The following is a 143812-nucleotide window of genomic DNA, read 5'->3' on the forward strand; positions in this document are numbered from 1 at the left end:
GGTGACTGGGAATGAAGGTAGCGGAAGGGTCTCCAGCACAATCAAGGGTCTTGCTACCAGGCAATGGTATAAATAATTTTCCAGCCCTCCAACTTCTATCTCAAGAACAGTTTTTCCTCCATTACCCTCACAGGAAGGTTACTTCAAATTCTCACATTTCTGACAGTTTCAGCCAAGGTACAAACACCTATTCCTCCTCTATTAGTGAAAACACCTCTTTTCCTCCCCACTGCCTGCTACTCCTCCACCTCCAGACAGATAAATGCTCCCAACTTTGTGCCAGAAGCAAATTCCCCTAATGCACTCTTAATTCTTCTGCCTACACCGCTAAATAAAAATGTTTGCAAAACCAACAAATGAAAGTCCAGCTAACATGTTTGCTTTCAAAAAGCCTTCTTACCTCCTCACTCCTGTTCCCTCCAGGGTAACACCACAGGAGCACACCCTGAGCACCTTCCCACTTGCACCTGGCCCTAATTTAAGGCCCCTTTGCATCCTGGGGGTTCCCCCCCAGCAGCGAAGTCACAGGACTTTGCTCAGTGTTATACAAGAATTTTTTGAGCAACCACTGCCTCCATGGCAAAGTTTTGCTGACAAACTGTAATGGCTTTGGGAAGGAATGTACATCTTTTCTCAAGTCCAAGCCATTCCTTAGAGATAAATAGCTTTGTGTGCCTGCATATGTTCCTTCTACAGAGCAACAAATCAGCCCCTCCCGGGTGTCACTGGTTACCTCCATCAGTGTCTGGATTAACCCCAGCTGGAAATTAAGTACCAGTGGAGCAACTCCCTCCCTGCCCACACTGGGGAGGAAAATCAGAATAAAAAAAAGGAAATTTTGTGGGTTGAGATAAGAACAGTTTAATTGAAACAAAATTAACATAATAATACCAACAACGACAATAATAATAATAATTGTAATGAAAAGGAGAAGGAAAGAGAGACAGAGAAAGCGGAAAGTCTTTGGCTTAGAGTAAGCATTATTCAGTGTCAGCAAAGACATTAGTGTGTAATCAATGTTATTCTTGTCCTAAATCCAAACCACAGCACTGTACCAGCTCCTAGGAAGAAAATTATCCAAGCAAAACCAGAGCACTCAGTCACAGATTTATCCTGTTACACCTTTAGTTTCAGGGTTACCAACTAGCTACCATGAAAATCACAGGTTCAGGTAATTTGTGCTCATCAGACACACCAAGAGTTGATTAGCTCCAATTAATCTGAGGGTTGATTTCTTAATTTTTCAGCCACCTGTTCTCAGGGAGATTTCAACACTTCTCGTGTTCTTCAAAAGAAATAGCTCAGCAAATATCACTGTGTTTTGTATAAGTATCTTCCTTTCAGGAATTGAGATCTGCACTGCTTGTTGTAGGTACAGGAGGAAGATGAAAATGAGAAAATCCATGTGCAAGAGTCCTTGGACACAGAGACCCTCTTGGAGGAACTGCAATACAGCGAGTGCTGCAGCAGCACAGGATGCTGCTGTGCACACTGAGCAGAAAGTACTCAACAATATATCTTTTTAATCAGTCATTTTTCATCCCCTGCACTTGACCAATTAGAAAAAGCAAAGCACTGCATTCATGAATTTGCCCAAATGCTTTTTTTTGCCATGCTTTGTGTTCAGAAACAAGAGCTGGTTTAGTTTTCCTTGGACTTTTCCTTATCATTGCCTGTCTTTCCAGTGCAAACAATACCTGATTTCTGCAGGCAAAGTTTCAGAGCTACAGCAGAGAAGTAAAAACCTGCAAAGGCAGAGAAGCAGCAGGAGGTTGGGTTGACATTCTTTGTCCTCTTCTTCAAACACATGAAAATAAGTGTCATTAGTTCATACTCTTCACTTTGCCCCCCAATATGGCTGTATTGGACCCTTCAACTTATCACTTGCTTCCAGGGAAGTCAAAAGGTGGCTTGAAGACCCTACAGAAGGAAACACAAAAAGAAGAGTGGGGGAAAAAATAGACATACTGCTGTCACCATTACCCCTGTCCTAAAAGGAGAGAGCACTCAAAGCTCCAACAAAAAATAGGGGGTTTTTTTAAAGTTGTATGGGGAAATGGATGGCCACTTGGTCCACTCTCAGTGGCAGGAGAGGGGGTACAGATGCTGTGAAAGAGGCAGCCTAAAGGCATGAAGAGCATACTCACAAAGAAGATAAATGTTTAGGTACTTCTATAGAAATCATTCATTTCTATGATTTTGCTTCAGGTCTTGGTAAATTCAGAGCTTGGCAGAGGCTGGGATCTGGATGCCACCATCTCTCAGAGGTGTGAGATGACACCAGTTTCCTGCCTGGATGCACTTTCCTTCACCTCTCTCACCACCTTCCCCCAAAACAGCCCTCAGTCCATTTCTTTTTTACCTGGAACAATTAGGAGTGTTCTGATGCTCACAGCATTCCTCCATGGAGCATCCTATTTCCAGCTGCACATACGTACAGAGAAGGATAAAAATAAGTCAGGAGGGCAGAGTGATGAAGTGGTTCCTTAAAGAGATTCCAATAACTTTATTTTTTTTAATTAAAATTACCCCATGTACAAGTTACCACGCAGCATACGCACCTTAAATCTATACATACACCAAAAAAACACCTACACATGAAGGCAACCTAATTCATGCATAAACCCTGTAATCATTTTAAATATTATAATGTGTTCATCCATTATTCAAAATACATTATCTCCAAGCACTGACTTCTGCTCCCAATAAATAATGAATACACTCAGAAAAAGCCACATTTATGACACCTCCAGCACTCTGTGATATTTGCCCTGAAAAGAAACAAAAGTGTGTATGGTTTTAAAAGGGTTTGATCCAGAAGGAAATTAGAGACCCTCTTTGGACCCCCCTTTATCTTCAGCTCCCCAAATCCTGGAGCAAAGTCTTGGAAGAAGCAGAAATTCCTGAGGATACAGCAGCATCAAACTAAATATTCCTGTTCGTGGAGTGCTTTGAGGTGCCTGAGGGATGGAGGTACCACCACCAACCCACACAACCTCCTGCCCACTGGCCCTTCCCCTGTGAGGGAAGTTAGGAAAGGGATGTAAAAGCACAAATATTTTCTGACTTCCTGCCAGTTAAATGCACGAGGGTGTTTGAAATGGAGGTTTGGAAAAGGTTCCCAGAAATACTGTGGGAGGGTTTGAAGGGAGATGACTGCTACCCTTGGTTTCACGGCAGGAAAAACCGTATGCTAAAATGGGGGAATTAATTTTCCTAGCTAATATTTTGACATTTCTACAATATGGTCAAATTAAAATGATAATAACTGTGTTTGGCTTGTTTATCCTGCCTGATGTTTCAATGTATACTGGCTGGGGGAGTGTGTGTTAATTAGTGTTAATTTGCATGAGATTAAAGCACGGGTTGTATAGAAGCTATGAAATAGAGCTTAGAATCTTCTTACTGGCCTGATTTTTATTTCATTTGGGTCAACTAATTTCTGTTTGTGTCACTCTGCTCCAAACCTGTGGCCGTTTCACCCATTTGTGCAGAACACCCACATCATTTCACCAAGGGAAGTGTATTTTCTTCCCATTTCTAGACCTGCATGTACAGATGTGGGAATAAAAATCAAACCATACACCTTCCTTAGGGCAAAATAGAGGCTTTTCTTTTTGTGTGTGTGCACAGACACCAGTCTAACTCTGCAGCTCTGACCCAGGCAGGATGGTGCAATGGCTCCTGGGTTCAGGCTGGTGCTTACACTGCTCTTTCACACAGGATGATTTCAAATTGTTGCTCTGTTTTTCCCTCTTTGATATATTGATTCAGCTCTGCTAAGAGTACACTCTGTCACCCTCATTCATACAAGCAACATGGGATTCCAGTGGTTTAATTAAAAATAAAACCACGGATTAGAAGTGAAAAACTGTAACAAAGCAACTGTAAAAAATCCTTCAATATATTCAAAGTTAATTCAAACGCTGCAGAAAAACAGTATCTCAGTCATGTACCCTAATTTGAGAGAAGCTGCTTGGCTTCTCTAGAGGGCTGAAGTGACATGCTTTGGACTTTACATCCCACAAACCTGGCTGCCACCTATTGTCTCCCACTCAGAAATCTGTAGAACATATTGAAGAGATTATCACTTTTTTCTTAGGCAGCCCAGGTTCACCCTGGATTTTTCTTTATTGGACTTCTTTTAAAAGTTATTTTATAAAATAAAAGGCATGGGACCCGAGCCCATCCCAACATCTTCCAAATTAGCAGCCCTGCCCCTGACCACCACAGTCTGGTTTCTCTCCAGTCTTCCCAATAGCCAAGGTTTTTTTGCATCAGCATTGCTGGATAAAGGTTGTGATCTGATGCCCACTTTCAAAGGATGGACTACTTATAAAACTAACTCTACCCTTTACCCACTCATAATTAGGTTGCAACTAAAACTCACAGGTGTATCATGTAACTCACTTTCTTCAATTGATTTTTCTCCCACAGGGCCTAAGGAGACAAGCAGCAGTAACAAAAACGAGTTTCCATCACTGACACTGGAAGACACAACTCTGACAACGTGACATCCAGTGGTGAAGGGACTGTCCTGTTTTACCAGGCAGCCCGTAGACCTTTGAAATGCTGCACAAATGCCAGATTAAACTGAAAGAAGCAGCAGAAATTAAATCCTGCAAGTGTTGAATTGTGTCTCCTGCCTGCCAGCTGCTTAATTATTCAGATTAATAGGCAGTGTGGCAATGCTCAGGTGAAAACCTAAGGAAACAAAGTTTGTGCCGCAGGTGACTGAAGGAAATGTGCATGTTGGGAGTTTTACCTGAAAGATATTATATTCCTTGCTCTTCAGTTCAGAAATTGTCCACATTTTCAGCCATCACCCCACACCCTTTCCTACCTTTTCTACAAACAAACCCCTTTTTAAGTAAAACATGCACTAAGAAACACAGGATAGTTCAGATCATCACAGCACATTGTAAATGAGATTCTGAACTGGCAACTGGCAATTAACAACTCATACAATACATTTTAATACAATCTTCTTGTCCAAAATGGTCTGTTCAACCATGAGTTCTAATTGCAATGTTTTTTCACATGATTTTAAATATACCCTTTTTTTTTTCTTTCTAATTTAGGCCCAAATCCTTTTAAAAAATAACTAAACTACCCCATGAGAAAAAAAATAAATGGATGCACATTTCCAAAACTTCTACCAACAAGATATCTTATAAATGGAAAATATTTCCTTATTTAGCAACAAACATTAAGTTCACTATTCAGTGTTTCAGGTAGATTCTCCTGGACTGTTCACAGCCTAAATTGATTTTCATTAAAAAATTGCCTTAAATACTTTCCATACTTCACTTTCCTACCTTAATGATAATCTTATGTCTAGTGCATAAAAGAAATATCAGGACATATGCTCCTTCTCCTTCGTTGTCCCTACAAGTGTGACTTTTAAGTAACTCCAGGCTATTTTAAAAGCTGCACTACCCTCAGACAGATTGGTGAAAGAGGCCTTTAGACTTTGTCACAGCCTTTTAAAACCTCAAATCACTGAAGACCTGGCAGAGGCACGTTTTAGGTCATCATCTTCATGCTTTGAGTCCTGACAGTACTCATTAAAAGAAAAAAAAATGGTTTAACAGTGAGATTAATGAGAAAATGGGTTTGTTTGCCACAGACAACATAATCAGAGAGGGAAGGAAGCAACCCTGACACTTCTGAGCTGCATTACAAGGTAAAAAATGCCTGGCAGCAGAATACTGCATTGTGACAGACAAAGCAGTAATTCCCTATAACAATCCCCCAGGAAAAAATCCATTTGCCCTAAGGAATGCAGCAAACAGAAAATGATGATGTGATAATGATATGGTGAGAATTACCAGCAAGGCAGACCAACCTGCAGACAGAGTTAATACTTTGTCTCTAAAGGAAAAGCTAAAGAATACCAGGTAGTCACAAAGCCCTGCCATTTAAAGCAAGCTGCACAGTTGTGAATGTTTCCTGATGGCAGTTGTTGACAAAGGGGCAGCAGAGGTTCACAGAAGCACAAAGTTCCTCCGTTTTCAATGCATTTCAGCACAGAAAATTAGATGAGTCAATATATAATTTGGTATTTAATCCACCATTTGAACATGGTAAATGGGAGCGGATGTTGGCATTTGGGGATGATAGTGGCGAGTGAAAGCAAAAATTACTCGGAGCAGAATGCTGCTAATTTGCACATCATTAATCTTCCTGCCCCATAATTCAAATGCATAATAACAGGAGTCTCTCCCCATGTCTCAGCAACAGCTGAATAATGGTGCTGTACTGTAATCTCACATTATGCATTCAATTCTCTTGGAGGCAGGGCTGATAATACCGACTATTATTGAAATGGCTCAGTGTTGCCTGCACAGAGCCACACTTGTGGTTGCTTTCAGAGCCATGCCTCACTCAGCCCTCTAGATGGATTCTGGATGTCTTCCTCAAAGGAGATTATTTTTTTTCAGATTAAAAGCTTCAGACAAGACAATTTACTTCCCTCAAAAAAAAAAAAGTGGGCTTGCGAATGGGAAATGTGTTTTTCTCTGCTGATCTTTTGGAAAAACTGCTACTTTTCCGTGTGCGAGGGTGGCAGCGTGAACAGGGCAGTAGGTGCTTCTTCATGATCCCATATTGTTCTTGCCATCAGTAGAACAGCTCCCATGTGAGATCTCAGGAATCGCCCAAGTCTCCACCTCATCACGTCTCACGGAGCTCCCAGGGCTGCACAGCCCACAAAGGCACCGTCTGCTCGGTGCCACCAAGTGTGTTCCCACCTCGGGGAGGCTTCACGCCTGCTGCAGGAGGACAGCCAGGCTCTGTACATCCCAGATTTGAAGTTTGGGATCCGGAGACTGGGGTGGGCTGGGTAGGAATGAGGAAGTCAGTGGGAAGGGGATTGTCCCGCTCTGCTCTGCACTGGGGCAGCCTCACCTGCAACATCGGGGCAGTTTTGGGCACCACGATATAAAAAAGACATTAAGCCATTAAAGAGTGGCAATTAAGCCATTAAAGGAGGGCAACGAAGGTGGGGAAGGGCCTTGATTTGAAGGCCTGTGAGGACACTGAGGGCACTTGGTGTGTTCAGCTGGAGCAGAGCAGACTGAGGGGAGACCTCAGTGCAGTTCCAGCTGCCTGGGCAGGGGCAGAGGAGGGGCAGAGACTGAGCTCTGCTCTGGGGGGACCAGGGACAGCACCCAGGGAATGGCTGGAGCTGTGTCAGGGCAGGCTCAGGTTGGATCTCAGGGAAAGGTTCTTCCCCCAGAGGGTGGTTGGACACTGCCCAGGCTCCCCAGGGCAGTGGGCACAGCCCCAAGGCTGCCAGAGCTCCAGGAGGGTTTGGATGATCCTCTGGGGCACAGGGGGTGATCCTTGGGGATGGGCCTGTGCAGGGACTCGATGATCTTTGTGGGTTCCTTCCAACTCAGGATATTCCATGATCCTATTCTCTGCCTTGAAGGTAGAGATGGACCAAAGCAGGAACAAGTGTGAGGCACCAGCAGAGAGGAGTCAAACAGCCGGGGAGGATGGAAGCACACCATGATCCCCTCCAGCACAAGGGGTGGAAGGTGTTTTCCAGCAGATAGACCTCACCCCTCACTGGTTTTGCCTCGCAGAGGGCACGGCCACCCTTTGTCACCGCTGTGTCCCCAGCCCCAGGGCTCCCTGTGCCTCAGCGCCGCTCTGAGGGAACAGCTTCATTTCCCCTTCCCCAGCCTCGGCTGAGCCACACAAACACACCGCAAGGAACATCACAAAAGTCAAAGCAGCAGGCAGCCAGCAGCTGGGAGGTGTAATAGTGAAGGCACAGAAGGGGATCTGAACTCATATGCACGAAGACAGATTTTAAATATCTGCTCACACGCAGGTTTCCCACAGGGAGCCTCTGAAGGCCTCTGTGCACAGATACCCCTCATGCTCCAACCCTATTTACTGCCCACTGCTCACATTTCTTCTGAAACCAGGGCAATTAGCTTTCATATAGGGCCTCCATGGCATTATTGCCAATGGTACTTGTCTCTGTTTTTAAATAAATGGCTTCAACCCAGTGAACAAATTCAAAAATTGATATAGGCACAGAGCAGCTTGACTCCAGCTGTGCTCAGTGTATCTGCAAATCCAGATATTCATGTCTCAGATGAGGACATAATTAGTGATCCCCACTGAAAAGCTGGTTTTACATGAGCAAGGATCTGATAGGAACAGACCTGGAAAAGGAAAGCTGTTTGTGAATTATTATTATTATTATTATTATTATTATTATTATTATTATTACTGTTATTACTATCACCACTGCTGCTATTATTACACCTCAGTGGCCAAACCTAGGTTTTCTATACATAGGTTGATATCATTTGGGTTATCCAAAAAAAGCTATACAGAATTTTTCAACAAAAACAAGCGAATTTTCAGTCAACCTGCACTATTTCTTTCAAATAGAAACAAGTTGTTTTCTAACACGATAATTATTTCATAGGCCTTTTAAATTTGGACTATGTAGATTTTTAAATGAGAATATAATTTAGTAATAAGAAGTCAGTAAGTTTAATTTCAAAAATCACGAAAACCAAGTTCTTACAGGGTTTTGCCAAGGAAAAGGGCAGGATCCACACATCCAGGGCAGGAAAACACTGTCCTGATTAGGGAACCATCTGTTCGGTCACTACCCAACAAATGCACCAGGGACATGTGCACAGGAACCTCTTTTGCTGAAGTTCTACAGAAGGTGGGAAAATCCTTATGTGATGGTGACAGCCTTTCTGCAGTTTTTATGCAAAAGCCAGTATTAATTGATTAAGCTTTCTAAAGCTTGGCACTCCCTGACTTTGAAGCTTTAAGAGGTTTTGGTTTTAAATCCGGTTTGGTGCATACATTGTTCTCTCCAATACCTCTTATCTGCAATAACCTGCAGATTTCTGATGAACTCTGCTATTTCTAATAAAGGGTCTTGATTAGTTTGATTCTGAAGCAATTGTTGAATTTCATGGGGAAAATTTAAACGAGAAACTCTCCGGATGTAAGAAATAAATAAATTATCAGTTTTCAAAAAAACTACAAAATAAGAAGACAGCACATCTTGATGTCTCCATCAAAGGATACTCCTCATCCCACAGCACAGGTTTCTGATACTCAGGCTTTCTTCTGAGCCTCAGGCAACCACAGATTTGGTGTGAAGGCAGCCAGGGAAAACAACAGCCTGATACAACTGTGAAAACTGAAGTTAAAAGACTCTTACTTTCCTACTGAGTTGAATATCATTGCTTCTTTATGAGCCTCTGTAACTTAAGACACCCCACCTGTTCCAAAATTTCACTATTTTCCCAATTATTTTTCAGAAAAAAAAAATCGAACCAAACCCTTGATTTTAGATATAAAATATAATTTTTTTGTATTTATTTTTTTATTTATACATGTCTATATTAGGGAACTGTAAAATGCAAGCCCGCATAAATAAATAAATAAATAAATAAATAAATAAATAAATAAATAAATAAATAAATAAATAAATAAATGTCTATGTTTGGTCACACACAGATTGTGCCAAGGGCATGCCATGGATTCAGTGCCATGTTCCATCTCCAAAAAGACTCCCTTTTGAGCAGGAACACATGTTAAATCCCAATTTCTGCATGAGGAATGTCATCTGAATGACTGTTGGGATTTATGGAACAATTAATGGAGTAACTCAAGCTGACCATGAGTGCCAATCACTGTAGTGATGAGATCCTGAGAATTTAGGGGGAGAAAAGACCCCAGAGCCATCATTTTTTGCTGCCTGGGGCTCCCAGTTAGAGCTTCTGAGACTGTAATGACGTTTGCCAGCCTGCAAAAATTTCATTCCTCCTTCCAGGCCATTTCTACCCAGAACTGAGTCAGAAAAGAGAGCCAAACCAAGAATGTTATTTCTGCAGCACGTTTCGAAGTCCTAAATTCCATCAGACAGCAGATTCAGAGAGCACTCCAAAGGATTGTCCTCGTTAAGACATAAGACATCATCGTGGAAATATGCCTTTGGCTGGCGAAGTGATTTCCCTGGATTACAACTGAGTGCACGCCAACGAGCTGGAAGGCTTCCCACAGCATGGGAGTGAAGTGTTTCAGGCATGAAAAGCTGTGCTTTAGCACATGTTCCTGCTTAAATACACTCCAAAAAGTCCTTTTGGAGATGGAGAGAGGGTGGTGCTGGTAGTCCTGCGGTGGAAGGAAGCAGTCATTTGTTGCGTGCCAGCAATGCCCCCAACTCTTATTCAAGTTATATGGAAATCAGAAGCCTCCAAACCAGCAAAAAAAAGCGAATTGAATGTAAAGAGTTTCTGGTGTTACCTGGAAAATATAAAAAAAAATTCAGAAGTAGCAACTCCAACTCCTAAGAACTTTCTGAAGGCCTGTCATGCATCAGTTTTACAAGATAAGGAAACTGAGGTACTCGGGGTTTTTTCACTATTTTACTGAAAATTAGGAAAGGAACTGGACAGAACTCAGCGCCTGAGCTCTTGAGAGTGACCAGGCTTTGAGAAAAGCCTTTTATTATAGCTTTTTTTCTTTGCAGAGGCTGAGCACCAGAGAAAACAAGATCAGACAGGACAAACCAGCTTCGGATCCTTTTTTACTTTTGCCTCTGCTAACGCTGTAGTCAATAGGCACAGAAGTCTGTTTTAAACAGATACTGAAGAAAATATCTATTTGCATGAGAAATCTGATCAGGTACCATGATTAGCTCAGCTATAATAAGGGATTGTGATTCCAGGCACATTGCAGCCTCACTGCCAGGGTGATTTCTCTCTAATAGAAGAGGTTTATTTTTCTTTTACACTAACAACAACAACAAAAAAAAAAACCAAACAACCCACACCATAATAAAAACCCCAAAACAAAAATCGGAAACAAACAAAAAAACCCCAAGCAAAAGCAACCCCCCAAATCAAACCCACAAAGCAACCCCCCAAATCAAAACAAACAAAACCCAAAGAACCCTCACAAAACAAAACAATAACAAAAAACCAAAGCTAGCAATAAAAAACCCGAAACAAACCCCAAAACAAATCCAAAAAATGACAAACACACACACACAAAGTAGAATAGAAATGAGTAGAGGATTAAGCTACTGTAAAGCTTAATCTTACAGCAGCTCACTTCAAATTCACTTACAGCAGTTCCCTTCAAAATCCCATTTCCAACTAAATTAGCTGTAATTTCTTAGCTAAATAGTCAATCACAGAAATTTCATTAAAAAGAAACGTGTCCCTAAAATATTTTTTTCCCTTTCTTTATGAGACTCGCAGTCATTCCTTCTCCACTGGTTGGCAGGAGACAGTAACACATTGAGGATCTGGACTTCTTTACTGCCTTTAGTAGCAAATCTGTGTCTCCTGTGAAGTACCAGTGAAATCAGAAATAAAGGTTCGGAGAAAGGGGCAGGTTTATTGAGAAAAATTAGGCTGGCTAAACGTGTTGAGCTCAAGGAAAACCAGAAATCCTGTCAAGTATTAAAGATAAACACTGGAAGACTGCAAAATGGGAATACCGCTGGAGGAGGTGGAATGGAATCAAGCAAGAGAAAATTTTGATAAAATATAAAATTAAACCAGTGCAATGGTGCAATTTGTCCCATGGAATGGCTGTGTCAGGGAACAATTCTCTCATAGTAGGGTATTTTATATATGTGTATATATATATATATATATATAAAATATATATATGTATATGCATGTACATGTGTACACAGATATATATTATAACTGTGTGGTGAAATCCAGGCCATAATCAGAGGGGAAAAGCCCTGGAATGAGATCAGTGAGTAGAAAGTAGGGGATATCATTTGGGTAGAGTACAAATTCAGTGTAACTTGAATAAAAGGTAGAGGGAGAAAGAGGTACAATAACCCTCTGTCTTCATAAAGGTTGCTAATAAATAACATGGACATCACATTTACAACCTGCTGTGAAGAAAACTAAATCTACCTCAGCCCCAAGCAAGAAAATCTGTGCAGATTGGCCAACTGGCATTTCTGAAGCACTTTGGCAGCCTCGGGAAAGGAAAAAAAAAAAGGGATTTGTTATGTAAAGTGCTTGTGTTTGGGAGCTTGGCAGGGGTTAACCACTCCACATCCTTGCCATTTGGATACTGAGTGGGAGCAAATTAACACACTTGTAAGAGAAGAGGAAAAAGCCCAGGGTAAGGAGCCAGGGAAGCCTCAGGAAAGCCAAGGGGAGCAGTGATGTGAGGCTTGGTCACTGCCACAGCACGGCTGGAAAATCAGCCTCGTACCATGCCAGGAGGAACCACCTCTCCAGAGCTGCTGCGCCCTAGAAAAAGGAGAATATTACTGAGTAATGACTAGAGGATTCCACACGCAGGATTTGGGCTGGGAGGGGGGAAGCTCCTTGAAATCCAGCAGTCCTCTGACAGCAAAGTGTCCCAAAAGACCCCTGGTGGAGGTAACTGTTCTCTGGGATTTCCCCCTCTGTCCAGCAAGGTGGTGAGTCCAGAATTTTGCCTGTGTTTCCCCTCCATGGGACACAGGTAAATCAGCTGAAGGTCTGTCCATGGTCCTGGAGAGTGGCACTGGTGCAGCTGAGGGGGCCCTGCTTTGCTGTGCCCTGCAATCAGCCCTCATGCCTCAGTCCTGGGTTATAAGGAAATTAAGAGGAACACTAATATAGTCTCTTGCCCACACTAGAGCCTTTTGGGAGTATTAATCCATTCAGAAAGCAGCTCACCTTCCAGGCTGGGAGGGGAGGCTCAGGACAAGTGGTGCCCCAGCACTGCCTGGGCTTTAACACCAAACAGTCACTCTGGGGACTGTGGGGACAGACAAGGATAAAACAGGACTGGGAGTATGACCTGGCCCTTTGCACTCCCTGTGTTACCACAGGGCCTGCCCTACACACATGGGAAGTGTGAAGGAAGGTGGCATCTCCACCACACAGCTGCTTCTCCCCAGGAGCTTTCAGGGTTTTTCAATGAGGAACAGTCACAACCAAGGCACATTCTGCCAGCTTATCCCTCTCCTAACACCCCTCCCTTCTGGAGTACCAGATTTTTATACTGCCAAGTTGCAAAAGCCTGAAAGTCCAGTAGAAACAACAAGAATCACCCACAGTAAGCCTCTGCCTCCTTTCCCTGTGTGAAGCCTCATTTTCCAGTGCCAGGCTCCACCAGACTGGGCCACTCAGGTGGTCCTTTCATGCCTTCTCATCACGTTCCAGCACCTGCCTCAGTTTCCAATACTGAAGCATTTGTATCATCACACTGAGGCTAAACCTGGCACCCAGAGCTGTCAGAGCATCAAGCTGGGCTGGTGCCCTGCAAAAAACTATCTAAGGCCTCACTGTGCTCTTCTTGATTCAGGGAATATTCCTCTGTTACTTCACTCCCAGGTTGAATGCTAAAACACAGTGTTTTGTTTCAGTCTTTCAACCCTCAGCTGCCATTGTCATCCTTAACCATTCCCTTGCATGATTTTTTGATTACCATCAGATTATTTATGAAGCTGTTTCATTTACCAAGCCCACTTTCCCCAAGCAAAGGAATGTTAAGAGAGAGACAGGATGAAAGCAGAGGAACAGAAATCCTTGTTCTAGTGGCACCTGGGGCTGAAACACCCCTGAAGGAGGGATGATTCTCCCTCTAAAATACTGACAGAATCTCTTCAGCACCACAAAAGCTCTGGGAAAAGTTCACAACAGCAGCAGCAATGTCAGAGATCCCACTTTTCACATCCCCACTTCACTTTTCTTCCCCCTATCCCAGTCTCCCCACGGCACCAGAGAGGGAAGGACAAGGCAAAGCCAGGGAAAATTTAAAGATCTGTAGCCAGATTCTGCATCTTAGGGTATTTATTGACATGGTGTAGGATTAGATTCAAAGCTTAAAGGGGGGGGGGAAAAAAACAAAGTCCAGGAGAAAGAGGAAAAATTGAACACAAATAACTTGATAATGGCATTAGAGTCTGAGTGGGAAGGAAAGGTTGGCAGCTTTTGTCCTCTGTGTTTTCTTTTTTCTTTTTAAAAAACCAGCAAGGCAGTGGAATATCCTTTGAAAGCAGATGAGCCTGGATATTTCTATTAGGAATTATTGAGAGCACACCCTTAATGCTATTATTTTCTAGACTCATTATCTGAGATTTTCTCTCACCTACTTGAGGCAATCGTTGAAGAATTAAAAAAAATACAATTCAGTCACCACTTCAAAGGCTTCCCCCCTTCTACTCCCCAAGGGAATACAAAGGTACCATCATCACTATGGCTCTTCCCAAGGAAATCTCTTCCAAGTGTCTAACACAGTCACTGCAGAGCAACTCTGTCAGAGCTACTGTTTTACATTAGTGCTTTTTTTTCTTCCTTTGCTGATAAAAAAGGTGTCCCTGCCTTGACTTGTAATCATAGAGAAACGTGGATTTGCAACTATGATCTTTATGGTAAACTTGGTATCTCTCCCTCACCCTTCATGAAAAGTTCTTTAATTTAGCATGTTTGTTCCCATTCTCACTTCTCATACCAGAAACCAATTTCTGAAATGTCTCATTTACTGGATCGTTCACGATTTAGTCATTATGTTCATTTAGGCACTTTAAAAAGGAATTCTATATAGAATTTAGCCTGCAGAAAGGTGAGAGCACAGGCACACCCTTGGCCATACCTGCTTGCAGCACATGGCACCACTCCCCTTCAGGGCATGAGGAACACCTCCCCCAGAAACACTGGCTTTCCTTGCTGCGAAATCATTCTTTCATTTTTTTATTTTTTTTAATAAAAATCTTCATTAGAAGGCAGCGAGCCAAAGCAAGCATTAAAACACATCCTCACAGAAATACAAATAGGAAATTAAACTCGCAGCAATTGGATTACCAGAGCTGTCAAATCACAGAAAGAATAATTTCAGGGGGGAGCACACCTCCAGCTATTAGTTAATTTTCCAGTACACTAATTCAGGCTACTTGCTGATGGATTTTGCCATGTTTGATTAGCAATCAGTTTAAAAACCAAACCCCTTGCTTGGGTCGTCCACAGCCATTTCTCCAAAGATAATGTGAGCAGGATTTCCATAAACCACTTGCTTGAGCTCCCTGATAGGCAATTAATTCTTAAACCACTAATGCTGGATTTGCTTCCGTGCTTGGACGAGAGGAAATCTGAGATATCAGAATGTAATAAGGAAATATCCCCGTCCATGCTCCAAGAGTCTTTGCTACATGGAAATATGGTTAAATATGAGAGGAGGCTGGTGCTGAACAGTCACCGCAATTGTCTGCAGCTCATCAGAAATAGCTTATGAGCAAAATTGAAATGAACATTTCATGCTGCTACTGGGATTGCAAAGGAGTGTTTCTTGATTGGACTGGCTCCAAGCCAGCAAAAAAAAAAAAAGATTTTCTGGAGCCACCAAGTTTGTAATTTTATTCCAGAGAAAGGTTGTGAGGAGGAGGTGGGATCACCCCCAACACACCCCGTAGCAGGTCAGCACCCAGTGCCCACACCCATCCCACCCTTCCTTCCATTTGTGTCCCACGGGTGGAGTCTGTCGCTCTCCCAAGCACTGAGCAACCATCCTGCTTGGTCTGGAGCTGCTCTGGAAGGTGTCCATGAGCATCCCCACGGATGGCAGACTACATATTTTGAAAAGGATTTTCCGAAATGCTCTAATTTGGTTTGACTCCCACTGAATTCACAGTTAAGTCAGTGGTGGGTGTCTGGGGAAAAAAAAAAAAAGAAACACCCACAGGACACAGAAAGCACCAGTTCTGGACAGTGCTAATGCCTCCTCGGGGTAGAGGAGGCAGGAGGGAGGGCACACACTCCACCTCTCCTCACACACCGTCACCTCTGAGAGACCTCCTCCTCTGCCCTCAGTACTGTGTGGTCACTTACTCCTGTGACTAAAGCTGCCTGTGCATCACCACCGTGACGTGCTGGCAGCATTTCATTCCCATTTTCTGTAGGAATAACCTCAGGAGGAGCAAGGCAGTGAGGAGTCAGAGAACAGAGAATTTTCCAGCACGCTCAGTGAGATTGTTTGCTGATGGATTTTGATATGCTCGATTAACCAAGCCACTAAAATTGCCCTTGGAAGTATAGTCTGCCTACCAGCATTGCCCCAAGTGATACTGTCCTGAACATATAAGGTGACAGCTTATACACAGTCAGGCCCCGGAAAAGACTCAGCTCTGAGGCCACCTGTCTCAGGCAGCAGCAGAAGTGCAAGCTGGGATCTTAGAGGTGGCAGCAGCTGATATTAAAGCAGATCATGCTCAGCCCGCTGGTCACTGAGCTCTTTGCACTGAGGGACACAAACTTGAAGGTTCACAACCACCCAGCGTCAGGTTTTGGGCAGGTTTATTGCCTGTATTACTGTGTCCTCCTGCCCTCATCATCCTCTTCAAAGGAGAGAAGATCTGTGAGGCTGCTGAGAAAATACAAATGTTCCCTCTGCACCTTCCAGCTCCCCCCTGCAGTACCGGCCAAGTTTCTTCCTCCTCCAGGCTCCCTGTGTCCTCTTTCTTTCCTCCTCCAGGTAAAATATTCCCCTTGCAGCTCTCAAATCCATCCCCTCCTTGCCCTGCCACGACTCCCAGCTGCCAGGGGGGTCTTTGCTGCTCCTCACAGGTGGATTCCTCACAAAGGTCACACCACCTCCCCTCGCCCACAGAGCTGTAGAGTCCGGGCAGGTTTCGCTCTCCCCAAGAAATGGCAAAAGAGGCAGAGAAAATGCCAGTCCCCTCACCCCACCCGGGGCACTGGCAGCTCCACTGGTGAGAACAGGGAACGGCAGACAGGCTGAGCAAGAGAGGACTGACAAATCCTGATTAATAATAAAGTCATAATCAAAGCATGCCAGCTGGCAACAGCACGGTCTGTCAGCGGGCTGGCTTTGTGGGGAGGGAGCCTGCTGGCGTCTGGGCCTGGGAAACTTGGGCCTGGAGGAATTGTGAGGACTCCAGGATGAGGACTGGAGTCCAGGACTCCAGGACTCCAGGACTCCAGGACTCCAGGACTCCAATGATGAGGACTCCACCTCCTCCACTCAACCCTTGTCCTTGTCAACAAAAGCCTCACCTTGCACCTCCAGTGTCCTAGTTAGAACAGCTGGGACCAGCTCATCACTGTATGGGTGTAACCCAGAACTGTGTATTTTAGAGCCTTCCATGCCATTGCCCAGAAATGGTTATCAACAGACCATTTACACCCTCTGCCCAGAGCAGCCCTGACCCCTCAGGCTATAAACTGGGTGTTAAGAGGCCTGTGAGACAGGAGGGTGCTCCTGTCCTCATACCCATTGTGGAACTGTGAGATAGGAGGGTGCTCCTGTCCTCACACCCATTGTGGAACTGTGAGATAGGAGGGTGCTCCTGTCCTCACACCCATTGTGGAACTGTGAGATAGGAGGGTGCTCCTGTCCTCATACCCACTGTGGAACTGTGAGATAGGAGGGTGCTCCTGTCCTCACACCCCCTGTGGAACTCCCTGCCCTGAGGGAGGGACTGGGCATTCCTGCCTGAACCTGAGGATATATAATCTTGGAGTCCTGGGACTTTTTTAACCATTCATGGGATCCAGAGAAGGACTGCAGACCACCACTCCCAACCAGACTGCAACCACCACTCTCGACTGGACTGCAATCACCACTCTTGACCAGACTGCACCAGCACTCTCACCAACAGGTTTTTTTCCCTCTCCTTTTCCTTTGGACTCAGGGGGCCCAAAGAACACCACTCTGTTCATGCCCCAGGGCGCTGGGTTATACATTTGGGTTTTGTGGGTTAAACCCAACTGTTTGTCTGTATAATCGTATTTATCGTATTATTTTATTAAATTGTTATTCTGACTTATAATCTCTCCTTTGAGTTGGGTTTATTTCCCCTGCAGGTTTACCTTTAAACCAGCACATCCAGACAAGTCCCAGCGCCTGGCACAGTGCTGGCCTCCCCTTTGGCCAGGGCAGGGACTGGGTTAGTGGTCTGCAGAATCAAAAAACAGGAGTTTTTCGGGCTCACACTGAAGGACTCGGTGACATTCCTGACTCCCACTCTCCAGGCCTGGCACAGATGGGCTCACAGGAAACACACCTTGGCAGAGGGAGTTCACATGCAAGATGTGCAACGAGGGAACGAAATGTGACACATGCACAGCGAGTCACAGCTCCAGATATGGTATTTGATGGAGAAAAAGTCCATTTTAAAGACATTGCCACCCCTTGGAATCACATACAACCACAGTCTGCAGGTCTTCAACCTCCTCAGATACCACCTGTAAACACTGTCCTGGTACCAAACCTATTAGATGTTAGAAGTCTGTAGAATCTCTATTTTTTTTGCAATAAAATCTGAGATTTTTATGTTTCTCCCATTCCAAAACAAAGGGTGGAATTATTTCAAAAGGTATATTAAAAAGAAAATGAACATACAATTTTTTCCCAACTGGAAGGAGATTTGGAATGGCTTTGGAATATGAATCAAGCTTGTGGATTTCAGATTGCTTTTCCTACTCACACACTCAAGATGCCTCTTCCCACCTCCACTCAAGAGAACAAGTAGGGACACAACTTCTAACATTTTTTTATTGTTATTTAAGAAACTTTTGGTACAGCAGATGACACAAAATGTGTTAGCTGCCTACTTTTGCCGAGACGCAGGGTGAACTTCAGTAACACGCCATGAGCTGAATTAAATTGTCTGCCAAAAGCAAGCAAACTTTTCTAGACAATCTGTTATTTGACACACTGCAACCAGTAAAGCCTGTTGTACCATCTGCTCTGTGTAAAGTGCAGGGGACGTGTTTTACACGGTTTCTAAACTTAGCAGCGAGCCAGAGTCAACATTTCTGCAGTGGGGATCCCCTCTAAGAAATTCTGTCAACAGCTCTTGCCCTTTTGGCTTCGTGTCCGAGATCCAAGAAAATCCCTTTCCCCCTGTGCTTCACTGCCCTTCCAGACAGACTCAGGAGAATTAAAAGTCTTTTCAAAGTCTTGCTGGTGATCTCATGATTAACTTTCAGGGCTAAGAAAGCACTGTGGCTCTTCAAGTTCTGCAACACTACCAGGATGCAAACTTTACAGGTATTTGGGTACAGAAATTATAGGCTTAAACTTCTCTAACCTAAAATACACTACTTTGGAAGAGCCTTGGTGTGGGTCCTCTTGTCCATGCTGTAATTGTCCCAAAAACAACCTCCCAGCTTTGCCTTCGGAGATGTGTTCCATAGCCCCGGATCTGCTGCCACTTCCCTGTGAGACAGGGACAGCAACAGAAGCTCCTGTAGTGCTTTTGGCTCAGAAACTCATGGACCATTTACCAGTTAGGTAAAAGATAAAGATGCTGAATTTTCTTCCTTGGGAGTGGATTATGACTCAGTCACTCAGTGACTCCACTGGAAAACTGAAGAGTCATTGCAGTTAAACTTGCAAGCCCGGCTACAGGGCACAGTTAAAAAACCCAACACCTTAATAGTCCACCACACTTTTCCATCCCAAAAGGCCTCCTATCTAGGATTCAAGTATGAAAATTACAAATTTAATTATGTAATTATAGTAAGAGTCTTGCTTTTCATGAGCTTACCCTTGTAAGAGAAAAAGGAAACAGGTCAGCTTGATGTAACATCTGAGAACAGTCATATATCTAAATATCTATACATCTATACCTTTATTTTTAATTTTCATAGATCAGAGGATGGTTTGGGTTGGAAGGGACCTTAAAGATCATCTAGTTCCAACTCCCCTGCTGTGGGCAAGGACGTGTTCCACTAAACCAGGTGTTGGAATATTCTTTGTAGCCCTGACACTTTATATTTATTATTAAAGCTATGCCAAGGCTGTGACTACATCCCAAATGTAAACAGTGCACTTGTATACTCAACACCAATTTATGGAGTGGGTGTCTATGATGGATTAGTAAAATTCCATAGCATGTTTTAGGAATCAAACACAGCCTCTTTATCAAAATGCTCAGACACATCAAGTGGGTTATAAATTGGCTCTCAGCATAAAAAGCAGATTAAAACATTAATTTTTAGTCTCTCTGTGGTTTTGATTCAAGTACATTAACTGTTTGTTTTCCACTGTGTGTTTCCAAAAGAATGATTTGTTTATAACAGGTTTTGGGAAGCTGGTGTTGGGAAGGGAATATGACCCTTTAATTTACTAAATATCAAGATCTACACTTCCCCTGCAAGAAATATTATTTATGCCAGAGAACAAACTTCTCAGGTCCCTCAGCTGACTGTTAGAAGCCCATCAAGGAATAAAGCAAGGTACTGATGGAGACTTGCAAATGAAAAAAACCCCAAGTATTCTTTACTCAAATAATTCAGAACAGCACACACAACTAGCACGTGCTGGTCACTGGCACCACATATTGTATTTTTCTCTGTAACAGGCTCATTCTTGGTGCAGAAAGGATTGGGCTCAGGGCAGTTTGCAGAGCTCTGTCCCCCAGCAGCTGGGCAGCATTACCATTGTCAAATGGTGAATCATTGTCAAAGGCAGGGAAGACTTATCAGCGTTGCTATCTAAGGATCTTCCTTGGGCTCTGTGTCCAGGGGTAGACACAACAAATTCTCCTCTGTAAATGTCAGCACTCGAGCTCTGCTTTCCCGTTAACACACAGGTGGAGGATCAGACCAGAGATCAAATGTCAGAGGCACTGACAGCAGGAAATTAAATCAGTTTAGATGGAAGCCAAAATAATACCAAAACTTTATTATTAGATCTCTAGTTTTCTGCAACATGACATAATTTTAAGGTCAAGGGAGTAGATGGAGGTTTTGCAGGAGCTGTGATTTAAAACCCCCAAGGAGGACCGAGGGTGACAGCTGACATAAATTGTGGCAAGCCTTGACACATCCAGAGGGAGATGCTGGGATGCTTGGGGATGGTGGCTAGATAAGTTCAGCTGGGAGAGTCTCAGAGGAGTTTGAGAGCCCCTGCAGCACAACTGAGCTGCCAGAAGTGGTGGAAGCTGAGTTTCACTAATCCCACCCATGATGGTCTCTCCCAGCTGCAGAGGAAGCCAGCAACTATCCACCTCTTACTGGAGAGAAAGTGTGGACATGTGAGTCTTTCTTGCTTGACACAGGAATTGGGATTCCTGCCAGTCAAAGATTACAGTGGAGTTGCAGCAGGCTGGAGCCAGCCACAGCTTGGCACTGGCTTGGCAAGGAAAGAAGGGCATCTTCCTCCATCTTCCCCCAGCTGTGCAGGAGAGCCCTGTGTCACTGCACAGTCTCACATTGATCTGAGTTCCTTCTCCGTATCTGAGCAGTGGAACATTCATCAAACACTCGGTAAGTTCAGATTTCCTTTCTGCTGCCTATTCACTTGGTGTCCAATCCATATCCTCTTGTCTGACAAGCTCTGGCCACCTCTCCAAAGCAGGTTTTGAACTTGAGCTTCAAGTGGGTCTCAGTCTTCACCTCTCCGCTTTCCAGAGCGACTCAGAAGCAGGAAAAGTGGGGAGGCTGCAACAACAACTTCCAAATTCACCTTAAGGAGCAAAGAACTCAGAGTCCAGAAAAAACACACATTGCACCTCTTTGCAACACTGGAGAAAACAAAAGGCAGGGTCTGGAACAAGAGCTACAGCCACAGAATTACACTGGCCATGGACACACAATATTTAAAGTCGCTCAGGCTGTATATGTGAAAGGTTGCATGAATAACAGACCTGCACACACAATGTTAACACAGCAAGTGTCAAACACGAGTTCAGGCACAGAAGCAGTGGCAAACAGAGCTGGGAATCCAAAAATCACACCATGACATGCTGGGGGAGAAAAAAAAATAAAAGCTCAAGCTTTTGGCCTTGTCCTTCATGCTTCTTTGGTCTTGTACTTGGAATACAAGCAATAGAGAATCCTCATTGTACTCTTCATATCTCCCTTCACAATATCTGTGGATACAAAAACCAGGGACAACAAAAGCAGATGGGAAGTGTTAGCAATGCCTGGAACAGAAAAAGACTGCAACTGCCAAAGGATCTTCCACCTTTCCCCAATTAGAACGGGAACTGAGACAATCTAATTGCAACAAGAAGCAAAATAGGAACTACAGAGCTAGAAAACTAATTATTTATTAAAGGAACTTGAGGAAAAGGGACCTTCACTGCCCTATCTTGCTGTAAGACAGGGTAAATAATGCATAGTAAGAAATAATGCTTCACTAGCAGAGAACTCAGTAGATAATCTATTTAATAGGGTTTTCTAGCCTTAGTTGTTTATGATTCTTCTGTGTCAGGAACCACGTTGGGAATTACCTGACACTTTATTTTTTTTGTTGTAATATTTCCATCATCTTTCGTTGCCATTGGCGGCTTTCTTTTTTTGGTTTGTTTGTTTTCATTTAGTTTTCCAGCTTCTGTGTTCTTGGCTAAACAAACTGCTCTTGTATTTAATAACTGCAGTGGAAGAGGGCAACTGATTTAGAGGGTTTACTGTTCTTCTTACAACGTTGTAAATCACTGGGAGCAAGATTAACAATGAAACACTGGTAAAAGAGATCCTCGAGCAGCCTAAGTAGTGTAGCTGTAATAAGTACCCTTAAATCATATTAAATTTACTCACTAGCTGAAGGTTTTCCCAGGGAAGCTAAAAAGGACTTGGAGATGTTGGCACCAGTATTTCTTATCCTGATCAACTCTGTGTTTGAGGCAGTGCAGAACAGCCGGAGGGAAGGGAGGAAAGCATGGATTTATCTCCCTTCACACAGAAGGTGGATCTCAGCATGGAGACCTGAGCTCACTCTTTTAACATTAACATAAATAAAGGCTATTTAGCTTTTCAGACTCCCAGCTCTATGTGACACAGCAAAAAGCCCACAGGCAAACTGCTGACATCACCAAATCATTCATGGAAAAAAGAGAACAGAAGAAAAAACCAAAAGTCCTAAATTCCATCTTTCCCTCTCCATGATTCCAAGCGTCCCATACCAAACACACACATCCATCTCAGAAGTAATTACCAGGGGTAGAGATAATCCTTTCCATTTTTAATAAAGATTTGACTTTCTTATTCAACTCCAGGCTTTTGGGTTTGGTGGAGGAAGGATGGGGGTTGTGCCCTGCAAGGGGTCAGGCTGTGCAGTCCCAGCACCACCCATTGATGCACCCACATCCCTCGTCCCACCAGGAGCTGGTAAAACATTCTTTGTGGAATTTCTGAACCACATTTTTGTTAATTGGAACTCATCCAGATGAAGCTTTTTTTTGGTTGTGGATTTTTTTTTGGTGGTGGAACATGCCTGTATATTGATCCAGTGATGAAAGCACTCACTTGGATCAATACTCATCTCCCAGGTCTGAACCAAGCATAAAAAAAGCTTAAAACCTATGATTTTAATGTTCAGTAGACTGACCCACCAGCTCTGCTGGGTTTGAATAGAGTGATCAGTGTTTCTGATTTTCAAGACATATTCTGCAAGGTTTTTTCCCACATGAAACAAACTTGCTTTTAACGCACTGAAACTTTTTTATGAGATGGGAAAATAATTTTCCCTCCAGCTCAGCTGCTGTAATTTCCCTGGGAGCTGTCACTGGTTTAAATCTTTAACAAATACTGAATTATCAGCCAGTTTTAGTGTAAATTTACTAAACTTATAACAATCCAACTTTTTTTAGTAGAGAAATAACAATTGTTCAAAACAAGTCTTATTTTACCACTACTATTCATTTCTGAACGAGGAGCTGTGGGGCAGCCATATAATGAAATGTGTCACACTGCAGAACCTGCTCTCTGCAATTAATCTAATTTTTGCTAAGCCAGGATATTAGCAATTCTATTCCAGACAAGTTTGCACGCCATGACTCACCTTCAGAGTTCACAGAAAAATTCAGAAGACCTCCATCTGCCAGCAAGTCCAAGGCAAGGTTAACGTTGTGGAGCTGTTTGAGAGAGATTAATATAATAGAAAATATTATAATATTTTCTCCCCGACAGTGCAGCGGCCAGAAGGCTTTAGAAAATATTTCTCTAGAAGCTAAAGATACTGATTCATAAATATGCACTCATACTCATCTCCTTAGTTTTCATGGAGTGCTCTTCAGAATTTCTACCAATTATAATATAAAATTAGATGTAAAATCCATCTCCAGCAAAATGTATCCCATGAGGTGGGCAGAGGAATCCATCTAGTCAAAAACAGACCTTCACAAGTGAAAGACTTGTGTTAATGGATGTTCCCATGGGGAAAACAGGCCAGATTCTTAACTGGATCTAATAGATGCATGGAGTTTATTTCTGGGTTTTTTAACAATGCCCAAATGCCTACCACATTTGGAACAAACAAAAAATACAAAAGGAAAACGTTCTGCATGTCTTATTCAGAATTTCCAGATGGGAAATCTCTGGATCAGCTGTATCTGTGAGCTAAAAGTTTCTGCTGGACCACATAAAGGTGTCCACACACAATAAGAGCATAAATGATATCCTTAATAATACTCATGAGGAACTAAACACATCTGTGAATGAAGGCTGGAGTTTTTTCTCAAAGTTTTCCTCTGTTTTTTCTCTCCCTTCCCACATCAAAACAGCATCACACACATAAGCAGCAGTTGTGAATGGTTTTTTTAATTGTTCCCTTAATGAACCAGCACAGGTAAAAGGGCCACATTTCCCTCTCTGGAATGCATGTGAGATTTTCAAGGAATGACAACATGCAGATTTCAAAATGAATCTTCAGCCAGAAAAACTGATAATTACCAAAGAAAAGAAAGCTTGAAAAGGAAGTTGTTTTATCCAGCTGCACTTCCAGCTGGACAATTCTCCAGGATTTACAACTGGACAGGAGTCAGGACATTTGGAGTGTTTCAGCTCTGGGCATGTTTTGGCAAAAGTATCGAGTTCACACAGTTTTGAGAGGCCCAGGGGCCCTCCTTCATCATCATCTTCACCTCCTGACTTTACAAAGCTCACCCCTAATTTCAACCTGAATGCTTTTGTGATCATATTCTTTGTCACAGAATGCACACCTTTCCCTGCACATGAGCAGCCAGAGGTGGACTTCTTTACAGTTACCTGCAAACCTCATTTTTTTGGGCAATAAACACCCCAAAAACCCTGCAACAAACCCCCCCACACACACAAAGTTGTCTTCTTGCACCTGCAGGTTGATCGCATCCCGATTTCTATCATGGGATGGTTTGGGTTAGAAGGGACCTTAAGGCTCATCTGCTCCTGGTTTCCTCACCCCCCCCGGCCCTCCCTATTTCTGGTATCCATTTCCTCCTCATTCTCACTCCTTCCAGCCTCATTTCCCCTCCCTGCAGTTCATGAAGTGAAGCTCTGAACGTCCAGCTGTCCCTTCAGCTGGAGTGGAAGTCCCTCAGAACAGTGCCTGGGGTTGTCATCACTTGAACAACACAAATGAGATCTTTTCAGTCTCAGCAAAGGTCACATCTTCCCACTTTGCTGCACCAATTAATGTCTAAAATGACAGGGAGTCAGAAGGCACGGGGGAATTGAAAGACATATTTTATGTCCAAATGACAGCTGAACTACGGTCGATCAATATTTTTAGTTATGGTGTCATCCCACTGTGCATCTTGTAATGAACATCAGAGGAGAAACAAATGCTAAATACCACTTTGGCAAACTGTTCAACAGCAAGCCCAGTACTCAGAAGGAGCTTTGCTAAAACGAAATTACTCCAGTGGAAAGAACTGTTCTGAAGCAGTGCCCGACCCCATTATATTCTTCTCTGATGCCAGTGATGTGCAAGGTAAGAACTGGGAAGTCAGAGCTCTAATTTGTACCTGAATTGTAGGAATATCTCATTTCTAGAGAGAAATCTGTGAGGCTTGAATAGGGCTGAACCAAAACCAAAATGGTTATCTATGAAATTTTAAATAAGAAAATATTCATTGACTTCCTCCGGATAAAGTTAATGAAAAAGTTAAAAATTTCTTTCCAAGTCAATGGACTAGGCCTAACAATTCTGAAAACTGGGTGAAGGAGAAAAGGAAGAAAAACTGCTCCAAGGAAATGCCCTTCAAAATATATTTTCCCTGTTCTTAGATTTTAAAAAAAATAAAAAAATCTATTTTTCCTAATATCTTAAACAGTTACCCAGCTGACAGCAGTGAAATGTTGGTGTTTGAACACAGGTCTCAAACAACTGTGCTTTTAAATGTTTTGATGAAAAGCTCCATGGGAATATTTATTCATTATTATGGGACCTCTGAGAATTTCCATTACAAATAAGACATTGACTGTGCTAAGGCTGGAAATCAGACAAAAGCTTCATCTGTGTGGGGAAGCTGTAATGCAAACCACACCAGAGGAGACATTTCCTTCTCAACCGAAAAGGATCTGACACATTTCACCTTGAGAAATCTGAGTATAACCCAGCCAAAATAGCTCCAGTGTCAAGATTTTCAGAGCTATTCCGTGACCCAAATGAAAAACCCCTGCCCACAGCAGAGACAAGCTGAAAATATCTCAAATATCTCAAAACATATCGACATTCCAGACCTGTGGAGGAGGCAGCCCAGCACACGGTACCTTCTGGCTGATGACAGCTTTTACTTCTAAAGCACAGATGAAATCTGCCTGCTACAGGTTGCAAAAGCTGCCAAGCAGGTCTGGCTGGGGAGGTTACAGCTCCCAGCCTCCAGGGAGGAAAGGATGTCAACTCTCCAGAGCTTTCCAAGCAGAGGGGGCCTTCAAGATGTTCTGGCCATGTCTTGATTCAGGTATATTTTTAGGACAGCGTAGAAAAACCCAGAGGGATGCAGTTCTGCCATGCAAGAGGTGTCATCCACTTAAAAACGTCTGCAGGACAGGCTTGTAGGGGGTAGCCCCCTGATTCCCCAGCACACAGACCCTCTGCATTTCACCAGGAGGCTCCAGGAGCTCAGAGGTGCCAAACAAACACCAGGAACAGTTGTTTGCCTCCCACGAGACACTGATTTTGAAGACACTGAGGTCTTGTAACAGCACCAAAGGTGTGTTTGTGCAGTCCCAAACGCCCACCCTGCAAAGCCTGCGGGGGTCTGACTTCCCACACAGCAGCAGCAGAGCTCTCCACTGACATCAAAGGCACTGAACACACGAGATGTTTGCTGTCTCAAGCTCTAAGTGGTTACAGAACAACCCACCATCTCCGTGGTGCTGGCTGGAGTCAGGAAGAAGTTCCTCAAGTTCAGAAAGTAACCCTCCAGTTGTCCAATTAAGATAAGTAAGATAACTCCATCTGAAAACTAGAGGAAGAACGATCTGAAAATTATTTGGCTTTAGTAAATTATTCCAATAAATGCCATTCCAGCAGTAAAGGAATTTAAATGTTAGTTACTCTGGCAATCACAGTCTTATGACTCAGCTCCCTCAACCTCTTTTCCACAGTGAACTTCATATTTAGATAGATAAGGCTCCCAAATTCATATTAGTGAAGATATGACCTTGTAAAAGGACAGCTGTTAGAGCAAACTATTCCAGGTGTGCAGAGAGACACAAGTGACAAATGGGTAACTATAAATGACTGTATTTTTTCAATACTTTTTCAATAACTTCAGAGGCTGAAGCTTGATATCTGAGCCTGAACCTGGAAATAATTGTTATGTTGCCAGATTTTAAATTGCTACAACAAAAAGGAGGATTCCTGGTGGTGAGAGGAAACACTGACAAAACCTGGTTTACCTGAGATTCAATGTCTTTCACACTTAATCCTAATTTTCCAACGTGCTGGTTGACAAATTGCAAAAACACCTAAAGAAAACAGAAGGGGAAGAGAGGGAGGGGGAAAGAAAAAAATAACTTTTTCAGTGGAGATTTAAATTTTATGTTTTGCCTAACAGATTTTGACGTCTACTAAAAAAAAGTAAATTACCTTTTTGACAGCCTCCAGTTTATCTGGAGCACGGCTAAATAATTCATCAAAGGCATCATCTGTATCAAAACAACATTAATTGGTTTTATTTTAAATAACTGTCAGCTCAGAGGTTTAATGTGGTTCCAGAAGGAGAAAGGTATTTGCAACTTAAAAACCAGGGAGGAACAGAGTTGTAGGGGGGTGGGGAGAGATCCTGCTTTTGTATTTATGTATTTATTTATTTTATTTTATTTGTATTTATCAGAGGACGGGGTGGCAGGCTTCCCTTCGGCCTGACTACATCAGAGAAGACAATTTATTTCATTCAATAATGAAATTATTGAATTGAACTGAATCATTCAATAAAGAAATTATTGAAGGTAATTCCCTGCAGAGGTTCTCAAGATTTGTGCTGCCACCAGTCTGAGCAATGGCCAAGTTTATCTCTTTTCACTTATGGTTCTTTTAACCCTGAACCTCTGGGATGAAATACTGGGAGAAGAGGAGTTGTCCATTTTACTGCTCTGCCCCAACAGAAACACCAGGTACATCAAATCTGCAGAAAAACCAGCCTCCTTCCTTCAAAAAACCACAAGTTTGGAGACATTGCCCTTCCTCTGGAAACTCTGGGACCTCAAAAATGACCAGTTTAAAGCTGGCACTGAGCTGGCACACAGCTCATTTCTAAGGAAAGGAGATTCATGGAGTGCCCACCCTCACCTCCCTTTTCAGCCCAGGTTTCGTGAGAGCAGGATCCAGCTCCTCACTCAGCCATGACACTGATTCAGGCATGAACAAAGCCTCTGAAACACTCCTAAAAATGAAGAGCACTCTGGCAGCAGAATTAAATGGAGAGCCAGTTTCTACAGGAAAACCAGTGTTGTTTTTTTTTTTTTAAATGGAGAAGCACCTTTTGCAGGAAAGCAAAGGGAGCTCTGCTTAAGGAAGATTCCTCCCAAAAGACAGCGACAGGGAAGCCTCCTTTGTGAAGGAAGGGGTTTCCTCAGGTTTCCCTGTGCTCCCTGTTGGGGGGCTGCTGCAGGAGCAGTGCCAGGGAAAAGGTGAATCCATCAAACAAATCCCTGAGCAACAGCCTGAAACCTGCAGGCACCGTGCAAACTGGAGAGCCCTCTCCTGGAGCCACGCGTTGGGATTTCTCTCCGCGTCAAAAACAGAGAGAGTGAGCATTTGGAAGAGTGAACTGCAGATTTCTCTTCACAGCAGGACCAACCCACTGAAAGAAACACCTAATTACGGGTTGGGTTTTTTTTCTTCCTGTTTTTATTTTCACAATTTCAGCCCACGCTAGAGAACACCCAGTGGAATAAGCAATAAATACGTATTAGATGACATAGTTTGGACCTCTGCAAAGCATGAAAACACTAAAATAAAGGGCAGAGCAGGGAGTTGAAACAGTTGCCTTGGTTCTCTGGGGATGCAACATGCTCCTTCTTTACAAGGTAGCGCAGTTCCCACTGAATCCTGAGCAGTGCCCAGACCTTCTGCAGGCTCTGTGCACGTAGATATTTTTCCCCTGAAGTGTTTCACAGCCCTGAAAAGCACTAAAGGGTAAAACCTCTGGGGATGTTGCTTTTACTGAGCTGCCACCAGTAGACTTCAAAACTCATTTGCAAACTGTGGAAAGGAAAGTGCATTGGAACTTTGGGAGCAACAAGCACAGTTCTGAAGGCTTTATGGTCATAAACAGTTCCATAAATCCACGACATATTTTGCCCCCAGACAAGGCTTTGTTGGGTCATCATTTCCTGTCTCACCTCCCATCTCTTGCCTGTAATCCAAGGGCAAAGTGGCCACCCAATTCCCAAACTGCATTGTGATGATATGAACAGACATTAACATTTGGAGAAAAACACCAGGAAAAAAAAAATCCCTGAATCTCCATTGACTTTAGTGGGAGCACACTGATTTTATGGTGAGGTAAAAATGGCTCAGGACAGGGTGTATAACAGCACACAATAATGGAACACTGCACTTGGCAGTGCCAGCACTTACTTGACTGCGCTTCTGTGCTCTCTCTGGAAGTGCAATAAAAAGCAGGAATTAGAAAAATCATTCAGCAGAGCCAATCTTATTCATAAGCAAAGCTTATCTGCTATCTTGTAAAGGAGGAGATAGAGCTCCAAGTGCCATTAACTTCACGTCAGAGTGACTTTCCAAGAGACATTTTTAAGTACACTTTATATCTGCATAAGCTCCTGGAAGCCTGTGAGATTTTAACTGGCCCACAGACCAATGAATTTTATAAGCACAATCCTTAATATCCTCTTCCAATAAGCTGCTCATGATATTAGAGTTTGAAGATGTTCTGGTATATAAAAATGATAGTAGGAAAATCTGTTTCTAGTTCTTGGAATGATATCCATATTTTCTCAGTATATAAATGGTATCTTACTACTTAACTCCTTTGATAATGGCAGTTCCTCATAAACTCAGCAAACCTTTCTTTCTCAGCAAAATAAGGAAGGAATCGCCTCCTTTCTCTTTATTTAATGATATAACAGCAGCGAATTAAAAATACACTTAAACCTTTGTGGCTTTAGAAAATTTCTAGTTTAGTCTAGCACAGGTAGATTTACAGTCCTGGGATTTTATTACTCTATTTGCTATGAAATTCCACACTAAGCCTCAGAAATAATCATGCATATTATTTTAGAGAAGTTCAGGTAAGGAATAAAGAAAGGTCTTCTGTCATACCAAATCTGAAGGGGGGGATAAAAAAAGGAAAGAAATCAGAGAAACAGCTCAAATGCATATGCAAGCCTGGGTTTGCACCCTTTGTCATCATCATGATCCCAGCTATTTTTTCCAAGGGGGAACACACCCACAGTGGTTCTTTTCTGGTTGACAGTGTAAAAAACCCCAGATATATCCCCTCTTACTTGTTGTCTGTGATATTTTCCACCGCATTTGATGCCTTTAATCCTCTGGAGGTGTTCTGTTGAAAGGACAATAAAAAAACTGGAGTTTGGCACACACACACACACAGAAATCAAAAGCAGTAACGAGGCTTTCATGACATGTTTGCAGCACTGGAGGTGGTCATCTCTGCCTTATAATAACCTTGTGCCATGGCCTGCCACCCACAGATAAATCCCCCCTGCAGAGGACTTCAGTTTTCTGGGCTGCTTAAATTTAGGATGGCAATTCTGGACTATTTCTAAAGCCCCTTGGGAGCTTTTCTTACATCCTTGTTCCTTTTTTCCCCTCTATATAGTTCTCAGTACTCCACATAGCATCAAAAAAACAGTGCTTCCCCCAGCTGACAGCCTGAAGAGACAGGCCAGTAAAAACTCCCTTCCCCTAAAGAAAGAAACCCTCAGCAAAAAATCAGTGTCATAATTTATGAGTATAGGCTTCTACTTTAAAACATTTAGAGATAGTTAGAGCAGAATATCTTCTTTTTCCTCTTTACAGGCACCAACAGCTGTTTTCAGTTTGGATAATTCCTTTTTTTTTTATCAAGGAAGAAAAACAGCATAGTGTTTTTCCCCTTTAAAAAGTAGAGCTGAATTGAAAACTAAATCTAATCCAACAGGCTGAGAAATTAAAAGGCTCACAGAAAATATTGATACAATTCCAAGCAAGTTAGCCTTGTGAAAGGACTCTGGGACCTACTGTAACAAACACTGGAACTAGAAATACCTCAATGGTGATTGTTTCCACTTGAACATTTGGAGGCAGGGCCAGGCTGGGATTGAAGTGCTTTGCTATTGCAACCAGCAGGTGCAGTGTGCTCAGCAAGTCCTTTGTCAAGATAGCTGTTCCATGGCAAGAAAGAAAACACTGTTTAGTGTGCAAAACGAGTAAACTTCACCCCAGCATCGGGAATTCTCCCTGTGCAGAGGCTCCCAAAGTCGTGGGGGACCATAACAGAGGTGGGACACCAGACTGGGGTTTGTACAACATCACGATTTAGCAATAGCACAGCTTCAAAGTTCTCTTTGTGAGACACGTGTGTGGACACTGAGGGCTGGTAAGGGACCCACAAGCCACACGCTCAGGGGAGGCAGAGCCAGTCAGGGTCAGGGATTCCTGTCTCACTTTTGATTCAACCAGTCGTTGAAAACAGGCTGTTTAATTGCTGTTCTGGCAGCCCTTTGCCTCACAGCAGAAGCCCTGTGATGGATAGTTTCCTCCTGTTTCACTTCTGCACCTACATTCCACGCTCCACTTCAGCTGACTCTCCTCCAGTTGCAGACACTTGGCCACAGCTTCCATGATCACAGAGAGTTTCTGGCGCTGTTTCTTCTCCGTCAACGCGATCTTGTCGACATCCAGCTTGAGGGACCCCAGCTTTTCTTTTAGACAGTCCACGGGAAGTGTAAGGCAAAAAAAAAAAAATTAAAAAAATAAATCAGAACCATGAAATGACAGCAAAGCACACGAAGCCTTGTTTTAGATGTTTGATTGCTTCCCCAGCCCCACGGCCTCATGCCTTGTTAAACTCCTGTGCTCTCTCAAAGCCTCAGTAAAATCAGTGAAGCTCTGCAAAAGGGAGAGGACTCAAGTAATTCCTTGCAGGATCATCCCCCAACACTCTCCATTCCTTCTTTTCTTAATGGATGCTACAGAAACCCAACGAGTGAATCTTTCCTGTAGATGGTGTACAAAGAAATCCCAGCTCATTGCTCAGGCAACCATGTTCATGCTGCCAATCCTGTTCATGCTGCTGCTCTCAGCCTTGGTGGAAAGGAGGCATGATTTGAAAGACATCCCCAAAGAGAGTGAAAAGGGAAAGAAAAATACAGTAGGGAGAGGAGAGATGGAGAAATCGAAACAAACAACAGGCTGCTCCAGGAGGTCACACCTTTATACAAGCACCACACAGCACCAAAAGCCTCTTTTAGACTTTTATCGGTTCCAGTTCCAGCCCAGTTCTTTAGACCTAGAACTGTTTAATTTTTATTTTTTTTTAAAGTAGGAAAACATGTATATTACGGTGCTGATTCCATCCAATGTTTCTCAGAGCACCACAAGTCACCTTTGTGCTCCTCACTTATGAAATCCTCCTTTCTCTCAGACACGCCGAATTTCGCACTTCAAAATGCAAAACCTTTTTATTGTGTCAACTAGCAGGTCAAAAGACTTTCCTAGAAGTAAAATAATTACATAAAACAACAGTGGATCATTGGGGCTTTTGCTCAGAATTGCAATTATCACAGCTGGTTCAGTGCAGTGCTTCCTCTGTCGGGGAAGGCAGGTCAGTGACCCTGGCAGGTCAGTGCCAGTGTGAGTTGTGAGGTTTATTCTCTGATCTGGAAGTTCCCCCGTGACGTGTCTGGGAACTAAACTCAAAGGAACAGCTTACCCAAGAGGTGATGAAGTACCAGCCCATCAAACAGGTCTTCTTCCAGACTTTTAACTACTATGTGTTCCTCTTGCAGAGTTCTGTTAATCCAGTCAATCAAAAACTGCAGAGGAAAACAAAGCAGCTGCAGTTATATTCCTGTTGTTTAGACAGAATAGCACTAGGCTGTGCTTCACCTTTCTCTGTAGTCCCTTATCACATATTGGTTTGCTTTCAACCTCCACTTCCTTTGTGCTTTTTGGTTGGTTTTTAAAGGGAAGTATCAGTTAGTTCTTCCTGCTTTTCAAGTGAGGTAGACACCTCACTAGTTATATCCCTATGGATTCTGTGGAATGGTTATAGAGTTGGGAGACCCATTCCCACTTGCAGCAAGGAAAAGGCTGCACAGTACACTTCCCACCCCCTGCCTTTATCATATATCACAGAATTCACACAAATTCAGCTGCCAGGCAGAAGTTTGTAAGAAAAGAGGTTTCACTTGTTCTGTGGGTTATTCCTTGTACTCATCCACGCTACTCCCACTCCTCCCTTTCCTCTCCTACTTTTGTTCCCTTTTTCTTTTTGCATTATTAAACTGCACAGTCCCCAAATACCCTTTTGGGGTTTTCTTACATGGCAATCCTCCCACCAGCCTTTCCAATATCCCTCCTGCCTTTGCAAGGGGCAGCTGCTCAGGAAGCCAAGGAGAGCTGGCTACAATGGGAAAGGAATCACATGTGCTCCTACATGAAGAAGCTCCTCAGCACTTCCCCAAGCATGTGTTTTATCCACATATTTTGCTGGAAAGGCTGAAACAGAACAGAAAAGCAGTAGCCCCAGCTGGCTGCTAACATGGACATCCCTCTTGAAAGAAGGAGGGGTATTGCTTGTATCACTATTTGAGTGAGTGTCTGGAGTTTGTCTGCTGTAAACAGAGGAGAAAATTCATAGCAGGTCCCTGTGAATTATCCAACATTAACAAAAATGTAAAAAGGGTTTGAAAAAAATATAAATATCTTGCTTGAAACTGCACAAGGAACGACAAATGCCTGAACTGAGAACCTGCCAAAGTGTAACACAAATTCTGTGCTAAGTGTTCCAGAGCAGAAAGCTGTGCTCCTCAGCTAATGCTTGCTTCAGATGTGTGAGGGGTAGAGCAGTACCTCAAATATAGAGGGAAGTCAGAAAAGCAGCACATAGTGCTGAGGACAGACCTGTCACATCCCTCACTTGCTATCTCAGCTCCAACCAGCCACATCCACGGCCTGCAGCTCACACAGCTCTGCTTTCTGACCCACTCAGCTGCAGGGCAGAGCCTTGTGTCTAAAAAGGAGAAAGGAGGAAAGGAATACTTGGAGAAGTTTGCTGCTGGCTGCCCAATGTAACCATCTTCTATTTTACATGCAGCTCGATATTTATAGTAACCACAGTGAGCCACTTCTCATTCCTTAGTTCTCCAAAGACACCTCAAAATGAAAATGCAGTGAAAAATCTTTCTCCCAAGAGAGTTTCCTTGCTTCCCTTGTTCTTCCCTTGAAGACACCTCCCTGTCCCTGTCTCCGTCCCAACCCCTTCTCTAGAGAAGCATCAATTCTTTAGATTAAGAAGACAATCAAGTGGCACTGATGGGCACCCAGAGGGCTGTGCCTCCCTCAGGACTCAATTTCCACCTCCACATCATGCAAAGAAAATAAATTAGACAATGAAGAACATTCTTTCAGGAATCTCTGTCAGAAAATGGATTAAGCACTGAAGCTCACAGAGATAATAAACTGAGCAAAACTCTTCATTTTTGGCAATCTGGAAAGAACAAATCCAGTGTGTCTGTAGACAACATAATTGCATTTTGCAGCACCACCTTTCAGATTTTCTCTTCTGTATAGAAACATTGTGAAAGCCTGACACAAAAATCAAATCTTTTTGATCAAATGTGCCCGAAAACGTAATACAGGAACGCACCTATCCACGGGTTTATAAATGCCAGATAATACAAACATCAGCACACAGCTTGAGCTGCTTTTCATAATATTTATAACAATTTCAGCACCTCCATAATGCAAGAAGTGCTGGTCTCATGAGAGACATGCCACTTTTCTTCCAGGGAATTGCAGTGTGTGAGCCTTCCCCTGGGCTGTGCCATTAGAGAAAGGCAGTGACTGAGCACACGGGGTGGGGGGGGTGTCAAAATTACTGGGAAATAAAGCACTTTCCCGTGAAATAGGATTCGCCCCTCACATTGCCTCAAGCAGGCAGTGTACCCTACAACAACCTGAAAGCTTTTCTCCTGGATTCCTGGTGAGTTGCATGCATGCTCTCCATCCCTTCTCCCTCTGCTCTCTATCCACATCAGGCTCCATTGAGTGGAGGCAGAAGACAAGACAGATAAGAAGCAACCCTAAAACTTGTTATCATGGGACCAGTGCAGTTGGATTCTCATCACAATGAAGCAACAACTGGATGTCTCTGGTGTGCCTCACCCACATCTCCCAGGCTAGGAGGTGTCACACAAGAAACAACTCGGTTTTTGAACTGCACTCAGCTTCACACCCAGCACTGGTCACTGCACTTGAAGCTTGGTCCTGTTTGGCCCCAACTACCCTGACACTGTTCTGAGGCAAAAGCTCTGGTTCAGAGCTCATTCCCACTTGTAGAGAGTGGGATCTAAGCACTGGGCTGAACACAACAGGTTCTCTGGTTCCTTTAAGTCAACAGGTTAAAACAACCCGAGGTGAGGGTTAAACAATATAGTGAAAGAAGTGGTACCAGTTTTAATTGTTCCAACTTGGGATTGTTGCTTGAGGTGGGTTTTAGGAGTTTCCTCTTCTCACCTGTGGAAGGAAGCAAACATTACCATTGTCAGATATGACTACTGCAAGTTTGTGGCAAAATCTGCTGCGAGTTTGATATTCCTAATAATCACTAACTGCCCTATGTAGAAACACTGCCATTTTTTGTTTTAACTGATTCCTTATCAGTGAGAAAATGGTGCATCAAACTATTAAAACTGCTGTTGGAAATGATGCTTCAGTGTAATTCAAACCAGTAAGATCTGGATGGACAATTCTGGAAAGAGGAAAACAAAGTCGGTCAGAACCTTATATTATTTAAATTTCAGTTAAATAACCAGCTGGAATTTGTGTTGCTTCTTCATGATCTGCCTCCAAAGAGTCAGCAGCCAAATTACACACAGATAAAACCATGGGATCACTGCTGAAAAATATACAATTCATCTGCACTGCACATTTTCTGTTTGGTTCTTCAGGTGGTTCTTTGGACCTTTTTCTCTCCAGGTTCATAAAGGACATACCTTTAGCAATGACGGTCTCATTTAGGAACTGATCAACTGTAGAAGGCTGTGTAAACGCATTTAAAAAGTCTGAATCCATTGTCTTTTCTCACTCCTGGTAAACTGATAAAAAATATGGGGAGAAAAGGATCATTAGTAAAGGCATATAAAGATCAAAATTAGTGCTAAGAAGAAAACAAACTGAAGGGGGTTTTATCAGTTACTGTTTCATGATCAGTGGATTGTTTTAAAAAAAAATCTGAAAATATATTTAAATGTGTGTAAAGAAAAAGAAGCTAAAAACAATTTTCATTTTTCCTGTTAATCATCAAAATGTAGGAGAAAAAGCCCTGAAGCACTAAAACTTGCTGTAATTCCATCTAATTCTGTTTTACCTCTAATAGGTGAGTAAAATCCTATTTCAACTGAAACGAAAAAAGCTTTCAGTCCCAAGGTATTAACGAGTATCTGCTAGAAAATTTGAAAATTACCAATACTTAGAGACTATTAAATCAAGACCACAGTAGTTTAATTACCACACTAACCACACAGATAAGACCAAAGACAGAGCCAGGCTCTACAGGTAGCTTACATGGCAGGGAATGTTCAGTTTTAAGTGCTTGCTTCAAGTCCACAAGACTAAAAAACCCAGGATGCTTTAGCTTGGCAAAGATTGAAACTCAACAAAAGGTTAGAGTTATTGGAATCTGCAGCTCTGAAGGCTCTCCCTCACATATTTATTACAGGCTCCAGCCAAAGTGCTTTGTGAACATGTATTTTTTTTAACAGGGATTTTGCCAAGGCGAGAATACTGGTACAAAATAGCCACTGGATGCTTTTGCACATCAATCTGGTAATTCAAGTTGGCTTAAAATTGCCAGCAAGGCACTAGGAGAGAGGGTTACAAGGGACTTAATTTCATTATGGTGGCTGCAAAACTGAGTGCTATCTCTAAAAACGTCCTTGATAAAATAAAATAGGAGAAATTGAGTCATGTAGTGCCTGAGGAACAACTGAACTATCTGAGATAAGACTGCCCTGAGAGAGAAAAGTTAATTAATACAGAGCAACCTGAGGACTACTTACTTTTAAATTAGGTTTCTGACAGCTGTTATGCCTTGGGAAGTCCTGCTCATAATGGTAATTGTCTGTGTAAACCACAGCTCACCCTCACTCAGCTTTGCTGCAAAACTCAGCTTGTGTCTCTCTTATTTCCCTGGACTATCTGCCCCTCAGAGGGATGTGTTGTGCCTGCCACACCCTTGGGCTCTGCGTGGCCCAAACATCAGAAGCCACCCTAAAATTTGGAAACCTGTAAGGAGAGGCCTGAAATTCATAATGTGCAATAATGTAATATCATCTCCTCTAAGGCCTCAGTCCTGTGTCCTATTCAGTCAGTGTTAAAACTGCTGCTCTGGGTAACCAGACTAACTTGTCCATTACCCAGTCCCTGACAGCACTTCCCCCAGAAGGAGAACCTTGGGGGGGAAAAAAAGAACCCCCAAAAACCACAAGTAGAGCAAGGATATACAGAAACTTCCCTAAAAAAAACTTCAACAGGGCTGCAGTTCAGCCTTCTTGAATAAAAAATGGCATCCTGGTCATCAGGGGCTGTCAATACATTGATGTTCCTCTCCTCCCAATTCCTGACACTGTCTGATTTTTGATCAGGCTGACACTTTAATGGAGCTATTTATTACATCTCCAAGATCTTATTGCTAAGCAGCAACACCCCTCAGAGCCCATCATTTGTCTGCAGAGCCAGTGTTGTGTTTCACCTCTCATCTCTCAATATTGATTCCCCACAGGCATTGCAGAGCCTGAGCACTGCAGCTATTTACCACTTAGACTGGTTTGTTGCTAACAATTAGCATTCACAAGCAGCCCTTCCTGTGGCATGAGCCTTGGTCCTAGATCATTGTAGGAGACAACTGCTTGAATACTGATTGTAAAGGCATTTCATGACGACATTTTTAAATAAAACTGAGGTCTAATTATTGACTATGAACGTGACCTGCAAGTGAAATTTTCTCAGGTCAGGAACTAGGCTATTGCACAACCTTGCAATGCCACTACTAGTTCTCTAGTTGGGTCAGAGCAGTTCACTTTTCCTCCGTGAGTCTTCACAGTGTGGCTGTCAGATACCCCTGAGATAAAGCACTAATGAGTGGTGGGCTCTGGCTTACAAACTACCTGTAGAATACACACAAAGCACTTACCAGTGGTACCAAACTGTTTCAACTGCTTTACTTCCTCCTTGAAAAGACAAAAGCCCTACTCTGCACTAGCTCACTTTCCTAGGCACACTTGTCTAGATCACAGAGAGAAGGGAACAAAAACCAAGCGGGAATGTCAATGTTAACATTTCTGTCTTCAGAAAACCGCAATAAAAAAATAAATAAGGAAAAAAGAGAATGTGCATTGTGCACCGAGTTTAAAACTTACTTTTACTTAAAACTTACTTCTACTTCCCTGTTTAGTGCCAGACCTTTCAAGAGCCATTTTTTGCCCATCAGCATCAGACGTTACCTCAGCAAGAACAACCCACGTGGACACACAGTTAAAAAAGGAGCCCTTTTCCCAAACTTACTGTCCTGTCCTCCAGTGGCTCTCCAGCAGCTCCTCCGAGATGTTCTCCGAGCAGGCACGATGGGATCTGTGGGGAGGGGGGACTGGCCCCAGGCTGGGAGCGTCTGCCATGCAGGGCAGCCCAGGGTGTGTGAGGGGGAAGTGGTGTGGTTGCTCACTGCTCCTGGAAACGGAACCAGCCTCGCAGCCGGAACCTCTTTGTCTGTGTGCCTGCTCCCTGCTGCAGGAGAGAATAAACAGACACACAAATGCAGGAAACGTGCAGCTCCTGGAACCCCAGAGAGCCCTGCAGAGAGAGGAGCACTCCTGCATGGCACTGCCCAGCTTTGCTGCCCTGCCTCCGGGGACACTCGCGGGGCGCTTCGTCTTGGCGCGTAACCACAAACCAGCCAAGAACAGCCAAAATTCTGCTTTTACTCATGGTCCTTTAAGCATTTGGTAAAGCAGATCAGCACCACTCTACCCACCTGGTGGAAGGAGACATCCAGGTAGGAGATGAACTCATTTGTCCCTGGAGAACCCATTAGCCACAGCAGGGCCCAAAAGTCTGAGAGCAGAGTTATCCCCACTAGGCAGTGCTGCTGCTCTTCCTCCCCTTTGCCATCACTGACTAAACAGGAAAAGCTTCCTCCAGTGGCCACTTTCCCTGGACATTTCCTGCATGTTCCAGCTACATCTGTTAAATCTCCCAGCAAGCAAAAGCAACCCTGCAGTCCTCCACCAACCCCCAAAATGAGAGAGCAGGCAGCCACACTAAGTTGGTCTGGTTTAACTCCCTGAAGGGACTGACTCCCAGGGACTGACTCCTGTGTTGAGCTCCACGCCAAAGACAAGAATGGACAAAATGGGATAAAGGAAAGTGGGCTGAAAACAGATTTCCAGCTGCCAGGAATTCTTAGTAACTGAGAACTTAACCCAAAATCCTGAAGCAAGGGGCAAACATAACTCTTTCCTAAGCAGAAAACAAGAACAACAATACAACAAATTAACAAAGACTCAGAGTACCTTCTCACCTATACAGAAGTGCATTCTGCAGTCTAAACATGTAGTAAGTGAAAAACAAAAAGGTGGTATTGTTGGAGATGCTATTGGGAACTTTGGCCACAGCCAGTTTCATATCAGCAGGCAGAGGGAGCAGGAAATCCATCTGTAATTTCCAGGTCTCTCCCTACTTCAACCAGCAACACCAAGGACTTCTTTCTTGAAAGCCTCGTTCACAATGGGGTGTCAGTACTAAAAAAAAATAATTCTGGAAAACACATGATGGACAACCCTCTTATTTTCCTCCAAAACCTGACGTTGCCTGCGGTGCATGGAGCATCCAGTCTTCTCCAGAACAGGACTGGTAAATCCTGCATCAGAGCTGCAGCTGATTCCTTGCCCGTCTCCCCCCACCCCAAGTGTTCCTGTACGTTCCCAAAGCACATCCCATGCACACACCCCCATACACACACCTGGCCCTCACTTAAAAATAGCCACTGAAGAACAATTCAAGGAACCAACAGCAGTCCCACCAAGTTCTCATAATGCATTTTCCTGGTTCCCCACACAGCCCTGCAGCATTGGAGAGCCACTCCATGCTCTCTCCATACCAGAGCAAAGGGAAGCACACAGACATTTTCAGTGTCACTCCAGACTTCCCTGAGCTTCCCAAGAGCTCTGTAGGCACAAACTGGCATGCCAGGATTCCCTCCTGTGCTGATGTGCAAGAACTGGCTCCCAAACCTTCTAACAGGTATCAGAGAGTGTAATTCAGTTGCTTTTCTCTTGTGGAAGGAAAAAGGTAAACAAGTTGATCAGATCCAGCAGCTGAGCAATAATAATAATGAAAAAAAAAAAGCTGAAGAAACCTACAGAAGATGTTATTTGTGCTGCCCACACCATCTCATCATCTGTACCAGGGCCAGAAACAGAGATCACTGCTTTTCCAGGTGAGCACAGACCATCCTATGTCTAAGATCCTTGATGGCTGAACTTCACCTTTCAAAAGTTCTTCCCACAGACTTGTCCAATTAGCAAAAAATAAAAGATGGAGAAAACATAGTGATCATTATTTGTTTATTTGAATAAATAGTACAACTGTCACAAACCATGCATAACACTCCTGCTGTGAATTTTAGCAAACATAGCATTGCATTGTAACTTGCTTACAGTACACAACTCTTGTCACTGTGCTGGGTGCCTCCAGCATGTGACAAGCCCAGAATTTTATCTGCAAGGCTGGTTTTTAGTAGTTAGAAATCCAGAGTAAACACTGTTAAAAACAGTAGAAAAGACTCTTAAAAAATACATTAATACTGAAAGCACTGGGACGTGGAGAGAGGGGTAAGAAATCCTTTAAGGTTTAAGGTGATTAAAAAAATCTGCCACTGTTGGTTTTTCATCTTGAAAACCAGAATGCAGTTGAGTGTCTGAGCTTCTTCTGTGGTAACAGAGCTCAGTGGAACTGAGTATGTCCAGTAAATGCACCTAAAAGTCAAGTTGTATGGACTGGAAAAGACAGACATTCATTAAGTACTTCCAAAATGTGGAAGCTGCAGAGCATCCAGCACTCCAGGTGAACCCAACAGGGTTGAGATGTGTCCCACTGGTACCCAGGGAACAAATGTCAAACCCCAGTAACACAAAGAGATCGTGAATAACACGTTTAACATCGACTTGGCTTTTTGAGAGGAAAGGAAGCATCAGACACGTAACAAAGAGGCAGGACAAAAGCAGGTGCTCAGAGAAGCTTTACCTACATTGCTCTTCCTGGAAACTGGACTCATCGGGATGAGGCTCCAGTTCAATTAAATCTGCCCTGCTCACAGTCCTGCTAACAATAAATACAGTGTCTGCAGGAGCAGTGGGTGGGAAGGAGCCAAGGAACGAGTGTTTTCCCTGTGCAATGTTTACAAACAGACTTAAAAACAACAGAACGTGGTCTGACAGCTCCCCCAAACTTGCTCAGGGCATCCAGCCTGCAGTCCTGGCTGGGACATCAACATAAGGCTGCAGTCCTGGCTGACAGGGATGTTCACATAAGGAATGCCTCAGGCTGCAGCAGAGGGACTCGGGGTTCTGCACAGTGACCAGAAATGCAGAACTGAACAAACTCCTAAAACCTGTCAGTACATTCACGTCTGCTCACATGCCATGAAGATGCCAGCTGTACGATCCCATCTCAGAAAGAACCATCCCCAAAGCCAAATACCTCTTATCAATCTCTTCTTGTTATTTTCTGTTTGCTTTTGGTATTAATATTGCTCACAATTTCAAAAACTAGACTTTCTGGAGGTCTCTCCCAGCAGCTCAGAGAATATAAACAGCACTGGCCCTCCCACATCACCCAAAAGGAGGTGAGTGGAATGACAACTCTTAAACAGGCTTGTTTCCCACAGATAACACTGCATTAAACTAAAAGTTTGAGAGACCTTTCAGTTCAATCACCTCCCAGCCCCGTGATCCCCTTGTTTCACAGCACACAATTCACACCAATGTCCTTAACTTGCCAGGAGAGCTGACCCACGAGCCTCTGGTACCTCTGTAAATCTCCTCTGTAATAACTGCTGGGGTTATGGCAGTTTAGTGGCCCCATCTGAACTCCAAGTCCAATTTTTCTGGGCTCTGTATAAACAGTGAGAGGTCAGTTCCTTCCTGACGCACAGGCAAGCAATGATTCCCCCAGAGAACCTTACACAGCAGAGGAGATCTGAATTTTTCATGCAAAGAAAGGGCAACTTCCTTCCATCTTTGTTTCAGGGGAGGTGACCCAAGTAATTCAAATGCTAAAGCTCAGAACCCAAAAATATGAAACAAAAGCAGCCGAAGCCCATTTCTCTCCCTTTGAGATGAAAAAATGTTTAAGGAGGGAAGGAGAAAATCCCAATTGTAAAATTATACCATTCAAAGATCGTGGTTCCTCTTGAACCTGAGTTCAAGGGTAAATAATGTTTGGTGTAAGAAATCCATTTTTAGGGGAAGAATATGCCTACTTATGACAGGATTCAAGTGAGCTCATGGAGCAGAGCAAACCTGCCTGTTTATAAAAGCCTGACCCCTAGAACCCTACAGCTGCCAACAACTCCAACAGGAGTAATCTGACCCTTTAACTCCTATATGTGAAATGAAGAACCAACCTTCAGACTGCCAAGCTCATTATTTCAGAAAGGACTGGGGGCAAAATGCATTTATCCAGTCTGTGCCTGTCTGACCAGCTCCTGACTGAAGCTGAATGGATAACAGTGGCTCTAGCAACCAAATTTCTCCTAGAAAAGAGATAAAATAAAAATAGGCATAAAAAAGTTAGTTGGTCATCCCATTACAAGACTTATTCTGTGTAAACACTGAATGGAAATAACACTGAGTAGAATGAGGTGAAAAAAACCCAAAAACTGAAGCTTTTGCCATGAGCTTCAGGTAGTGCCTGTAATTCCCCTCAGCCCAACCCACCCAAGAGAAACCCTATTTAACAGAAAAGGCTCAGTTTGTAAATAAATCCCACTGCTGATTTTCTATTTTCAACACTTAAGCCTGGAAAATCATCGAATGCCAGTGGCAACCAAGGAGTGCACAAAAGAAAGCCTAGTGTAGAATCAAAGAGTCTCCAGCCATGAGGAAGGTCTTGGGTTTTCCCTGCTTATTAAAGTAGTTAGTGGTATATTTCCTTTATCAAAAGCACACTTGTAGGTTATAACAAACAGCAGATCCAATCTTCTGGTAAAAGTGTGACACACCTACACATTTTCAAGTGACGTAGAGAATACACATGCACTATTTTTAGTGGAATTGTCATACAAAGAGCTACAGACAGACCACACCAAGTGCAGAAAGAATGCATGAAGTGGAGCATAAGGCACAAGGGGGGCGTGCAGAGGGCGTGTTTATGGTCATTTCTGCCTCGAAGGACGAAGAGACCTCAGCAGGATCACTGCCAGGATCACTCGACGTTCTTGTACTTGGTGAACAGGTTGTACAGAACCCTGAGGGTAGACTTCAGGTCCAAGTTGACAACATCTGTGGGAGAAAAGGAGAGAAATCTTTAACCTGCATTTTGTCTTCCCTCATTTGTCCTGAAAGGAACAAAAGCCCCCAAACCTCTGAGCTGGAGGGATCAGCAATAAGTCCCCCCAGAGTTCTGATCTCCCCAAGTCAAGCCTTTCCAATGTCCCAAATGATGTTCTTACAGCCACAGGGAGCTTCTCTGGGAAACAGAAGGAAGGCAATTCCCTTCTCCATCTAAAACTGGTTTACAGAGAAGGTCTAATTCTGTCAGAGACCTGGAATAAAGGCTTTGGGAAATGACCAGTGACTTCCCTGGCCACAAGAGGAGTGAACAAGTAGTCACACACCTCCTGAGGTGCCAAACCTCACACACCCACAGCTCTGCAGGGGTATAAACCATGAATAAACAAAGCAGGAGTTCTCAGCAGACTCAAAGCTTTCTATTATTTAATACCCTTTCTTACCATTCTAGGCCAGGGAACAGGTTCCATCCTATTACTGTAATAAATGCCCAAGAAATACCAGAGACATGTAATGCAGGGACTGTGGGGGGAGGCACAGCACAGAGAAGGCTGAAGGAGTAGAAGGAAAGGCTGGATACAATATGTAAGAAAGGAGGAGGAGAAAGAGGGGAGAAAAGAGGGAGAAGGGGAGAAAAGGGGGAGAAAAGGCAGAGAAAAGGGGGAAAACTGGATAACACTCTAACCCCCACATTTCACCTGAGATTTTCAGTAACCTCTCAGACTTTCTCTCTACCTTTTTTCCTACACTATTTTACATACTTTGTTTATGAGTTTTAGTTTGCATTTGTAAGAGAATCTTCCCCTGCCCCAAAGAAAGATCCTAACTGCTGTGAAGTCACACACCCTGAAAAAAAGAAAGGTCCTACCTGGATAACTGAAAATTAAAGACAATTCTAATTTTCCCAAGAACAACAGAAAGTTGCTCACTACCACAGCATTCTCAGCACCAAGAACCAGTTCCCTCAGAGATGCATTTAAAATGTAAATTTAGCCATAGGAAAGAGCACGTTGCATGTTTTCTTATTTTCTTTTTCTTTTTATGCATCTTCCAGTGGGGAAAATTCCACCTCCATTCCTTGACAATGCAGACTGAAGGTTAATTACCTTCACTGTAGTAATTCTAGTTTGCCACTTTCCCAACTTTCAGACCTTGTTATGATTTTGTTTCCTGCATTAAAGAGTACAGAGTATGAGATGCATCCTCCCTGTGTGGGCTATTACAGTGTTCCTTATTGATCAGTGTCTAACAGGCATTCCCAAAAATAAGCATATTCCCAGCCTGCTGTTTCTTATTTTAAGATAAAACATGCACAGTCATAACACTGCCAACAACAACGAATAAAATGTTAACTGAAAGTGGCCATAAATCATAAAAACGGTTTAAAATATTCCATTAATTTAAAACTTTCACACTCCCTAACAACCTCATTAGAGGCTAGTAAATTAATCCACTAGAACATAGTTCTGCTGCAATAATTCAGCATCAAGTCCTGCTGCAATAATTCAGCATCAAGTCCTGCTCCTGGCCCAATCTACTGAATTTTGCTGGAAAAACAGAAACTGGGAGATGATGTGCATGCTCCTATTTTTATTTACACCTGTACAAAGACACACTCAAATATTTAACAAGGCCTCTTTCTTGCAAGCACTGCAGAAAGCAGCGATTCTAATTCAAGAGGCATTCACTGCCCAGTTCATGCTGAAGGACATGGATGCACCTGACAGGTTTTCCAGGCTATTGCAGAACAAACAATGGATCAGCACGGCATTAACAAAGCACACCACACACAGAATATTTTGCAGAGCCTCAGAGTATCTGCCAAACTGAGTTACTGTTTCAGGAAACACAAATTACATGGCAGTGCTGACTGTCAAGACCTTACACAGGATTCCATGAAACTCTGGTGGCAAGCCATACCCTGTCCTCTCCACAGGAGCAGTTTTCCAAGAGCAACAGTCAGTTGTACAGGCAGTTCCAGCCACACAGACATCCCAGGAGCACACTCACTCCAGCAGCTGGGAACCAGTGGGAATGGGGACACACCAAAGGGGGAGGAAAACACACAGGAGACTGTACATCCTGCAGCAGCAAAAAGGAATGTTCTGGGAGCTAATTTAGCTCTCCAGCTTCTATTAATTATTAAATCTTCAATCAGTAAAGCACTTAAACATAGTCTGCTGCTTATTGAATCTGCACACCTCGTCCTGAGCAAACAAAAGATCTGCTGTAGTGTAGTGTCCTGCCATTCCTGATAGTGTAGGGATACAGGAAAGCCTTACGGGAAGGTGGCTCCTCTGTTGGGTCAAATGATGACAACAAAACAAAATGAAACAAGAAAGGACAAGCTTTCAACTAAGTCAGTCTTCTCCTAGGTTTATAACATTTTCTCTCTCTAAAAACAGGCTTGTCTGGCTTACCTGGTCTCCTGCTGCATCTCCTTAACCCTCCCACTCAACAAACTGCCATCCCTGCCCGTGTATTCCTATTTCTCCAGCTTCCTTGTTCTCCTCACACACCCACTGACTGAGCTCCAAGAGTCAGAACACACCTTTACTTTCCCAAGTTAGTGTCTTGTTTCACAATGTTCTTCAGCAGCACCTTTCATCCCCAGATTTAAAACAGAACACACAGGCATTTAATATAGTCTTTTGTCCCCCACTATAAGCAGCTCCACTATTTGTTAATCGATTTATTATCACCACTTTGTCTCATTTTAAGTCAGAGTAAACATTTCTTGGGGGCTCCTCGTTTTCCTTTGTTCTGAGGAAGCTTCTAAAACACACCCAGTTTGTAACAGCAGGCATAAGAATCGCTCATTTAGCAGTCATAAAGTTTTAATTCCTCTTTTCATCCCTAGTGCAAGCAACAGTGCAGACCTCATCATTAATTCATTTCAAGGTTCAGAGACTTTAAAGGCAAAACTCAGTTTTTTACACGTTTCAGATCTGACTCCCACGTCCACATAAACCAAGGAGATAGTTTGCTCCTGGTTCTCCAAAAAAAACCCTCAAAGGCCTTTCAGTTATCTGTCATGGAAATCTGATCACAGGAGCCCAAACCAGCACTGGCTGTAAGAATTATGAGAATCAGACCATACAAAGCTTTCTGCTTGGACTCTTTTGCAGAACACCATCTGAATTTATAATATAACACTGAACAGCTCCTGAATGATTCACTAAAGCCAGATTTGGACATGTCAGTGAATCCATTCCAGACAAGGAACACGGGTAAGGATATACCCCAGACACAGGCCATGAATCCTTGGGAAAACTGTCAGGGGCTCCATTTACAGCTCCACTTTATGGTACCACTGTTCCTGTCTTCAAATGCAATTTAAATGCACCTGCTATTATGTCTTCCCACACAGTTTAAAGCATGTCCATACCTTCAGGGCGAGCCTTTGGTTTCTTCAGTCCTCCATCCTGCATCAGCTCAAAAGCAAAGGAAACATTATGGACCTGAAAGAGGTAAAGTGTTTAGAATCTCACAGTTATATAGGCATTAAAAACCTTTCCTCAATTTTTTAAAATGTTTTATTCTCTCTATAATTTCACGTAGACAATGGTAATTCTGTTTTACTCAATATTAAACACTGATACATTTAACAGAAAGTACATATGAGTGACTAAGAAATGAAAGCTTGTAGGGTAAATATTCACTTTTGATAGAAAGAAAGTAATTTCAGATTTCCAAATTCAAGTGTAGAAATGTGATGGGTCCCACAGGAACTGAGAAACCCCGTTAAGCCCCGAGCTCAGTCTCCATGGCAGAGGCCAGAGAGCTCCCAATAACCACTAAAAGATAGGGACAACAAGGAAAAAATGAAAGAAAGTAGGTGTCTTCTTTTAACCTCTCATTTGAGGAACAAGCAGGATTTAAAGAGCTTTGCACAGCAGATTTCTTGTCCACGCTCACTGAAATTCAAGCAAGGCAATTTGCATTATGAATTCTGTGCAGTTTTGTTACTGCAAGTGACAGTTTTGGATATACAGAGCAAGGGAGGGGGATATTCAATCACAGCCACTCATCTTGAAAATCAGGGAGTTATGCACACAAAGCTCCCCCACAACAAGGAAGAAAGGCCACTTTCACTCACACTTATTGTTCAGGACTTTATTAATCTCTTTTTACCTGCTGCAGGTCCTCCTCTTTCACTGCGACAAAACCAATCCCTTTCAGTGTGAAAATACTTTATTCTTTCCCAAAACCACAGCACCTGCCTCTCTGATTTACAAATCCCCATCCCTCAAGGCAGAGTCTCCACCCAAACCCACAACATCACTTCAGGAGTACCTGCTAATCTTTGTGAATTTAAACCATTAATAACAAAATTGTAACTGAAGAGGTGCTGGCTGCAACTCAGCACCCTGCACTTCTACAGGGGCAAAAATTCTAGATACTGAGATAAAAAAAAAAAAAAAGCAAGAGAAAGCTATAAAGGAGAGCTTGTGTAAGATGTAATAGATAATAATTTTCCCACTGCTCTACCCAGTTCCTGTGCAGAATGAATGAATCAGTATTCTGATACCAGGCACCAAACACACACAGATGCACATTTATGTCCAAGGAACAACTGCAGACAAACTTTTGGGTTCAGGTCAGCTTCAAAACATGTCACCTGTGAGCACTCAACATCCAGTTTCTCACCCCACAACAACCAAAGATCACAGCCCAGGTTCCACCTCTTCTACTTCATACATTTACATAGCAAATAATGATATTTATTCAGCTGGTTTGTAGGAGCATTCAGTAAACTATCACATAATACTATGTTGTTTTATAACGTTATATATGTTATTTTATTCAATAAACTACAGGAAAAGAACAGGTATTAGGGAACTGATCCTGATGAGATGAGGGGGCAGTTTTAAGGAGTGACATCCTGTGACTTTGGGAAGAAGCTTTACCTCCATGTCAATCCCAGGATGCAGCTAAAGCTGAGCTTCCCATATCTCATCTTTTCTCTCTCTTGCCTGTTTACACGGAACATACAAGGCCAGGCATCAACTCTGCTGTCTGGCACACAAAACCACTTCAGGCAGTACTACAAGCTAAAAAAATCACTTTGGTTATGCAAAGTACTCTCCAGTACAAAGTGCTCATTACTGATTTATTCATTCTGATTATTCATTTATTTATTTATTATGTGTTGTTTGATGCTAGTGACAGAATAGCTTCCTTCCTCAGCTATTGGGAATTTGCCCATTCATTTCACAAACAACTTTTAGTGGTTTTAACTATCAAGTGTCACAGCCAGGGCCTCTTTGCCACAGCTCCTGGAGAGAATATACCAAGTTATTCTGATTTACCTGGCACAAAGGGAAAAGATGCAGCAATTGGAAAACAGCACGTGATAACAATGCAAAAAGAACATGGAAACAATGGAGTTTCTACCCACCTTCTGATCAAAACTTTCAGGTGTTAGGTAGAAGTTGTGAAGTGGAACAAAATAGTCTTCAAGGAGACCCATGAGCAAGACCAAGTAAACACCATCTGCAAACTAAAGAGGAATATTGCTGACATTCCCAGGAGAAAGAAGCTCTTTGTAAATAACAAGGAGAACGAAGAATGCTTGGCCCAAATTATTTATTTTGATTTCTACCCCTGTTTTTTTGCTGGCACAAAGGTGTGAGGTGGTTCAGGAGTCACCAAGTGATCCTTTCAGTCACAGCAGGGAATGGTGACAAGCATTTAGGGCTTTGTTTCCTCTGCTCCCTGGATTCACCTGTCCAGGGTGAAATCACCAGTGCAGCTGAGCAAGAGAAGTCACTTTTAATTTCTTAAGAGCCTGTTGACAGAGCTGCTCTCTTGTCTGCTCTCTAAAGAAAAGGAAAATAAACCACAGGAGGCTTTCTCCCTACATCTGGTAGCACAATTTCCCCTCCTCTCGTTTCCTGAGCAAAACAAGGAAGCCCATCAGCAATTGTTAGAGCATTAACCCTTGCAAGACCATATTTTACTATAATTACTTACATACAGTAAATAGCTCTAAGTAGAAAAAAATTCAAAGCAATTCACCTGGGAGTGATCTACAATTTGTATTCCTTAGTTGTGCAGAATATCTGGTCTGAATAGGCAGGGATTGAAAAAAAGGTCTTCTTTCTCTCCAGCCAGTTATCTATTTACTGAGCTACTGAATACTTTAGGGTGGGGTTATGTACGTCTGTCTGTTCTTGCTTTCTTCACATTCATTTTATTTGCTTGAGGAATCTTGCCAACTTCTCTGTAGTATTTAAGAAAGCTTTCTTATATTAAAAAAAAAATGTCCTGGGAAAACATGTTTTCAGATTAAATACTCCCAGTCTTACTACCACAGTACCTGGTAAATATGAACAACAATCCCTCTTAAATTGTGTGTGTTGGACATTCAAGTCTTTGCCCTTAATCAGAACTTCAAATTAAGTCTCCCCTGTCACAGGTAGGAAGTTTAACTTCATAAAAGAATTTTTTTCCCCCTAAAATAGGTTGTTTAGAGTTTCAGCAAATATTAAATAATATCCTGCATACTTGGGCAATACAATTCAGTGCTCACACCAGACAGGATGAGTCCTGACTGGCTAAGGGGGGAAATGTTACGTATTTCTAACGGATTTCTCACTTCTGATCCTGATATGGCACATGTGACATCCTCTAATATTTTCAAAAATAAATTGCTGGGTACCCTTAAGGAACTATTTGTTGTGACAGATCAGATCCAGTCACCCCCTTATTTCAGCAAAGCTAAAAAACAGCAGTGAATGAATAACTGGTATTATACCAAGCCAAGCTCAAACCAATTACCCACACTCTTGGTATAATTCTTTAGATGCTGTACTTTTTTGCTGAGACAATAAGATAACCATCTCTCCACAGTTCAGTGAACTCTGGAGAGAAGATCTGCTTCTGCTTAGCCTGAAAAATTGCTTAATTTTATGTTTAAAGTGAGAACTACCCCACTGACACTGAAATCCACATTTACTTCAAGTTTCCAAGCACGTCATTGCTGCTCCAAGATTCCACACCTTAACATGCCCAAAGAGAAACAGCTCCATAACAAGGTCTGGATTTGCAATTTACAGATTACACACAAAAAGAAAAAGTCTCCTACCTGGGTTTCCAACTCTGTTACTTCCAAATTCAGTTTATTCAAGTGTTTGTTCACGAAGGTGATCAGAGACTACGAAAGAAAACACCAGAGGCAGTGATTCAGACACCACACCACGTGAAAGGGTTAACATGTGACCTTTTCTGACTTTTTTATTTATGATAAATATGATAAATATGATAAATATGATAAATATGGGTGCGGGCTGTTTGCTTTTGCACAAATAAGTACATAAAACTGAAAACAACTCAGTCAGAGTCGTTTTTGTTGCACCACGTGCCAGAACTCACCAGATGGTGCTATCACACACAGCTCACTGTATCAGCTTTCTGAGCACACAGAGCAAACTCTAGTGACAGAAAAAAAGCTGAGATGACATCAGTGCCTGGAGATGAAGCAAGCAGGAGCATTCCCTGTCCACACTAATCTTTTCAGGTTCCAGGAGGACCTCCACCAGCTGGGAGCAAGGCATGAGCAGCACTGAGCTAAAAGTGGCCTGAGAAGATGCCAACAGCACACACCTCTGGTTCCTGGGGGGATGTGTGCAGATCAGTGAGCAAATTACAGTCAGGATGGGATTTCTATTCCAGACACAACATCCTGCCCCTCCAAGGCAGTCCTGTGCTGATGTACTGAAGCACTGAGATCTGCCACCCTGCTCACACCCCTTCCAAAGGGACACAGAGCTGGGGGTGAGCACTTGAAAGAGTTAACTCAGCTCTCTATCAACTTAAAAACACTTTTCTAGAAGACACTTCAGACTGGAAAGATAAAATCTTCAAGAGACATCAAAGCATTACTGTAAATGCACACATCCTCTACTTCATACAAAGGGAAGGGACAATTCACAATGCTGATCTCTGCACAGTTCTAATAAAAAGCCATGCTGGAACTATCTGATGGATCAACATGGAGACTCTTCCTCATGTCTTCCCTAAAACAAGGGCTGGCAGAGAGAGATAAACAGCTACATGACCCCTCTGCTCTGTCTGACACCAAGAGCCAGGTCAAAAACAAGTCAGGGTGGGTGTGCTGTGAGATGATGCTCAGCCCTGGGGGACAAACCAGGGGACCAGATGAATTAGTGCTCAGCAGAAGAGCCCTGGGACAAAAACAACTCTTCTCTAAAAGCTTTGCATTTAGCAAACTTATTTATGGGTGAATCACACCTCAGGGTGCTGTGGAAAACACCAGCTGGCTTTGAAACAGTGCCCTTTGGGGGTAACTCTTCACTACTCCAGATTCCCCCTTCTGTTACTTGCTGGATATTTCTGAATATCTTTCAAAAAAATAAAAAAACAACGTGGAAAATAAAACTGGGATTTTATTTCTTACCTTTTTGACCACGCTGAGTTTGTCTGGTGCGTGATCAAAGAGTGTGTCAAAGGCATCACGCTCTGGTTTGAGGGGAAAAAGAGAATTAAAATCAATACAGCCCCAACAGCCAAGTGTGGGAAGCAGGTTATGTGTCTAAAGCTTAAAGGTTCTCCTGAGAAAGCCACATAACAAGAGACCCAAGCTAAAAGTTACCACCCTGTTCTGCTGTTTAGCTAAATGCCAGAGCAAACTACGCTGGGAATTTTAGAGGCAACTGAAAATAAACATATCATTCACTGATTTCCCTTTTTTTTGCCATTTGTAATTGGAACACAAAATATTTAGGTGAAAAGAAAAATTAAAATGAAACACAAATCTTGACTATGCCCCAATCCTGACTTAAACAACAGCTGTGGCTGCACCCACCACTCAGTGTCAAAGTCGGATATCAATTGGTTAATTAAAAATTACTGGTAGTTCCTGTGAATTTAGTAAAGCTTAAGACTGAACTCAACTGAACAGTGTATGAAGAGCAAAGCTCAGCATGAAGATTTAAATTATGTTTAGACCTTCCAAACATTGTAAAATAATATCTAACCCAATCTATGTTTTCAGCATAGTTTTTAACAGCTTTTCCAAGATCCACTTCTTTTTATTTACAGCCCATATTTTAATAGTTTTCTGCCATTAAATAAACAAACACATTTATTATCCAAATTTCTTTGGTTTATTAAGATATTTACCCCCAAAGCCCCTTGACTTTACTTATGTTCCAAATGCTTTATTAATGATTTATGGCAATACTCTGCAAGAGGGGAATGGTCGTGTTCACATGTTATAATGAGTGAATAAAGAAAACATTACTTATTTTTCATCACACACAGTCCTTTACATAAGCCCACATCTCCTAGGTGAGAAGTGACTTAATGCCATGAAAAAAAACTAAATGCAATCTCTTGGCAGCAACACCAAAAAAACCCCTGTTTTTCGTTTAGAAGACCAGACCTACAGTTGGTCAGGCCTAAATTCTAAGTTCTAGTGAATACAGAGGAGCTGTACATGGCACTCCAGACCTGAGTGTCTTTCCTGTAGTGAGGGGCTCCTGCTCATTACTCACAAATTAAACAGAGCAGAGACCAGTGTAAAGGGCACAAACAGTATCCTGGAGGGTCTGGTTCCACCCATTATGCCCCACATCCATGTGGAGAAACAAAACCTGCCCCCTCAACACATTCCAACCCCCATGGAATTGCTCAACCCATTGCCTTGATCTGCTGAAAGAAACCAGACCAGATGTCTGTGCCTGACACTAATAATAATAATAATAATAATAATAATAAATATAAATATAAATAAATAAATAAATAAATAAATATTCAGAGTCAACTTTGTTACTCACCAAATCTTCCCATCATCATCCTGCAAGTCAGAGCATTCAGAAACATCAGGTTAGGTCATGAATAATCACTTTGAAAAGACAAGAGCATGGGCTCAACAGGCCTTTTCCTGCAAGATTTTTTTCTGCTTTTCCCAAGGGCCAACCACTCCTCCCAAAGCCAGGAGGCTGAGCATGTCACAGACCAGACCCAACGTGCTGCAGGAATGTCCCCAGAACACCACTGATGCCAGGGGGGGCACATTTGAAATGAACAGAAATTTGTAATTATATTTTACAAATAATTATATTTTACACAATTATATTTTACACATAATTATGATTTCTTATCCATAACAATTTTGATGACGGAGGGTGAACGAATAAATGTGTTTTTGTGCACATTTCCCACAAATACAGGCATCAGTCACTAACCCACACAGCTCAGAAGCACAGTTACCTGTCCCACTTTAACCTGTTTTCTCTGAAGAAAGAAAACACACACCGTATGTGGACACTATGCAGATAAAACTGCCAAATCTGAAATATTTACACAGCCAGTGACATCAGCAGACATGTGCAGATGTTTATCAGCTGAGAATCAGGCCCTGATTTGCACAGAGGAATCTGAAAGCATGCAGTGAATGCTGGATTTTGCTGATCACTGCATTTTCCACGGCTATTCTTGTATCTGGGCATGCAACACATTAAACAGCAAACCTCTTAATACTGTGTAATATTAAATAGCTTCACAAAATATATGTATAAACACACATGCAAATGTGTAAACATCTTGCTAAAAAAAGTGCCTAAGCCCCAGTCTGCAGATTACATCTTGCAAACCACATCTGAGGGAGAGGACAAGCCAAGCCCCATTGTTCAAGAGCACAGGAGTGAGGGGAGGAATTCTGGCCCACAAACCCGAGGCAGAGCTCTGATCCTACCAAAAACCCCCACTATGAGACCTTTAATGTCCACGCAGAGACGTTATGATCTCATTTTTGAGCGTTTCCATCTGAAAGATCTTCCCCCCCTGAGCTCAGCCACATGGTACTTCATTTATCTTCAAAGCCAGGGGAAGCTGAGCCAACTCTACAGGGAGCCAATACTCTGATAATCTGAGGGAGGGCTCATGTAAGCCCCTCTTAGATGAGTTGCCTTCAGGCCACGTGAGGGAAAATCTCAGCTTTCATTTGCAGCCAAAATGCGTGTCTAGCCTTCTCCTTACAAAAAAGGACTGTAAAAACATAAAGCAAAGTACTCTGGTGCAAAAAAAATGGGGAGGGAATGGGGGTTATTTATTCAGTTTGGTTTTGCTGAGCTCTAGTCCTGAGCTAAAAACAGAGATCTCTGATGTACCTCTCAAAGCTGAAGTGATACCTCGTTTAAAACACCCTTACAGTTTTCACGGGGTGTCACTTCAGTTTTGAGAGATAGGTCAAAGAATTGCCTTTTGTCAAACTAATTCTTCCCCAAAATATCTACATGAGCCCTTCACCTGAGAGAGAAAACAGTACTGGGCAGAAATCAGTTATATATATATCTGTCTGCAGAAGGCAGGGGGGGAAAAAACAGCTCTCAAAGGTCACTTTTCCATTAAAAGCTTCCGTGACACAGGAATTTCCAGAGGACACTTCTCCTTCGTAACGTATTTCCAGAGACCAAGTCATTTCTAGATAGTTAAAAAAGCACCACGTTAAGGGACTTTGTTAATTTAGCAAGGACTGGGGGGGAAGATTAAATTTATCTTTCATCTTAATAAATACTCTCACATCAGGCACCACCGACACACCAAAGTGCTTCGTGCTTACTCTGTCGTGGTCGTCAGCTCCTCTGAAACATGAGTGGTCTGCAGGAGGCCTTCACGTTTCTGGAAAGGAAGACGGAGTTAGAAACTTGAGAATTTAGGAAAGGAGAAGCTCCTTAGGGGCCCTGCAGCGTTCAGAATGCCCGAGGAGAAAACTGGATGAAGCACACTGCCTGAAAGCTCTGCAGAGGGAGAGGTGAGACCGCTGACAGAGGAGGACTCACTCCCAGCACAGTGGCATTTCTCAGGCTGGCAGCCAGATGGATGTTTGGGAAATGCATATGTCCACCTGTATGTGCAGCCAACTAACTCACTAACAATCCTCCTCCAGAGACCAGAGTGAACACTGTGCCTGGAACACAGTCCGAGGAGTTTGTCAGCGAACGTTCAGGTCATGGTGGCAACCAGCAACCTGACACAACTGGCAGCCTGGCTCTCCAGAGAGGGGCTGAAATCACAGGGAGGGCTGCCCCCAGAGCAGGGGTGTGCTGGCAAAGCTCCCCAGGCATGAGGGTGGCTCTCACACACCTGACAGGAACATAACCTCCAAGGAAACGCAGGGAGCACACTAAGCTCAACTAGTTTCATTTTACAGCAAATTGTAGTTCCCTGACACTTGGTCTTCTCTCCTTGGGATAATTTTCTGCATGAACAAGGGGCCTCCTACCCAAGTGAGAGTTAGCAGGTGGTGAGAATGAGTTTCAAAACAGCTCAGAGGCTGGAAGTGCTTTCACCCGAGTGAAAAACTTGCTTAACACCTCTGTGGGTTCCTTTCAAAACCACGGGATACAGCTTTATGCCTGGATGAAGGCATTTCTTTCCTCCCTTCCCTTCCCTACACTCAAAAAGCTGACTCAAAGAGCTCAAATCTCAGCAGCCATCTAGGAACCAGGGCTGTCAGAATGACTTATGGCAGGGTTAATAAAGCTTGAGAGCTCAGGTAAGCAGGGAAACCACCCCCCCCAGGCACGAGCTCCACGCACGTTTTCCACCTCAATCTTTTTCACCAGCTGAACCCCAAGCGAGAACTTATCAAGGGGAACAGCTTTGAAGAGGAACACATCCTTCCCCAGGAGCAATCTAAGAAATAAAAACCGAAATCCAAAAAGCCTGTGAGAAGAACTCCTGCCCTCAAGATGAAGGCAGGGCTGCTCTCAGGGAGCCTGGCTGGCAGCACGGGGGGAGCTGTGCTCTCCTGCTGCTCTGCTGTTCCAGCTCCGTGCCTGACTGGGCCCTGGGCTGGATGCTGCCAGCTGGCCATGTCTCCACAGCCCCTCACTTCCCTATCATCCATATATCTCATCCTGGGAATGGTGCCAGAAGGGCTGGTGGAACGAGCCAGGATGACACCATGGATGGAAAAACGAGGGAGCTCCTGACAGGGCAGAGTTTTCTCGCACACAGAACAATGTTGTCTTTGTTCCATCCCACCACTTTATGAACACAGGGCTCTGGACCTTCCAGGCACCACAAACCCAGGCAGAAGATGCTGCAACCTGTGAACAAAAGCTCAGGAACCGGTGAGCAGAGAGTAACTCCTCCAATTGCTGGATAAGGAAGAGGAATGGATGCCAACATCGACTTCACAGCTGGTGGAAAAGGCAGCATTTCTGTGGAGCCCCCTCTGAGGCAGCTGCCCACACAGCAAGCCTGGTCCCCTGGCCTTGCAATCCAAAAGCAAATGTCATTCCTAGATAAAAGTTTGATTCCTCGCGCCACCGGCACCAGACACATTTATCCTTCCTCCTGCCTCGCCTCTGACCTTTCAGCCTGCAACTCAAGACTCAAAGGGAATTACTGTAAAAATACCTCGGATCTCCCAGCAGCACCAAGGTGGGCCATGCTGCAGTTTTAAAAATGAGGATGAGGAAAGCCAAGTGCAAAAGGCAGCGATTCCTGAGCCTTGCAAAAATAACCCACGCAGTGAGCCCGAAGGACAATTTCTACACTTAGCCTGAAGGACAATTTCTACACTTACTTCTGTGGACTTTTTTGCTTTTCTGAATTAGGGTAATTTTTTCACCGTGCAATTTTACATTTCAAATATCAGGCAGCAGAATCAGCTGGAAGGAAAAAACCTCAGGATTCTCAGTTCTCACTGGGAGCACACACTGAAACCACAAAGTTTTCTCCCCTCCCTCACTGAGGAAGGCTGGAATTACAGGCATATGCTGAGTGACACCAATATTAAAACATGTGTCATCTTAGACTCTTAACTCAGCACTGAGAGTGGATTTTAAGAGGATTTTAAGTCCACTTACACCCTTGTTTTGCTGGGACACTTCTTGTGTAACTTCTGCATACATTGCCATGGTTACACAGTTTTCTATTTCACACAATAAAACAGCAAGATAACTAATTCTGGAGGTTGACTTCAAAAAGGGTTGAAAGTAACTACGTTTCAGGAACTCTGCTCTTGAGTCTTGCTACATCATGGTGCCCATTAGAAAATAATAAGAACAAAAGTGTTTTTCTCCTGGTTTAGTCTTGTCGTTGCTCTGTGTGATATTGAAAGACAGACAGGTAGGGAAAGGTTTTTCCTGGCAAGGAAAGGTAAAACAGAAAGTCCCTTCCAAAATGCCTGTGGGTTCCAAGACTCCAAATCAACTGCTTTTCATTAAAAGGAAATACAGCACCTTAGGAAACTCTCAGTCTGTCACCTCAAGATCCTAAGAGAATTTGAAAGAAGGGCAGAATCACCACCAAACTGTGGGATCTGGATAAACACTTTCCATGTTGGACAGTGGTGCCATAATATGATCTCATTTTATGGAGAGGGACAGTAAAAATAAGAGAAGAAAAAGCCCACAAGGTCCTAAGGTGTTCTGCACTGCTCTGGGACGTGGAAATGCACGTTCTGCTAAACCAGAATGACTCTTCTTTTTGTAGTGCCAGCACAGTCCTCCAGGGCAAGAAGCACCTCAGGGATCTGCACAGTGTGAGGAGGGCTCAGCAAAGCTGATACTGATAATCCTTAATGTCAAAGTTCCCCATGAAAATGAGACTTAACTAGCTGAGTTTCAGTGTGGGTGTGTTCTTGCCCAACACTCCCACATCTTGCATGGTGTTCTTGCTGTGGGGTCAGTTCTGCAAGGCTTACAAAGAAATCACTTAGACCATTTATTAGTCCCCTCAAGTGCATCTTCAAGCAAGAAGAGGCATCTAAATGACAACCTCTTAGAGCAGACACCTTATGTTAACTGTGATCTAGTTTGACAGAACCTTAATCACTATTAGGATATGTAATAAGAGATCATCTAACAGTAAATTGATAATAAAAGTAAGAATCTCAATTTTCTTCCTCTTTACCATTCTCTCTGCCATTAGTATAACAAAGGCTAAATAAAATCCATTTCAAGAGATCCACGCTACTGAACCAGCATATATTTCAATTTACCAAATGTAGGATAAAAGCTATTGTTCCAGAAGAAACATGCTTCAGTGTGCCTTGCTTTGCATTTAAATAAACAAAGCTGAGGAGCTGTAAGCTTTTCCTAGCAGTGGGTTAGGGGGCTGAAACAAGCCTCCTCTTGCACGGGGCCAGCTGAGCAAGGCTCACAGCCAGTGTTGCCAAAACCATCCCCAGGCTCTGAGGTCCAAGAGCAAGAGCTCACAGCCTCTTGGCTTTAAATTAACTCTCGGTGTACCTATGCCCTGACCCCTCCAGGCACTCCCTTGGGGACTCAGGTGTTGCCCTTTCCCTCTTCCCCACTTTTTGTCAGTCTTTACCTCATCCTGTCTTGACCTCAGCCCTCCCCAGTCTCAAGGGCAGGGACTCTGGTGAACCAGATGCTCCCAGGAGGTGTCTCCCCTATGTCCCCCCAACAGGAAAAGAGGTGACAACACCTTCTCCACAGCCTTCCCTCTGCTGCAGAGGTGGAGGGGTCTGCAGCCTGGACTAGGGAGGCTTTACCTCTCTAACTAAGGGGTTTTCTCTGACTTTGCAGTTGCAGAAGCCACTTTGCAGGGTTTGAAAAACCAGCTTATATTTACATGTTCCTCCTTATCTTTCCAAGACAGCCAAAAGAAATTTGAAAAGAAATCAGTCTCCTATTTACATTCGTGTTACTTTATAACTAACTCACCCATTCTTAACAGGAAAGAACTACTACAGCAGGCTGAAAGCAGTTCAAAATCACCTCTTCAAGATAACACACACATTTATTGTGAGCCAGGGACATCCATCAGTTCCTCATTTACACGACACCCTGTCCCTCTAGAGCATTCAGGCAGGCAGCCTGGAAAATGCCATTATTTAAATGTAAAACAAAATGAGGCTCTTGCCTAATCAACCATCCCTGTGAGGGGACCCACACTGGCAGAGCAGAATCTGAGATCACTTTATCTTCTTTATTCTTCGAAGGAATGGCACTTGCAGAGCCTGCTGCCAGTGGCTGAGCCTGCCTTGGGACCAGAGGACTGAGAGCCACGGCAGAGAAAGGAATAACCAGAGGAGTATCTAGGACAGGAGGGAGGAAGTCAGGGTTGCCTAGGTCAGATCTCTCCTCCATATCTAAGGAAAGCTAACAAAAACACAAAGGCTGTGAGAGGAATGATGAAAGTCTGTCAGGCATGCCAAGGAAAACAGCATGTCTAAGTCTGCACATGAAGTCATTGGGGGAAAACAACACCAGCAACAGGCTCCCCAGGCCGGGGGGATTCTACGTGCTGGAACTCCTTCCTGTGCTGCTTGTGTTTCAGTGCCTCCTCTACAAAAAAATGCACGGCAAAAAAAATCCATTAAAGAGACAGAAATTACAGGCAGGAGGCTCTCTTACACAAAATCCCATTTTTACCCTGCTGCTGCAATAGCAAATGGTGGTCCCAAGCATGTCAGAGAGTGATGTTCTCGGGATCACATGTAAGCACACGCAGCACAAAAATGCATTCCCGGGACAAACAACTGGGACATATATTCTCTAAATGGCAAGAGATCAGGGGCAAGGGATGGGAGCAGCCCAGGCCTGCAAAACCAGAGTGATAAATGATGGTTTTTCCATACTCACCCTCACAACCACCACTTGCACAGACACGTGTTCAGGCAGTCGGATGGGAGCCCGGAAATGCATCGCCAAAGCCACCAGCAGGTGAAGAATGGAAATCAGGTTCTTGCCATGGATTGCTGCAGGGAACAAGGAAAACGGAGCAAATAAAAGAATGCTGAGGCCTTATTTTAAACAAACAGCTCTGGGGAAAAAAGGCGGTGAAAAATGCCTTTGGTGAAAAGTCTTGTTTCTTTTTATGCTTCTTCCCCTTTTCCCTAAATTGGCAATACCTGAAATACAATTCTGAAGGTAGCAAAGCCTAAATTCAACCCTTCCTTTAAGCTACATGCCGAATTTACAAGTCCAGACCCTTCAGCTCCCTCTCTGTCAGTGAAGACAGGCAGCCTCCATCACTGTACTGGAGGATACTGGAGAAAACTGCTTTTTGCAGACTTTGAAGTGTTAACACAAGCTCTGATGTCTGTAAGAGATGAAACTCTTTCACCACGTGGGTAAAGGGGCTGCTCAAACTCCATTCTCACTTTTGGGTTGTAACAGGTTGTGCTGGAACAGAGGACTTGAACAAGCTACCTCAATTATCCTACAAACACGCCTCTCTGCCCTTAAAGGCCACAGAAGAAGGTCAAAGTTACAACTACAAATAAGGAAATAATTTTTAAAAGCACACTGCATCACAGAGAGTATGATCAGCCTATTGATTGTCATCCCCCTCCTTGCCTGGGAAGCTGAGACAGAAAACACAAGAGAGTCCTTACAGTCAACATTCCACTTGATTGTCCAGCCATGGGGTCGGAGTAAATCATGGACAGCTTCCAAGACCGTCTGCAGCTTTTGTTTCTGACCAATTTCAGACTGTGTCACTTCTGCCACGTTCAGTTTACGGTCAGCCAATTTTTCTGCGTTTGAAAAAAACATCCAAAAAAACCCAAAAAGAACAGGCAAAACCAGATTAAACAAGGTCCTGGGTGGAAATAACAAGCACAGAGCACTGGGCAGAGCAGGACTCCGCTACAAGTTTTCTAAGGGAATTATTTTCCTCGGAAAGAGAAACAGCTGAAAGCAAAACTTTCATCAAAAGCGTGTCGGTTCCAACAAAAATGTGACAAAACCGAACACGCTCATCAATCAGGTGTCAAAAGATATAACAACTTTCAGCCAGGCATCAAGTTAGTAATAGTTTTAATTGTACCTCCCGGTTCCTTTCACTGCTGAAAAGCATTTGGCACAGCACAGCCTTCGCTAAACAAGGAATCTGTACAAGTTTAATGGACTTGTTAATTACGACAAAAAAATGGGAAATACTGTGTGAATATTTACTGCAGCTTGCTAAGTTTTGTTTCAAGTTAGCCAAAGGTGTGAATTTAAGCTGAAGCACACCTTGCATCCTCAAACCCTCAAGAGTTATGGACTCATCTGAGCCACAGATTTGTGCTGCCTTAGTGGAACTAATTCAGGGCAGTAAGTTGGTACAGTCTTGTCATGTTGTTGTCACTTCATGGTTGATTACTTCCAAAAACGAACTAATGCAGGAAAATCTGTAAAAATGACATCAGTAAAACTTTTATTTTGTTTCTGTAACATAATTATTTGTGGCCAAAGGCACAGAAAAGTCATTCTTCTCTTCCTCTGCACTGTGGAGCTGCAAAGACACAGGAGCTGAATTTTTGTAAAAAAGAAAAGAAGGGAGCTGAGGTGGGGGGGGATGTTTTTTGAGCCATCAGAGCAATGGGAACAGCTGATTTCTGTTCTCCCTCCACCCCGAGGAAAAGTCATCTCTCTGGGAGGTCAGGACTGGTTGGACATATTCCAGTTATATCCTATTCCACTCTTGAAAACAAAAAACATACTTCACCAAAACTGTTTTCACTGCCTTCAACTCTAAAGATGCCTTCAGAAACCTCTCAGAGTTATCAAAACCTACTGTTCCAATAATGAAAGTGTTTCTGCTCTCAAGTTCAAGAGTATGTTTCTTCTGGGCATTTCTCCAAGTTGAAGATCAATATTTATTTCTTTTAAAGTGACAGAAAAACAAAAGCACTCTAGTAGTCCAGACAGAAAAGACTTGGAGGTTATCAACTCACAAATACTTCGAACATTTTGACTGTTTCTGTGAACCTAAAGTAGGAATTTTTTATCAATATCTGAATAATATTAATGGGAAAAATGTTGCTTAGCCAAGATGCCTTTTAATCTTTTCTAAACCGACTACCAAAACATGCAAATATTATTTTAAATTATTTCAGATGTTTTTCTGTTAGTCCATGAAACCTGGGAATTCTCTGGATTTTCCTGCCTTCCCAGCAGATGGAGAGGTTGACACTGCAGCTATCACTGAAAGAAGGGGCATCCCTGGTGGGGTGGTGCATTACTGGACAGCCCTGCTGCTCTCTGCAGCTTTGGAAGGGATTAATTTTGGGCCCCTTCCAGTTTTTGGGGGGCACCTTTTGTTGTGTGAACTCACCCAGCAGCTTCTGCAACACCTGCCCATCGTAAAGGTCCTCCTCGAGCTGCTTGACAATGATCCTCTCCTCCACCAGCACATCATTAATCCAGTCAATCAGAACCTGGAAGGGCAGAAAAAGGAGGAAAATGTCTAAAAATAATGACTGAAATACGTTCCTTTCATATCATCAGGAATATAAAACACAGGGGGAGTAACCATAAGCTTTTCTGTTTCCAAAAAGGACCCGAGATAAAAACAATGGAGTAAAAGCATCTCTTTGTCCCTTATGATTTTTAACTCAGGTCTTGACAGCACGGCAATTTTAGTGCCCTCTATTTTTCCTCAGTAGAACATCTCCTTATGGCACCAATTCCACAGCAAATAACAACAGGCAGCTCTGCAGCAACAGCCTTTGCTGGAGTCTGTGTTCTTCAGGTCCCAAAAACCTGTTTCTCTGTGAACAGCAGACCTGCCAAGAGATGCCAACAGTCCCACGCTCCTACTATTATTTATCTCCCTGAATATATTTATCTCCCTGAATAAATGTGAATAATGTGCCAGAAAGAAGAGCTTCAGAAGGGACAGAGTGAACACTTCTACAAACAGCAGCTCAGGAGGCCCAGGAGCTGGATCTCTGTCCTTAGCAAGAGGACGAGGCATTTTATCTTAGGCTGGTGCAGAATACAGAAGTCCAGGACTAAAATCTTGGTCAGACTGGTCCAACAACCATCCTACAACCTCTAACAGTCCCAATATGCTGAATACCATAGCTGTGATAACCATTCAATCACCAGCAAAACAGGAATGAAGACAGAGAACCTTTAAAAAGCAAAGGAACTGAGTTAAGTTTTGCAGGTGCCAAAGATAATAATTTCCAAACAGTTACAGGAAAAATAGCCTCTGTTTGACGCTGGCAGTAGTGCTTTCCTCCAACTTATTAGGTGGAAAATTAAATTGCTTCTGCAAAAATAATATATCTCTTCTTCTGTGGGAAGAGACATGGTGTTAATTCCTGCTAATTCCTTGGTTCTATAGGAGGAGGAGAATATTGCCAACCACAGACATGACAAACCCATTAACTAGAGCCACCTTCATTTAAAAATTCTGCAGTTTTTAATTTGCTTCATATAAAATTGAGGACTCTCTAAATTCATTTTCTGATTAGACTCCACACTTTTGCCTCTTCTTGGCAGCCACGACCACAAAGAACATGTGGGGGTTTAATACACAAAGAAGTGCAAAACAAAACAGCAGACAGTCTTCACTGGAAAACACTCATCTTGGGAATCCTGTATTTCAATATATTGGTCACAAGGACATTTAAATAAATCAGGCTGGCTACTGATGTTCATTCAGTCTACAAACCTCAAGGAAGTTTTTCTAGACACAGAAAAACTGTGTCCACAAAGTGTCCACAAAGAAGTTTACAATCCCAACGTGAAATACTAATGCCATATCTTTAGTACTTCAAAAACACGCTGAAAACCTGCAGGGATGAAAGTCAGCTCTAAAAACAGTAAGCAACAGTATGTAAGTGGCAAATTTTAGCTGGGAGATGTGGCAATCAATCAATTCCCTGATAAGCATCAGTGCTCATGTGTGTAAATCACTTTGGCCCTCTAAAAATCTCAGCAATAAAAATGATTCCTCCAAAGAGCTTTCATTGCAAATAAAAGGTTTTTTGGTAAGTTATTCCCTATTCAATATCAGCAAAAGAAGTGCAAGAAGATGCAGCCTAGAATAAAAGAGTTGGCAGAGCTCTGCTCTGCAGGTGGGGAACCACGACCACGTTAGCAGAGAAAACTCCAGTCAGCTACTCCTGTATTTTTCAACCTTTTCCAAGGGATAGGAGGACACCTGTGGTAAAGGGCTGGGGAGAGACATGACACAAGTTAGGATTACCACAGCTCGAAGACAATGAGAAGCACAGTAACATTTTCACCTCAAAAAGTTCGCCAGAAAAACAAGTCCTAAACAACAAGACAGTTTCTCGTCCCAATTCCAAAATGATGCAGGTTTGACACACACACACACATCCACAGAAAAACAACTGAAGAAATCAAAATCCCAAAAGACTTAGGTCTGCTGTGACATTTACTTCTCAAAATTACCTGAAGCCCAGCTGAAATTATCATTTGATAATCAGATCTCATTACAGTTCCTGTAAGAAGAGGCTGGAATTCAAGAAGTCCTCAAAAGCCTTGTTAAAGGAAGGCTCAGGATGCTGAACTACTTGAAACCGTTAATTAACGTTTTATTTTGTCTGTCTCATGCTAAATGGTATTGAAGCCAGAATCCAGAAAATGCCAAGGAATTAAAAATAAAAGAATAAAACTCTGGAAGTACCTTCTAACATGGGGCCCAACATCCCATTTACAAGAGCGTAGGCACAAAGAAATCATGAAGTGGCTTTGGACAGAGGGTGTTAAAAAAGGGAAATACTTACACTATGTGCTAATTAAATGTTTCACAAAAATTTAGCACTGAAAACTTTAGGCAAAAAAAAGTACATAAAAGAGATACAAATTAAACAAGGTCCAGCCATAGTTATTTTATTATTTTACTATTTCAGCACACGAATGTAAGAAAAATATCCCAAAGAACATTCTAACTTCAGTACACAGAGTACAACTCCAGCTCCACTACAAAAAATGAATTTTCAATTTATATTTAAGGAAAAAAAAAATCCATTTTTTTTTTGTAACAGCCATTGAAGACCGGTAATTGGTATAATTAAAAAAATCCCAAACAAACCCCCAAAATTTGCTGCTCCACCTCATGATTTCCGAATTATGTTTCATTAGGAGCCTGGAAAGATCTTTCAGCACAGATTTTTTTAACTTTTACAAAGGAAATAAAGCACCAAGTTGCTTACTGAAATGAAGGACATGCAGAAATACTTTGCAACTCAGCTCCCAGAAAGTCTCTTTGTAGTGCCTCCTTCATGCAAGAGCAGAAAAACAGTCAATAAACTGAATGTCTAAAAATTTAAACAGCTTGATACAGGCCCCGAGAAACTGGTGGGGAGCAGAGAGAGAATTTTTCCTATGCATGAAAATATGTTTAACTGCACCTCTCCTTCCTTCTGGAGAAGCCACTCCAACATCCCACATGATTTTCAATGCACCTGAGACTCATCTTCTTTTTCAGTACCCAGAAATGTTTGTTAGGTCACTTAATTGTACTTCACAAAAAAGCTGCTTTTCTATAGTGTTTGGGATTAGCAGTGTGGTTTTATAAACACAATAACCATGACTGAAATGTCACGCACATCCACGCTCCCACAAATCACTTCTGACCCGTGTCAAGCGCTCAGACACAGATGTTTGTAATAAAATGTCCAACGGTGCTTTAAATTCTCACACATCTCTTTACTGCATCGCTTTTCAGACGAATCCAAGTGTCTGCTCACACCAGCCACGTCGCATTAGTGGGCTGGAGACTGGAACTGGCCACGAGGCAGACAGCTGAAACAAAGGAGGGCTGGAAATCCAGCAGGAAAAACGAGCCTGGCTAGGACAACTTGTTTGTTTAGCTGATGAAAGAGGGGTTTTTTCCATCAAACTCCACCAGGTTTTGTTCTGCAGGCTGGCTGCTCCCCCGGCACTGAGGGGAGTTCAAGGGCAGAAGGACCCCCCCAGTCACCACTGCACACATGGACAAGAGGAAAACCACCACAAAACACATGAACACATCTGGCACAACGGGAAAACAGGAAGCCCAGTCACCAAAAACAGCAAAGAAAGAAAACCCTGGTTTCAGTGACCCTCTTCCCCTCAGCTTCTGGGGGAATCAGGAAGCAGAGATCAAAGCTGTGGAAGCTCAACTGGCTTCAGGGTTGAGCAGGGAAATTACTACTAAAAATTCATATTTTTATTACTGTGGACTAACCACAAAGCACTGGCAGCCTGGAAACCAAGAGAAGGCTGCTTCTTTCCAAAAGAGCACTTAGGAAGCACAGTTTCATCTGGGCACATGTGAAACCCTCCCAAAAGGACTGTGGCATCTTTTTGCTTTTCTCTTCACCTCAGCAAATCTCAAAAAGCCATAAAATTAAGACAGGAGAAAGGTGGTATCCTCTAGGACACTGAATATTTTACCACAAGTGGGAATGTTTACTCATTTCAGGCAGCACGTAGAGCAGCAGGGTTTGGATCTCTATGAAGTTTAGATGAGGCTTTAGAGGCCAAAAGTTGTAGCAGTATCAGCCAATCTCACAGAAGACTTTGTAGGGAGGGAAAACATCTTGCAACTGTGACTTGCTGCCTTTTGTCAAGGCACTTTCAGACAGGACCCAACTCTTGCAGGCTGCTGCTCTTAAATTTTGTATTCAATCAGTAGAAGCTCTTTTTTTTTGTATTTTTCCTACTGAAACACTGCAAATGAGAAACCTCTAGGAAATCTGCCACTTTTGTGAAATGCTAAAGTATCTTTTCAAAGTCTGTGACTCAATTCCTACAGTTTGTTAACCCAGTTATGTTTAGGATGGCAACCAGCAATGAAGCTTTTTGAAACTTTTGCTCTTCAGCCATATCTGAACCAGGAGGAGGAAAAAAGATTCCCTCCACCTTTATAAACGAGACACAAAGAAACACGCACACAGAAACACACACCAAGGAAAGCACACATAGATTAGCAACTTTTTTTTGAAGTATTCAAAAGAGAGCTAGAACCCCCAAGCACTCTACAATTAGTGACATGGACCAGCCAGAGGAACTTGATATATTAATGGAAACTGAATTTTAATCAGATTCACAATAATATATAGAATAAAACCCTGACTCTGAAGTATAAAAGAAGAAACAACATATCACAGGACATCTCTAATCACAAAACAGCCCAAACTTATAATTGAAATGCTTACTTTAAGTTAGTTGTGCATTTGGCAAATACTGGGCAATGAGGACATGAAGTCACACATTTCAGACACCAGAAATAGAGTATTTTGTGAATAAAATATTTACACACATATCTATATATAAAAATAAAACCAATAACTCATGCCTTTCCCTCAGCTGTATTTTCACCTTTAGGTCTGTTCAGCCACGCACCAAACTTTTGACTACACACAGAGCAAATGGAGTGAGGAAGAAAAGGCTGCTGGCCACAGAGGGAACTTAGTTGAACACCGTGTCTGTTTTTAGAATATTGTCCATGATGGTAACAAACAACACTTCCAGGCATAATGTTTTTCATATGTGCAAGAAGACTTAAAGCAGGCACTTCTGCATCCTCAACCAAGCAGCCTTCAGCAAGGGGATTCGCCGCATATTTGCTTTAATAATAATAATAAGAGTGAGGAATGAGGCTTTTGGTTGTGTTTTTCTTCTGCTGCTCCCTCCACGTTACCACACTGCTCCACAGTCTGTGTCCCTGTCAGAATCCCTTCCCAACGCCCGATCCACAACGCACACAATTCCTGGGGCGTGAGGTTAGCGGGAATTAAAACATTTGGTGGAGACAAAGGGACGCTGAAGCAGCACCAGCAGCAGATCTCTCTGCTGCTTCCTTGCTCTGGGATTCTCTCGCCCAACTGGCAGAGCAGACACACTCAGAGTCAGGGATGGCAAAGCAAAGCACGTCTGACTCTGGTGCTGAAAGGGATTTGGGCTGGCACCAACCAAACCAAGCCAGGCTGCCAAATTTCCAAAGGCATGAGGGCTCTGTGGCTGCTATTGACACATTCTTCTCTGAGGGGAAAACACAGAGGGAGCCACTTTGAACTGTAACAACATCCCTCTATTCAAGTTCTCGCTCCTCTCCAGTCCGTGGAGATCTTTCATTTCGAGCTCTGTGGGGCAGGCAGCCTTTTCTGCTGGCTCTGTACAGCAAATTACTTACTTGGGGCTCTTGGAAAACGCCATCAGCCACGGAAGAACAAAAAACAAGGAATAAATTGCTCATTTTTTCGCATTATCCAAACTCTGTACCCTCAAATAAGTTCTGCAAACATAATTCAGACCTCTGCCTGCCTTGGAGATTCCCACCAGCACAGTGTGAATTCACACCAACACAGCTGAATCTCTGCAAAAACTCTTGACTGCTGAGGGGTACGCTGATAATTAGCAATTATCTAAATTACACAGGCTCTCTACAGGACACATCTCTCCCTTGAGGATGATCCCAAGGAAACTATCTCCAGTTCCACGGCCTCTCTCTTTGTGCAAGTGCAAACTGGCCTGGTGACCCAGAGCCTGGCTCTGCAACGTGCTGTAAGCACTCAAGACACGTTCTCAAGTGCTGCTCTAGCCATGGGTTTCCCTGCTCCTGAAGCTTTTCAGGCTTTTAATCTGAAAAATATAACCTTGCTGGACTATGACATCCGGGTAGGACTCACCAACTCTTATTAAAAACAGGAAAATTCCCGATTTAGAAGCAATTGTGATCTCAGCGTCAAGTCTCCTGCACCACAGAGTGCACCTGGTTCCTTCACTGCAACAACTACTGTTCAGCTGTATTATTCAAGATAATATCACTGCTCCACTTGCAAAGAAACCACATTACATGTGGGAAGAGTGATGCAAGACCACTGCACCTTTTGAGAGAATTACTGGATTTAGGTGCTAACAAAGAAAGAATGTGCAAATTCACTTCATTTAAAACCACAATGTAATCCAGGTGAATTAGGATAACCACAAAATTTGAGCACAGCTCCTTGCTGAACTCGGTTTGATGTGGTTTTGTAACCCTAAAGATGTTATTGCAGTGATAATAAGAGATCACTGGGCTTGTTTTAGAGATGAGCAGTTTGCTGAGGCGTTCTGTGAGCCACGTGTGTGCAGTCAGGGTGCACAAGGACTCCAGAGGGGAATATGCCACAGCTCAACCCCTGTGTGGAGAACAGAATACGCTACCTCAAATTTTCAGTCCCACCCAGATACAGCTGTGTTGTTGTTTCTAACAAAAATAACTTTTATAATTACTTTAAAACAATAAAGAGAAAGTGTAGTGGGAAGTAAACTGAGGCCACAACACAGGGCACTCTGACATGTTTGTGTCTCTCTCACTGTTGCTTTCAGCCTTACCTTGTCGATGACCTTCACCTCAGTTTTTTGCAGTAACAAGCTGCTGTTTATTGTGGTTCTGATTTTAAAGGTTTTTAACTGCAAATCACTCCAGCTCACTCGTTAAAGATTTGAAGGAGGACAAAACATTGATCTCCTACCTTGATCAGCTCTTTGAACTTGGGGTCTTCCTTTGAGTTGGGATCAATCATGGTGCGCTCCTCGTTCTCCTCTGCCCAAGGAAAATGGGAAACCTCAGTGAGATCAACTCCAAACACACAGTGCAACAACCCCTACTCATCGAGGGGCCTGTCAGCTGATGGACAAGTGACAGTGCCCAGTCATCATCTTAGCAAGGGAGTGCCTGATGACCAGTGTCAGGCAATTTTAGGGACACACAGAAAGATAACACAGCCCTACTTCCCTAAAATAAGATTGTTTCCACTGACTGATCTCCCCTGCTCTGTGCAGAATGCTTCAGGAAAATCACTGTCCTCACGTGGGGCATGTTAATAATAGCACAGCAAAAAGTGCAGTCAACTACTTTTCTCCTTCTCCTAGATTTGGATTTCACTCCTGTTTGAAAACACCTGTCCCAAATGACAGCACCTGAGTTTATGGCACTATAACCAGTGAAACTGGGCTGAGTGTTTGTGCCTCTGTTCTCTGGTTCCCTGAAACTTGGTCACACGTGGCCCTGAGTGCAGGAACTCCTTCACCTTTGGAGAAATAAAATTACCCCACTTTTTATCAGTACTTGTGTATGGGGGAAGAACATAAAATAAGATTTTGCAGGTGTGAAGTCTTCTGCTGCTGCTGAGATGAAGATACGTGACAAGTGCTCTCCAATGGCCAGAAGGACCAGTGTAAGAGGCATGAACACCAAGAGTGATTTTTAAAAGGGATGAAATGTTGGTAGTGAAATCCACTTGAGCTCAGTAAGGCTAAAAACCAAACCTTTGGCAGAATTACCTTCACAACAGCACACACGGACACGTGAGAAACCCCCAGGAATCTGCCACTTCTGTGAAACGTTAAAGTATGTTTTCAAAGCCTGTGACTCCATTCCTGCAGTTTGTTTGCCCTAATTATGTTTAGGATGACAGCCAGCAGCGAAGCTTTTGAAACTTTCATTCTTCATGGACGTGTTTTTATGCTACTGCAGATATGGGTACCAGTATTTAGGACGCAGCTGGAGCAAGCCTCTTGTTTTAAATTCTGCTGCTTGCTTTTAAGTTGCAGGTGCCTCCCTGAGCCCTTCCTTTTAGCTCCCTGAGTAGCCAAGTGGGAGCTGTGATCCAGGTTAGAGCTGCTCCTTTCAGTGGCACTGCACAAGAGGAACCCAAGGATGGGTGGCAGTGGCACAGCTTCCCGGGCAGATCCACGTCTCTTCAGCTAAATTATTATTTATGGACCCCATGGACTTATCTTTAATTGAGTGTAGACAGGCCATGTGATGATGTATTTTCCTACTGATTTCTCAACTCCTTCTACCACGACAACAAAGGAGGGTGTTGGTATCACCACTGGTCAGGCCATTGCCACACTTTAAATCCTGACCATGGCCAGCCTGAAGTGGCTTCCTATGGCAGTGCCAGACTGCTTCCTGCTGTAACACGGGAAACATGACATTCCAGACTGACTACTCCATCTAACTGGTTGTCTCAGACTTCACCCACACATTTGGGTTCAGTATTTTCCAGGGCCCCTGACAGTTATTAAAAAAGCAAGGCCCTGCTATCTGAACACTGAAAAATTTCCCTAAACCTATGAAAAACTCTTTTGCTGCTTTTTTACCCCCTGTTCCTTTACTTCCCCATTACTGCCTAGGATGAGTCAAGCATTCTATCACAAGGAAGTGACACCCACTACACACCCAAAATACTGTTAACCCTGAACAGTGTTTGACCCACACATGATTCACCACAGAACTCAGGCTGAGGTTCACCAGTGATCATGTCTCTGCATGACAAGCCTTCAGGAGTGGTCCTGCATCTTCTAAACTCTAGTGGCATCCAGAAGAAATCACTGGAGACACCCCTGACAGACAGACACACACACACACACAGAGCAGTCAACACTTTGCCCACGTCTCAGAAGAAAAGTACTTTGCATTTCCTCCTACTCTCCTAATCAGAAAATCCAAATGACTAACACTTTTCTGGTTTTAATTTAATTATTTGTCTCCATGACAGCTTGCTTCAACTAATTCTGTAGATCAAGAGACATATGGCCAGGGGAGACAAGAAGTTTTTAACGCTTTTTGCTGTTAAATTATGCTGTTGCTCTTGTGGGGACTCAGAGAGGTGGGATGGGGATGGACATGGGAGAGAGTCCAGAAACTACCTTAGTCAAGGTCTGTAGCATGAAAACTTTACCTAATAGTGTATCTTCTGGATGGATGTCCACGGTGCTTGGGTTCATTGGTGCATTGATAGCATTTTTACCTTCTTCTTGGAGGTCGCTCACTGAACAGAGGGGAAAAAAACAGAGAGAAAGAGTGTAATAAATGTAAAGTTGGTGGACTGGAGTACTCATAGTAAAAGAAAACATCTGGTAGATCCATTTCAAAACAGGACCAGAGTTTATGGCATGAAGAACTGCAGCCACAGTGGAAAATAAAATCAAAGGAACATCCTTTTATAGCTTCCCATTAAACAGAGCTACCACACCACTGGCTGGAAACTTCTTGCAAGAAACCCAATCCTGTGGTAAGAACAAGCCCAGGGTGCTTGTTTCCCCCCAAGGAAGGGGCCCTATTAAAGCCTCAGAAACTCCCAGGAAGACCTACCAAAATCAGGGTGAAAAGGTATTTAATTTCAGGATTTCCACAGGATAAAAACAGATGTACCATGATCTGGTGAGCACAAATCCGAAACTTTTTATTTCAAGCTTTTGTCCTAAACCTGCAACTCTCATTTGGGAAAGTCAGGAAAGTACTCTTCATAAATAAAATGGCTGTTAAAATACTTCCCTACATCCTGCCACATGGGAGGAAATGAACTTGAGGACAAGAACTGAATAGGTCTTTAGTATCTTCACAGAGCTTGACAGTAAGAAAAGCAGCAGCAATGCTGGAACACTTTTACACTTTCCAAGGCACATCTCCCCCTAAATCCAGATAACATTTATTATAAGCCAGGACACTAAAATAGATGCATGTGAAATAGGAGATACAAAGACAGTTCTGTGTTAGGATGGGCTAAAATCATTTGTGGCAGCATTTGTGGTATTGCAGTCTCCTTTGGGAGGGGCCAAGTCCCAAACTCTCTTCAGGGAAAAGCAAGGACTTCCAAATAAATAAGGTTTGCTAGACAAACTTTTCTCAGGAAAAAAAAAAAAAGGGAGGAACAGTTAACTAATAGTGACAGTATCTCAGCAAGCTCTTCCTTCCAGAGCAGTCATTATTCCCCCTTCCCACTGGAAAATCAAACCGCGGGCATGCAGCCTGCAAAGGTACAAAATCCTGCATGAGGACTCGCTTTTTTCCTGGAAAACACGGGGATCCTACTGCCACAGAGGAGGACAGGGAAGAAGAACACTGCAATCCCCATTCCTTCTCTCACAGAGAACTGAAACAGGTGCTTAAAACAAGTTACCATGTCTCTTAATTGCAGCCCCAAAGAGGTTACTTAGTTCTGGTTCGCAGCGTGACACTGAGCATCCCTAAAATCCTCAATTATGGCATTTTGTCCTCATGTTCTGCAAGCAACAAACACCAGCCTCACATTTTGAGAGCTGATGGTCTATGAACCGTGGTTCATGAGGGAAAGGGGGGCTGCCAGCTCTTTGTGCTGTACCTTCTGCAGTGAGAACCATTACAAATAGAACGCAACGTCTGCAGGCTATTTAACCTCCTGATTAAAGATGTTATTAAAGAAATTCTTAATTACCCCTTTCCTGCACTCATTCTCATTTTCTTGAAAAACTCTACAAGCAAAAAACAGTCAGGGAGCAAAGAGGCCTCATGCAACAGACGAAACCAGCTCTAACAGCCTTACCCAGGACACCCAACCAGAGCTTTCTCACCCCAACAGCTCCTACACTGTGATGCCAACAGGGACACAGTCACCACGAGGCACAAGAAAATTCATGTGGGAACTGAATAAGTAAGATTTTTTTAAACCTTGCTAGGACTAGAAATGCCCAGGCTTATTTTGGAAGTACCAGCCTTGTTTCTGGATAAACTCTCTTTTCATTATACTGCAGGGCTGTCATTCTGGGAATGCCAAGTGTTCAGTAAGTTCAGGGCATCATCATCCCTAATGCTGTGAAAATGCACAACAGAGCTGCTAAGCTCTGGGCAGTGGATATGTGGATATGAACAAAATGATGCACTCATTTCAAGCCAGAATACTTTTAAAATGCAGCTAAACTAGTTTTATTCACAGAAGCTCAATCAAGGTGATACCCCTGCTCTTACATCTTAATAGAAAAACTATCTCTACTCTTCTTAACAAGAAGTCCTTGTTTCTGAGCAATTTACTGAACTGAAAGAAAACATGAATGCAATTTTGTGTATTAAGCCCCCTATCCCTCAGGATAAGCTACATACAACCCCTGTGGTTGCCTTCAGATCCAGCGAGGCTGAGCCAGATCCCATAGGACCAAAACATCCTTTCGTGTTGCTGCTGGCAAAGCAGAGCTCTTTCAGCAGAAATAACCTCCCAGAACCTGCTGCCCAGGGAGAGCTGCTTGCACAGAGCCTGCACAGACAGCTCGTGGAGAGGTTCCTGCCACAAAGGGAACTTTCCTACCTCCTTTTCTGCGCCTCTTGCACAGCAGCCCGGCCATCCCGGCCCCGGCAGCACAGGCAGGTCACAGGGGAAGCACACGGGATGTCTGGACACTGATGGAATGGCAGCAACTGGATAACAGGGACTGCCACCCCCAGAGTGCCAAAGCTCTGCTAATTTGGGCACGGTGACACAGGAGGAGGCACTGAGAGAGGCTCCCAGCTGCTGGGGGGAAGGGGGGCCAGCAGGACACGGCGCTTGGCCATGGACTGCCAGCCAGGAATCCCTCCCTGTCCCACTGATAGCCAAGCACCCGCCTTGGCTCTTAAGCAGGCACCTCAAAGATGGTGTTTTCTCTGCAAGGAGCTTCCCAAGAGAGTACTTTCCACTCTCTGGGGTTGGGTTTCCCACAGGTTGCCCCAGGAACACACAGGTTCACAGAGCAACACCAGCAGACAGAGAAGCAACTGCATGCAGGGATGTGAACCTGCCAGGGCATTCCCCATCTGCAGCACTCCACAACTCTTTCACTCTGCACTTGAAGAAATGTTGAGGGTTTTTTCCCTGCTCACTCCCCCCCACCCAGTATTCACTTATCACTGCTGAGCAAAGGAACAGAAGCAGGAAAAGGAAACTGAGCCACAACGCTGGAAAAAAGAACAGAGAGCCCACAAATGAGCAAGGGGAGGCAGTTAAAATAATGGTCAGGATGGAGCAACAGGTTCATTTCTGAGAAGACCCTGATCAGTATTTTAATGCAAATTTACAACAAAGAATGGCTTTCAGCCCCTGCTTTCACCAACCCAAAGGTACTGTAAAATACTATGGGCATTGTTCCTCCTCGACTTTGTACTGGCAACAGTGGCTCTGTTGTGAGGTTTATCCGTGCAAGAGGGCATTTGACTGGTAGAGCAGAGCTTGCACAACAAGTGCAAGCAGGTCAGGGCAGGTCCCACATGAGCTATTACTGCTCCTTGCCCACACTCCACCTGCCCATTCACAGGGCTCCTTCTCTTCCCCTTCCCCTCCCCACGGGGAACATCTTCCCCTGTTATGCTGGTACAGTCCCCTTGCTCTCTGACTGAGATTGGTGTAAAACACTTTTCTCTAAAGCCTGATCATTCCATCTCAGATCTGTCAGAGGAAACCTGCAGCAAAGGGAAGCAGGAAGGGGAAGGAAGCTGAGTACAGGCTGAAGCAGCATCACTTAGTCAAGGATGGTCCCCAGCAGAACCTTTCCAGCATCTGTTGCCCCTGGTGGGTTTGTCTGCTCCTGCTGGTAATGTCAGGGCAGAGAAGTCCCTCAGAACTGAAAGGAGCAGCCCCAGCAGGGGGGAATGATCTCCTGCCCATGACAAGGGTTTGCCCTCACCTTGACCCACAACACAGACTCTACAAAATGGTCATGGCCTTAAGGTAAAACTTGCTGATGATCTAAATGACTGAGCTGGGAACTTACACAGGGCAAGTCAGGTGTAACTACAGGCACAGAAAGATGATGCCTTGGAAAGGTATCTGGCAGAATTAGCTATGATTTCTCCAAGGTGTCTGCAGACCCTCCCTCCCTTCTGGCTGGAGATCTCTCTGAGCAGATCCTCAATCACCAGGCAGCACCAGCCCCCTGAGCCATTTCAGCACCCCATCAGCCAGCACTACCAAAATCCAAACGTAACAAAGGGACGGGCAAGTGGCCAAGGTTTTCAGAAAAAAAACCCCTACATTTTCCACTAGAATTACATTTTCAACTAGAAATTTAAATTCACATGGAAAAGGTCGCTTCTCTACCGGCCCCCAGGAAAGCAGCAAGGGCTCCTGGCAGCCCTCAGATGTTTTGACAATCTCCTGGCAGTGTCAGCAGTCAAACATGGTTTAGTCACACTGGAAGCTGTGCTGGCCTTTCAAACAAATTAACAGAACGAGCAGATCACATACACATGCTATAAAGCACTACATCTGTAAGCCAGGCAGGCTGTCTCAGACCATGGGATGGCACACAAACTGCACACAACAGATGGAATTAGCTGAACAAAGTTGGAAACGCCACCAGAGCTGTCAAGGACTTCCCCCAAGTCAGGAAATGGCCTTTAAAGTCAGCAGGAGTGCTATAAAAAGAGAAGATGTCCCTGCTTTCTCCTTTTTAAAAGAAAGCAAGCTGATATCAAGCTTGATCCTTCCTACCTTCACTATTAATAATCTTAGTGTAATTTTAAAAGACACCAACAACAGCAGAGTCCACTTAAGTCTTTGCCATCCACTGCCTTGTTATTAAAAAACTGACCTCAAGCCTCTGTGTCTCACAAAAACAGATGGTAAATGCTACTTAATTTTAGATCTGGTTATTTCTGACTGCAAGGTTGGATCCCACCCCACAGAAAGCAGCAGCTGTTGTGACAATGATCATGAGCTTCTCTACATGGTGCTCTCCTTCTCATTCAACCAGTGCCGAGCTTTTGTAGGATGCACTCTCATCTCATGATTAAACCTGAATTTTGGGAGCTATCAGACTGCTTTGTCACCCTTGGCTCCGCTAGAGATGATTTGCTCAAGCAAGTTTGTCACTCTCTTTGGTGGAGCAGCACAGATGGGAAACGTGCCTGCACGGAAGTTCTCTTCATCCCCCAAAGTCTCACTGCTTCCCAAGTTTCCCTGCTATTCCCAGAGACAAAACCGTGACCAGCTGCACTTTTCCAGACAGTGACTCACCTGCCTACAGCTCATATCCTAAGAGTTCAGCTAAGCATTCCCAAAATAGAAAGCCCATTCTCCAGACCCTTCCTACCCCTGTCAGACCAGTGACACCACCCTCCTTCACTCCCATCTCAGGAGAGATGTGGACACAGGACAAATCCCCCTCATGAAGCAGCCAGACCTTGCCTAAAATATCAGGTATCAGCTGGAGCTCTCACTTCCCATGGGAAGTGTCAGACCAGAAGGCAACAGGTCCTTGGTGAGTAAAGACCCTGCAGTGTTTCTTAACCTGCTCCTCTGTTTGCCTGCCACAGACCAACACACCCAGAATTTCCATCTGACAGCTAAAACTCTTTCAGGAAAAGTCATCTTCAAAACTCAAAAGCCTTCCAGGAACACTTAACAAACGGAAGCTTTACAAAAACTGGCATTTTTAAAGGAAAAACCAGCCCCGAATATGCTGCTACACTGAGATTCTTTTCTAGAGACAAACCACACACACACAAGTCACCAGTGTGCTCCTGCATTACTAATCACATGTACAAAAGGCTCTGAGATCTTTTGACAGAGACTGCAGGAGGAACACAAAGCCTCCATTAATTATAATAGAGAATTAATAATCTCAGGCAGATCAAAGGCAAGGACTTGACCAAATCCACATAAAGGCACTGTATCAAGGGACTGCATTCAAAGCAGAACTGTGATAATAAAGGAAATTATTTATATGCCTCAGTAGACAGACAAAGCACTCATGAATACCTGAAGAAACAGAAATACCTAAAAAAAGGGAAAAGTAGAGCAAAAGGCAACTTTTAGGAAAGGGCTGTAATACAGAAAGCTATGGAACTAAAGCTAAAAGTCAAACTTGGGATTCATCACTTTGCTGTAATTCCCTGTCTCTCGTTTCTTTCATTATTGCCTCAGGCCATAGCTGTTCATCAGGCAGGAAGGGATCCAGGCTGCCAGCAAAGGGACACTCCAGACTTCACCTCAGTCCCCAGCTGCCACTCACCCCCTCCCTTTTGCTGGCACTGGTGGTTGCACAAGCCACATTATGGCAGAGTGGGGGAGACAGTGTGCCTGAAAACTAACCAGGGAAGAAAGGAAAACAATAGAAAGTTAATTTTCACTGTGTAGACACACAAACGCTGATGCTGAGGAAGAAAAAAAAGCCATCAAAAAAACCCACAAACACCCCCAACCAGCAGAAATAAGTGTCCACAAACTACTTATAATGTTACACCTACAAAAGCGATAGGTGGGGATACTTACCCCTTACCCAGCCCTCCCAAGCACTAACATAACACACATCACAACTCCACAGCTTTTACACTCCAGGACATGAACTGAGCATACCTTTGGCACTTGCTTTGCCCTGAATTCGTAAACAGATTGCTTCAACCCTGAAGTTTTTTGACTGGGAAAAGCCAGGCAAGAAGTGCAGCTTGAGAGAACCCTAAAAGCAACTAGGGAAAGCTGCACTTCTCCCTCTGCCCCCCAAGTTCTACTTGAAAACGGAGAAAATACACTTTCTCAGCCTCCCCCTGGTTACAATTCCCTCCCAACATGCCAGGCAAGGGTCATTTACTCCCACAAAGCAATGGTGGACGTTCATGTTCTCCCAAACACACCACAGGATCACCGGGACAACTTCCAACTGAAAGAAGGATGTGGAGTCAAATCTGACGTGTGAGAACAGAGGGACAGAAAAGGTCTGACAAGAAAAGGAAAGGACTGAAGGGGACTTCAAGCCTGAATCCACCCACTGCAGAAAACCTGCAAGGCATTTTAAATTTACTGCCATCAATTCTGCATGAAATACTGTATTCTATATACAGTCTTCAAGGTTTTTGTGTACTCCCACATCCAAAGCTGAAGGGCACAAGCAGACAGGGAACAGCACATCCACATGGCCCAGGAACTCAGTCTAGGATCCCAAATGAAGCAGGCTCATTTCCACAAGGTGCCAAGCACCAAACAAGACTCCTTTGACCTTTAAAAGCAACTTCAGAAACCAGAATCAACTCACTGCCTAAGGTATCCATATTTAATGGGTGCAATCCAAGCAAATCCCCAAGGGACAGAGACAGCAGGAGACTCACTTCTGAAGGCAGTGATGGTAGGGGAGCACGAGCAGTAATAGGAAGTCTTCTCCAGCTCACAGGGCAGAGCCTGGCAGGCAAACTTCAGGCAAATGGAGAGGAGGCCACCAGCTATGACTTGCATTTCTAAGAAAGCAACTTTTCTGCTTGTGCAACATGATTCTACAGGAAGAACAAAGCAGCGATAAGTGATTCTGCAGACCACAACAAGTGCATGTGCCCAGGCACTGGAGTGGCCCAAATGTCACCCAGAAAGACAAGGAACGCCCTGAAAAACACTCACATACAGCAACTGTATCTGCAGTTGAAGGTTTGCTGGTAAATACTATTCTCCTGTTCAGCTGAGCACAGGACCAATGGAGGGACAGGCCGTGCTCCAGACTGGAAGCTTTAATCTAAACACACTCAACAGTTTTCAATGGACCATACACTGCAGTTTGCTCATGCAAGGAGTTTTCTCAATGCTTTCCAGACATGTCATATGGGGAAAATTATTTCACTAGCTGCTTTGAGCCCCAGAGGAGCCTGCCAAGACAAGCACTGCAGCGATAAGCACTGCAGACCTCACAGTACAAGAAAGTCTGGAACTCAGAGCCCCCAGTCAGATAAAAGCCAGCCCACGAGGGGAAGGTACAGGGAAGATAGTGGCTGCCATAAAAGCACTTTGATGTTTAACTCTGCCAGGTTTAAGTCAGAAGTAGACAGCAACATGTCCTAATGGAGCTGCTGAACACTGTGTGGGATGAGTGGAGCCCGAGCCTCCAGATGCCATTCCAGTCCAGTCTCCCAAACACAGCCCTCAAGGGCTATCAAAATGCAATTATGAGACAACAGCCAGCCAAAAATCAAATCAAAACAAGTCCAAAGCACGAGCAAACGTTACATTTCATCAGGCATCAAAAAGCCCTGCAGGTGTTATTATTCCCTTACTTAGTCAGCACCCCGAAGTTTTACAGGATTTGCAGTCCTGCCTTTCTGTGGTCTCTTTTTAAGCCTTTGCACTGGTAATACCAGGTCCTATGAGTTAGAAAAGGTGGGGTCTCAGTGGTGCTAGACATCTCAAAGGCTTTCAAGCTCACTTACTGGTGAATCCCAAAACAGCTTTCTAACCCCACAGCCTCTGGGACTCGCCCTCACTAGAGAAGCAGCCAGAGCAGCAGCACAGTGGAATCCATGGAATCTCTCCTCATTGAAAGGTTAGACAGGCAAAAAAGAGAGAAAAAAAATACTGTACTCTTACTAGTACCTCAAGTCAAAGCGCTGTGGTGAGAAGCACAGTCCCACTGCACAATGTTGCATTCCCATGCTCGTAAATCATCAAACCACAGACTTCACGCTGTCTAAGAAATGTCCTGACTCCAGCCTTTGGAGGGTCTAAGATGCCAGGGAGCCACATAAAGATCAGTGGGCAATTCAGTGGGGAAACGACCTCGGGGGTCTCCAGCTGAACCTCCTCCTCACGGCAGGGTCAGCCCTGAGATCAGACCGAGTTACTCAGGGTTTTATCGCATTACATCTTAAAACCTCTAAGAATGGAGGCTCCTGGCATCCTGTCTCACTGCCTCACAGTCCCCAGCATGAAAAATTTCCCCCCCCTTTGCCCAGACTGAACCTCATTTGTTTCAGTTTCCAGCTGCTTTCTCTCCCCTCTGCTTGGTAAATGTTGGTACCTGTGAAGTGTTTGTTAACATGCAAATCACAGGAACTGAGGGGTCAGAAACAAACAGCTGGAAAAGCAGCATAAAACACCTTTAGTGTCAAGAGTCATGCCCAGGTCTAGCAGAGCTCCCTAGCCTTCTAAATCCTCTTATTACTGATATCAGCAGAGCAACACCCACCACAGTTTAATTTCCTAAACTGACACAAAGCTCAATGACACTGAGGGTCCAAGGAGATGGTTTAAACTATGGCTCCTCACTGCATTAATGCAGCTACAGCTGCACTGCTGCACTACAAGGGGGTGTTTTCAAGACAGGAGTCTCCTCAGGCACATTTGTAAGCGCTTAAGAGGGAATTTCTTAGTCTGAACCTGCGTGAGCAGAGGAAAAGCAAGCATCCAGTTATCTCAGGCAGCAGTGGAAAGGTCCAGCTTGCTGCATTAGATAAGGTGAGTCATGATTGCTTCTTCCCTTCCACATGCAAAAATAAAACCACATCAGTTTGTGTGGCAGACAGCATCAGATCTGCCACACAGGCATCTGCTTTGCTTCTGGCACAGCAGGGCCATTTGGAGCATGACAATTAAAATCCACTTTCCCAATGCCAGGGCTCCATTACACGTGCTTATTTAATTAGCTAATTAAATTACCTATCCTTCCAGTTGCAGAGAATGATGAGGGGAGTAACAGGAAGAGCCAGTAGGTCAATACCTGGCTCTGAGTCTGGTGTCACAAGCAGAATTTTGGATTTTTTTTTGAACATGGGTCAGTTTACGTGACACACGTGGGGTGCCCCTGTCTCAAAGGGGGAAAAGGATCCTTGCACAGGAGTTAGCAAGGATCCCTGAAAGAGAGAGGGATAAGAGGAAGGAAGGAGAGGTGGTGAGGTTGCCCTGCAGGTGAGGGAGTGTTTGGATTGTGTAGAGCTTAATGATGGTGACAGAGTTCATGGGCAAGGTTCAGGGGGAAGGCCAACAAGGCAGATATCCTGGTGGGAGTCTGTTTTAGACCACCCAGCCAGGATGAAGAGGCAGATGAAATATTCCATAAGCCTCTAGGAGAAGTCTCACAACCACTGGCCTTTGTTCATGTGGGGCACTTCAACTCACCAGATGTCTGCTGGAAACACAACAGAGAGGAAACAGTCCAGGAGGTTCCTGGGGTGTGTGGAAGAAAACTGGTGAGGGAGCCAACTAGGGAAGGTGCCAAGCTGGACTTGGTGCTTGTGAAAACAGCGAGCTGGAAGCAGGGCAGGCACCTCAGGAGGACTGCAAGGATGCCATGAGGGAGAAAATCAGAAGGGCCAGAGCCCAACTGGAATGTCATCTGGCTACTGCCACGAAGGTAAATAATAAATGTTTCTGTAAGTGCATCAGCAACAAAAGGAGGGCTGAGGAAAATCTCCACCCTTTACTGGATGGGATGAAACACACAGTGAAAAAGCCTGAGGAAAAGGCTGAAGTACGTAATGCCTTCTTTGCCTCAGGCTTTAGTAGAATATTGACATTATAGATTTGGTCTGCCAGGGATTTTGACTCTCCACTTAGAATAATGGAACCTTTTAGGTTTGAAAAGACCTCTAAAATCATCGAGTCCTACCATTAACCCAGTGCTGCCAAGTCCATCACTAAACACTGAGGCAAAGAAGCCATTTCTTGCACCCTGCCTAATTTTCCAGTGGAACCAATTCCCCGTAACAACACTGGGAGCCATGCACAGGGAAGAAGGCAAACAGTAATCCCGAGGTACAGTTTTGTAACCCTATTCCTGAGGGAGAATGTTAAGCAGCAAATACAAGCCTGGATGTCCTGGTACTTTCTGTTATTCTATCATTTCTGAAGAAAATCCAGTCAGTTTTGCAAAGCCTCCAAATCCATCTGCTGGACTAGGAAAGCCAGAGAGCAAACAACACTATTCTATTTTAACATGACAGAAGTGTCTGCATCTGTTTAATGGCACACATACATACATCTGCCAAACAGACCTAGTGGGACAACACTTTCTGAGGATTACACATTTTTCTATTTAGAGACAGTAAAAAAGACACCATGCCTCCACACAGACATCTCCTCAGCCAGTTCTCAGTCTCCTTCCTCGCTGCAAATAAAATGTGCATGAAACCACCTCAGCTAATTAAAAATTAGCAAGAAGACCATATGGCAGCTATAATGGAAAATGCACTATTTCTTTTTTTCAGTGGATTTCATTATGGTTCAACCACGCAATTAAAGTCCTAAAGAAGGAACTGGAATTCCAGGAGCCAGAACAACTTGCTGGTTTTATAACCAAAACGCAGCATACATTGAAAAGAGATTTTATAAGAGCTTTATCTGTTTGCCAGACAGGTCTCGGGGATTGTAAAGAAACCTCTTCTGACTTGGAGAGGCAAAACTCAATTCCCAGTTTGCTCACCATGAGCAAAGCCAAAAGCAGAATCCCATCCCATGGCCTCCCCTCTCAGCCTAAGGGCTCTGGAGAGGGGTCTGCAGAGAGTGCATGGACACAGATCACGGGTACAGGGGTTATAATTAGAACTTCATTGTGACAATGTATGAAGTGACAGTGATTGAAGGGCCCAAAGTGCACAGAGCCACTGCTCTCAGCCAGCACGTGCTGCCAGGTGTGCTTGTTCTCTCCACATCTGGTTTTCAGAGCAAGACTTGAGCGGATTCAAATTACAAATCCGCACGTGTCAGCCACAATACCTTCCCAGTTAAACCAGACATGCACAACAGAAGCCACCAGTTTTGGGCTGCAGTTTTGTATCTGGCCAGCAGAACAGTACAAATTAGGAAATCTGTACCTGGGCAGGACATTCCTCACCCCGGAGAGATCACTTGGCCCATCAGCTGTGCAACACAGAGGCTTCTGTTCCCACCCCCTCCATGCTCTGCCCCCCACCAAAGACAAACGGGGGTCACTGCTGCTCACACAGAACTGCTGGTTTAGATCCCCCTCTCCTGTGCTGGTGGGGATGGAATTCCCCACCACCAAGCAGCCTGTCCTGCAGATCCAGAGCCAGGAACGCTTCCTGAAGGCAGCCTGGAAGAACCCCTTGAAGAACAGTGCTCTGCCACTGATCAGAGTGCCCCTCCTTCCCTTCTTCCCTCCTCTCACCACACTTCCCTCAGCCCAGGGCACAGGTGCCAAGGCATCCTGTGACAACCACCAGGGGCAGGTGCACCACAGCCACCACAGAATCACAGAATATCCTGAGCTGGAAGGGACCCACAAAGATCAGGCAAGTCCAACTCCTGGCCTTGGACAGGACCATCCCCAACAATCCCACCCTGTCCCTCAGAGCATTGTCCAAACCCTCCTGGAGCTCTGGCAGCCTTGGGGCCGTGCCCACTGCCCTGGGGAGCCTGGTCAGTGCCCAACCACCCTCCGGGGGAAGAACCTTTGCCTGAGATCCAACCTGGATGACCTTCAAGTGGTTGGCTCCTGCAACAAAAATACCCAGATCCTGTTAGCTCATAGAACCTGGAGGTGTGCTGAAGTCATGATTGCTCCAATGAGCAGAGGTCAGCACAAGGAGAAGCCTTTGGGAAACAGGGTTTCCCTTCCTCCTTCCTTGCTGTCCTCCAGGTCTCCTGAAATGACTGAGAGGAGCTCGAGGGCTGAGAAGAGAACAAGACTCAGGGTTGAGAAGGCACACCCAGAGTGTCCTGCATTGCCAGCAGCAGCAAGGGGGACAAGAATCACAGAGAGGGGATGTTACAGGTGAGGCAGGAAACTCCTTCTCCTTATGACGTGTCATTTGGCACCCAAATCCTACATGGGCAGCTCTGAAGTACCAGCCACGCTGGCACTTCCACAGCCCCAAACTGGAATCTGTGGCCATGACACTTGTATGCACAAGGGACAATTTCCTTCCCAGCTGAACAGCAAAGCTGGAGCTGCTGAAACACCAACTCCTGCAACCAGCAGACTCTGCCTGGTGCTGGGTTTGCCTCAGACCACATAGCCCTGGATCCCTCAGCAGCAAGTTGTTCTGACACGCTTTTGCAATGGAAGGAGCTTGCCAGCTAATCTCCCAAATCTATGAACATCAAAGCTCAAAACTCCACCAGCTTCATCTGTTCTCAGATCAGCTGGCCTGTAACAGCTCTTGAAGTGCATAAAAAGGCATTTAGCACTGTTATGCATAACTATACCCAATCTTCTGCACCTCTGTATTGCCAATGTGCAAACCAGCAGGATGCATTTATTTATATTAATGAAGTGATCTAAATATCTCAACTCTTACAAACACAAGCACGTTAATCAGTGTGATTAATGTATTAATGACAATGCTCTGCAGAACACAGACTGATCTCCCTGCACAGATCCACCAGTGAGATCAAGAATCCCTCCTTCATAACTTTCCATGAGCTGTGACTTTGCAGCTCCCCCCACTCCTATCACATCCATGTGCAGCTCTCCAGAGTCTCACAGGGCTCACCCACACACTCCCTGAAGCAGAACCAGCCAGCTGCCTGCTTCTAGAAATCCATTCCAAGGTATCATAATTAATAAACCCTCTAAAAGAAATTAAAACATGTATCACTGAACAACTGCTTTGAAATAAGGGTAAAGGACTGGAAATCTGGTTTTGGAAAACTGGAATTGTTGATAACCACCTCACTAAGGTTTTATGATGGAACATAACTGTTCTTACAATGACTCTTATTTTAATGATTGCAACTCTGGAAATAAAACAACTTTTGAATGTCTGTTTTTCTTAAATGAAAGCAGGTCACTTTCCTCAATGCACTGCTGAAGAGCCGTGGAGCTATTTTATGGGTCTTGCTGCATCCTGTCTGGAGGAAAACTTCCAGCTGTAATTCAAAAGTCTCCTGTCCCACCAGGAGACTGTGCCTAAAGCTGTGCTGGCTGAACCAGCCCAGCCTAGCTGCAGCTACAGGAGGAAAATGTGGGGTCTGTTATTCTGTTAAAAGGATCACTCCTGTGCATGTGAAGTTCCTTTCACTTGAGACCCTGACACAAACTATATTCCCAGGACAGCTGGGAACAGAGTCAGAACCAAAGCTGGCACTGCTCTAGCAAGACTGAAACCAGACCTGGTCAGAGGGACCTGAGCCCTTCAGTGGAAACAGCAATTAGGCTGTACAGTTCCAACTGGAAGTTTAGGTCTGTTTAAGTTAGTGGTAGAAAGGATAACAAACTGAACTTGAAATACGAATCTGCATATGTTTGCACAGACTTTCTACAGATACATGCACATATCTGGGGCAGCATGTAGCTTCAATGTAATTACATGCAAATTCCTTTCTTAAAGGGCAAGTAATTCTGCTTAACCAGCACCCACCTCATCTTCTGTTTGGGTATTTCAGCAGCAGTAGCACATCACAATGGACAAACACACTTCCTCAGTCCAGTATCCTCTCAGACTGCAGCAAAGGTACTTGTGTGAAGCAGGACCACAGAATTACACCCGACACACTTTGTATTTGTCTCTCCATCTGACTAAGAATTCACTGCCACACACCATGAGTGTGGAAAGTAAATTAAGAGGAGGGTGAGCACTGACACCAGTCTATTAAAAGGAAGAGCTTTACAAATACACTGAGTGTCAGGTCAGGAGACAGAAGCAACCAGCTGAAGCTTGTTTCAGGTTGCACCTCAAGGGTCTGTGAGAGACAGGTTTGTCATGAAGTCTCCTCCAGTTTAATCCTGCTGTTGATCTCATTCCCCGTGTTCTGCCCTCCAGAAAGCCCAAGTGACTCAGGCAGTAGTACAAGCAGCCCCACCTGAACAATCTGGAGGTGGGTTTTAGAGTGTGCAGAGCTGTGGGAAACAGGCAGATTATGCAGCACCTTTGCCTAAGGATGTGGCACCAGAGACAACCCAGGAGATGTATGGATTCTTTCCCTGGCTTTGCCAACAGTTGCCAGATGACCTTGAACAAATCACTTCCTCACCATCCCCCTCTTCTCCTCGCAAAACAGAGGCAGCACCTGCCACCTTTCTCTGGGAGGAAAACCTTGTGAAACACACCCCTATCAAGCCATTTACTGAGCTCGTTGTGCCCACAGGCAACTGCAACAGTGAACGTTGTGCAGCCACAACATCTCACTGATACACTGACCCACACACCCCGAGAACAGCTCTGTAACCTCCCCTGGTATGGGCAAAAATTTCCCATTATTCAGCTGCTGTTGCAATAATCCTGCCCCCAGCAGCACTGTCATCTCTCCGTCCCTTGTTCCCCTCTCCTATTGACTTCCTCAGGCACAAGTATATGGCTCTTCCCTGGAGCAGTTTCCTCACCCCTGTGCCTACCCTCAGTCATGTCACTGGGACACAACACGAAGCAACGAGTCTTTTGTATTCCACTGACTCCTTCATAGAGGCTATATATATATATACACACACACACATAAATACAATAATAGAAAGCTTGTTTAGCCAAACACCTGCTGCCCAGATCTTTCACACAGGAAAACAAAGCTTTTCAAGTAGGCTGGGAGTGAAGCAGCAAACCCTCTCCTTTATTTCAGCACAGCAGCATCACTCTGACCGACAGGAAAGGGCAGATTTTTTCAATTTCCTTTTGCAGATGAAGATGAAACACAAGGTCTGAAAAGAAGCTAAGGGATCATCCAGCTTACAAACTGTATCCTGCTATGGGCCCTGCCAGCACCCCTATATTTTCCTACGGTATTTAAAACAGATTTTGGAGAACAGGTGGCACACATCGAAAGCCCAAGATCATAGAATCACAGAATGGTTTGGGTTGGAAAGGAACTTAAGATCATCTTGTTCCAACACCCCTGCCATGGGCAGGGACACCTTCCACTAGCCCAGGTTGCTCCAAGCCCCGTCCAACCTGGCCTTGGACATTTCCAGAGATGGGGCAGCCACAGCTTCTCTGGGCAACCTGTGCCAGGGCCTCCCCACCCTCACAGGGAGGAATTTCTTCCTAATACCTACTGTAAACCTCAGATACACCAAGACAGAGCCATGTAACGCTAACATCAGGCAAACTTAGATTTTTGCAGATTTTCCCACAGCTTAAAAGGGGGAGAAGGAGGAGAAGGAAAAGCCAAGTGGTCGCAGAGCACTGGAACTGACATATCCCACTTTTCTAAGGACGTGTGTCATGACTGATTGCAAGGTTAAGAACACACATCTCCATGCAGTGCTCTCCCCTGGCCTTTCTCTGGCCAAATCCCTCCCATGTGGGCTCTCCAGTAGCACGGAAGGGTTGAGCTCATCTCCCCCTTTTCCTGCTGCAGGACTCCACAAAGGTGTTTCTATACTCACTGGTGACCCGCTTTGACACAACCTGCAGCCATTAATGACCACCAAGACTTTCCTCTCAGGGGCATCTTTAGCCAAACTACGGGTTAAAAGTATTCCTGGGAAGGAAGAGGAAGGGAGGAGCCAAACAGTGAGATCACTCACTCCCACTTCCATAGGAAACCAGGGTAAAAACAGCCTCCCCAGAAGCAACAGGGGTGCTCTTTCTGTTGAGTCAGGGCTGCCTAAAAAGTCTGTTCAGCCATAAAAATTCAGAAACACAAGATTAAGGTGTGATAGTGTAAAGCAGAGGTCTGAGGGAGACAAAGTCTTCCTCAAACAATTAAGCAATGTATTTGACTTAAACACTGATGAATTTGACCAGACCCTACCCCAGCTACTGACACCCACACAGCCTGATGCCATATCATCCTGCTAAAGCAAGAGCTGTTTACACACTGAAATACATATTTCAAAGACTGCCACAGTGTCTATCACCAGTACTTCTGAACTTTACTTACCCTCCCATCATAAAGCAAGGGTAGGAGTTCACACTGGCTGCCTTGATAAGCCTAATGAACCCTCCTCTCCCAACACAGCCTCTCTAAAACTACATGGCAGCATGTTAGCCAAAAAAAAACCCCAAACTTAAATTTAGTTGCTCATGGGTTAGTAATCCCATATTATGGATATTTATTGCATGGCTCCTACCTGTGATTAAAGCAATGGAAACCACGTGAAGTGGCAAAGGAAAACGTCAGGGCCTGAGAGCTGCACGGCTCAGAAGTTGTGCACAAAAAGGAAAAGGATTAATATAAGTGGGTTTTAGCTCTTGCACAGACCAGGTTAAAGGTCTTTGTGTGGATACAGCTGGGACGGTGAGAGCTGCAACCCAACGGGGAAAGCAAACAGAACGTACAAAGAGCCCTCGGGCGGGTTCGCTTTCGGAGGCAGAGGAGGGAGAAGCGTTCTGGGCTGTGGCAAACGAGCAGGCAGCACTCCCGTTCGCCGCTGTGCAGACGGCAGGATTTACTCTGGGAAGGTCGCTCTGACCTCTGCTGGTTCCCTCGGGGAAAACCAGCAGAAACCTGGAGGGAGGCAGGGAATTCCCAAGGGCAGGGCAGTTCCCAAGCAGGCGGGACACACGGACCACAGGGCTCCTACACGGTCTGTCATCTCACTCCAGGAACGGCACTCGGATGAGCTTAAACATAACATAAAAAGGTTCATTTTCTAGCCCTGAAATTTGCTCCTGTGGCTGCCCAGGTCCTGCCGCGAGCCACGGTCCTTCTGGACCCAGCAGCTCATCACTGCTTATCCTTTGGCCCCCTCCAGTTCCACGGCCATTCCCTGGACACCTTCAGTCTGAGAGCTGCCCCACAAAGGGTAAAAAGCCGTTTTCCTCACAAGGAAGGGGCTCAGCCACCTGCAACACCACAGGATGTCACACCCAACCAAGCAGTGGCTCCTTGGGCTTGCAGAGAGTCTCTCCTCCCTTCACATTTTCATACTGGAAGGAAAACTCAAACTAAAAGCTGCCTCACATGTTTCAGTTTCCTGCCCACTGCCCTGACACGAGTGTGACTGTCATGCTTTTCATCATCACAGAGGTGGTTCCCCACTAAGCAACCATAACGAGCCCTTCCACTGCCAAGAGGACCGTGGCCACACCAGTAGGTAAAATAACATGCAAACTCAGCAAAAAGTCTGGTTGGCCCCACTGAAAGCCGTCACCTCAAAAACATCACCTAGTGATGCTGAAATGTCTCATTTAAGGACATTGCCAACCTGCTTCAGCTCAGAAGCCACCTCTGAATGAAATCCTCTCTTTCAGATCATGTGCTCGGCATCCCAGCTGGAGATGAGTTTTTTTCCACCATCTTCCTTGAGAAGCAAATGAGATCATCTCAGCAAGGCACAACTGCTTCTGCTGCCCCTCAGCAGAGCCACGTCAGAGAAACTCCATTAAAAATAGATAATGAAGGAAATACCAGTAAGCCACACCAAAAGAGCCAGCAGAAGGAAAGGGAAGCAACTCACAAGTCTCAAGGCCTAATATTTAATTATTAAATATTAAAAAGCTGCCTCATAAATGCTGCTGGCAGTTCATGGACTCAATCTGGGCAAAACATGTGCTCAGCAGCCAGCTTGAAGGAGGCTGAAACTTGAATTACACCCATCAAACATGAGAACAAAACCAAACTAGCAAGTCAAAAATGCATTAAGCCACGAGGCAAAGACACCCAGATTTCCAGGTAGCAGATGGCAGGAGCCTGGGGATAACACAGAGGAAGAGTTTCTCAGCAGAAGCCAGTATGTGGCCAGTCGGGGAAGCTGAGGAGCACAGTGTACACCCTCCTCCTCGGAGAAAGGTACACTCTGTGTATTCGGGGCCGGACCATCGTTATCCAGCCTGGCGGCCAGAGGACCCCCCGTCTACACCAGCAGCAACAAAGTCGTGTAGCTCGAGGCACGCGGTGCTGTCCCTGCCCAGCCCCTGGGAGAGCGGGTGGCTCCGGGGACACCTCGCTGTGCCCACGCCAGGCTGTGCCAGGGCACAATTGAGGAGGGTGCTCAGTGGGAGCTGAGCTGAGCCCCCCGACGTGGGTGCTGCCCGTGGGGCTGGGGGAGCATCTCCCTGAGAACGCACGGTGTAAGCGAGGAATTCCCGTGAGGAATCCCGGCTCTCGAGAGCGGGGTGGCTCGGCTGGATGTGCCTGGTTATGAAAATCAACTCCGGGCAAAGAACCAGCACAAAGCCCATGGATGAAGCGGACCTGCCACGACGCACAGGTGGGACTTCATCGTTCCTTCAACTCTCGGTCCAGGGGAAAAAAACGACGCCGGCGGCCTCCCCGATCAGCGGGAGTTTATCCCGCAGCGGGTGCTGGGGTTCCCTTTCCCAGCGGGATGTGCAAGGGGGGCCGGGCAGCGGCGGTGGGAGCGGCCGAGCCCGATGAATGGCCGCTCCACACCGGGCACTTCCAGGCGCCGGGATCGCCCGGGCATCCCGGTCCCCATCGCCGGGACCGCCCGGCCAGGCCCCGGTCCCGGTGCGGTGCCCCGAACAAAGCGGGGCTCCGGGACGGGACAGGGAAGCGCGTCCCTCCCTCCCCTCCCCTCCGCCGAGCTCACCCTCCTTGGCTTTCTTCTTCCTGGCCAGGGTCCCGCCGAGCTTGCCCAGGAACGACTCCTCTTTCTTCATCCTGTGCGGCCGCAGCGTCGGGGATCGCAGGGGCTGCGCGGACATGGGGCCGTGCCTGCGGCTCTCCGGGGAGCCCTCCCTGTCCTGCCCGACCCGCCGGGGGCTGCCGGGCCCCAGCACAGCCCGGAGCGGGGGATCGCCGAGCGGCAGAGGCGGGGGAGAGCGAGCCGGAGCTGGGGGCGGACCGGGAGCGCTGCCGGCGGCCACAGCGCCCTGCCACGGCCGGGAAGTGCGAGGGAGGCACTTCCAGACAAGGGACACCCCGCCAGGGGCCGGGGGCGGGGAGATGCCCGAGCACACACACACACACACCCCGCCCGAGAGCCGGCACCCGGCTGGAGCATCACCTGGAGCATCGCCTGGAGCATCGCGCTCCTGCGGGGCACCGCCACGACCGCGCCGAGAGAAAGTGGGTAAAAAGAAAAAAAAAACAACCAACATCGCAGCAAAGCAAAGCCTCAGGTCTCGTCACAGCCAGTTCTCAGCCTTTGAAAGTAAGATCAAACATCAAAGGACATCCTTTCTTAAGGAGGTTTTTACACACCTTCCACGTTTTGCAACAGTTGGGCGCAGGTGAGGGCAAGCGCCCGGCGTGTGCCATGTGCCAGGGCACACTGTGGCAGGTCCTTGCTGGCTACATTCAGGTTTGCCTCCTGATTTCGCAGCCATGTGCTCCTTCTGCGGGACGAACCTGCCTCCTCGTCCTGGCATGTTGCCGGGCAGGTTTGGCATCTCCTTGGCGGAAAGGTCGAGGAAAAGGGGGGCCATGGGCTCCGTGTTTGCCAAGCTCACAGGTACTGAGGTCACAGGGGGATTGTCACCTCCTCCCATGCTGCCAACCAGCATGGTGTGTGCACAGAAACAGCCAAAAACAGAAACTTGGGCTTCATCCCACAGCGAGAATTTATTACTTATCATTTTACAGCACCCGGGAACATGATAAGGGTTTTGTGGAATACACATTAAAAACAGCTCCTGAAGAGTTTATACCCTTAGGCTCTGATCCTGTGAAACCTTAAGTTTAAGCCCCTGAAGTGGTCCCAGTGATTTTAATGAGGCTCCCGGGTCCCTAAAGCCAGGCACAACCCTTGGCCGTGCTCCCACAAGCAGCTCCCCTGTCAGCAGCCCTCATCCCAACAAAGAGCCACATTCAAACCAGCACAGCTTGGCTCGGGATCTGCACCCCCAGCCTGGCTCAGGATCTGCACACCCAGCTCACAGGACACATTTTCACGCCTGACCTGACACAGAAGTAGCACTACAGGACATGTCCCGAGCAGAAGATGGCAGAGACACTGTTCTGAGAGTGTAGTTTCACGAGACTTAACCCGAGCTCATCCCCTCTCTCACCAAGGCCCACCCTTGTCTCTCACCTCCAGCTGCTCGTTGCTTTTCTACAGGCACTTTGGCAGCTAATAAAAAAACCCAACCCAACAAACCCAACCCAAAATCAGCCAGCACAAGCTTTCCAGTGTGACTGGGCACAAAGTCACCCCAGGGCACGTGCCAGCAGGAGGGAAGTGCAGGGCACACATGACTAGGGCTGGAAAGACCCTTCCAAATGGCTTCTGGGAACCTCTTTTCCCTATTGAAAGCAATATTTAACACATCAGCTAAAGAAAGATTCAAGAAAACACTGCTTGCTCACCTGTTTTTCAGCTTGGTTTTCCTTCTGCATTTGAACCATAGGTTTGGTTGCAGAGTCTATTTCTGTTGTGTTTTGCAAATCAACAGGAGAATGGCAAATAAACTGAGGGGCAATGACAGGTTTGGAGTAGGACCCGCAGCTACTTTAAATATTTGCCTTTAGATCTGAAGTTTATAAACATTCCTCTGGAGAAAGTAACCAAGAACCAGGAGGTGCTTTCAGAAGTCCTGCACTGCAACAAGCTTGGACCAGGGTTTCCTCATCAGATTAGTGAGCAGAATTTCCACATCCATAATTTCCTCCAGCCCCATTACATTATGTGGTACCACATCATTTAAGTATCTCACAAAAGAATATATACTGTGGACTTTAACATAACCTGCTGCTCATTTCCCAGCTTCCAGAGGGTCCAGCCCCCAGACCAGATTGGACTGGAATAAAAATAACCACTTTGTCAAGTTTAAGAGCTGCACAAGAAGAAGATGGTGCAGAAATCTTTAAGGGCTCATGTGATAAATTGTTGTCCAGATAGATTTGCAGTATTTGCAGTCTAATATTTTTTTAAGTATGATTTCTTGCTCTAGGCACTCATCAATAAGGTATCCTAAAACTCACACAAAAACTATTTTCTCATTCCTTACCAAAGTTTATTTTTCCTGCTTTCAGAAACCAGTTTCAATAAGTGGAAATCCTGCTTCAGACACTGGTTATAACCTCAACTTCTCTTCCTGTTTCCCTGGCAAGTCCCAAACCTGCCAATGGCTTTTGATTCTGAGCTGGTTTTACTGCAGGATACAAGGAAGCATCCTGTGATCAGCACTGGAGGAGGGATTTTATAAGGGTCTGTCTGCACTGAGAGTTTAATGCCGAGCTGCTGCAGTGGCAGTGACCACACAGTCTTATCCCACAGTTCTCACTGTACCAGGCACTGGGATCTCCTCCTCGGGTGCTCATCTCTTCCCAAACCAGCTCTAATTTTCTTTAAAGGTTACTGCTGCATGTCTTGCCTTGCTCCAGAAATGTTTGCCTTAACTCACAGATAACACTGCCTTTAAAAAGCTGTGAACTCTTTGCTATGCTGATTTTGGAATGCATGGAAAACCCAAAATTTACAACAGAGTGGTTTGTTCTTCGGCAGAACTACTGCCCCAGCTTTAGCCAAACAACCTCCTCCCTGCACATACTTATCTTTATACCTCCCAGCAGGATAACCCTGTCCAGTGTTTGCCCATAAAGGCCATGATGATGACAGTTTTTTATTGATATTGCTTCTTTGGAAGAAAAAATAAATTGCATTTCCTGAACCAGCAGCGTGTTGCCCACAGCAAAGGCTTTCAGGCTGCAAGTGAGAACTTACCAGGGCTGGGATCAATACAAGTTACAAAACCACCTCTCAAATGATTCTGAGGTTTCAGGCCATACCTAATGAATGTTTTATGTTGATTTCCTGTGCAGGGGGGAGTTCTTCCCTGTGCTCTTGCTGGTGGGAAAAAGTGGATTTTGGAGGAATGCTCTCAAAATCTTCATAGAGTGGAACTTAACACCTATGAGACCTGTGTGTACAATACAAACACCAGCGGCAAAAATCAACTCCCATGGAGCAAACTCCAATCCCAGACACAGCCCAGGCACATCCAGAGGGAACAGCAGTCCCTGCACTTCCTTCCATGCCACAAGTTAACGTTGCAGTCAATACATGAGGGAAATAGGGGGGCAGAAAAAGGGGAGATTAAAAATAAAGAGCAGCCTTAATTAAGCTGAAGAAGTACATAGAAAGACATTAACTGGTTAAACTGCCCATTTCATTTCAGGTTATTATACATCCCTGCAAAATGAAATCATCAGCAAGGATGTCAACTGCATTGTGCTGGCACGAGACACATCAGACACTTTGCACTGAAAGTGAAGATTGTACCTGTATGAAAAATAACCTGGATTCATATGAAAAACACACAGAAATGTTGATCTGCAACACGACTAGCAGAGTGGATATTTTCATTTCATAAAATGAAGCCTTAGATATATTTGGCTTCAAGGCAGTGTGGAAAAAGCATTTTATCCAACCTCTAGGGGGAAAAAAAACCCATAAAAATCAATCAGATCTCATACCTGACTTTTTAATGAGGTTGCAATCAGAAAATGTGTGAGTACAAACTCAGAGCAAGAAAGCAAACAAACTGGTGGACAATTTATACACACAACCCAAACAGCACATAAAACTTCACTGACTCCAGAACAGCACTCAGGACGTACCCACCTATAACCAGGAATCTTTTAATAATTGAAAAAAACCCACGCAGATAGGACATCAAAGTCAGAGGTGAATGGATCTGTCTGTTTATAAAGAAATCCTTCGATTTGTAGCTAAGAGGCAAAAGTATGTCAGCCCACTGCAAAGAAAAAGGAGGCCGGGTTGTTCCGGACGAGGAGAGAGAGCCCCTGGCAACAGAAAATCAAATTACACTTCAAAACCACCAAAACAAAACCGGGAGCCTTCCTGAGGGTGGTTCAAACAAACAGGGCTCTTCTAAGTAGGAAATGAAGAGCTTTTATCACTGCTGTGATCAAGTGTGTGTCAGTGCTTAGTGATCTGACTGGCTCCTGGCCACGAGCGGTGACACAGCTGCTGCTGCCCCAGGTCAGTGGCCTCCAGTTCAGAAGAAGCCCAGCAAAGTTATTTGTTTAAACCCTCCATCCTGAATGAGACACCAGCCCTCTTACACCCAGAAAATTCCCTCTGGTACCCTCCCTCTCATCAGGGATGAGATTCCTATATATTCCTACAGGAATATATTCAATATTCCTATGTGGAGTGTATACTCACTAAGAAAACTGCCAGAGCACAAACCTGTCATTTAAGAGAATTACTTGTTAAGACTAAACTTAGTTCAAAATCTGTTTTTATTTTCAGTGCTGAGCTGTTGCTTTAATATTTAGCTGAACATTCCAAATTCTGAATTCACATTTGCTCATTTTAACATTGCTCACCCCTCTTTTCCACAGAGGTTTCTGTTCCCTCTGCTTTAACCTTACAGCATTTTATACTGCTTTCAACATTTTGGACTACCTGAGATTACTGCAATCAGATGTATCACAAAATAATGATGACAGAGAATATATGGCCTCTGAAAATTCTTCAGGTATTGAAGCAAAGCAAAACCACCCTCTTTTTAAACTAGGAAATCACTGCAGTCTTATTATAACAGCACCTGTACTGATTTTCTAAGATGAGAGATACCTTATTGACACAAAAGTTAATTTTTCTTCCTGGTATGCCAGATAAATGAAATATGTCAGGGGATGTGTGTGCTGGTGTTTGGTTTTTTTGTTGTTTGTTTGTTTGTTTTCAAATAACATTATTTATTCAATACTGAGGTAGAAAGGCACCACTTAACTGATGCTACTGATTTTCTTCAGAGCACCTTCTGTTCTGTATTCTGGAAAGCTTTTCTGTTCTGTAACTGGAAAGCTTTTACAGAGACCATTTATTCCCTGCAGACATTGGCTCTACCAGCTGCATGCTGGGCTGCATTTTTTTTGCTTTACGAGAGAAGAAAGCTGAATGCTCTCACTTGCACAGAAAGCATAAAGTCTCTTCCCAATTAAGTTAAAATCATCCAAGAGCACTTACCTACAGTTGCTAACAGGCATTTAGCGCTGCTGTCATAAAACATACACCCAATTACACTATTTCAACAACCTTTCCATGGTGAAGATGATGTGCAAAAACCCTCCTGGAAAGGATTCCTGCTGCTGTGGCTGCCAGGCTCCAGCCCTTCTGAAAACAAGAATGGCAGGACAAACCTACACCCAAACTCTGTAATTTTAGCATCATTTTCTTATGCTGTGCTCTACAAGGTTCAGAATGCTCTTCCACACATCTGACCAGCTCCTTAATACTCCCACAAAGGGGCAAGGGTGTTTTATTCCCCTGTAACATCCCAGTGAAAACTCCTGCTTTTCCACGTAACTGCTCGCTCAGTCCAGAGCAGGGAGAGCCAACCTGACCCCCACCCACTTTCCTGTGGGTTTCCCTGCGTGTTTGATCACAGGTGGGACAGAAAGACTTGGAATGCTTCCCTCCAAGGGCACAGCATGGATAGCAGTTCCTACACAGATACCTGACAAAATTTTGTAGTAAGTATTAAACATTAGTTGCTACATCTCTGCAGAGATTTCCATTGGCAGTAAAGATTTTTTTGTATCAAAAAAGGCACTGAGTGACAGCAAAGGTACTCAAGTTGGAGCACATTTCCATATTGCTGAGGTCAGCATCATATTTTATCTGTAAAGCCTGTATTTTTAAATCAGTTGTGCTCTCAATATGGCAGCAAACCTGCCCCTTATGTCCTAACAACCTCCCAGTTCCCTCCTCCACCTTCCCCTAAGCTCCCTAGAAACCTACTCATTAACAGCACCTAATAACAGCACATCTCCCACATATAAAGAGTATTTTCAGGTTTTTAATGTAAGTGGAACAGCTCCAAGAAATCACCCACTGCCTTAGGATGGTGGTGCAAACATTAGCCCTGCTCCTCACTGCTGTCACCTCCTCACTTGGCTCGGAGGTGCCCCTGACACAGCAGTGACACCATCCAACCCTTGTCCCAAAAAACACAGTCCTCTCCCTCCCAGGCCTCCTTCAGCCCCCACAAAAGGCTTTGGGAAGTAAAGTAACATCAGAGCTGAAGAAACTGTCATTCTGACAGTATCTGCAACCTCAGCATTATTCACACAAAACGAAGAGTCCACACGGGTGGTTGTTTTGGGTGTGCCATTTGGAGGGATTGCTCACCCCCTCACTGTCCCCAGCAGTGGCCATGGCTATAAAACCAAGAGCAACTTGAGGTAAAGTCACATCCAAAACTACCCATTTAAGCAAACACCATGTTTTTGTATCCCAGGTCTTACTCCTTTTATCACCAGTAACTTTATTTACACCAATAACTCTGGCCAGAAACTCCATGCCAAGAACATGGATTCAGGTCTGTCCAGAGTTGTTCTCCCACTGAGCCAGCTCAGCACTACAGCAGCTTCTGGAATTCTGATTTCTGTCTTATCCACCCTAATTATTTGAGCCTATGCAACAGATTTTAAATAGGAGTATATTAATCACATCAATATTCTACAGAAGCAACCACATAACCCAGATGTTCCTCCCAGAGGAATACAGGAATACTTTCTATACTGTGATATACCTCTCATACATCCTGAGAAAATGTTACCTTTCAACGTGGTGCAAAACCAGCAGGGAAACAGCGACAGGAAGAGGCTCATGGAACATGATTTTGCTCCCCTTATCTTGGTGGACAATGTTATGGTGAGTGGCACAGCCAGCTCTGTCAGCAGATGTGCTCGAAAGGCCTCTGCAGCAATTTCTTCCATTTCTCCCTAATTTCTCACAGAGGCCACACTTCCCTCAAACTGAATTATGGACTGGCTGCTGCTTGACATGCACACTGGGCTGGAGGCTCTTTCTCTAGGCCTGCTCAGCTCAGAAACCACTGAGCCCTCTCAAACAGCCAACTGATACTTGGGGCTCTCGTGTCACATTAAAGGATTACACTTGTGCAGCCTTTAGTAAAAAATGTGCACAAACCAGAGTTCTTAAGGCAACAGAGTACACATTAACTTTGAACTCCTAGGAGAACACCCTAACAGTATTTTGGTATCTAAACATTCCCATCAAAAATGTTTTTGCATGTCAGAATGTCGATAGTGCTGGAGAAAAACTAATAACATTTGTTGACATTCTTAACATAGTTTCATATTTTATCTCATAACAACAACAAAAAAATCATCAGAAACGCTTAATTAAATATGTCCTTGCTACAGCAGCTCTTGGATAAACACACTGGAAAAGCTTTTTAGATTGAATTTTGCTATTTGAAAAAGGGCTGACTTCTGTCATTCACACAATTTGGAACATCTGTGAGCCTGTTGCTGCTACTTCATAAAGGAGGGAACGATGTTTGGTCAAGCAGAGCTCTGCAAGTCAGCCTCTAGCCTTCATATTTTAGAGAATTATCAACAAAACCAGATTTAGTTACTGTATTACCACAACAGCAGTACATACCAATGCTAAAGCAATGTATAAAACTGTGGTCTGTCTAGAAAGAGTGGAGTCTGACTTGATTGGGAACAAGATTTGATGGCAGTCCTGACAGCATTCAGCCAAGTCAAGTAGTGCAGCAGTATTTCCAAACCTGTCTTCAATCAAGCAGAAAAAAATCAGGAGTACAACAGCTCCTGTATTTCTGTTCCATTCTCCCAGAATCTTCTTTGTGTTTGGATTTTAAATTTGCCAGAACTTAATAACAAAAGAAATATAAATTTGGATGCAGGGAAAGTGGACTCCAAGGTCAGATTCTCCTAGGATGACCACGCAGGGTTGATGCATATAAAAAATCAGTATCCAAGTATCTTCAAAGATAAGTACTTAGGATTGAACTAGTGAATTAGTCCAGCCTTGGAAACTGGAACATACACCAAGTGACAAAGCAGGAGGTGACTTTGAAGTGAAATTTGCACCTCAACAAGTCTGTAGAGACAAACCTCTCACAAACAGGCAAACAAGGCAGCACCACATCATCACGTCTACAGTCCCTTTTTGCAACTGAGAGCATTAAAGCACTCAAAACCACCTCAGAGCTGAGAACCCTGACCCTTTCCAAGTTCTGATTTTACTGTTTGTTGTGCTAGACAGATGACTTGAATTTTTACAGTATGCAGTTCAGATTGTAGGAGGCATTTAAATAGAGGCGATTGACAATAGTGAAATATATTCAAACCAGAACATTTTGGTTCACTTAGAACCACTAAAATGGTATAATTTTTGACACATAACAGATTTTTTCAGGGTCATTTGCTCACAGAAACTGATGACGGAGAAAAACCCCTTAATTTCCATTCCAACCATACTCCCACTTGTGAGAACTGTGGTTGGAAGAGGGAAGGCCATGCAGGCCAATGACAACTATAATTACATGGACAGTATCCAAGAGCCAATATCTGACATAACTTCCAAATTTTTAAGTAAAAACTAATAACTAAAAGCTAGATAAAATATGGAACACAAAAGCTGTAAGATAAAATAGCTACACTCCTACAAACACTCTCCCAGCTTTGATAAGAATCAGAGGTACAATGAACCTTTACAGCATAATTATTTAATGTAGTTTCTTGGGGAGTCCAAGAGGCAAATCACTCAGATGTGTATCTGTATTTCAAGGAAAAAAGTCAGACCTTATCAAAGTATATTATAGCCTTGATTTCAATGACAGAGCACAATTTCATTTAGTGATGTAAAATGTTTCTGTATTATAGAAATCTTATTCCTGCTCCGAACTGAACACCGTCACATATCCTGAAAAGAAACAAATAATAAACAGTGTAAATGATATACAAGGGATTGATGAAATTAAAGTCCTTTCTCCCTATCTCCAAATTCCCACAGTTTTCAATCTTTGGAAGAGTTTTAATTCAAATGTTACCCAACAAAGGGCTTTTGCTTTGTCAATCTGTCATTCATATGGAGTGTTTACATTTGCAAAATAAAGCCCCTGATTTTCAAATTGCTATTATTCATTCCCATTGAATGATAAGTGGAAACATAACCCAACTCCTGTATGAAATACAGAATATCTCACACAATATTCACAGGCAAGAAAGAACAGGCCCCCTGAAGCTTTTTACTGCATAGTGTAATATTTGCTTGGTTTGGGATAATTGGTTGCTAACAAATTAATTTGTTATTCCTTCCTCTTTACCTAAGCTTGTTTCCATTTTTCAAACAAAGACATTAAACTGGGTATTTATCCAATCATTTCGTTCTGGAAGGCTTCAGAAAACCCCATTAGGTGTTGGAGTGATCATTTGCCCTAAAGAAATAAAGCCTGTTGCACAGCTATTCATACATTTCAACAGCTGATCTCAAGTTTAATGAACTCTGAAACTTGAGAAACAAAGCCTTAAACCAAGATGTGCTGTGGAACCAACATGAGCACAGTGGGCTGGAAGAGCAGCAGCGAGTGCTCAGAAATCCCTTTTAGGCAAAACTAAAAGGCACCAATTCTATCTGATAAATCAGACAGAAGTGCAGTAAAAAAACCCCAGTTACTACTGAAGAATTTGGGGTAAGAAACCAACCTGTCCCCAGCCTGTACTCCCATGGGGAAGCAGTAGTTAAGTTCTAGCCTGGCAATGTTTCCCAGTCGGAGCACAATTCCGGCACCGTAAGACCAGCGGATACACTCTGCCAGCTTCTTCAGGTGAGCTCTGGGACCATCCCCTGCAACCAAAAGAGCAGGAGAACCAGGATCAAAGACTGTCAAGGTGATCCCAGGCTAACTGGATTTTCAGAGCTGGAAGACAGACTGCTTAGGGGCAGCTCCTGCAGAACCAAAACTTATTCACTGCCCACAACTCTCATAAATGCCAAGAACCTTGGACTCAAACTACTGGAATTTTAGTTGGATTGCTGCTGATCTTCATTTCCCACTATGGGGGGCTTACTAGCAGGAACCTTAAATGTCTTTAGTACTCCCTCAGAGTACCTAAAGAGTATTAGAAGAAAGTTGGAGAGACTATTTACAAGATCATGTATTGACAGGACAAGGGGGAATGGCTTCACACTGACAGAGAGGAGGTTTAGATGGGATATTAGGAAGAAATTCTCCCCTGTGAGGGTGGGGAGGCCCTGGCACAGGTTGCCCAGAGCAGCTGTGGCTGCCCCAGCCCTGGAAGTGTTCCAGGACAGGTTGGATGGGGCTCTGAGAAAGATGGGCTAGTGGAAGGTGTCCCTGCCCATGGCAGAACGAGATGAGCTTTAAGGTCCCTTCTAACCCAAACCATTCTGTCATTCTATTCTCTAATTAGTGTGTCTCTATTATTTTAAAGTGATTAATCTGCCCTTCAATTGTGCATTAAGTGTCTCCCTCCCATGGGGATGCTGCCCTTCTTACAGCAAGTCAGGCAGACACCAAATCTCACTATATCCTAAAACTGACTGAAATTATATTGCAAAGCCATACTCCAAATCACTGAAATATGTTTTGAAAAATGTTGGGGATGGGAGGGAAAAGAAATCCCACCAGCCACCACACCCTCATGCCACCACTTTTTATTTAGTTCATCCCAGTAAACATTAGAATCATCTCCCTTCAGAAGGGGTAATATAGGAAATGTTAATTACCACACTGGCCTGCAAACATCACTAATTCACAGCTACTACTCTTACCACCCTGGGTCTCTTTCCTACAAGTTGTACTGGAATTTATGTGGAGAGCTCAATAAATTACTGGCAACCTGTCAAACATGTAAGTTAAAAGTAGCAGGTTTTTGACAGGCACCAACACACACGCAGTAAACAAGCTGCTTCTGAGTAAACAGACAGAGCAGCTCTCCTTTTTGCTTTATACATGGGGAAGAAGGGGTTTTTTTTTGTTCTACTGATCTTACCATAGTTAAGATTGCAGAGGTTCCCAGCATTAAGGAAGAAATGTGTCCGGAAAAGATCTCCAAAGCCTCCACGGCCTGGCCGGAAAGGGAGAGGGGTGTAGAGGTGAACACCCCCAGCCCAGTAGGCTTCTCCTCCCAGGTAATCACCTGTTTGGGCAAAGTGTTGGAATAAAAGATTTTACTGTGGAATATATTAAAAGAACCAGTTGCTAAAGGTACAAGAAAACATCCATGAGTTGTTTTACACTGCATTTCTACTCTTTGCTTCTCTCTTTCTCCAACCTCAACACTATGAAGTAAAAAAATCAGCACTTACACAATCCAAGGGAAGTGCTTTTTTCTTCATTCCCTCATCCTACTCTTGGTTCATCAGAACTATCCCCTGAACACCTGTGCAATACTTGTCTTAGTTTTAAAAATGGGAAATTGGCACAATGAAACAATTAGCTTTAAACTATAGTGAATATTGAATTCACTGATAACAGAGGAAGGAATAGAACTGGCTCTCAAAACATCTCTGTGGAGCACATCACCTTTCCTTTAAGCTGCCTGAGCATATGCTCAGGAATCAAACAGAGTATCAAACAAGAGATTTAATGTGACTGTTGCTATAACCATGTTTTGGGAACTTTTTCAGCTTGAAGTTTGTTACTAATTAAAGTGACGCGCCGGGAGTATGAAAGTCTGAACACACACCTGGTTTACAACAGATCAAAGCCATAACAATTCCCCAAGTACAGAATGAGTGCAATAGTTTTCAGGCTACACAAAGCTTGAGGACAGAATGTGACACACAAATATTTGCAGTACTGCCAGAGGAGTGGGATTTAAGGGTTCCAGACCTTCACTCTGGGGTCCAATGCTGTACATGCTGAATCCACGCACACTCGTTGGTCCTCCGAGGTAAAACCTGGGGAACACAGCCAAATTAAATGCAATGCTTCACCTGAAAGGCAACTTTGGAACAGGCTTAGTAAAACTGGCTGCAAGGCAAACAGTTACAACAGGGCTTTGTGTCTGAAAACACAGGTACCTGTGCCTGCTACAAACTTCTGCAGATGGTAAAGACCATTTTGCAACCATAAATATTGGCAGGCAGAGCTACCATACAGCAAACTGTAAATCTGCACTACCCCCCTATGAAAATGGCTGGAGTACCAACATGCAATTAAAGCTACCTAGAGACACTTTATTCTTCTCAGAACCAGAGCTACTACTGCTTCTCTCTTCTAGAGTTTTCTATACACATTGACTGGAAAAAAAACCAAACCCCAAAGATTTAACAAACTTGCCTGTCAGCTATACTGGATGGTTTGTCTCCAATAGGTACCAACATTCCGCCCCAGAGCGACGCTGAAAAGACCTTTGGAGAGGAAAAGAAGTTGTTTGTGAACACATAATACTTAATTTCCCTAAGACAGTCAAGATTTCGTTGCTCAGTAGCAGCCAGAGCTCCCATGAGCTGGTCACAGTGTGTGCATGGATATCACACCATCACTGTGGGATGTGTGGTGGGATTTTCAGGAAACTCTGGGTGGCTGCTGCCCTCTTTCTTTCATGCAGTGCTTTGCCTTGAAAAGTCAACATCTGAACCAAGTGCCACTTCCACAACATCCACTTCCACCTCATCCAGCTCCTATTTTCTTTGGAATTTTCTTGAAATAAAGACAACACTGCTGACATAAATTACTCCTGGCAATTTGAAACCCAAAGTCCAACAAATAACTGCCAAAAATAAAATTTTTTGGCAATTATTACCTGTCTGTAAATTGTACAGTTATTTACCTGTCTGTAAATCAACCTTACAATTAAATGAAACCACCCTCTTTAATATATTGACATTAATTAAACATACAGCACTACTGTTTACCTATAGTGAGTAATTCTTGATACCCAAATCACTGTAACAAACACATTTAATAATTTCTTGCTGCCTGTGTACCAGCTAGAGGTACCACTGCTAGACAGTGAGATCTATTTTTAATACTTTTGGGATGCAAACTATTGTAACCTCTGATTTTTTAAATCTTCATAATAAGTTGCTGTTCAATTCCCCACTCAGCTATGAGAGAAACTTACTGCAAAATACAGCTTCTTTCTAAATAGACAGAAATATTCTTAAGATATATCGAAATTCTTATTTCAATAAGCAGAAAAAACCTATTTCCACCTAATACTAGGTCTATGTTGTTAAAGCTGCCTGAAACTTAGGATCTCTGTGTTCTCACAGGAAGCTGAAGTTCATGAAACATTCTTTCCCAATAATTTTACACAGAGGAAATAATTACATGCTAGGATACCAAAATTAATAGTTATACATTCATAATTTCAATGACAGAAAAAAACCCAAGCTTAGTCAGAATATTCATAACCAGGTGAAACAAAGTTTCAAAACTTTGAAGTTTTTGAGAAGCTCTCAAAGTTTTTGAAAAATCACAAAGAACAGACATGAGCAACATGATTTCTGGAAGGAAAAGTGTTCACATGGTTAATTGTCAAGCTGTTCTTTCCAGAATGGCCATTTCTCAACTGACTGTGCAAGGCAGGAATATAAGATAAAAAATAAAGAGTAGTTCTTTGTTCCAAAGAAACAAACCAAGATACCTGCACCATCCATCTTTCATGATCTTCTTACTAATCCATGGTGAAAACTCATCATAAGACACAGGTTCAATAATGTCAGATAAACTTCAGACCAGGTATTATTAAATACAAAAATATTTTAAGAAATATTTAAAAAAAAATTACCGAGTCCCAGAAAAGTTGCCTATTCAACTGAAACTCAAAATCCTCTTTTAGAAAGGTCACATCTCCACCTGTGTAACCAGCCAGCTCCTGCAAAGACAGAAGTTTATGGAAGTTTTAACAGATATTACGTGTTTCTTCCCTTAAAAGCATGTCTACATGTGGCACTTTTAGCTCCAATGGCATTTCAAAACAATCTGCCTCTAAAGCATTACAAAAATCATTGTTTCTGAAGTATTAACCCAGCTTTTAGAAAAGCTCTGAACGTAACAAGAGTGAAAACCATTTTCTCTGCCAAAATGATACATGTGTATGCCTTGGGGAGTTATTTTTACTCAGTCTTTCACTTCGAATTCTCAGACTTACAAATTCTGTAACAACAGAGCCACGGTCTCACACGACAGTTAGAAAAGAAGGACTAATTAATAACTACTAAAAGTGCAGAGTAAATACTGTCAGGAACAGTGTCTCTCAGCTAATAAACAATTGAATGCTGATGGAGAGGGGCATGGAGAGGCTGTGCTGTTTGACCAGTGGATGAAAATACAAATACAAACGAAAATTTGCCCCCACAGAAGAGCTGCCTGATTTTAAAAGGCTCTGTAAACAGAAAAAGTAAATACTGGTCCTCACTGTCTCCCAGTCAATTTAAGATGAATTTCTAACTTTAGGCATTTTTAATGTGAACATCAATTAGATAAATTAAGACTTCCTCAAACCCACAGACAAGAAACCCAATAATAGCATAAGTGGTTTAATACTACCTGATTGATTTTCAGCAAAGCACCTCGTTTTGGCAAGATTGAGGAGTTCCTGGAATCAATTACCATGGCATGCTGAAAAGAATATAAAAATTGGGTTTAGGTTCTCATTGTCTGTTGAATAGCTCAGAGTGACACTATTATTTTCCTTCAAAAATTGTGCAAACAGTGGAAGACAGCTAAGGCTAGTGTAGCTTTATGGATTTGGGAAAAATATACCTTAGTTTTGAATTTAGAGGCCACATGAAACACATACATTTTTAATCTTATTTTCTATTTTTTGCCCATGGTACACACGAGACATAGAGCAGCAACAATGCCCCAGTTTAAACCACCAATTTTGTGACAGTAATCTGCATTTGTGAAAGATGACAAGTGACCAAAAACTGCCAGAGGAATGTTTAGAAAAGGCATGGCAAGTGCAGGATTGGGAAATTTACTGCTACAAAACAAGGCAACTCTGCAAAAACAGGTGGCAGGTGAGACCAAACGCAGCAAAAGATGTTTGAGGTAAAGCAACACCACCCCCACTAAGACAGAAAGGTCATTCCTAAGTGTGAGATGACACAAAATAATGTGTTCTAAACAATGATCATGGGAAAGCCTTACAGAGAGAGAGGATTTAAGAGAGTGTCCACTTTCTTCTCGAACAGAAAAGGACGCTGTTCTAGCAAGGCAGCCAAGCTCCCTCCACACACCCTCCCACTTCACGGTGTGATTGGTCTTCCAGACTGGAAACTACAAAAAAGGAATTGAGTAAGACATGAAAAAACTCTTACAAAATTAAAACAAACAGTTTTTAATACTTGAGTCTATGGCTTTCTTTCCAAACTCCTTGGATCAGAGAGAAACCCTTTTTCACTTCAGAGTAGTGCTAACTCTGCTCTAGCCCAGAGGGTTTCTCCACACCCCTTTTTTCCATCCCAAACAAAAAATATCTTGCATTGGGCTGATACAGGAAGGTAGGCAAGCAGCTACCTCTCTGAAATGATAATCTGAAACATAAAGAATTTGGAGAAAAACACATTGGCATTTTTATATGGCCAAAATAAGACTGGATTCTAACAAGAAGACTGAAGTGCATGACCTCTGTCATCTCCAAATTGCCGACCTCTGTCAAATAAATGAGAGGTCAGCCCAGTGCACAAGTGATTCAAGCATAAAAAAGTAAACCAAACATTTGCAAAAGCCAGCTCTGTGACCCAAATGAAGAGTAAATGAAGTGTGTGTTCCCCAAGCTCGTGTGCTCCACTTACATTACATTCTGTTGATATTCCTCTATCTGTTTCACGGAGAGAGCTCCAAGGGAACTGTCCAGTCACTTTATACACATTAACTGCAAAACTGAAACACAACATTACTGGCAGGTTTTAAAAGGAAATTATTTTAGTAGGTGGAATTTTGAATAATCACAAAAAACTTAAGAAACCAGCTCTGCTCCATCATTAACAGACCCCCCGGGAAAGGAATAAATGTAATTATTACTCAATGAAAGATCTGATTCCTTGCTTTATATTCATTCAGTTAAAAAAAGATGTACTCAAAAATCATCCCCTACTTTCTTTCAAAGTTTCCAGGTCGGGGTTTGAAGAAGGACAGGCCATATGAAGTTTCCTTTGTTCCATAGGAGAACTGGAAGGTGACTTTTTCTGCACGCCCAAGGAGATTTGGGAACTTGAGCCCAAGGACCTACAGAAAAGAAAAAAACAAACAAAAAAATCCCACATCATAACATTTCATATTGTTTGCTGTCTTGCATCACATGCTGAAGACAAGCATATCTACCATGAGAATAAGAAATGAAGACATTAAAAGTACTTGTTAGCAAATGTGTTTTTCTTTTAAGTTGGATTTCTCTTTGCACCGGCAGCAAAGGCCGGAAAATAATTGTCATGTAACATTATCATAACCAAAGCCAATGGAAAATTATCACTCCAGAGCCACTTTCCTGTGTTTTTGTTTTGAGTAACAAGGTCCTTTTGCAACCAGTCCTGATGGCAGTACAACACCTTTACAGTTCTCCAGAAACTACTGAAACACTTTTGCCTGTCGTGGCACAAATTCCTTGCATCCTTTTGGCAGCAAGGATGGAGCAGGTTTTCTCCAAGCAGGACTGCACTCTTGTTGTGTCTTCTATTGTAAAAGAATGTTAAAAAGCTCCCAAATCCTGACTGCTTTTGCCTAACAGCTGTTGGAAGCAAATCAGTCACCTGAACTTTGTAATGATGGCTACTAGGCAGTTATTCATCTAACCAGAAAGGGCTTTTAGTATGAAATATAATTCAGGCTTCAGATGAATTGAAGAGATCAGAATAAATGTCAAATCTATTCAACTCTTAAGGAAACATAATATGTTGCCAATACAAGTCCTGCTTTTAGAGCATCCACAAGTTTTCCTTCTCTGTAACAAACTAAAATCTGAAAGAAGAGGAGGCTGAGTCCAAAAAGGGAAACCAAAGCAGCTTTCAGTGAGTTTTCAGCAGCACAGGAACCAACAAGGATCCCCTGCTGGTTTCCTTCAGGCCACGACACCCTGGCCAGGGCTTTTGGCAGTGGAGCTGCATAAGCAGCTCCCAACTCACCCAGTTCCTGCTCCCCTTGCACATGCACAGCACCATCCCCTGAGTCATGCAGCATCTTACCCAGGTTAAAAATACCCCTAAGAAGAAAGGGATGAGTCCCTTGATCTGGCTTATCTCCCAGCCCCAGGCACAGCTGCCCTGTGCACGTGAGGAGGCAGGAAGGGTGCGGGATGGGCACCTGGAAGCACCATGTGCCCACACCAGAGGGGACTTTTTGTGTCAATTGGTAAATATTTTTCACACAGGATTTTAATCTGATGCATCTTTAATTAAATCATATGAAAACAAGTCCCACAGTTCATATGATCTGTGAAAACTTCGTGTTCTGCAGCCCACAATAATTGTTACTGGGCTAAAATAGTGAAAAACAATTTCTAAGTCAAATATAAAGCATTTTGATTGAGAAGAAAAATACTTTAAATATATCTCACAGAAAGGAAATTCCAGATTCCCTACTTATCCCTCCAGTAGATAAAACATCTTAACCGCTATCAAGAAATAATACAAGTAGTTTCAAGAATTAAAAAATTAACATGCTGAGCTGGAAGCCAGAGGATTCTCCCTTAGCTCAAAATAGGCTTTTGCTGAATGAAAGCCTGACTAATACAAAGACTCTTTAGACACAAAGGTCTGGCAAAGCCTTAGTAAAGCTGGATCAAGAAAATAATTTGGTTTGGATCACCAAAATCCTTGCTAGGTTTGAAACTAAGAGGAAGACCAAAAGGCATAATTTGAAATAATCCATACCATGCTGCCTTCATTGTTGCCAACCATGGTGTTATAGCTTCCAGTTAACCTTCTCAATTCTGTCACCTCAAAGGTCACATCTAAACCATTTGGAAGGGCATCATCTCCTACATAAACAAACAAACAAGTGTATGTTATCTCTATAGTTGCTTAAAAAATGCAGACAGAAGATTACTGGAACTATTTGAAAACTGGTTGAGTTAAAGGACAATAAAAGCCCACATTACAAAGAGAAATTACTTGAGGAAAAGATGTCACTTGGATATGAGTGCAGCATTTGGGATGTGTGATACACAGAAATACAGGGCACATCTTCAAGCTTTCCCTCACATGTTCCTTGAAACTGTGGATTAAGGGATGTTTACTGTAATTATTTAAGTGCTGGAAATTCACTCATTTTTGCATGTCTACAGTACTTAAATACACATATTTACAGACCTGTGAAAATACATCTTCTTCCTAAGGATAATGGATGTGGACACATATTTGTATATACAGCACACCCATGTGTTCATTTAAAATATATAAAGGTACAGAAGAGAGCAAGTTATACATTAAAGAGTGTGTGTATGAGGAAGAAGGTGAGGATTAATGAGGGGAGACCCACCTTGACAGGTGTCAATCAGAACATCCACCTGTCTGAAGATTCCTAAACGAAGCAGCTTTTCACGAGCTTCGTGTGATTTTCTCATGACCTACAGGATGAGAAAAGCAGCTCAGCCACAGAATCACACAGTAGTTTGGGTTGGAAGGGACCTTCAAGATGGTCCAGTCCATTTGAGTCTTTCAGATTACAAAAAAAAAAAATAGTTAAAGTGCAGCTGAAGTTGTAAAATATTCACAGATTTTGTATACAAGGGCACATACATCCAACTTCAAAAACAACATTCACAACATGAAGGTTAATTCACCTGTTAAGATGTTTTAAGACTTGCATCTGTAAAGAAATAAACCAACCCAGAGCATATGGCTCAACTCCTACCTTTTGTTATTTTGCTTCTTAATTGTTGTAATACTTGAACCTGTTATTCAAATAATATTCAACTTATACACCTGTAAGTAGTTACACTTATACAGGGGGCCCCTGGTTTTGGCAAACACCAAACAGTCTAATCTGTATAAATTTAGACCAATTTAGAGGTCTAATTGCCAGCCATGCTCCAGAAGGGATCACCACCTAAAAGTGCAGGGAGATCCAGCCTAACTCACACTGTGCTCCACTGTGCTGAGTCCCAATAATTTATCTTCAGCAAATTAACTGGAAGTGTCACCTACACAGTTAGAAATTCTCAAATGGGAAGAATGAAGCTGAAAAAACATCTGTTTGCCACCTCACAACATCTGTGAGTTGAACACATCAGAAAATGCAGCATCTGTCAGTATTTCATATAAAAGTTTGGCTTCTGTATCACAAGATCAGAATCATCACAAAACATGACAAAGTTGCCCCATGCGATAAGGGAGTAGCACAAAGCAGTAAAGAGAGAAAAATTGTAATTAATTAACCTGAATTTCCAAGCAGCAGGTCTGATATTCACCCCAGTACTTACATCAATGAGATTTTTAGCCTTGAAAACATCAGCTATTTCATACATGATAATGTCATCTTTGGTCCTTCCAAGTCCCTCGAAGTGCACATGTTGAACCACCACCTGAACAGAACAGAGGTTTACACACAGATACTGAACTGGCATCCAATAATGAGTCTCAAAATCACCAGTGCACAAAAATTACTGCTGTCCACAGGAAAAACTAATTACTGCTAACCTCCACTATCAGAAATCAGTGCTGTCTATGAATCTGGGAAACTGTTCCCTTAACACAAAAATTAAAGAAAAAAGACAACTCCAATACCAAAGTTACTACTGGTTGTAGCAAAAGAAACACTGACAGAGTGCAGCTGCTGGGATTTTAGCTGTGTTGTATGGACAAATAAATAACTGCAGAAATCACACAAGACAGGACATGTAGTTGTTTGCTACTTTTATCTGTTCCACATAAGCAAAGAGTTGAAAGAAAACAAACTTACAAGTCACAAATATTTAAACTCTATTGATATTATCACTATCACCAGAGTAGTGCAGTTTAAAATGCAAGGGAAGATCACTCACATTATGAGGTTTTCTATTTTCTTAAAAACTTTCCTCTTGATATATTATCATCTGAGACAGTTTTATTGCAAAAATCACAACACACTCCAGGGCCAGCTGGTACAAATGGACTACAGGGATTGCATTTCCCTCATTTTTCCAACCTTTTCAGGAAATTTTAGGGGTAAATGTCACAAAGAAATATAAACCTGCAAATGCTTCAAAGGGTTGTCAAGGATTGGAGTTACCAGCCCAGGAAGGATTTAAAAGACATGTAAATGTGGCACTTGGGGACATGGTTTTGTGGTGGCCTTGGACTTAGTAATCCTAGTGGTTTTTTGCAATCTAAACAATTCCATGACTCTGTACTAGAATTCATAAAGAGACTATTCAGATTATACCACCTGTATCATATATATCTGTATGACTCTAAGGATTACATCTAATAAACAGCAGAATAAAAGAACGGGAACCAGATAACATCAAACTCACAGTACTAAATGTAATTCTTTCACATTTCAATCCATAGCTTAGGAAGCTGCCTTAGGAAAAACAAGGAAGAAAGGGTGCCAAAGCATTTCTCTCTACCACAAAAAAAAAATAATAATAAATGAGGATGTTGTTCAGCCACTCACATCTTTGTTTTCCAGAATTTCCTGCTTGGTCTCAGGTTCGACTTCAACCAGTTCAGCCTCCTCTCCCAAGGCACCAAAGTCTGGCCCAGCCATGGGAAGAGGCTCCAAACTCTGAAAGCATAAAAAGAAAACTGCCTTTAATAGGGTACATTGATTAGTGATTTATGTCTTTGCAAAGGAAAAAAAAACATTGCTCTTGGCAGTGTGATCATCAAATCCCAAGGGAAAAGAGCAAAGGGAAGAACTAAAATGAGGGGAATTACCAGCACAGTAAACACTTACCTGTTTGCTGAAATTCTTAATGAAAGCTAAATAGCTTCCATTTTGAATGATTTCTCAAAAATACTCTGCACTATTCAAAAAAAAAGACTTAATTTTAAAGGCACGATAAAATAAGAATTCTACCCTCTTAAAAGAATCTCTGAAAAAATCAGGCTGTCACTTCTCCAGTTCGAGTTTTTGGGAGGCAGAGGAGTATGAATGTAGAACAATAAAATAAGAAAGGTGTTCTCAGCATGTTACTTTACTTTTCATGTATTTACATGCTCTTATATGTCAGCATTTCTTTTAGAAGTAACCTTTCAAATAAGGCTCGAGAACCTCAGAGGGGAACATTTTAATCAAAATGTTTTCCAGCAGGGCATGGCTTTACTTACTATACCTGAGAGAGTTAAAATAAGACCTAGCAGGAGATAACAGATTCAAGCATGGGTGAATAAAGGGTTTCCCTGAGAAAAGCAGAGGTCAGGATTGGATAACTCAGTACACTTACTTTTAGTGTTAAGTCACTAACACAGTACTTGCTGCATTATTTAATTGTTTAACAGTTCCAGCTGTTTTGCTGGAAGAGTAAATTGCAGTTACATATCAAAATCAAGTTAAAATGAAGATAGAAGCTTCTCTCACTCCCAAAAATTTTGAGGCAAGCATCAAACGATCTGTATCCACACAACACTGTGTATCACTTCATACTACACACGAACACAAAACAGAGAACGCCAGAAAAAGAATTTGATAAAGAAATTAAATCAGATACTCTGGAGCCAGACCCTGCAGCTGTTCTTCAGCGTTAAACCGAACACTTAAAACCTTCATGCCCCTCGTTTGAGCACTTGTAGATGGATTTGGAGATTTATCCATCTGTTCACGACCATCTCCAAGTGCTGGGTGAGGCAGCACAGCCCTCCCCGGGCACTGCAGCCCCACAGACCCTGACTGTCACCCCGCCAGCTGCAGCTTCTCTTTGCCTCGTGGTTTGGGGTTAAGGTTTCTTTCGGCTTTTTATTTTCTTAGGGGTTTTTTTTATTTATTTTTTTTTTCCCCCGTTTTCATTTCCACAGTCTCTCCCCTTAACCAGCCCCCGCCTCCCGCGGGAAGGTCAACTCCAGGAAAGACCCCGGTCTTGTTTAGGAAGAAATGGTTTACTTCCGAAGAAACGGTTTACTTCGGAAGGGATCCTTTACTTAGTAAAGAATTCGTGGCTGGGAGGGCGGTGAGGCCCTGGCACGGGGTGCCCGGAGGATCTGCGGCCGCCCCATCCCTGGAAGTGCCCAAAGGACTTCTGGACGGCCCTTGGAGCAGCCCGGGATAGTGGAAGGCGTCCCCCAGGAGGGGGTGGCGGAGCGAGACGATCCCGTTCCAATCCCTCAGCGTTCTGTGAGCGTACAAAGAGACACCCAGGGAGCGGAGGGCGCTCCTGGCCCGGGACGGGCTCCCGGCCCTGTCCCTGCGCGGCCGCCCCAGGACGACCTTCGGGCGGAGCGGCGGCGGCCGCGCTCCCGGCCCCGGCGGGGCCCACCCGGGCGTGCCCCGGCCCCGGCTCGGTCCCGTCCCTTACCCGGGCGTGCACGGTGCCCATGTCTGCGGCGGGGCCGGGGCCGGGGCCGGGGCCGGGCTGTGCCGGGGCCGGGCGGAGCGGGGTCGGTCAGGGCCGCGGCGCGGGGGCGGCCATGGCGGGCGGCACCGCCCCGGAGCGCATTGGGCACGGCGGGGAGCGGGAGGGACCTTCCGGGCACGGCGGGAAGGGGCGGGAGCGGCGCCGGGAACACCCGCGCGGCACCGGGAATGATGGGGAATAACGGGAATAAAGCGCCGGGAACACCCGCGCGGCACCGGGAATGATGGGAATAAAGCGCCGGGAACACCCGCGCGGCACCGGGAATGACGGGAATAAAGCGCCGGGAACACCCGCGCGGCACCGGGAATGACGGGGAATAACGGGAGCGACCCCGGGCACAGCCGCACGGCCCCGCGCCGGGCACCGGGAATACCGGGGATAAAGGGAATAAAGCGCCTCTGCCGCGGGCCCGACCGAGGGGTGAGGAGGGCGGGCTGGAGGCAGGCGGCGGTTCCCCGCATCCCACGGGATCACACGGGGCACCCCGAACGGAGACGTGTTGTACCGGGCTTAACTGGGACAATGAATAACTGTAACGGTGATAAATGTTAGCATTGTCATCATTATCATTATATTAGTAGTATTTTTACTTCATTATTCGTATTGCTGCTTCATATTTTTACGTCATTATGCACATCATTAACTTCGTATTTTTACTTCCTTATATTGTTAACTTCATATTTTTACTTCATTATTCACATTGTTACTTCATATTTTTACTTCATTATTCATATTGTTAACTTGATATTTTTACTTCATTATTTACATTGTTACTTCATATTTTTACTTCATTCTTCATACTGTTAACTTAATATTTTTACTTCATTATTCACATTGTTACTTCGTATATTTACTTCATTATTCACATTGTTACTTCGTATATTTACTTCATTATTCATACTGTTATCTTCATATTTTTACTTTGTTATTCATATTATCTTCATATTTTTACTTCATTATTCACATTGTTACTTAATATTATCACAATGTCACATATATATAGATAGATTTACATTATACATTATTTTTGTTATTTGCTATAATAATATTCTATATTGTATTTTTATATATAATTGTATATAAATGTATATAATATGTATATTGTATACTTATGTATAACATAAACAGTATGAAACAGCATGTTTTGTTTCAATAATATATAAATAGTATGTTTTGTTCTTTATATTTTATAATCACCTATAGATAAATTTTAATATTTATATTTAATATTTATATTATTTTTTAAAATTTTGTTTCTGGAAAACAAAGATGTACGTGCCTGAACATAAATTAATAAATTATTGTATTAATATGTTATTATTTAATACTATATATTATTTATATTTGGTTATCTGCTTATATTCTATGTTATTGCTATTTTATATAATCTATATATGAATGTTTATATTAAATATATCAAATTAGCAAATTGCTATATTAATAATTTATTTTATGTTATTTAATATTATTTTTCTTGTCATCTGCTTATATTTTATTTCTTTTTATATAATAAATGGTTTTTATATTAAATATATCAATTAAACATAATAAATCAATACCTTCATGTTATTTTATATTATATAATATTATTGTATTTGTATTTGATATTTTGTTATCAGCTTATAATTTCTATTTTACAGAATTTATATATAAATTTTTATATTCATATTAAATATATCAATTAAACAAATAAATCAACACCTTCATGTTACTTTTATATTATACATTATTTATTATTGTATTTGTATTTTTGTTATTTATATTTTGTCATCTGCTTATATTGTTATTTGTATTTTATATAATAAATTTTAATGTCTATATTAAATATATCAATAGAATTGTTTTAAAGAATTGTTTTATTATATAGATATTATCTAATAATATCTGATTGTATTTTATGTTATTTATAATATTTAGTTACCTGCTAAATTACAGAGTTTTAACTCAGAAGCAAGACACCATTTGTCTTCTTTCTCCAGACACACACCTTCTTTCTCTGGTTTTCCTTTCACTTTAGATGCAACAAGCTATTTGTAAACCAGTGAATTGCAAAACAAACAAACAAACAAAACCTTTAAGGTGATGTTGGTCCAGCTGGAGAATGAACAAGCACCTCTCAAACTCCAGAGTAGTTCTCTTAAAAATAAGACCCCTCAGAACCATCAAATCGCTTCAACATTCAGTGAAACGAACACATTCTGATTTAACTTCAGATTATTCAGTATAATTCTGAATTATACTCAAGAAAGCTCAGAAAACAGGGTAACAGAAGAGATTGTGGTTTTATTTTAGAAAAAGGAGACAAAACTGGAGCTGTGCCCAACAGAAAAAGTGGTTAAGGTTGATTTAAACAGAGTTAATAGAACTATTCCAACAGAGACCATTAAATTCTCACACATTCTGGTAAACTATGTTTTGCAGAACATTCTAGAATTTTGGTTTACAAAGTTTAAAATTACAAATGGAGACGATATAAACCAGATCTTGCTCATTGTAACTGTAGTTAGAGGAACATTCCCAACTTCTCGTGCAAGTTTGAAGACACGACCACACAAGAAATGAACAGAGGAGTTGAAGTAAAATAGCACCAGACTCCTGGAATATGGAAATGGACAATTCAGCACCTCCTCCCCTGCTCCTCCCCAGCCCCAAATCCATCTTGATTCTGTAAAATGTAGCACTTCAAGCTCAGGGAAATCAGAGCTGAGACTCTGGAACCTTAGCACAGCTCTCTGGATATCGATACTTCCACTAAGTGTCACACGCTGCTTCCAACAGCCCTGGAAAACTTCCTTTGGGATGCACCTCACCGAGAGAGGGGGGAGACCCTTTTTCTTCCCTCCTTTGGCAAGAGGGAAGTGAAAGAAGGAGATGAAAAATCTCTCAAGTTGGAGGGGAAAATATATCAAGAATAATTAGAGACGACCTAAACATCACTCACCACTTGCTAGACACTGATTTTTGTTAACATCTTCTGTGAAGTTTAACACCTTCTTGACTTACTGTTTGCTACTCATCACAGCCACTACTTTACCTACTTAGTCAAGTATTAAACCTTCCTATGAAGTTCCAAAAAAGTCCTCTGAAATCACAAACTGTACCTGTTTACACTTCAGGGGAACGTGCCCCATTTCTTGTGTCTTTTTCCCTTGAATTATTTGAAGAGGGGAAAAAACCACAGAGGAAAAGAACTGTGAAACACACACCACAACTTAGAGTAACGCTGTTCCTACAGTATCTCGTGCAGACAACTTTCCATAAACACAACAGGCTCTTTAAACATAAGGCAAACGGGCACTGGAGGCCACTAAAAATTGGTGGTTTTCCCTTTATGAAGTAAAAGTCCCAATTTCATTTAAGTGCTATAAAAGTAATCCTAATACATAACAAAGAATTATATCTTTAAAAAGGTTCTGTTGTCGATGATTGTTTAACAATGTTGACAGAATTTACATTTTTATGCTGAAAGTAAATTTTTAATAAATTTATTTCCAGAGAGACACTGTTTAACTACAAGTCTTACTACAGTTGATTGAGCTGGTGCTTCAACAGAATTATAATCTGTCACTTAGTATAGCAGCCACTGCTTTTATAATCCTTAAAACAGTAAAATTCCCAAGGCAGATTTGTCAGGAAGCTGTAAACAAGTAATTTTCCAAGACTCATTGGCAATAAACAAAACGACCTTTAGTCCTTTAGGGGTTTGAAGTTGCTCTGCCAAATTTGGAATTGGGGAAAGTGTGGAACCTGCTTCCAAATCAATACTCTGGAGCAGTTTGGAAACTCGTCTCCGAGGAAGAGTCAACATCCATGTCCAACGCAGACTCCTCAGGATTTGGGAGGAAACTGGGGTAGGACTTTAGGTCTGGATGCTCCTGCATTTCAGCAGAGGGATTTTTCATAGCTGACTGAAGGAAGCAGGAAGATTCCCAGAGCCAGCTCTCAATGTGTGAGGTAGAGTGAGGCATTTTGAGGTGGCAGTATGAGGAACGAAATTCCACAGTGGATGGGACAGTTGGACATTCCCTCAGTGATGGATAATCGTCTTTCCTGGGTAAAGAGAAAGAAAGGAGTGAAACAGGGACGGGATTCTCAGATTCATAGTGAGGTGTCACCCATTTCCCCACACACAGTGCTGCAAAGTTAAACAGAAATTAAAAGTCTGAAAGGCCAAATCTCACCCCAGCTGGGTAAGAGAAGATAATGAAGCTGAGGTTTCTCTTCCACAGAAATAGAGGCTCCTAAAAGTTTTCCATCATGTGTCTTATTTTAATTCCTCCCAACCATCCTACAGGACTGTCCTCCTTATCCATCTACTTTTTAACTCTTACAGTGTTTCCTGTCCAGACTCCTGAGAAGCACCAGGAGACAGATTTGAAGCGGTGAGAGCTCTTTCGTGTTACCCTTGAGAAAAATCATGACATCTTCTTGTAAGAAAGAAACTTGGCACTTTACCTGGATGCCCAGAACAGTTTGCTTTTAGCCTGGGAATAAACTGTCCCAGCGAGCCGGAAGAGCTGCTCTTGCATCCATCGAACATCAGCAGGCATGTCAGGAAACCAGTTCACTAACCTGCAAAACCAGCCAAAAAATCCAAATCAAAATAACACTTTTTGCAAGCAGTAGATCTGATCTGTGTTTTATTTTTCCATACCGTGTCCCACATCCAACACAGCCTCCATTCTCCCCGAGTTAACTCCCCCACCAGCGTCCCCATTTCTTCCCAAGCTCCCTGAATTCCCATCTAGCCCACTCATGTCTTTCCTTCACTGCATCTCTGAGTGCCTGGCCAATATTCCTGTCTCCAAGTGCTCTTTCAGTGTGGAAGGAACTTTCTGATCAGTGGAAGAGGAAGGAAGAAAAAAAAGCAAAGCACAAGGGAAGAATAAAGAGAGGGCAAAACCAGAACGGTGTCACAAATGTATTTTTTTTCCTAGTGCCACCCTTAACACAAGTCAGTCACATCAGTGGGACAAGGAAGAAAACCCCCCAAAAATCTGTGGAAACTGGCTTCCCCATCTACCAAAAATGGCACAAAAGTGCCAAATCAAGTGGCACGGAAGCAAAACACTGGAGTTGTGTGTGATTTCATTTACAGAACATCTCATTTTTCAATTATTTTCTAAAATAAAGATGACATCTGCTGCTAAAGGACTGCAATTCTCTTAAGCTTAGGGTTCATGGTGCATTCATTTAGCATTTCTCCTTTACCAGAACTGAAAAACTGACCCAATTAAGCCCTGTTTCAAGAGCACAACTTCCAGTGTGAACCTACACAAAACCAGTAAGAGAATTTATATGGTGAGTAAAGACTGGATTTCAGTCCCGACTTCATAAAGAAGGACACAAACTACCTGGATGGAGTTCCTGAAGAGTTCCTTACCGTAAAGCAACGGAGTAAGCAGACTCCACTGGGAGTGTGTATGGCAGCAGCAGGTAGGATATCACCCTCATTGGGAAGAGTTTGGAGAACTGAGCGTAGAATCCATTCTGTTCCTTACAAGCTTCCTGCAGTGCTTGAGAATAATGAGTTTGGGAAAGGTGTTAAGACCTTTTGAAAGCAGTTTAAGCCATTTTCTCAAGGTTTTGCAATCTTCAGTTAATGTTATCGAGTGTTACTGAACAAGGCTCAGATAAAACCCACATTAATTAATTCAGGGCATCGCCACCATAAACCTCCTCTATGCTACTTTAAAAAATGGGAAACGCAGGGAGAAAAGGTATTACACCCAGGACTTTTAAGCAGTAATTCTAAGAATTAATTTTAAAATAATAAAAACCAACGTTTGCCACTCAAAAGTTCCAGGGAACAGCCTGAAGCACAGACCTTTCCGCAGTCTGGGAGGCAGGCTCTCAAATATGCTCTTCTCCAAAGGCCACGGGTTTGGCTTGAGCTGCTCATTAAGCACTTCCATTTTCAAAGTTTCTACTCTGTTATTTTCTGCCAGTTTTCTTTTCTTCACAAGGTCGCTGTGCTGTGCAGCCTCGGGAGGATTTCTTTTCGTGAAGGACACGTGGATATAAATGGAGTCATTCAAAATACCTGAAAGAGCCAAGAGCTTCCACTTAGGATTGATCCAGGGGTCTCCAGAGCTCCTGTGCAGCACCTTTGTGTCTGCACAAAGACCTATCCTGAGGGAACACTGTCCACCCAACGTCAAATACATCCCACAAGTGTTTAAATCACTCTGATGTGTGATTAAAATTCTTTCCAAGGTTTAGGTCTTACTTTAAAACAGGCTCTAAAGAAAAGGGAAGAGTCAACAACTAACTGAAACTGCACTGAAAACACACAGTCATTCACCAAAGTTGTTCTCCTGCAAGAAAGAAAAAGATTTAAAGGAGAAAAGGAGAACCGATTTAATATGTATTTGAAAGAAAAGACCAAAACCACATCAGATATTTGGGAAACTGGACAGGGCAGGTATCACGTGGGTACTTTGAGGCATTGCTGCAACAGGGCTGAAAAGGAAAGCCAAGTAGGTTACAGTATTTTTTTCCAGGTATATCCAAAGTACAGATCTAAATCAACACTGCTTGCATTGCAAAACTGGTGCCAATTAAGAAATAGCACTGATAATTAACTCAGAAATAAGCACCAGATAATGAGTACTAAGTGGAAAAATACAAGAAGGTTATTTATACTCTGTTTCCAGAAAAGCATTATAAAATTACATATGTAAAAAGACCACCAAATTTGAGTAGGATCCATACCTACATACAACCTGTATCTTACTTACAAGTACTACTAAAAGACATGTCAAAAGAATATACAGTGAATTTAGCAAAAAAATAATTATTTGAAGTGTCACAGATGGGGGGGAAAAATGAACTCCTACAGTTGAAATAACAAGAAAGGAGAAGCATAATGAATGACCTCGGAAAGGTTATAATTATCACTGATTAAGCTCGATGCAAAACAAGCCTGTGACAGAACAAAAACAAAGTTGATCACAGGATTAGGAGTGTGAAAAGGAGGACAGCAGTGGGGCAAAGAGAGCAAGGGAAAACAGCAAGGAATCTCAGATATTAGTGTCAGATACAGGTGGAAACATGCCCACAGGAAACTTGTGGGTGCAGGACAGCAACAGAACCATCTCAGCACAGGCAACCACAAGGTACAGACTCCTTGTGGACCTTGTGCTCTTAATCACCTGGTAAAAGGTAGAAAGCAGGACTCTCATTAAATATTAAATAATATTACTGTAGTAGTGCAAACATCCCATTTCCATCCCCATTATTCCTCTAATCTGACCCAGTACCAATTTGCTTCTGCACCCAAAGACTAGAGGGACTAATCATATTTAACACATGGTTACTGTTTTTAACTTGTTTGTCTCAAAGCATGCAAAGCTTATTATTATATTATCAAATTGAATATATTAATAAATATATTAATTTATATTATTAATATAAAACATGTTACTAAAATTCTAGGAGTAGAACAACTTTCAATTCTTCTTCCTAAACTTATCTGGGTCTCAAAAACTGCTCCATTGCATGTGGTCTTCTTCTAAAGTCTTTCATGATACAGAGTAAGGATTTTCCTGTGACTGAGTTTATATTGTTATTAGACAGCTCCCAGGTCTGGACTAGCAGGAATTCACTTGGATAACAGCAGATTTCACAGGAGTGGGAAACAGTAGCCTATTCCCATCCTTCACAATTAACACAAAGGAATCTAATAATATGATTTGCCTAGAATGCTTTGATAATTTCACTTAACATTCACTTCACAAAATTTGACAAAACCCCAAAAGTTCAATTTCTGTGTGGCAACACAACTTACCTCAGGGGAGCAGTTGCCACAGCTGTGATTCCTACAAGAAATAAACTTACTATGATCCCTTAAACAGCCTCAAAGGCCTAGTCCCTTCTCAGCCACACACAAACCCCTCAACGCTTTTTGTTTGTTTGGTGGATTTTTGTTTGGGTTTTTTGTTGTTGTTGCTTTTGTTTGGTTTTGTTTTTTTTAAACTCAGGTTAAGACTATCATGAATAATTATCTGCAAGTTTAACATACCATTCTCTTTCAAGAACTTAAGAGCATCCAAATATCCTTGCTCACAGATCTCTCCAAGCACCTGCAAACAGAGCAAAATGAGTCAGGCAAATAAAAGGAGTTTCAACTTGAGATCAAGAGTTTCAAGAATGGAAGGTGGAAGTGGCTTTTCACTCTTGTAAGAAAAGCAGTCAGAAAAATTAATTCTCTGCTGCAGTATATTCCAAGCCACTTGGAAGGTTTGTTTTCATTTTTTCAACTTGCACAACAGCCACTGAAGAGCATCTCCCTCATCAGATCTGCAACTCACAGCACTTAGAGTTTAAAGGCAACTTGCCTGCATTGAGTATTAATTGAGAACTTCACAAAACCATGAACTTTTAGAAATTCTTCGAAGTTCTGAAGCAGGTAAACATGAAAGGACTACCAACTGACAGCTATTAATTCACCAGTGTTCATTTCATGGCAGAACCCTGTGGTAATTCCCAAATAAATACTGAAAGCCAATCACAGGACATGCATTTTGAGTCTGAGAGACTAAAACCAAGGAGAAATGAAGGTAAAACACGAATAAAAATAGAAACAATAAGAGAAATGTCACCAGAGGAGTTTATATGAGCAGATGAAATGCTAAGATTACTGTACCTTGATGAACTACTTGAAGGCAGTGACTTACCTTGGGCTCTGGTGGAAAGAGGGCTTGTGTCAAACGATAGAAGTTCCCCAGACTGAACTGGATGCTGGTGTTGGTCACATTCATCTCGTGGAAGTTGGCAGACTTCCCCTTGGGGCAGATGTCACACTCCCCAGCAAAAGGGGACACAGTGATGGTGTTCTTGCACTCATAGTGGGGTAAGTTGTCGCTGATCCCTCCGTCCACGTAGCGCTGCAAAAATCAACAGACACAGAGTCTCAAAGGCTGACAAGTTCTAAAAAACATTCCTACCCACAGTTCCACAGATAGCCCAAGAGTATTCTGTTTGGGATTGTCTGTATGGTTATGAGAGTGCATTTTAAAGATCATAATGCTGCACAGCACGCAGAGGAGAAGCAGCACAGCTGTTCTTCTCTTCCTCAACCAAAGAGCTCCCAGGGCACATCTCTGGAAAGAACACCAGTAAAACAGCAGCTCTGCACTTCAAAGCTCAATTCCAACATAGTAACCATTCACTTAGAATGAGGAGCTTAAAGTTACTCTCAGAATTTGTTATAAAAGCATCAAAAACATTTGGATTTTAAGAGATTGCAAGTAAAATGGACACACTCAACCTTGCCAGCAGTTGTGGGTCTCTATTCTGCTGTGAGTGCAAATGCCAGGTTGTGCTTTTGCCTCCTCTGCACTGAATTGCCCACTGCTGTAGTTTTTTAGTGCATCGCCTCCTGAGACATTTTAAGATCCAAGAAGCAAAGAGTTCTGTTTTGGGGTAACCAATGCACAGTGCAGCAGCTGCAGTGGCTAAAGACAACCCCTCCACTCGCTCAACAGCTCCAGTTTTCCACTGGGGGCCAGCTGGGAGCGGGGGCAAAAGGAGTTTAGTGGCTGATTTCTCCTCCCTCCTAACTTTGTGGAAGCATCAAGTACAGCACAACAGGTTTGGCAGAGGAGGAGCCACAGCATGCAGCCTTCTCATGGAATTAATAAAAGGAGGGAGTACACACCTGAATCACTGTTCTACACAGGTAAATGATTATGATTTTAATTACTTGCAGTTTCTGCCTGGTTGCTCCCTCTAGTGATTTTTAAATCTTGCTACGTTTGAAAAGAGGGAAAAAAAAACCCCAAACAAACCCAACCACCCCCAAAAGCTTCACAACTAGGAATTAGATACACCTACTGAACATTATCCCTAAGTCTTTGTTTTAAAGTACACACACAGGAATGCCAAGCCAGTAAACAGCAAGACACTACAAAGTTTACATCCTTGACTTTCTACTGTCCTTAAGCCTGTAAGAGTCATGCCAAGCATAAGCAACTGTGGTATTCTTACCGAGCTACATCAAAAAACACCTCCTAAGCACTAAAATCACATCAAAAAGATTAAAAGGATGCGGTGCTTCCTTCCTTTCCTCAAAATAAGACCAAATAAAGCATTATTTGTATGTTTTTGTACTCTGAACCATGCCTTTTAAAATAACATTGTCGTCTGGTGACCAGAACTAAAACAGGAGATTAGCCTGGATCCACCTAAACCTTGGATTCAGTCCAACCTCCTGTTTTTATAACACCTTTAATCTGGAAGAGTTTAGAAGCACAGATAAAAAAAAAATCCCTATACAATTCTAATCACTTTTGCTTAAATTTCAGCATGAAGAAGAAAATACATTTCATGCCTGTTCTTGACCCTTTAGTACTTCCAAGCTGCCTTGAGAACGGTCTGTAACCAACCACCATTAAAGATGTTTAAAGTTTTCCTTCTTTCTTCCCTTCTCCTTGGGTAAGGAGACCAAAGTTGGAGGGAAAGCAAATGAATGGCACTGCCTTGATTTATTTGCAATCCACCTCTGCTTTCAGACTGTGATTAAAACACCTACACCAAACCATGGTGACTCTTCTGCAGTTTTGGTTTCCTTAACAGGGGGTTTCAGAAAGCCCAGTATGGCCATGAAGTCTTTAGAGGTTTTGTGACCAGCAGATCCTGAGAAGTAATAGAACATACCAATATATTGACATTTTACCCCTGAAAAGCAAACTTCCTGACACTGAATACAAATGCCAGAAGACAGTAAGAAGCTTTGTTTACACCTAAGTGAACAGAGAAGTTTAATCCAGTTGTGAGGCAGATCTACCCACAGCCAGAACACACAGATACACAATAAACTATCTTACAGGATTCTGGGTTTCAAACAAAATATATGCTTACATATACATTTTGTAGGTGAAAGAGAAGCACTTTCTTCAAGAAATATTTATCCAGAAGTTAAAATACTTGTTATCTTATAATAACCTTTTAATTAATGCATCTTTGGTGGGGGAGAGAGAGGCAGCATGTGTGTGTAGAAATGTATGTAACAGATACTCCACAAATTCATTTCTTTCTTTTTTTGGGAAGTTGTTACAGCTCCAGGATTAAAATCTATGATGAAGGTATTTATTTTACAGTAGGATAACCAAAACAACACTGCCTGAATATTTTCAGAATATCCAGAACTACTTTTAGATGTTAAAAACAGAGACTTACCACACCTCTAAACAATGGTGGAATTAGGCCACAATAAATAGGGACAAATGAACTACAGATCAAAGCCTGTAAGAAAATAAGACCATATAAATTAAATGTTAACTGTTCAACTGCTGACATTAATTTTATTTTTTTTAGATATTAGCAAAAACAAGCAAGCAACCAAAAAAAATCCCCAGCAAAAACACTTGATGAAAAATTGGGGAAAAAACCCAGTGTATTAAGTATTATTTTAAACAGGATGAGGGGATTCCACATCTTTTTTAGAATGTAACCATATTCCATCTTAAAAAAAGGTAAGACTCACTAAAAGACCATTTCTGGAAATGGTAATCAGCAAGGAAAAGTTCATGATCATTCACTCAAGTTATACATCACCTGAGTAATCAAAGTAATAACTGGGCACATAAATATCAACATCCTGGGATCATATTAAGAGATGTATCTATAGATATATAGATCACATTTGTCATAGATATTAAGTAATTTTAAAAAGCAATTTTTGACTGTTTTTTGATCATTGCTTTTATAAGAATGACCTCAAAAAATTTTTATTCACTCAGGATATAGTTTCACTAGATGCAATGCACTTTAAAGGCATTTACCCTTTTTATGATTGATCCCTCACACCTTTTTCAGTAAAACAGTTCACGTGACTGGGGAAACTAATTTGTGAATTTAGTGCAAGAGAGCTTGAATTCCTCTTCAAAATACTGTCCAAGTCACAAAACATCCTAAAATGTTTCAAGTGGAAATCCAACAGATGATGTTAAATTAAGATTACAGAAAATTCTACAAGTTGCCAAAATTAAACATACCTGGATAACTTCTTCTTTAGAGTTAAAATTAGAGATCAGTGCATTTTTGCCATCTGATACTCTGGTTAGTGAGATGCAGAGTCTGCCCGATGACAGCTGGTGAGTGTTCTCTGGAAGATTCCTCATCAGTCCATCTCTAATTATCTTTATCACATTAAAGGAGGGATGGAGAGGACCAAGATTTCGCTTTCTGGCTTCTTTGGCCAACGCCAGAACATCTGCACAGGCCTGAGCTGAAAAGAAAATGCATTTATTTTAAGAACAGAAGATATGCCAAAAAACAAAACCCACACTTGGGACTAATAAAGCAGGTCTAGAGCTCCAACTTATCTCTCTGACTGCTAGAATGAAAATTCAGGACCTTTTTAATGGATAAAATAACTAAGGGAGTTTAGGAGTCTTCTGAGAGGGGAAAAAAAAAATCACTTCAGGCTTTCAGAAAAAAGTCTCAGTGAAGATTAAGTTATCTAGATGTAGATTCTAAGTGTAAAACACCCATATAAGAAGCTTCCACTAGGAATCACTCACTCCAGAAGCACATTCTTTAAGAAAAAACAAGGATAAGCACATGTGAATGGTCATATTCCACATGCAGCGTCCATAAAACCCTCCAGTATCTGATGCACAGATTTAATCTCCCCAGGATGGCTGGTGAGGAAGCAGATCAAACCACTCCAGGAGACACGACTGTTCCTGAGGAACACTAAAACCACCCTGACACTGAGTCCCAGGAGGAGCAGCAGCTCGTCCACCTGCAGTGTTCTGTCTGAACTTCTAATATCACATTTCTCCAGGGCACACTTTGAGGAAATTGCCCAATGAGTTTGTCAACTTGGGAGAAGAAAAGGGGTGGGGAAGAAGGTCAAAGTAACAGGTTATCACCCTCAGTGATAGGCTACAAGGTCATCTAAAAATATTTTCAGAACTTACATGTAATAGACTGGATTCAATTTATCAGGTTACACCTGAGCACTGCACTGGAGACAACTCTGCTTAAGCCTCTGATTGATTTCCAAAAATATTATCTTCCTACAACTTTATTTTTTTCCCTTCTCAAACACCAACATCTAAACACTGATCATCCTTAACTAGAAGTCTACATTCAACAGAGTATCTCTGAAAAAATCTGAGGTATCAGACAATACTCCATTTTTAGCACTAGGACTTTGTTCATTCCATTCACCCAGAGCAAAGCCTTGGGCCACAAACCCACTGACCCCATCCCAGGAGACAGCAAACAGTTTAGACACAGCTCACTGTTCATGGCCAAATATGTGTTTATTTTTGCTCACAAATAATTGCACAAGTCCCAGCCTGACAAGTGAAGTTGCTTCCAAAAGCAGGATTTGGACAGTTCTAATTTTCTTGCATTCAGATATAAGTTACCACCTCATTTTTTTTATTTATTTATTTTTATTCAGCAATGCTCAACCTTCCAGAACTTCCTAAAGAAAGGAATGAGGCATTTTACAGGAGATACTGAACCACCAGAACTCTGACCAGGAAGAGCAGCCTTGGAGCACATGCAGTAATTGCATCTTGCAAAATAATGACCTTTTTTAAAAACTCTGGTGAATTGTTTGTTCTAAAATACAGACCAAGAGCAAACAAATAAATATACATGTTGTCACTTCTCTGCCAGGTCCTGACCCTGTTTTTCTAGACAGCATCCTGTCAAACTGAAGCTCAAAGTATTATTTAAGCTTGAAGCATAAGAACATCTTTACTTATTTGCACTGCAGGCCTATTTCTGCAGAAAAAATAAATAAACCAGTGCTCTCTGTTAACCTTGTATTGTCATTATTTATCTCTCATTGTAAAGAAATGTATCAGCTCACACTATGAATACCCCTTAAAGGGCAGCAAAACTGGCGACCTCTAATAATTTTGGTTTGAATTCCTCTCATTTCAGCTTCCTCTCAGAAAATAACTACCCATCAAAATGAAATTTGATTTAGCATTTTACCCATCTCCTCCACGTACGAGAATTTCGACACTTTGGGGAGTCTATAGAGAGAAAAACTAAGGGAAAATAATTATATATTTTGATTATTGGAACCTATTTTAAAAACAAAAAGAGCTCCAAAGCAAGAAAAAAATAAAATTGTCTCTACCCAAGAGTGTGATATTAAAACACCAAAAATTTAAAAAGCTGTCTGTTAGTAATTCAACAGACTTCAAAGTATTCCAACTTCTTGTCCTTCTACCTTCTTTCTTCAACAGGACTAAAATTACAGCTACATTACAACAGAACACAATGAATTAACATGGGAATACACATTGGTGTAATCCAAAATAGGACCTTCTCCAAAAAGGACCAAGGGCTAGAGCTCAAGTCAGACCTTGGTACATCTGTTTTATTTCTGAAACACGGGAGAGCTAAAGAAATTAATGTTCCTATTAAATGTGAACTGTTTCTAGTTATATTTCTATATTCCTACTTTTAATTGTTATGTAACTATTAATCTGTTTCTCATAGAGTAAAACCTGAGTTTATTCCACAGGGTAACACCTGACATTTTATTTGCAGGCTCTAGTAAACCTGTTCTCTTCAGTGTCCCACTAGAATGGATGATCACAGCACCCTCAAAACACCAGATTCTCCAGGACATCCATGGGGGATGTCTAACAACAGGAGTGCCACTTAACCATTCCAGTTTGGAACAGCCTGGAATGTACTTCATCCTCAAAAGCAGTCACCTCTAAGCTTCCCAACCTCCCCCAGTACAATGAAGGAAAGCTCTGTGTCAGTCTGGAAAAGTACACTTTGTTTTTTCCATTCAGTGGCTAATGATTACTTTGACTCAAATCTGAAATCCTACAGACTGTTTCTGCCTATCCAACAGGTAACATCAAGCAAAAAGAAAACCCTTTATTTAAAATATGCTCTTCAATTTTAGCCACAGCCCCTGTTCACAAATACACAGTCACTTCATGTGACATTAGTCCACAAATGGACTAATTCAGGGCTGGGTCCAAGGATGGAGGTCCCACAACTTCCATTATTTTACAACCTCATGGTAATTGTCTTTTCCTTACACCTCCTCTGAATTCACCATGTTCCAGCTCGTGCCTGCTGCCTCTCATCCCTCTACTGCTCATCTCTGAGGAGATTCTGGCTCTCTCTTCCCACAGTAAAATGCAACTGTGAAAACACAGGGGACTTACTTATAACTACAACTGCAGGGACAACAAACACTGCACATCAAAGTATATCAGAGTAAGGGAGGTGTACAATAAAATCTCCTGCAATACATCATATTATTGCAGCACATACTGCTTTTTTAGAGCTTATTTACAACCCTCTGCTTTCACACAAGCTCACAAAAATTACAGCTAAAAATTAACATGGGAATACCTTCCTAGTCTTATCAATTTACAATTATTAACAGATTTTAGGATGTGGCTGGCTTTGAATTGTCTTCCAACATTCCCAAGTAATGCCTTTTTTTTTTCTTTTTTAAATTTCCAGAAGAAATGCACTTGCCCATGAAATCCTCTACCTTGGACAGTGATCACACACATACAGGATATTCTACTGGTTAGAGGAAAGCAAAAGTCTCAGCTGGTGTATGAGAAGGGAGAGACAAAGCAACAACTTGAAGTCTGCAACTCTCAATGATTAAAATGCCAGGAGATTTAAAAGCTGTTACTAACTCATACTGTCAGGTAAACAATATACATTTTCTGTGCTTAAGAGTGCTTCGAATATTTAAAGCAGCTTCCTCCTTAAATCATTTACAGTGACAAGACTTAGAACTGGATATGTTCTAAAACTAAACAGCTATTGGGGGAAAATACGATATTGGCCTCATAATAAGTGTGCTGTGTCAGGAAATTACAGCAAAATTAAATTAAGACATTTAAGTAGCACAAGTTTCCTGTTAAAGCTTTAGAGAAATTAAGCCTGTGTGCTAGAGCTCAGTGGTTAAGCAGCAGGGACAAGCATTTCACAGCATTACCCTCTCGCACACACAGAGAACTTCTGTCTGTTTTAGTCAGGGAATTGTTCCCTCAGAAATTTAAAAGCAAAAGCCACAAACCTCGCCAAATTCAAAATAAGTACTTACTGTTCTCCTCATCCTCTAAGCAAGAAGAAATCTGAATTTATAAAACCTCCTAGTTCTAAACCAGTCAAAGGCACCACTAGCAGAAACAACCAGTGCTGAGCCATGAACTAGACAAGCTTTTACTCGGTGGATTTCTCGAGTTTAAAAAGAAAACCATTTCCAGGCATTTCATACAAACTTTTAAGCTGCAGTCCAGCTACTACAATAAACACCTTGATATTTGCACAGCTGGTATCAAGCTGGCTGTAATGGCTAATTCACTGGATAAATGTATGTTTGGGTTCTCATGAGCCCTAAATAGGTAGAGGTATTAAAATGGTAACGATATAGTATTTATAGTATATATTATATAATATATGTATATCATATGCAGAATATGTATATAAATATACATAACAAATATATAATAAATAAATATAATAAATGAATAATAAAAGGTATACTTTTCCTACTGCTGGAAAACAGGCACTTATTTCACAGGACAGATTATATTGAGTTGCAAACTAGCACCTTGCATCCAGCATAAACACAAAACAAGATTAACTCTCTTCTTTAAATGACAATTAAAATCAGTGATTTTAATCAATCCACCGTCCCTAATCGCACACCTGAGCGACCTTTGCAACATACACTGGGCCCAGATTAGAGAGGAAAAGCGTGTTAAAGCTAACCTAAGCCCTGACCTTAACTCTCTGAGCCTTACCCCAAGAAAGGAGAAGCTTTGGAGGAAGCAAGATAAAGCCACCTGACCCTCCACGTGCAAAGGTAACCGCGGAGAGATGCTCGATTTCCCAACGCAGCGCAAACACTGTTTACAGCCCGGGACAGGCTGGCCCGGCTTGCTTAGGACGGGTGTCGGGCTCAGCTCCCTCTCGCTAGCCCGGCTTTTCATTCCCGTACTTTGCACGGGGGTGGGAAGAGCGGCTGTGACCGCCCCGGGGGGCGCAGGAGACCCTCGGGGGGCACAAAAACACACACCTGGGGGTGCAGGGACGGGAACACCCCCCTGCCCTACCCCTGGGGGTGAGGGACACACAGACAGCTCTCTGCCCTACCCCTGGGGGTGAGGGACACACAGACAGCTCCCTGCCCTACCCCTGGGGGTCCAGGGAACACACAGACAACCCCCTGCCCTACCCCTGGGGGTGAGGGACACAGACACACACCTCGGGGTCCAGGGCACACAAACACCCCCCTGGGGGTGGAGGGGCACAGGAACACATACCTGGGGATAAGAGACACACACACACTCTCCCCTGCCCTACACCTGGGGGGGGGGAGCGGAATTCCCACCGCTCTACTACGCAAGTCTCGCGAATAGGATCAAGCATCGCCAAGACCATTCCTTGCGCCGCGTACCGCGTCCGGATTTAATTCCACCGAAGGGGGTCACGCTCCTTTTTAGTGGCAGAACACGAGAAACGGGGGGCTCGGAGCCAGCCCCGCACGGAGCGGACGGGCGGCCCGACCCGGCGCGGCCGAGCCCAGCCTTGCTAAGCCCGGCTCAGCCCCGCCGACCGCCGGGCGCTCCCCGGGGCCGCTCCCACCGCCCCTGCCCCTCGCCCGGCCCCGCACAGCCCCCTCCTCACCCAGCGAGCCGCCCCCGACGAGCACGGCCCCGGCGAGCGCGCCCGCGGAGGCGCCGTAGATGTGTCGCGCGTCGCGGATGACGTGCGGGGCGCGCTCCTGCAGGCAGGTGGCCGCGCCGATGTGGTAGACGCCCAGGAAGCCGCAGCCGGCGAAGGACACGCTCCAGCCGCCCTCGCGGTCCAGCATGGTGGCCGGCGGGGCGCGGGGACAGCGACGGACGCGGGGACGGGGACAGACACGGGGACAGGGCGCGGCGGCCGCTGCCCGGCGACTGTGCGCGCTCCCGGCGCCGCCCCGCGCGTTACCCGCGGCCGCGCCCCCGCCGCCGGCCCGCGCCGCAGCCAATCACGAGCCGCCCCCAGGTGGCCCAAGGCGCCCCAGCCAACCCGAGGCCAGCATGCAAATGAGGCCGCGCTGCCGCGGCCCGCAGCGCGGAGGGAACCCGCACCCCGCGACCCTCGGAGCTCTGGGACCCCGCGGTCCCCTCAGTCCCCCAGCCCCGCCTGTCCCCGCATTCCCACCCTGCGGGGCCGCCCGGATGCTCGCGGCCCCAGCGAAGCGGTCCCGCGGGGCTCGGGGCTCGTCCCGCCCACCCCCCGCACGGCTGGAGCGGTGGGGTCCGGGCGATGGGCAGCAGTGCGGTTCGAGGGGCGCTGGGATGGGAAGCAGTGGGGTCTGGGGGTCGGGGAGAGCAGCAGGATCCCGGGGTCGGCGGGATGGAGAGCGGTGGGGTCCGCGTGGATCAGTTGGAATGGGGAGCAGTGCGGTCCGGGGGGTCGGTGCGATGGGGAGTAGTGGGTCCAGGGATTGATGGGATGGGGAGCAAGGGGTCCGGGCGTCACTGGGATGGGGAGCAGGGGGGCCCGGGGGTCCCTGGGGTCGGTGGGATGGGGAGCGGTGGGATGCGGTACCGGCAAGCCGGGGTGGGTGGGGGGAACACGCCCTTCGATCAGAAGGGATCTGGGATCGGCCCCGCTCCCTGCAGCCCGTGGGAGGTGCGGGCTTAGCAATTACCCTGATTATCCAAGGCTCAAAGGAATCCACCGTGGCAGCGTGTACAACCATGGCTGTTTCGTGATCTGCTGTAAGAGCGAGCACTGCTCAGTAATCCTGAAATTTCAAGAGGAGAAAATTCCTGATGATAACAACACCGGGTTTATAACAGGAAGATTACAGAACAATCTGCTTTCAGTTTGCAATTTCAATCTGCAAGCCATCTGAAGTCTAGAACAGCATCATCTAACAGAGTTTCAGTAGTACCCAGCTGCCTGATGCATCAAAACCTCGTGTCAGGTACTGGTGGACTTCCAGATGTCTCATAATGGCATCTTTAAGCGCCTGAAGGCCTCACACTTTGAGCTCTGCAGGCTTATTTTCCTCCCTAATTCAGGTATTTCTGTGTAGTGCTATGTTGCACTAAACGTTGCTCTGCTCAAATTCTCTGGAAGTCTTAAAGGCATCTGAACACATCCGGGCAGGGTTTGGCTCCCTGTAAAAGGGGGCAGGTTTCCTCCAAAAGTTGAGAGGAATTGGCATTTGTGCGTGACTCCTGTCGCCACAAATCCCAGAGTTTCCATTAGGCTCCCTCCCTAATGCTAGTGGACATTGAGCAGCTCAGAGGGAATTCACAGCAATTACCTTGCCCAGCAGGGAGCTCCCCAGGGCCTGGCTGTGAAAATAAACCCGGAGAACAGCACAGTCTGAAATCCTCTAGGATTTAATTGCCTCACTCAGGGCTGCAGAAAACCTCTTCAGCCCTTGCATGCGCCGTGGTGTTGTGAAACATCTCAGAAGGGTCTGAGGGAAAAGGAAGGTGTGAGATTGAACCCGTTTCAGTGCACAGGAGAGGAGGAAGCTGAAAAGAGAGATAAAACCACAGCTCACACTTCCTGGGAAGAGTTATTTTCATTAAAAATGTGCTTGTGATTCCTGTATTTTCTCCATTCTCTTCTAAAGGAAAGGGCCAGCTGTGCTGAGTTTCGTATTCTCTCCACGTCTGCTCTCATGCTGTTTACTCAGAGTTTAAATGTGAGAGAGTACAGTTTCTTACTCCGTGTTTTGGAGAAGAGACACTGAGGTGTTCAGAGAGGGACATTTCTGGACATGCACAGAAATGTGACAGGGAGAGCCAATGAAACAGCAGGCAAGCAGATTTCCAGAACATGATCCCATCAATGGTTCTGTCAGTGCTAATCTCAAATTTGCTGGTAGACATCAACTCTGTTTAAAAATGTTTTTTATCCCCAAACTGTCACTAGAAGGCTGCTCCTTGACCACATTTCTTGAACAGTCAGGAGGAATCTTATCTCTACTCTAAAATGATACACGGCCAGTTCATAACCATCCTCTACTTTGTCCTTCTACACTGGTATCTCCCACATATCACTTGCAATGTTGAGAGTGCTGAGCTTTATTCCCTGTATTCCCCATTCTTTGATTCTCAGCTTCTCCAGATGCCTCTGATGAGGAACAAATGCTCCCCAACACAGTCCTTGTTGAGGAAGCTGAATCACTAATTCTGATTATTTGTATTGTGATGAGCTGGTAAATCCAGGTCCTTGACCAGCTCAATTTACATCAGTTTTTTTTAAATGTGTTGCAGTTCCTCAGTACACAGCACCAAATTTGTTCCCAACACTGGACTCCCCTTTCCTGCACGTGCCTACTCTTTTTCAGGGTCTGTTTGTATCTCCTTGGGTTGCTTCAAACAGATCTTGCAATTTCTTCCCTACATCATCTCTAGATTAGCAAATAATTAATCGTGAAAACTAAAAACAAACAAAACAAAAACCCCAAACAAAAAAAACCAAAACAAAACAAAACCACCCCAGAACATTTAAGGCAGGTGCATATAGACAGGATGGATCCTGTTTCCCTTTCCAAGAAAAGCGGCTCTCTCATCAAAAAGGTAGATTAGTTTGTCACACTAAACCTTTGCAAATCACTGGCTATCTCATCTCATTTCAATCTCCTCTCTCTTATCTCCAGGCCTACAAAGATGATTGTTCTTTCACCCCAAACCCATTTTAATCCCTTCTTTTTCTTTCCTTTTTTTTTTTTCCCCATTTCTTCACGTTTTTCTGTGTATTCATTTAACTCCAGTTATAGGTTTAGCTGCACATAGCTGTTTAGGATAAAGATCCTGTAGCTAGCTCTAAAATTTGGAACATCTGAGAAATCTGATGCAGCCCCATGACAAGCACTACCAACCAACCCCACTGTGGTTGCACAGGATGCAGTTTCAAGATTATCTTGTTTATATCAGATATCACTACGTGTACTATATGCTGTAACCTGTGTTGCAGACACCTCTTAAAATCTTTTACTGACTCAAGTCCATAATGATTTCCCCAAAACTCCAGGAATAGGAGGTAGGGTCTGAAAGGCCACGTGATGAAAATCAAATATCGTTTGATGGGGGTACAACCTACCAGGAAACTTGGAAACTTCTGTAAGCAGACACCAACCCAACCCAGTGTGTGGCACATGCATTCAACAGGCACACCTTCTGTCCATCCTTTAACCACCCTTAATCCTTTCCAGTTAGCAAACATGATAATTATGTTGTAGGCATGCCATTTTCTTAAGACATGGATTAAATCAAACTGTCATAAAAGAAGAGAGCAACTGATGGTGCACTCGTAAAGTGCCTTTAACTCATTAGAAGAAAGGTAAAATTAAATACTGGGCCAGCTGAAGGTATATAATTGATAGGAAAAGGAGCCACATAGGAAGGAGCACCAGCAGGAGGGAAGGAGTACTGTCACCTGTACTGGGCAGGTGACAAGTCATCCTGGCCAGCTGTGAAAATCCCACAGCAGTTTCTGTCATCGGAAAGAGCTCCAAGAGGTGATTGCCAAGCCCTGCTCAGAAACAGCAAATGTCTTCTATGTCAGGGATTCACTAGTAATCATTAATCTCTCACTTGGCATGAAGGCTTTGAAAAGAGTTTGATGTCTCATGATACCCATTTTCGTGGGGGAGGTGGGAAGGGGCACAAGCAGTGAAGCTGGTCCAGTATCACTCAGCAAGGCTGGTTTCCAAGTTGGAGGGAAAGTCAGATTTACTGAGTGCCAAGCCAGGCCAACGGCCTAGAACTTCTCCAGAAGGGTAACAAAGTACCTGCTGCAATTTCTGGAGCCCAGGAAAGTTGCCAGTACCGTCTGTCACGTCTGTGTGGCCTTATCAAGTGACCTTATCAAGTGATCATCTACCTAATCTAAAAATATCAAAGCCTCACCTCTGCCTAACACCCCCCTGGGAATGCTCTATTTGGAAAATTTTCTGAAGAAACACAAATCATTTGTTGGCAAATTTTAGGTGCCTTTTGTGAATAATGCATAATAAATAATAAAAATCTCATCTCGTGATAGAAAGCCGTGCTCTCCTCTCCCTAAAAGGATCCAAAGAGCAAAACCAAGGCATTGCTTACACTCCCTTTGAGATCTCTTACATGGGATGCTGCAAGTTCCCTCCTCTTTTTTCAGTGCATGCAGGGGAGAAGGAATATGAGCTCTACTGTCTTTGTTATTCAGGTCAATTCCTGTTTATGTTCCTCTGAAGATGCTGATTTGTCACAGAAATTATAATCAGTTATTAATTCCACTCCTTTTGTATGATCACCCTACCTGGGCTGGATAAGGGAAATCCTACTGGAACAGTGGCCAGAAGAGTGTTAAGTAGCTTTTAGTGTTGAAAATGCATGAGGAGCCACAAGGCAGGAATGGAGAAGTGTTGGGGTTGCAGAGGGAGGGGAGCTGAGGACAAAGACCATAACCTGGGCAAGGAATCCTTTACATTCCTCGTGCCAAGGCCCCACATGCATCACTGGCTTCCACCTCAGGGCTCTACACTGGGCAGCAGGGACAAACAAAGGATATTGAAATTTTCCTGCCAAAATAAATTCTAGTTGGTTTTAGTCCGTTTGCAACATCAACTGAAACACCCTCGCTACACTCTCTATTTTAAACCTCCCAGAGAAGCTACACTTGGCACAAGCATCATTCCTGTCCCATTATTGGCTTCACAACAGTGATATCCACACAGGCACTTGGTGGGGACTTTTTTCTCTTTGTGTGTCACATCATGGCCCATTAAGCTTGCAAAGGTCTCAAGTTAAACTCCTCTCAGGTTTCCTTGGCAAGAGGTGTAAAGTGGGTCATGTTAGTGAAAGCTTTTCCCTTGGGCCTGATTCTAACATTTGAGCAAGGATTTTGGGGCTTGGGTTAAGCATCTGGGGATCACATTCCTAAAGCTGTAGAAATTTGGAAGTATGATCTGAAAAGGTGGTTTCTACCCATCTCACACAGTAGGTGATGGCAGTTTGAGCAATTTTAGTGCAGCTTCCAAGCCTCCCAGCATAATCCCAATGATCACTTTGGACTAAGCTGAGAAGTCTGTTCTCTGACTTTTAGCTGTGACTGTGGACTAACAGACCCCAGTTTTGGCAAAGGGAAACCAGCTGTGAAGATCTGTATGAAAAGGGCAATAGAAAACCTAAAACCAGGTAGACAAAGCAACCTCTGGTGTTTTCCATAGGCTTCTGCCATAATCTTTTCCAAAGGAAAAGAAAATAAAAGTCAAGCATCCGTTTCCCATACCTTTTGCTAGGATCCCACACTAAGTAGAGGCAGAGCCCTATGTTCTGTGTGACGTGGTTGGAGTATGGGGGTTGTAAGTCTGGCTTTGGGAAAAAAAAAAAAAAAACAACAAACCTTTACAGGCCCTGTTTCAAGCTGTGTGCTCTTAGAAAACTGGGAACTTCATTTTGGAAGCTGTATCAGCAGCATTTTCTCTCTATACTTTGCGTACTACCATTTGGTTTGCAGTTTCCTTGTGCAAACCATTTTGTGACTACTGCTGATTCTCAAAGTGTACAGGAGGCTCGCAGATCCAGGTGCATCCCACGTCCTCCAAAAATTCTGGCTGTTGAAATGCTAATTCTGCTGCCAGCCCTTGCTTGCTCTGGGTGATGTGGGAGGGAGAAATGTGGTAACACGAATTTAGAGGTAATACAAAGCACGTGCTAACTAACAAAACATACTGACACATTTGCCTTCAGCCAGTTTGTTTGCAAAGGGGTCTCTCTCAAGAGCAGGCAGTGTTTCCAATGACAGCAGGGAGAGGAGAGCACCATGGAAAGGGCACATTTGGCATCACTGTGCTGCTCACCAGGGCCTGCTTAATCCACAGGGCACATCATCCACTCACCAGTAATCAATAATCACTTCATGCTAAAGCACCGAGAACAATGACCAAGTGCTGTGACCAAGGCTTGCTTGGTTAATTTATGCACTCAGCATATTTTCATATCAGAAGGTGTCTGGAAACCAGCATGACCAATTCCGGTAGGAGAAGTAAAGAATTTTCATATCTTGAATTTCTTGGTGTGATCTGTGTTTTTCCTCCTCAAAGAGAAAAAAAAAAATCCCAAGAGTTACAATTTGCTTCTCAGGTCTGGTAGCACAGCCATTGCCTTTACTCTTCATAATTTCAAAAGTATTGCATGGAACAAGTAGCCTAATACTATTTATTACACATGAACATGGTCCAAATTTTTTTTTTTAATATATCTTCATTTTATTTTTGTTTCATAACTTTGTGGCCTGGTATGTATGTGGCAACAGCTTATTGCAAAAGATTCCATGCAGCTTTATTTGTCCTACTAATGAGATACAGCAATGACCAAGCCAAGTGCTAACCTGCAACCTCCATTTTTTTTATTAGTTAGTTCTGAAGGATATGTTTTTGTTTATGATAGAAAACTAAGGGAAAAAGAGTGTGGCTAACAAGCTGCGGGGAACATTGAGATAGTCTCCAGAGTTAGACTTTTCAAATCTTGCCTTGCAGAGCACAAATTCCTTTTCTGTTGTAACAGGGCTACTGTTTTCTCTCTTAAGCTGTGTCACTTCTACATTAACTATATTATTAGTTTTAATTACAGTTATGGATGTTGCTATGTCTAGTAACTGCCAGGTGGCAAACAATGCTGCATCCTTTAGACCTAATACCTTGTCCTAACAGGCCTAATAATCAGCACCTTTTAACAGTTGCTGAGGCAGATTCTCAGCAAACTTTGGTCTTAACCTAAGAAAAGGCTTGAAACCTTTAACAGTTCTAAAGACAAGGTATTTGTCTTTCCAACTCTAAGACCAATAGTATTTAGGGAATTATTCTAGAGATAGATATGTTCATAGTGAACACTTTCTCTGGCAGAACATCTCCCAGGAGTTATGATGCATTTTGCCCCTTGCCTTGCACACAGTGATCCATCAGCCAGGAAACACCAGGAAGATCCCTTTATATCCACCTATTTACAGAGGTTCCCGTTCTGCAGAGAAACCAGAGACACAGGAAAAGCTGCTCCTTCACCCAGCACCCCCGGGAGGCAAAAACTGGTGAGAACAGTGTGAAACCAACATTTGTAATAAAAGGAAATGACTGTTTGTGTAAACAGAGAGCAGTAAGCTGCTTAGCATGCCTTAGCCCCTTCTTAACATCTGAAAATGCCTAAGAAATTCTAGAGAGGAGATTATGGAGCTGAACATAGGTGAAGATGTTGTCAGCAGAGTGTGTGGGTGGGATGTAAACACACACTGTTGCATAAATATAGGCCTTTGTTAGAGTAGTCCTGGTTCCCTTGATTCTTTAAATACCAGGGATTTGAAAGTCTTGGATTTTTTTCCCCCCCTTCCAGTTGGAGAAAGGAAGAAAACGATCCCAAAGAGTTACACCTTGCAGATGGGTAAACCAAGGCACAGGCTGGGTGACAGAACCACGCAGTGCCAGCACAGGAGGAACAGGGACTTCACACACAGAGGAGTTCGTGCAGTTCATCTTGCAAGGCAGAAAATTCCAGTGAGCTTTTGGGCAACACCACCAGCCCAGGCAGTGTGTGCCAGCCCTCTGCCACCCCTGGCTGTGCTCGCAGGAGCATCCATGCACGGGGGGCTGGGTGGAGCAGCTACACTGCCAGAAAATACCTTTTTCCCCCCCTCTGTTTCCCTCTGGGTTTCTCTACTTAAACCATTATTCTGCTGCTGACCAGCTCCCCACCCACGGAAAAGCTTCCTTACAGCTTATGTAAGCCAGGTGACCTGGGGAAAGGCATTCCCTGGCACGGAGCAGAGGGTGAGGGAAGCTGAGAGGCCCGAGGTGTTTGTGTGCTCCCCATCTTCCCTTCCTTCTCCTGCTGCTTCTCTGACCTGGGGCTCAGCCATGAGCTAAATTCACAAAGACAAAAGGGAGCAGTTGGTGGGTTAAAAAGCTGAGCTGGCTCAGCAAGGAGCAGGAGAGCAGGTACCAGAGGCAGCTGGTGGGTTGGGTCTGTCTGCAGCCTGAAGATGGGGTCAGGGCAGGGAGGCTCTGGGTGCTGGGGCACATTTCCAAACACCCTGTGACTTGGGGGCAGCCCAGGCTTCCCCCTCCCGGGTGTGCAAGGGAGAGGGCACAGCACAGTGCCAGCCAGAGCTGGTTAGTGGGTCAGACAGACTCTGGCATGGGAAGAGACTGACCTTCACCTCCCCTGCCCTCTGCCCTTCCCCAAAAAACAGAGTGCTGCTGGATCTGCCCTCAGTTCTTCCATAAGCCCAGCCTTTGGCAGGTTCTGTCTCTATTGTGGCAGGAGTGACAAAATGGTGGGGGCTTTTGGGGCTGTCCATTCCCACCCCTCAGCCTGCTCCCTGCATACACCCCAGGCACACATAGATGCCCCTGAGGTGCTTCTGATGTCTGGATGCATTTCCTGAGCAATGCTGCTGCTGAGGACCATGCTGTTTGCAATTTTTAACCATCTTAAACTGTGTACAAAACAGTAATTGTCATCTTCTCATGCCTTCCATGTACTGGAAAGGCACAGAATCCTTTTCTCCCCTTCCCTAATCCATTCTAATTTACTCATCTAGGCCACCATGTCACACAACTCACCATTCCCCCCACTTCTTTCCCAGCTGCTGAATGCTGGCTTGCTGTAGGGAATTTGGCTGTGGAATTGTGTCAGTCTTCTTGTGAAACAACCAGATTCTGATCTTAAATCCCAGCTGGTAAATTCAGAGAAGTTCTTACCTTCAACTTTACCCACAGTGATAGACTTTTCCCTGACTTGTCATGTGAAGTTAATATTACTCCAAAAATAGGAGTAAGTACAACGATGGTCTAAATACCAAATGATTAAATACTGACTTTGGTAAACCCAAGAAACAAGGTTTGTTTGATTCAGTCAATTTCAAAAGCAAAGAATAAAAGTTTAATCTCACTGGAGCCAAGTTCTGAATAAGAAAATACCCTCATCCTATTCACCCCTTTTCTAGGGGACCTTGTCCCTGTTTGCCAGCCACTGCCCACTGATTGCCCACCGTGCACACACACCCAGGCAAAGAACAGCCCCCGTTACATTTAGCTGGAACTGTGCTCCTCATTTCAGCAAAAGATGATGTTCAGCAGATCAACCCCTTCTTTGCCACCTCTAGAAGGGGATAACATGTATTTTACTGCACAAGAGATGAGGCTAATACTGATTATTCCCCGGATATACACAATGTCACAGGAGGCTGGAAAGGACTGTGATACGTGCAGGCAGAGGATTCACCCTCCTACAGCAAGTTCTTACTTTCTATTCCCCAAACTCACAGGTTTTTTATCCTATAGACCTGAAGTGTTCCATCATCTCTGTGGAAGGGAGAAGATAATTTACACCAGCTCAGAAGAAACACCACTGCTTTTTCCTCCCCGCCCTAGACGAGCAGAGTCTAAGTGAAGATTAACTGGGAGACTCGGAGGAAGAAAGAATACAGGTAGTTGGGATAAGCAATCTTATCTTTAGATGACCTCTTTTAATCCCATTTGTTGCCAAGATCAACATAAGCCCAAGTTCTGCATATTCAGAAAACAAAAAGAAAATGCACTCGCTAGTGTTAATCTTTATTTTGCATTAAATTTGCCAAGCAGAACTAGAAGCATAGCATGATTTCACGGGGGCATTTCAAAGCTCAGCTAAATAATCATGCCTTATACACAGGAATTTTTAGTGTATCCTCAGGATAAGCTGTTTCTATAGTCTAATTTGATATTTCTCTACTCACAGACTTGTGTGGCTTTGCCCACCCCTGTTATACCACAAAAAAAATATATATATATATATATATATATATACACATAGAGCAACTAACAGCATAAGCACCAAAATACAACTTTAGGTCTTTTGCTGCATTATAGGTTTGTAAATTGAGGTGTTACTCCGTCACAAACTTAGCATAAATGATTTAACTGCATAGACACACTTGGTGCCTGCTCACATTTTCCAGCCTTTTCATGAGTACCAAGGGAATGCTGTTCAGTGTGGAGCCACAGAAATCCTGGCCCCAAAGAGCAGGATGCACTCTCTGGAAATACCAAGTCTCAGTCATGGTTAGCTGCCACCAATGTGAATACAACCTGTCTCAGTCCATGCACATCAGCTGTTACTGGACTGGTCACAAAATTTTGGCAAGTCTCAGATCACCACCTTTGCTATAGACAAGTGTGTAGGAGAACATGCTGCAGCCTACAGCAAGTGTTTCCACATCCAGAGCTCTGCAGGCACCCACTTGGTGGTTGCATTTCACACCTCACAGTTGCTGAGGTTGAGCTATGTCCAGGAACATAATTAAGATTATAATAGGGAACAAGAGAACCAAAGGTTCCCCTTTCTATTTGCTGTCCAGACATGACAGGAGGTTATTTCTTAAAGATGTCCTTGCCATGAAGTCAGAGTTCAGGCACACTGGGGAGCTGGCCTGGGGACATGTCTGTCAGGGCAAGGCAGCCAAGGGGACAGGGTGAGGGGCAGAGACAAAGAGACCAAGACTGTCTGGGAGACACTGGGCTCTGCCCTCAGGCTCAGGAAGTCACAGGGTGACTCCTCATAACCCCAGCAAGCTGAGCAAGCTGCAGCACCTCCTCAGGAGTCACCTGCTCCTCTCCATGACTCACTACAGTCAACTAGAAGAGAAGGAGACACCACCAGGGCTTCCTCTTCCTGGCATTACAACTGCTGCCACTTCTGCCTGTCCTTGAATGCCCCCCTTTTCCTTGCCTTTCCTGGAATGCCAGGCCCTTTTCTTTTGCCTCCTGCCCTCTGTAGGCAGCAAACCCCTTGCCCTGTTGCTGTAACACCAGGCAGCACTCCAGCCTTCCTCCAGCACATGCTGCAGCTCTGCCCCCATTAATCTGCCCACCATCTGACGTTAGACCTTCTACACTTTTAGGATTCATCAGCTGGACCTTCCCATAAAACTATGGGGGAAGAAAAACTCCCACATGCTCTTTCTGTCGGGCATGGGATTTGAATGGAGATTATATGAAACTCTGTTTTACAAAGTGGTAACTTTAGATTTGGCAAACATGGGACTTTCTCCCACTGTCAGGGCCAAGCCATCTCTTGGCTTAATAAAAAATACCCATTAGCAACTGGTCAGGTGTGAAAGCCAGCCCTTGACATCAACACCCCAAGGGCTGCCTGACCCATGGAAAATTGAAAATCCAGAAAAATACTTTTCATAGGTGCCTTTTTAACGAGGCATTAAGATGTTTATCAAGTTTACAGCTAAAAATATTCTCGTGTAGGTCGCCACCGACGGGTCACCAAAGATTGGTTATAATTCCGTAATTCTTTCAAGGAGCATGGAGAGACAAAGCACTCCTGGATCAGCTTCTAAATTGGTGGGGCAGGGGTGTAACTACTTTGAAAGGGTCTTTACACAAGTCTAAAGTTACCGGTCACTTTGTAAAACGCTATTTCATACAATGTCCCTTCAAATCCCATGTCCGACAGAAGGAGCACGTGGGAATTTCTTTTTCCCCAGTAGTTTTATGGGAAGGTCCAGCTGTTACTTGCTCACTGATGAATCCTAAAAGTATAAAAGGTCTACTGTCAGATGGTGGCCTATTGCACAAACCCTTCCCAGTGCTCACAAGCACTTTACTCAT

The 143812-nt window shown here is 43.5% G+C and overlaps 4 protein-coding genes across 11 annotated transcripts; all 4 read right to left on the reverse strand.

Annotated features, from left to right (window-relative positions):
- Nucleotides 1-20533: 20533 nt before the first annotated feature.
- PARVG (parvin gamma) lies at nt 20534-39085 on the reverse strand. Of its 5 annotated transcripts, none has more exons than XM_017826699.1 (14): nt 38950-39085; nt 38579-38670; nt 36381-36474; nt 35837-35901; nt 33095-33197; nt 31944-32084; nt 31429-31544; nt 30666-30721; nt 29779-29801; nt 27784-27842; nt 27594-27662; nt 27056-27157; nt 23770-23842; nt 20534-21730 (listed from the first exon to the last, which is right to left on the reverse strand). In XM_017826699.1, the coding sequence occupies exons 3-14, from the start codon at nt 36457-36459 to the stop codon at nt 21594-21596; spliced, it is 1023 nt and encodes a 340-aa protein (XP_017682188.1). In that variant the 5' UTR covers nt 36460-36474; nt 38579-38670; nt 38950-39085; the 3' UTR covers nt 20534-21593. The 5 variants fall into 5 exon arrangements, with proteins under 5 accessions (XP_017682188.1, XP_017682186.1, XP_017682189.1 ...); XM_017826697.1 differs by having other exon boundaries at nt 36381-36482; XM_017826700.1 differs by having other exon boundaries at nt 20534-21856; nt 36381-36482.
- Nucleotides 39086-41653: 2568 nt separating this feature from the next.
- Nucleotides 41654-91670, reverse strand: PARVB (parvin beta). Of its 4 annotated transcripts, none has more exons than XM_017826667.1 (13): nt 91556-91670; nt 72370-72459; nt 70153-70223; nt 63006-63108; nt 61300-61440; nt 60545-60660; nt 55543-55601; nt 53756-53775; nt 52375-52436; nt 51043-51111; nt 49354-49455; nt 47341-47413; nt 41654-43943 (listed from the first exon to the last, which is right to left on the reverse strand). In XM_017826667.1, exons 1-13 carry the CDS (start codon nt 91668-91670, stop codon nt 43867-43869), a joined length of 1098 nt encoding a protein of 365 aa, XP_017682156.1. In that variant the 3' UTR covers nt 41654-43866. The 4 variants fall into 4 exon arrangements, with proteins under 4 accessions (XP_017682156.1, XP_017682159.1, XP_017682158.1 ...); XM_017826670.1 differs by lacking the exon at nt 91556-91670 and adding an exon at nt 88445-88528; XM_017826669.1 differs by lacking the exon at nt 91556-91670 and adding an exon at nt 79518-79597.
- An 8750-nt stretch (nt 91671-100420) lies between these two features.
- SAMM50 (SAMM50 sorting and assembly machinery component) lies at nt 100421-114228 on the reverse strand. Its single transcript, XM_017826590.1, has 15 exons — nt 114130-114228; nt 112293-112403; nt 111118-111219; nt 110175-110262; nt 109568-109674; nt 107797-107927; nt 107495-107582; nt 106848-106976; nt 106242-106313; nt 105481-105567; nt 104025-104095; nt 103575-103642; nt 102733-102879; nt 101422-101563; nt 100421-100639 (listed from the first exon to the last, which is right to left on the reverse strand). The coding sequence occupies exons 1-15, from the start codon at nt 114148-114150 to the stop codon at nt 100594-100596; spliced, it is 1410 nt and encodes a 469-aa protein (XP_017682079.1). The 5' UTR covers nt 114151-114228; the 3' UTR covers nt 100421-100593.
- A 2163-nt stretch (nt 114229-116391) lies between these two features.
- LOC108503042 (patatin-like phospholipase domain-containing protein 3) lies at nt 116392-132070 on the reverse strand. The gene is made up of 9 exons (XM_017826589.1): nt 131848-132070; nt 126189-126421; nt 125371-125436; nt 122868-123077; nt 122213-122273; nt 120017-120232; nt 119573-119705; nt 118645-118761; nt 116392-118239 (listed from the first exon to the last, which is right to left on the reverse strand). Exons 1-9 carry the CDS (start codon nt 132032-132034, stop codon nt 117948-117950), a joined length of 1515 nt encoding a protein of 504 aa, XP_017682078.1. The 5' UTR covers nt 132035-132070; the 3' UTR covers nt 116392-117947.
- Nucleotides 132071-143812: the final 11742 nt, after the last annotated feature.

This window comes from Lepidothrix coronata, unplaced genomic scaffold, assembly GCF_001604755.1.
Source record: "Lepidothrix coronata isolate B3197 unplaced genomic scaffold, Lepidothrix_coronata-1.0 Scaffold129, whole genome shotgun sequence".
Taxonomy (NCBI): domain Eukaryota; kingdom Metazoa; phylum Chordata; class Aves; order Passeriformes; family Pipridae; genus Lepidothrix; species Lepidothrix coronata.

What these genes read in the sequence shown, in the direction of transcription:
- LOC108503042 (XM_017826589.1), bottom strand. Translation starts at nt 132,034, where the DNA reads ATGCTGGACCGCGAGGGCGGCTGGAGCGTGTCCTTCGCCGGCTGCGGC. An exon ending in CTAAAGAAGAAGTTATCCAG is followed by an intron (nt 125,437 to 126,188) that starts GTATGTTTAATT and finishes ATTTTCTTACAG; the next exon opens with GCTTTGATCTGTAGTTCATT. An exon ending in GCTTACTCCGTTGCTTTACG is followed by an intron (nt 118,762 to 119,572) that starts GTAAGGAACTCT and finishes CTGGTTTTGCAG; the next exon opens with GTTAGTGAACTGGTTTCCTG.
- SAMM50 (XM_017826590.1), bottom strand. Translation starts at nt 114,150, where the DNA reads ATGGGCACCGTGCACGCCCGG. An exon ending in AAATTCTGGAAAACAAAGAT is followed by an intron (nt 111,220 to 112,292) that starts GTGAGTGGCTGA and finishes TGTTCTGTTCAG; the next exon opens with GTGGTGGTTCAACATGTGCA. An exon ending in CATTGGACCCCAGAGTGAAG is followed by an intron (nt 102,880 to 103,574) that starts GTCTGGAACCCT and finishes TTGCCCAAACAG; the next exon opens with GTGATTACCTGGGAGGAGAA.
- PARVB (XM_017826667.1), bottom strand. Translation starts at nt 91,670, where the DNA reads ATGTCCGCGCAGCCCCTGCGATCCCCGACGCTGCGGCCGCACAGGATG. An exon ending in AACTCAGCGTGGTCAAAAAG is followed by an intron (nt 51,112 to 52,374) that starts GTAAGAAATAAA and finishes TTTCTTTCGTAG; the next exon opens with TCTCTGATCACCTTCGTGAA. An exon ending in ACCAAAGGCTCGCCCTGAAG is followed by an intron (nt 43,944 to 47,340) that starts GTATGGACATGC and finishes TTTCTCCCACAG; the next exon opens with ATGTTGTCAACTTGGACCTG.
- PARVG (XM_017826698.1), bottom strand. Translation starts at nt 36,459, where the DNA reads ATGGATTCAGACTTTTTAAATGCGTTTACACAGCCTTCTACAGTTGAT. An exon ending in AACTGGAGGCTGTCAAAAAG is followed by an intron (nt 27,663 to 27,783) that starts GTAATTTACTTT and finishes TGTTTTCTTTAG; the next exon opens with GTGTTTTTGCAATTTGTCAA. An exon ending in TGAAAGACATTGAATCTCAG is followed by an intron (nt 27,158 to 27,593) that starts GTAAACCAGGTT and finishes TTCTTCCTCTAG; the next exon opens with TTTTCAGATGGAGTTATCTT.